The 133,281-nt window shown below is 36.5% G+C and overlaps 1 protein-coding gene across 1 annotated transcript; it reads right to left on the reverse strand.

Moving 5' to 3' along the window:
• Positions 1–3,877: 3,877 nt before the first annotated feature.
• On the reverse strand, positions 3,878–85,075 carry LOC108708844 (pseudouridine-5'-phosphatase-like). Its single transcript, XM_018248509.2, has 3 exons — positions 85,018–85,075; positions 76,521–76,617; positions 3,878–4,148 (listed from the first exon to the last, which is right to left on the reverse strand). The coding sequence occupies exons 1-3, from the start codon at positions 85,073–85,075 to the stop codon at positions 3,971–3,973; spliced, it is 333 nt and encodes a 110-aa protein (XP_018103998.1). The 3' UTR covers positions 3,878–3,970.
• Positions 85,076–133,281: the final 48,206 nt, after the last annotated feature.

Genomic DNA, 133,281 nt, shown 5'->3' on the forward strand with positions numbered 1-133,281 from the left:
TATAAAAAAATCTGTTTGCTCTTTTGAGAAATGGATTTCAGTGCAGAATTCTGCTGGAGCAGCACTATTAACTGGTGTGTTTTGAAAAAAACAATTTTTCTTATGACAGGATCCCTTTAAGTCAACCTGGTGTGGCTAGTCAGATTCTTTGAAGGAATTACTAACCATTAAAACTGATCAACTAGGTATTGTCTGCAAAACTCCAATTTTTACAGGTTTTCGAGGTATTCATATTTCTAACCACATAGTCAAGTGCTTTTTTCCATTTGTGGTTTAAAAAAACCTCTAAAACCATTAACATTTGACCTGTAATAAATAATCCTCATAGTCCTTTTAGGATACAAATCATATGTCAACAGTGAGTGAATAAAGGAAAACCAAAAGCAGAATTGTTATTTTTTGGATCTTTCATGACAATGAACAAACCAACAGGAATTAACCCGCTATCGATAGAATATATATATACCTGCAATGCTCTTTAATTCATATACAATTCATATACTTACAGTCTCTATTGCAGTAGCAATGTTTTCCAAAGGTCCTTCTGCCTTCAAAATCTCTTAAGCACATTTCTTTCTAGAAGCAATATTTAATAAGATAACTGGCTTACAATAGCTCAAGTGTGTACGACATGCTACTAAATGAAATACTCAATGGCCCATCTCTCACTTTGTTGATGCCTAATCCTGATCATCCCAATAACTTCTGTCCCATACCTCCTTCTTCTTTTAACTTGCAAGCTTTTTTTGGGCAGGCCCTCTTTACCTTTTGTATCAGTTATTGGTTGATTTTATGTAAATCTGTATATACAGTTTATATATACCCACTTGTACAGTGATATGGACTGTGTAATAAGCAGGACAGTTTGACTAACTTTCTCTTACAGATTTCCATGTCCAGTGCAGTCATTTGAACATATGGTAAACAGAGTGCGTGAATAGTGAAGGGCAAATTTGGGCCATTTCGATTCGCCAAAAAATTAGTGAATTTCCCGTGAAATTCGCCAAATGGAGAAAAATTCGCGAAATCCCGTCGGCATCTGTTTTTGGACGCTGATGTCCGTTTTTGGATGCCGGCGCACTGGCTAATTTTCACGCCTGGCAAATAAATTCGTCCATCACTGTGCATGAACTCTTTTGGGGGAATGTAATGAAAGTTTAAAAACAATTTGAACAAATAAGTGTAAAAAAATAGCATTTTGCAATGTAATATTCTTTGTTAAAATGTTATTGCATTGCAAATTTTAATTGCAGACTTTTATGAAGTACTTGAAGGTGTCATAATCTTTTGGAGCAAAGAAGTTTTATCACATTCACTGTGCACTGGCGCAAACTATAAAATTCACAAACCTTCTTCCACCGTCGGAAGAGGTCGCTAAACAGTTTCCTGGGTTCACAAAAGCTTTGATTAAATTTGCAAAAAGGAAAATTTGTTAGTGCAAAGGCGTAACTTTTTGCATTGCAAATATTATTTACATTGCGGACTTTTATTACATTCCTAACTCAGAAAACTTCTTTGAGCCCCTCAAGAGAAAATGGAAAAATATGGTAGAGGATCCCAGAAATGTAATATATGCTAGCACTACTTAACACTTAGGGGCATATTTATCAAGGGTCGAATTTCAAGTTGGAAAAACTTCGAAATTTGAATTCAAACAGACCAACAAAAAATAAAGTCAAAAGTTTTTTTTGTGTCGAATAGGTCAGTTTTCGATGGAATAGGTCCATATTCGACCAAATTTGAATCATACGAATCAAAGAAATATCACATTCGATCAAATTCGATTCAAAGTTTTTCCCCAAAAAAACAGATTTTTCAAAGTCCACCAATTGGCTCCAACTAGGTTCCACCAATTGGCTCCAACTAGGTTCTAGGAGGTCCCGCATAGGCTAAAACAGCAATTCGGCAGGTTTAAGATGGCGAATGGTCAAAGTCAAATTTTTAAAGAGACCTGATAAATTTAGATTTTTTTTCAAATTCAAATCAAATTTCGACAATTCCTTAGTTGAAGTACACAAAAAATAGCTCGAAATTCGATTTTTTTTTTCATTTGAAAATTCACCTTGACCTTTGATAAATCTGTCCCTTAGTAGAACAATTTAGCAACTGGAAAAAACCGTTTACTAACCTAGGTAGAGCAAAAGGGCTACTTCTGCTACTGTGCCCTGAGGCATTGCACATCAAATGGAGCACACTTACTGATGTTCCTGGTACAAGGTAATTGCACACTATTATGGGCACATTTACTTAGCTCGAGTGAAGGATTAGAATGAAAAATACTTCAAATTTCGAAGTATTTTTTTGGTGACTTCGACCATCAAATGGGCTACTTACGACTTCGACTTCGAATTGAATGATTCAAACTAAAAATCGTTCGACTATTCGACCATTCGATAGTCAAAGTACTGTCTCTTTAAAAAAAACTTTGACTACCTACTTCGCCAACTAAAACCTACCGAGCACCAATGTTAGCCTATGGGGAAGGTGCCCATAAGCTTTCTAGGCTTTTTTTGATCGAAGGAAAATCCTTCGAATCGTTCGATCAAAGCATCGATATTCGAAGTCGAAGGATTTTACTTTGAGGGTCGAATATCGACGGTTAATTAACCCTCGATCTTAGACCAATAGTAAAATGTGCCCCCTTATCTCTATAGGAGAAAGGAGTGAAATCCATAAAAAGACTGTTGATTTATATTATAATATTTTTGCACAACACCAGGGAATATATACAGTGCTGTACAATTGAGGGAGTATAGACTTCTTATCTGTAGAGATTGCAATCTAATTCTAAGTGCCTGAGGTGCAGAAAAATGAAGTTACTCACGAAAAGCAACAACTTAAAAGGGCTGTTACAGAAAATCAGATAAAAGAGTTTAATTAAATTCTTTCTAAAATTCATCTATATTCTCATGTAGAAATGTTAATATCATGTTCAGAATTTAAAATGTCTATATAATGCAGTACTTTTTTTTAAATTCAATTTGTGATGTAAGTTCATGCCTCTTTGAATTGTTTTGGATTTGCAGTTGTTTAAATGTTTTTTGTTATATTTTGTGTAGAACAAGTACCAAATTTTGCTCCATGGGTGTTCATTAAAAAGATCAAAGGAATAGTTATTGTTACAGTTTTCATGTAACATTTTTATCTGTTAATTCAGAACCTGTGTATTTTCTATTTTTTTGGATGGTCACACAGCAGCTTCTTTATAAAAACCAAAGTAATGTTTCTGAAGCAAACACACAATTTTTACTGGTGTGGGAGACAATACATTATGGGGGTTATTTACTAAGCTCTGAATACCCGAAATTCCCCGATTTTTTATTTTAAATCGGACTTTTAAAAATATCACCAATTTTTTGGAATTTATTAAGCCCTGTGGGCTAAAAAGCCTGAATATAAAAACACGACATCTCAAACCTGTCGATGTTGTATAAAAGTCAATGGGAACAGTCCCATTGATTTTTGGTTGTGTTGAGGTTTTCAGGCAATTTCACAATGTTTTCTGAGCTTTCGGGTGAAAACTCTGAAAAATTCTGAGATTTCAGAAAAAATTCACGAAAATATCTTTGCTTTTCCCGGAAAGCAAATTTTCTGAAAAATGTAATAATAACTAAGCGTTAAAAACCTGAGCGGGTTAGATAAGAGTTTGTAGCAGCCAATATTGAGATAAATTAGGACCTTGATAAATAACCCCTTAATTTTCATTTAATTTTTTGGTGTTACTGTCCCTTTAAATAAAAAGTACCATACTTAACACAGTGTTAATTGTATTGCTCTCATTTCTTCTTCTCCAATGCTTTTCTTTATTTTTTATATAATAATCAATTAAAATGTTCAAAAAAATAAGGAAAAAAGGAAAAATACTAGCTAAGGAAAGTATAATTTAATTCATAACATAAAAATCACTGAATGAATTTCTTTAGAACATTGTTTATTTGAAAATAATATGAAAAAATGTTTACGTTGCATCCTAGTCATTAGGTGGCAAGCCAAACAATTCCGGCTGGAATTCCTCCATGGATTTAAGCACTAATGTTGCTTTCTTTGTTAGATCTGGATTGAGATTTTCATCTGGAATCATAACCACTTGCCTGCCAGCTGCCAGAGCCGCTTCTACCCCATTAGGCGCATCTTCGAAACACAAGGCACTAGAAAAACAAAATATTGTTTTAATTAAGCCCATATAATTATCCAATGTATTGAGAAACGCAATTGTGTAGCTTGTTTTTCTTTTAATACTCTATGGAGATGCAATGGTCTTTGATAACAATGTAATGTAGGCTTTGTATATAAGCAATTTGTTTTGTTCTCCTTTTCTCTCTCCGAAAAGCCTTGTGGCCATTTTACTTCAATCAAGTCAAGAAGTACTCATTAACCTAAATGTTTGCGTACTGTGTAGTATAGGTTTCAATGGAATCATTTCTAATGTCGCGTCATTACACATCTTGATTAGTGAAGCTTAACATGAGCCTTCTGGCACACATCAATACTTATGAATAAGATGGTTGAGGTTAATGCAAAGTATGAATTTCCATTTCAAACAAAAAATGTCTGAATTAAATGTATCATTTACTGCACACAATCGATCATTTTTAAAGGTTCAGGTAGGAGAAGATGAGTGAAACTTTCTATTAAAGTGGACCTGTCACCTATACATAAAAAAACTGCATAATGAACGTCCTTTCCAAATTAAATATGGAACCCCAAAAAATGTTTTCATTAAAACATCCATACCTGTTATAAAGGTGTTTAAATATCTAAACTGTCAATCAAATATTACCTGCCCCGCCTCTATGCCCGTGGCATAGAGGAGGGGCAGTCAATTACTTTCACTTTCCATTCAGCACTTCCTACATGTCACTGCTCTCCTCACATTCCTCCTTCCCTCCTCAGGCTCTAGAATTGTGTAGGGCACTGCACATGGACATTAGGTCCCTCATTCTGGTGCATACACAAGATTTTGGGGTGATACACAATTTCCCTTAATAACCGTGTCCACAAAATGACTGCTGCCTGCTTGCTATGATTGTATAATTCCGAAACAGAAGGAAACAAAATGTAAATAAAAAATACAGTGTAAGTAAAGTTTATTTTGCTCATCTAACATGATAGAAAAGAATTTGAAATTATTTCTTAGGGTGACAGGTCCCCTTTAAGAGTCACTTATACAGAAAGAGATATATAACACCACATAAGTACTGCTCTTAATGTTAAATTTTCTCATTTGTGTGTGTTTTTTTCTGATGCTTAAAATGCAAGTTTCTGCTAAATGTTTGTGACTAGGAGATGTTATTGGGTGTGAGGACTTTTGTTATTCTGTATGTACATGTAACTTAGACCTTCATTCTCCAATATAATGACTCAGTTGACAAACACAGCACTTACAATCATAACTGCTCATAATCAATCTTTTAAAACACATCTAATAGTCCTTATACAATTTGTGCAGCAATTTCTACCCAATCTCCTAGACAAATATGAAGAGTTGACATAATCTGCTGGCCGTCTCCCTTTGCCCAATATCCTTCAGATTTCTGCAGTTGCAGCAACAGAGTCTGAAGATTTGTGGCTGTACAGAAGGGAGAGCCAGCCATTGATGTATGTATGGTATTTATAGACCTATGTGTCATCAGTCAAAATTGTGGCTACTAACAGGGTACTGACATTGTAATTATAACATTGTGTTCTGGTTAAAATCTAATACTGATAACATTCCATTTTGGGGAGAGGCTGGAAAATGCTATGGATCAAAACCAAGTAACACTGTTAAAAGGCAAGTAAAGACTGGCGATTTGGTGTGGTTGTCTAACACCACCATTGGCTTATACACAGTATTACATTTTACCTCTTTTAGACACAATATTTCTGACCCATTTGGCCCTGACCAAGCACAGAACCTTGAGGCAGCTCAGACTCTATTTTGTAGATCATGCTGAGGAAAAAACATATCATATTCCACAGTCTCCCTTATAGAAGAAATCATTTGAAAGCAAATATGCATTTCATGGTGGTACAATGCTGAATGTATAATTTTGTACCAGCATCTGTGTTCATAGTTACATAGTTACATAATTAAATTGGGTTGAAAAAAGACAAAGCCCATCAAGTTCAACCCCTCCAAATGAAAACCCAGCCCCATACACACACCCCTCCCTACTGTCACATAAATGATATATACCCATATCTATACTAACTATAGAGTTTAGTATCACAATAGCCTTTGTATTATGTCTGTCCAAGAAATCATCCAAGTCCCTCTTATAGTCATTAACTGAATCATCACCCGGCAGTGCATTCCCCAACCTCACTGTCCTCACTGTGATGAACCCCCTACTCTGTTCCTTTAAATGAAACTTCTTTTCCTCTAGTCTGAAGGGGAGGCCTCTGGTACGTGATTCTCTTTATGGGTAAAAAGGTCCCCTGCTATTTGTCTATAATGTCCTCTAATGTACTTGTAAAGTCTAATCATGTCCCCTCACAAGCGCCTTTTTTCCCCCAGAGAAAACAACCCCAACCTTGTCAGTCTCCCCTCATAATTTAACTCTTCCCTCCCTCTAACCAGTTTAGTTGCACTTAGTCTCTGCACTCTCTCCAGCTCATTTATATCCCTCTTAAGGACTGGAGTCCAAAACTGCCCCCATACTCCAGATGAGGCCTCACCAGGGACCTATAAAGAGACACAATTATGTTTCATCCCTTGAGTTAATCCCCTTTTTTATGCAAAACAAGTTTCATGTTGAAACAGTTTAGCCCACACAACCATTTTTTAATTATTTGTTCATTATGGCAGTTTTTTGCATGCTGTGCTATTGCTTAATGTTTTATTGCAATATTATTATTTGGATTGCTTAAAGACTTGCTATCCAGGATTTTCAAAATATAGACTTGCCAGAATGTTAGTCATATAACCTCTCGTTAGATATGTTTTTGGTGTTTATTACATTTTCTCTCCTTTTCTTGTTCTTTTCCTCTGGCCCTAATATCCCAGTTAATGTTATAGAATTCTACTTCCAGTCTCTTTTATTGGAGTGTGGAAAAGCTTATCTACATGTCACACACAAGCTCAAGGAAACACGTAGTGAAGACAGAACACCTAAGGCATTGACCTTATCTATGTTCTACATCCTCCTTTAACAATTATACATACAATGATTTGCCCAAGTGCAAAAAAAAGGTGAAACCAGCAAGAATTTCTGCAAAGTTAATCACACAGATACTGACCTACAAATTGAACGAGACCATTTCTCAATACTCTTTGTCTGTACAGTCTTTTAGAAAGTTATATAAAAATAATAAGCTATATAATAATAATTAATAAAAGTGTCCATGTGTCTGGGATTCATTAGGGATCATGAAACTGGATAGGGCAAGTCATCCTCACAATAATTCAATCTACTGGCCTGTGTTGGTTTAGTGCAATTTGGATTTCAAAATTTGTCAAGACTAGTTTTATAATTGAACTTTGGTCAGATGAATATTTGCAGGTACTAACCAGTAAAATAAAAATAAGAAGAACATTTTGGGGTACACGTAATACATTAAAAACACAAAACAAATATTATTTATTTTTTCTGATTCTAACAATAGAACATCACAATAATTGAAACGTGTTGCAAGAGATTAAAGGTAATGGGCCAGATTCAAATCAGTGAGAAAAAGGTTTGTAATGAGATTCTTTTCAGATGCAATTAAATTCAGAACAACTTATATCATTGTTTATCACATGAAACCTCCTTTGAATCTATGGAAAAAAACTGGAACTGATTTAGGAGAAAAGTTTTTTCCCCTGGAAATGAATCTCATCCATGACTTTTCACGTGATGAGAAAGTTGACATCAGATCTCCAATTGGCAAACATTTTAGCCTATGGAGCAAATGGGGTTGTTTGGATTTAGGGGTGAAGGTGATTGAGAAGGTACATACTCCTTCAAGAGGTGGAGATATATTACGTTCTTCGAATATTCGTGAGGCATTTTGGATACAAGTATTTTTTGTTTATATTTTTGACTCTTGTTTTGTTTTTGAGTAAAGAAATAACGAATTTTCTTCACTACATATATATTTTTTTCCAATTGTATAATGACAGATCAAGTAATTTTACTAATTGATATGCAACTTTATGGGGTCGCTGTGGTGGTTATTTATACTGACATTCCAACTGCTGTTCCTTTATGCTTATGATTTAGGGTGCCTGCGCCCAAAACACGTCAAGTAATCCATGCTGTGTGTCTTTTAACATGGACGAATAAAAATATATGATTTTAAAAAGCGGCCCTGTGTGCGGAACTTCATTTTCTTCTTTCTTTTCACTTGATAAACCAAGAGATACATTTTCACTATATTAAATCTGGCCCAGAATGTTATACTATGGGGCAAATTTACTTGTGGTCGAATATCGAGGGTTAATTAACCCTCGATATTCGACTGCAGATTTACCGCAATTCGTTCGATAGAACGATTAAATCCTTTGAATCGTTCGATTCGAAGGTTTTTAATCCATCGATCGAAAAGATTTTTCTTCAACCTAAAAAAGCTAGCAAATCCTATGGGGAACTTCCCCATAGGCTTACATTGACTTCGGTAGGTTTTAGGTGGCGAACTAGGGGGTCGAAGTTTTTTTTTAAAGAGACAGTACTTCGACTAACGAATGGTCAAATAGTCGAACGATTTTTAGTTCGAATCGTTTGATTCAAAGTCGTAGTCGAAGGTCGAAGTAGCCCATTCGATGGTCGAAGTAGCCAAAAAAAAATTCGAAATTCAACGTTTTTTTTCTTCTATTCCTTCACTCGAGCTAAGTAAATGGGCCCCTTAATGTCCTACCTTGTTCCAATAAAATGTATAAAATAGGAATCTTATAATTCCCTAAATACACAGTTAAGGTGACAAACTCAATTTTATTCAAGTGCAGTGATTTAGCCTAAATCCCGTAAAGATTTGTAGTGTGTGCATACAAGGAATAGTGAAAGCATTTTATTGGAATATTCAGCAAGAGAGATGCATGCTGCTAATTGTTATTTGATTGATTAATTAATGAAGGGACTGAGCAATTCATTAATTTTTATGACAGGTGTATAGTATTTCTCTGCGGAATAATAATGAAGGAGAAAAGGACCGGATTCGGTATTTTTTTTTAATGTATGGATAATTTACAGGTTTGGGAACGTTTATCCTAGAATTTACTGGAAGGTCATATCCAAAGGTCACATTTGAATATTTTTCCTCTGATGTTACATTGTAATTGATGTTAACAAATCTTGATTAATTCCATGCTGATGTCAACACAAAACACTGTTTTTCTTTGTTCTTAAAGAATAAGAACCCCCAGGTTATAATTTTACGCTGTTGTTAGTAGCAACACCCTCCTTTAAAACTGCTATTTTTTAGTGTGTGACGTAATGCTTACATCTATTTTAATTCATCTCCTGAAATTTGCCCATAGTCATCTTGTGGCTGCCATATTGTTTCCTTAAATGCCACGGTTCTTGTTAAAAGCTTGTTTCTGCTCATGTGCGCCATTCCCCGGCTGCTGATCTTGATCTATAACAAGCTCTTGTGCGCTGATGACTGGAGGGCTGTCCATGTGATACATGTGCAATCGTTCAAGCTGAAGGGGGTACTAGAATGCCCCTAATTCAACCATCATTTTTTGTACATGCAGGTAGTCTTGTTCTAACTCTTTGGAATGTAGATTGAGTGGATGTAACATGCACAAGCTGTAGAAGTCAGATCATTTCATAATGAGCTGGAGGGGAATGTGGGGACAAAGGAGAAGATTTGGAAGAGCCTACGCTCTTTTTTTTTTTTTCATCTATTCTTTTTCGGTGAACAGTATTGATTTTCAGGATTTTAATACTCTTTAAAGCACGGTGCTCAGAACTATTGAAACATTACTGGAAGAATAATGGGGTCTATGGAAGATGGATTTCCCATAATTCTATGGTTTCTGGATAATGGAATTCCAGACTATGCCTGTACATTAATACAGTAGCTATATGCCACTATACCTTTTTTTTTTTAACAAACATGCCACTGCATTTCACTGTTCTCTCTGATATTGTATTGCAAATGTATATATATAACTACCCTACCACCCATTCACATATGATTTTATTCTTAGTCTTTTAACATTATTGTAGCTTTCACTTTCCTTCAGGTTTTGTAAAACCCCCAGAGTAAAGCCAGAATGCCACGTGTGATGTTATACTGTGAATGGGCTTTGAAGCAGAACTCGACCATACAGTGAAACATGTTCTAATCTTTAGAAAGAAAGTAAATAAACAAGACCAAATAACCACACGGAATGTTATTTCTAAGTAAACTTTACTGCTTCTGTGAAATTGATTTATGTCTCCTCCAATATGACTCTTCACATTGGAAACAATATTCAAGCACTTAAACGTATGTCTCCCTCTGGGTTGCTGTGGACTCATGTAGCTTCAACCATTATTATAGGGAAGATGGTCAATAATACGTCAATACATGAGATACCTGTGGTGTTCTCTGTTTGAGTTCACACAAGTAACACAGCTCCAGCTGTAAAACAACAGCTTTTATGTGGGGTAACAATACTAGGAAAAAAAAAACCAACTCTTGAAAGACATGAATTAAATATGGCTTCCATAGAAGTCATGCAGACTGAATGTATAGTATCAACAAAGGACAGTCAAATTATTAACAAAATAAATCTGGGTATAATGTAACCAATGAGGGTTTCAGATGCGTAATTAACATATTTTACAGGGATTGTAACATTATGATTGTTTTAGTAGAAACTACAGCAATGATTTAAAGGGATGCTTCACCTTCAAGTAAACTTTTAGTATATTGTAGAATGGCCAATATGGCGAATTTGCAGCAAATTTACGTGATTCGCCACCGGCGAATAAATTCACAAAACGGGCACGAAAATTAGCCAGCATCAAAAAGGAGATGCCGGCGCCGTTTCTCAAATTTTTCGCCGTTTCGTGAAATTAAGGAATTTTATGGCGAAACGGCGCAAATTCGCCCATCACTAATGATTTCCCATTTTCTTCTGTTTCTTTCCAGCTTTCAAATGACCCCATCTAAAAACAAATGCTCTGTAAGGCTACAAGTTCACAGTTATTGATACTTTTTATTACTCATCTTTCTATTCAGTCCCTCTCCTATTCATATTCCAGTGTTTTATTAAAATCAATGCATGGTTGCTAGGGGAATTTGTACCCTAGAAACGGAATTGCTGGCACTGCAAACCGGAGAGCTGCTAAATAGAAAATGAAATAACTCAAAAACAACAAATAATAAAAAATAAAAACCCATTGCAAATTGTCTCAGAATATCCCTCTCTACATCAAACAAAAAGTTAACTCAAAGGTGAACAACCATTTTAAGGCAAAGTTAATTTTTTATTCAGAGGCTCCATACTTCTTCAAGTAAGCATATCTCCAAAGTTGACTTTAAAGTTGCTTTTTAATTGACCTTCACAAGTATTTTTTAACTATTGACAAATATTTATAATGCGCCAACATATTCTACAGTGTTGTGCAGTAGAAGAGTGTATGGAATCCCACCCCACTTCATTATGCTGTATGATGGAATGGAGTCAGGTTTTATAATGTTGCTGTGCATGGTCCTGTCTCTCCCCATAATCCTCTAAGCACTATTTGCACTATAAGTAAATAACCCAAATTGCAAATATGTTTATTTTTAGAAGTGATGTTGACAAAAAATTTATATATAATTTATTTGGGTTGACAAAACTCCACCAAGCTCAACCTATCCAAATGAAGCCCAGTGCACATATACATTTGTGTTCAGAATAATAGCAGTGTGTAAAAAAGTGAATTAAGCTCAAAATCATTATAAAAGCTTTTATTTGCATACATGCAAATACATTTGTAACACTGCACATTCTATTCCTAATCAAAACATGAAAAATGTATCAAACTTCTGTCACCTGTTACATTCCACCATTTTGCTGCATTTTTAGCTTTGCCTAGAAACAGAATTTTTTCTGTCACCCCACAAGTTTTCTATTGGATTCAGGTCTGGGAATTGGACTGACAACTCCATAAGGTCAACTTTGTTGGTCTTGAACCAAGACGTTGCTCATTTACTGGTGTGTTTGGGGTCGTTGTCTTGTTGAATCGTCAATGTCATTTCCTTTTCGGCATAAGGCAACATGACCTCTTCAAGTATTTTAACGTATTGAAAGGGATCCATGATCCCTGTATGCAGTAAAGAAGCCCAACATCAAAGTATTAGAAACATACCCAAATCACGATGCTTTGGACTACCATGTCTTCACAGTGTCATGTGGCTTGAATGCAGTGTTTTGGGGTCATCTGACAAACTGTCTGCAGGCCCTAGACCCAAAAAAAATGTTTTATCAGTCCACAATAGGGTGTGCCATTTCTATTTCAGCCAGTCAATATGTGTTCAAATTGTAACCTCTTCAGCACGTCTTTCTTTTAACAATGGGACTTTGTGGGGCGTCTTGCCAATAGCTTGGCTTCACATAGGTGTCTTCTAATTGTAACAATACTCAGAGGTAACTTTAGACCTTCTTTGATCTTCCTGAAGCTGATCATTCTTTGTCATTTTGGCTATTCTTCTATATATTCGAATAGTAGTTTTCCATTTTTGTTCCATGTCGTACAGGTTTTTGTTGCAATTTTAAAGCATTTGAGACCGGTTTAGCTGAGCAGCCTATCATTTCCATAGAGTTTAGGAACTGGATCTCTGCCTTTCTTATACATTTTTAATGGTTTTAATGTTTTAACGAGGTTTGTCCTACATACTGGATGTGACAAACAGTATTCCCATCCAGTAAGTAGGACAAACCTAAAGGCCATTAAAAAACCCAGTAGAGAACACATCCTGGACATAAAGTCTAGATTCAAACATAGCTAAACAGTGCAGTGAGTATAACAGGGGTGATGCTAAGAAATTATTGGTCACAGGCATTGATAAGTTTGCAATTTTCCGGCAAAGCGAAACGGCGCAAATTCGCCCATCACTATTTATAATCGTATTGCATACTTTCCTCTTATGCAACCCTGGTGATAAAAATCAAGGCCCTACAATATGTGATTAAAATACTGTAAATTGTCGATACAAAATTTATGGGAAACTGTTTTGAGAGCTAATTTAATAATGCCTCATTGCTAAATCCTATATAGGCGAGGAACTGCTTTATTTTACTTCATCTCCCTATCTTGTCTTTTTTATTTTTGACTATATATGTAACTAACCCGTGCTTGAACATTATTTGCCTTATAACATTATAAGACTTTGTCTTCACCTGATTGACCATTGTGGCACAATTTCATTTGTTCTTTTACACCAAGTAATGACGCAACTTCTTCTGACTGTCCATCATCCCTATAAAAAGCCTGTACAGTGGTCTGATCATTAGCCTATAAGTAAGTGTATATCCTAATAAATACTTTAAATTGTATAATTATTACTACTACTGTTTTCACTTTCTGTTGGTCTCCATACTTTAGCGATTTTTCCAACCCTTAGACTGGGGTTCATGTAGTTAGACCACATGTTATTACTCTCTAGATTTTTGTATCTCTGGAGCAGTCTTTTACACACACCATTTATTTCTATTGGTTAAAGCATCTATGAACCTAAGGTTCTTGCTAAAAGAAAGCTTTAGTAAAACCAATTAGGAATATGTTTCTGCTTTGTCGTATGCATGTGATTCAGTGTTACACCAGTGTTTACCAAGTCAATAAAAAATAGGTCAAAACTGCCATGAGGGGATTAAAAAATAGATCAATTAAGATACAGTATACTCCCTGGAATACTGCGCTGCTTAAAGGAATTCCAGAACTGTTTTGAATTTTATGCATCTTATGTCAAGTCCCATACTGGATTTGAAATTACAAAGGTATACACTGTATACTACACTTGATTCAGTTCTGGGTGATTAGCATGTTTTTAGAAAAAAAAGAATAAACAATAACAGAGATTTTCTGTTAAATTCTTGATATTTTTTCCCTATCTGAGAAAATTAAAAGGGTCCCAAAAATATGATAGCAGGTGTTGGAGGAAATTTGAAAATTGTGTTGGGGAATTACAACTTGTATACAGGTCTGGGATCCGTTATCAGGAAACCCATTATCCATAAAGCTCCGAATTACAGAAATACCTTCTCCTTTATAACAAAATAATCCAATTTTAAATGATTTCCTTTTTATCTGTAATAATAAAACAGTACCTTGTACTTGATGCAAATTAAAATATTATTAATCCACATTGGAAGCAAAAACAGATTATTAAGTTTATTTAATGCTTACATGATTTTTTAGTAGACCTAAGGTAAGAAGATCCAAATTATGGAAAGATCTGTTTTCCCAAAAAACCCAGGTCCTGAGCATTCTGGATAAGAGGTGTCATACCTGTACAACAGTTTAATTCACACTGGCTTCTGATTGGCCATCTAACCCCAAATTCTGCACATCCGTGTCCATGTTATTTATGCTCACTTTTAATTGTATCACTCACACTTGAAAAAGGGTTCTACACCCGAAACATGTTGTGTGAATAAAAGCACTTTGCAGTAAATTGCTGCTTGGACTTGGTCCTTCCTTAAGAATGTTGTAATTATCCATGTGACATGCTCTTGTGCAACTGCCAGTGTACTCTACTTTTAAATCATGTTCAGTAGGCTTGCTTGTTGTAGGTCCTCCCACTGTGCGTGTGGACTTGCTAAATCCCAAGCTTGCCCCTCAGCATCAGACTGGGGCATTGGGGGCCCATCAGGACTGTGACACCAGTGGCCCTCCTCCAGATATCTACCCCCCCCCCATTTGGAAAGCATCATGTTGCGTACTGCTTATCTCCTTCTTTCTCCTTAACTTTAAAGGGGTGGCTAATTGGGGGATTAGGCCTGGGCCAGTAGGGTCAAAGAGGTCCAATCAGCACTATATTTATTCTGTAGAATGCTTTACCATACTTGAGTAAACAGCTTTAGAAGCTCCCTCTGTTTGTTTAGGATAGCAGCTGCCATATTAGCTTGCTGTGACATCACTTCCTGCCTGAGCCTCTCACTGCTCACTTATAGCTCTGGGTTCAGATTACTGCAGGAAGGCAAGGAAGGAGGGGGAAAGGGAGGGGAGAGGCAGAGAGGAACAAACTGAGCATGCTCAAGCCCTGGCCCTGGAGGTTTAAGCTGAAAACAGGAAGTTGGATACAGAAGTCCATGTGTACACAATAGAAGGAAAGAAATGTGGGGGTTTTTGTTATTAACAGAGGACTCAGAGCAGCATTACTTTGAGGGTTTACTGGTGTATTTATATAGACCTTTCTGATAAAGCTTATTCAATTTTAGCCTTTCCTTCTCCTTTAACTCAAAATAACAGCATATATGTTTGATAAATCTATAGCAGGAACTGTAAAATGCTAAAATCCCATGTCATATTTGACTAAGTGAGACTTAGTCCACATGACAACTTAACCCTTTAACTGACATGTCCATGGTCCCTTGGATATGACATCTGGATGCCAGGCTAGATCAATGATTTTCTATCTAATAGACCTGGACAATCTGTTGTCTCCTTCCTTCTCCTTAACTTTAAAGGGGTGGCTAATTGGGGGATTAGGCCTGGGCCGGTGGGGTCCAAGAGGATCGGGGCCCACCATGATTTTTTTCCCAGTATCTGGGTTCTTTACCCTGCCCTGGAAATTGGCATGCTTCATCTATATGTTATATATGTATCAGCACAAAATACTATTCGTTATTGGTTGCTATGAATTATAATACCTAGAGCAAGCTTCTCAGCTGTTATTACATTGCTTCTCATAAACCCAAAAGTAGCTTTTCCTTTTCTATTTTGTTAAAGTTTGAGTTGCTTTGCCATCTCCAGAAGTAGCTGCAAAATCTGCTGTAGCTGCCCTTCATTATTGCATGTCTTTCCATTAGTATTGCATTGGGCAGAATCCATAGTGCAGTGGCAATAGCCAAAGGATCAGACTATTCATGCCAATATACAAACAAAAAGACACATTTTAAAACAAGAAATCTGTTCAAAATCTGACAATTGTTCATTGTTTTGTGTTAGTCTCCTACTGGCAGAGCTTTAGTTATGCCACAACAAACATACATATCCGTTTCCACCAAAACAGACCATAGTACAAATTCCTTTTTTGTATGTAGACAAATGGTATTTGTTTGTAAAACACTATTAACTTCTTAATGAGAAGAAAAATAGCAATTTCATAGAGTTGCAAGGCAAAACAAAAGTCTCATTTATCTACTGTATATCCTATTGACAGTATCTCATTTATCTATATCCTATTGACAGAGTCCATCGTTGTCCATCAGTAGCCTTTCAGTCATGTCAAAGGCTAGCTCCTTCATCCTTTACAAGCTAATAAAGCAAAGCTGGCAGTAATGAATGGTTTCCACTGAGGCATACAACACACTTTGCCATTTTCATCCACTGCTTCAGGCAAATTGCTCACTGTCTGATTTTTACTGAAGCAATCGACTTTATCGACTGTTATTACTATTGTTGGCCATGTTTGGCTTATATTAATATTTAATCTATCCAGGAATAGGATGGCAGAGGTTCCTAACCATAAGCATAGTTTTATTAAACAAGCAGAAGTAATACTCTTGCAGTACAATATTAGCAGAGAGGTATATGATTTGCAGTGCAATCAAAGAGCAGAACATGCTGGGGCCATTATAAATATAGACCTGACCGATTTCCAATTCACCTGTCTGAGATACTGTGCACTTTTCTAGTCCAGATCTCCTCCAGTGAAAATGTCAGGAAGACCACAAGTCCCTTTTCAAACTGGGATCCCTTCACTTACTGGCAAATTATCACCTGGGAGAACTACTTCCAGTCTATCAAATCTACAGTATGTTGGAGCTCCGAGCTGTTATTTATACCTGGTCTGTCCTAAAGTGTCACTGTCTAAATACCTTGTTCACATGGTCCCTGTTCCTAAAGGGATGGTTCCTCTCCTTTACTGGGGCCTTGTGTTCAAGGCTCCCCAGCAACATCCAACCTGGTCAACATGTGATGGCTAAAGAGAAAGAGCCATGTGCTCCTATTTACTACATTAAACATGAACAGGTAATTTTCACCATCTCCCTAGGTCAATGGGAAATGCTAAGCCACCCAGGGGCACAGGTACTGGGACTCCCTTTGCCATTAGGCACTTTCCAGGGGCCAGCAGCAAAAGTTGCTTTACAGGGTAAGGGCATACACGCCAAATCATATACATGAAAAAACTTTAGCAAATTATTTCATTTAATATTAAGGACATTTATCAAAAGCTAGAATGTTCCAAAGTATACTGTATATATTTAATCAAGTAAATTGGGCATATAGTTTTATTTGACAATTATGCAAAGAATATTTGCCTTTGATTAGTCATGAGTAAATTTTCCGGCAGGCATGTATCCGCTGCAAAATTCCGCATTTCGCCGGGTATAACCTGGTGAAGGAAACTCTGCAAAAATGGTAACGAAGCGGAAATCGGGCACTTTAGTGAATTTGCAGAGTAACGTCTGAGCGAAAATGTGCCTGCCAAATACCTCGTTATTGATGAACTTTTGCCACAAGCGAATTGTCCTCTACGCCTGTTAGAGAATTAGCAATGTCCCTGTGGATGGGATTTCTGGCTAATTTTTACAACCGACGGCCACTTCGCCCTTTGCACTGTTAAGAGAGAGTAAGAATTTTAATTCTGGAATATGTATACCCGGGTCTTAGGAGCTGGATAGTAAGGGTTGGTTGTTATAGCCTGTCCTGTTATACGGCCTATGATTCAGCACAGGATGCAGTGCAGGATACAACATAGGAAACTGACTTGCATCTAATAAATCAAATATTATCACCACTGTTGCAGGTTTGTGCCCAAAGTTACTTGCACCTAATGTACCAAAGCTGACATTCATTTCTGTCTGGACTATAAAACTTCACAGAGGTTTCTCCAAGGATTCTGGGAATTACCATGACCATTTTTGCATTATGATACATTACACTTGCTTTTGAGCATTTATGTGACAAGGCAAAATAAAGGGCAATATTATGATGTAAAGCTTGTTTTTTGGATCTTGCAAAAAAAAAAAACACAGGTCACTTAGCCTAGAAAGTCATCATTTACCAATTCCATTTGAAGTTGTATTTTAAATTCCCTGTTACAAAACAACCAAGGGAAATAGCATCTAATTATACAGGATTTGATGCAATATTTTATCTACAGAGAACTGTTACAAGTCAAAATGCTATGAATTCTATTTCAGCTTGTAAGGTGAAAATCTGCAGAAACATTAAAAAGGGTGTTAGTGTATATACATTACTAACAGTTTTGAACTGAGACACCAGACAACTGTGTGACTCATACTATAAAAGACATTTTCTATTGACCTGGGTTTTAAATATCACTAAAACTGAATAAATAGTGGATGCTCGACAGCAGCAAGCTTGGGGGGAAATCCATAAGAAAATAGCCCAGAAGTCTGGGGTTTTTATGCTTTGCTCTGAATGCACATATCAGTGTTCAATGCCCCCTGCTGTGACATCTTTCAAAGGGTAAAATTATTTTTCCGGTCGCCTTACGACAAACTTAACACTGGCGTTCATGCATCCCAAGAGCAGCTACAGCCGATTTTCTCAGAGTATTTAGCTGATATTCAAACGTATAGAAAAGAACAGCTGATTTTGCTGTGGCCTTGTTGTTTTTCTTTTCTTTTAATACCAAAATGTCTGAAATATAATTTCATATGACGCTCAATCATATTTAATTCTGATTAATTAAACAACAGAACAAGACAATCCATGCACTGAAGCACTGGCGAATCATTGTAGTGATTAATTCTGTAACTAAGGCAACACAATATGAGTAGCACTGATACATGTAATAGATATTTTTACTTATTAAAGATGACCTCAAAGCCACAAATACAATGATTCATACAAAATATTCTGTGCATGGCCCATTTTATAATGTGATAGTGTCTCTGACTCTGGTGCCTCTGTAGAAGCACAGGGTTAAAGGGATACTGTCATGGGAAAAAAATGTTTTTTCAAAATGAATCAGTTAATAGTGCTGCTCCATCAGAATTCTGCACTGAAATCCATTTCTCAAAAGAGCAAACAGATTTTTTTATTTTCAATTTTGAAATCTGACATGGGGCTAGACATATTGTCAATTTCCCAGCTGCCCCATGTCATGTGACTTGTGCTGTGATAAACTTCAATCACTCTTTACTGCTGTACTGCAAGTTGGAGTGATATCACCCCTCCCTTTTCCCCCCCAGCAGCCAAATAAAAGAACAATGGGAAGGTAACCAGATAACAGCTCCCTAACACAAGATAACAGCTGCCTGGTAGAACAACACTCAATAGTAAAATCCAGGTCCCACTGAGACACATTCAGTTACATTGAGAAGGAAAAACAGCAGCCTGCCAGAAAGCGTTTCTCTCCTGAAGTGCAGGCACAAGTCACATGACTGGGGGCAGCTGCGAAATTGACAAAATGTTTAGCCCCATGTCAGATTTCAAAATTGAATATAAAAAAATCTGTTTGCTCTTTTGAGAAATGGATTTCAGAGCAGAATTCTGCTGGAGCAGCACTATTAACTGATTCATTTTTCCCATGACAGTATCCATTTACGAGGTAACATGTTCCCATTAATAAACTATTTAAAGCAATTATTATTCTGATAATATATTATAGAACTTTCTGCTCAGTGGACACTAGTGAAAAGGCCTTGAGTTGGGCAGTGTTGGTCTGATCTGATTATTTAGCCCTCTGGTCTGAAGGGGCCAAATTTGCAGTGTAAATCTGCCCAATGTATGGCCACCTTAAGCCTATGAAGAACCAAGAAACAGAACATTTACTGTACCCAGTTATTATAAGGGCTGAAATCCATGGAACGATGTGGAACGATTCATCACATGGCAATGAAACACATGCGCTGTCGGATGTGCCGAATACAATGGGATTAATTGAGAAATCTCAGGTACAAATTACACACAATATGACTGATGGATAAAGCAAAACCAAATGTGCACAAATAATTCAAGAAATCAAGAACAAAAGGTTTATTGGTGCAGACATAACAGTTTTAAAATATCATATATTACATGTTAAGGTCACCTCTTGTCTGTAGACCCATGACTCACCACTCCTACATCATGCATTATACATCACGGTGCACTTTTTCACAGGGGCCTTCAAATTAATTATAAAATGATGTGAAATACATCAGTGAACCAGAAGGTAGTGGGTCTGTAGACAAGATATATCCTCCCTCTGTCAAGGCCACAAGTTGATCAGGCCCAGGAAGTAGGAACTGAGGACCAGACAAAAGATTAACGTCAGTGGTATGGTATTAGACGAATTGCAACTGATTAGTAGTTCAATGCTAAGCAAAGGTCAGACAGCAATCAGGATAGTTAGAAGCAGGCCAAATAAAAAAGGTAGTGCACCCATTAACTTATTGAAATAAGACCTAAATTGGAAATTAACCCAGGTCTGGAGGATCAAATTGTTTTTGGATTTTGAGAAAAAAGCACCATTTTGTGGCTCAATAAAATCCTGGCAGCACAATGCACCACTGACACATTGATGCTGATGCAAAGACCTTACAACCTCACCCTGTGGTGTGTGATATTTACAGTATGTGTAATATTTTTATTACAAGTTGAGGAAATACATTGGTCACCTGGAGATGAAAATGTTTTGTAGCCTAGTTTGCTACATAAATTAAAGGAGAGAAGGAAAGATATTGAAGCAGTTTATTGCCAATAGATTAGCCACAATAGTGCAGCTATAACACTATATTTATTCTGTAGAATGCTTTACCATACCTGAGTAAACAGCTCTAGAAACTCCCTCTGTTTGTTTAGGATAACACCTTTCATATTAGCTTGCTGTGACATCACTTCCTGCCTGAGTCTTTCACTGCTCACTCATAGCTCTGGGCTCAGATTACAGCATGGAGGGGAGAGGAGCAAACTGAGCATGCTCAAGCCCTAGCCCTGGAGGCTAATGCTGAAAACAGGAAGTCTGATACAGAAGCCCATGTGTACACAATAGAAGGAAAGAAATGTGCTGTTTCTTTTGACAGAGGACTCAGAGCAGCATTACTTTGAGGGTTTTCTGGTATATTTATATAGACCTTTCTGATAAAGCTTACTTACTTTTAGCCTTTCCTTCTCCTTTAACACAAATACTTGAGTAAAAGCTCTAGAAACTCCCTCTGTTTGTTTAGGATAACAGTATTCATATTAGCTTGCTGTGACATAACTTCCTGCCTGAGTCTCTCACTGCTCACTTATAGCTCTGGGTTCAGATTACTGCAGGAAGGCGAGGAAGGAGGGGGAAAGGGAGGGGGAGAGGCAGAGAGGAGCAAACTGAGCATGCTCAAGCCCTAGCCCTGGAGGTTTAAGCTGAAAACAGGAAGTTGGATACAGAAGTCCATGTGTACACAATAGAAGGAAAGAAATGTGGGGGTTTTTTGTTATTAACAGAGGACTCAGAGCAGCATTACTTTGAGGTTTACTGGTGTATTTATATAGACCTTTCTGATAAAGCTTATTCAATTTTAGCCTTTCCTTCTCCTTTAACTCAAAATAACAGCACAGATGTTTGATAAATCTTTAGCAGGAACTGTAAAATGCTGAAACCCTACGTCATATTTGACTAAGTGAGACTTAGTCCACATGACAACTTAACCCTTTAACTGACATGTCCATGGTCCCTTGGATATGACAACTGGATGCCATCCAGATAAACCAAAACTAACAATATTGTCGATTTTCAGCTGTATTTTGCATGTCCAGGGAGGCATGAATGAAAGATTCAGTATTATGTTTTACATTATCATATCGTCATTCGTCTTTATCAAATTAAGCTGCAAAAATTTCTAGAATTGCCTGAAACATTGGCATGTTGATAGAGAGAGAAGGATGCACCAGGCCAACACTGTTCTACTGGTTTTACAGACTGAAGAAACTTCCTTGATGCTTAAAAGATTGTTTTTGGTTTTGCATTCAAGTCCTATTGATTGTCTAATTTGTGTTTTTATGGAAGCAATTGCTTTATAAAGTTGCTTTGTAAGTGCATTAAAAGAGCTTCATGTACAAGGCTAGATCAATGATTTTCTATCTAGTAGACCTGGACAATCTGTTGTTCCAAACACTTTAATTAGGAGATAATTTAACAGAATTAATTCTGTAGCATATACCTGGACATGTGAGATCTACTCCAAAACCATTCTCCATTGTTTGGTATAAGAGTTAGTGGCTAGTATGTTCTTTCTCCAGCATAACTAGTTTTTATAAACTAAATTGTTTGTATTCTATATTTTTTACCATTGACTGTGGAGATTTTTCATACTATAACAGTCCCTAAGTGTGTATTTGTATAAATACAAATGTAGACCTTCAGCGGAGACCTTCTTGTTGATGTTAAGTTCTACAGCTCCCACAGGGAAGCGATGTTCTGTGTTTATTGGTCAACATAGAAATCTCCATGCAGACATATTAGTTACCATAACTGCCTTTTAATCAGTACAACAGGTGATGTATAAATGTATCCGTGTGCTTAGGGGGCACATTTATTAACAAAATAAAAATTTTGGGAAAAAAAGTAATCCTGATGAAATTCAATTGCGATTTGTCCCACAATATAATTTTTGTATTTATTAAAAATCTCAAATGGCTTAAGTTTAATTATTAGGGGGCCCATTCACTTAGCTCGAGTGAAGGAATAGAGGAAAATAGAGGAAAAAAACTTTGAATTTCGAATGGTTTTTTTGGCTACTTCGACCATCAGATGGGCTACTTCGACTTCGAATCGAACGATTTGAACTAAAAATCATTAGACTATTTGACCATTCATTTAAAAAAAACTTCGACCCCCTAATTCGCCACCTAAAACCTACCGAGGCCACTGTTAGCCTATGGGGAAGGTCCCCATAAGCTTTCCAAGGTTTTTCTGATCGAAGGATAATCCTTCGATCGGTGGATTAAAATCCTTCGAATGGTTCGATTCGAAGGATTTAATCGTTCGTTCGAACGATTATTCCTTTGATCGTTCGATCGAACAAATTCCGCTAAATCAATTTCAATTCGGCAGTCGAATATCAAGGGTTAATTAACCCTTGATATTCAACGCTAGGTAAATTTGCCCCTAAGTATTGTCACAGAATAAATAGCAATTGCGGGGGAGGGGGGTTTGATTCTGTTTTTCTGGATTAAAAAACCAAGTCACATAGATGATTTATTATGGCCTATATATAGACATACATCGCAAGTGCACAATTTGACATAAACTTAACTGCATTCTGATAATGCTGTAATATGCAAAAGACTTCAGGCGATCCCAGGTGAATACATTCTGTATGCAAAAGCTTCTTTTTATGAAGGTGCATTGCCAGAGTTCCAACAGAATTTATACAATTATTTTACACCAGCCTGGATATCGCAAAGTTCATTGATAGCAATGCGATCTGCATGTGGAAAAAGCCGTCGAAGCTGCATATACAGTTGTAATAACTGTCAGTTTCTATATATGTTTCTTCCAGGTATACATCATTTTTATGCAAATATTTGTATGCACACACACAAACACACACACATATATATATGCAAATATTTCAGCACGCATAGATTTGTAGCAATATTGTTTGTTTTGTCACTGGTGAGTTTTTTGCGAAACAGTCTATATTTCACCTCAAAAATGAGAAAAAATGCAGAGAAAAAAGATACCCCACGAAAATAACCCATTTAAATAAAATCACAATATTGTGTGATAATGCAAAAAAATAAATAAACGCCCTTTAACTTAAAAAAAAATTATTTATTGAAGGTTGGATTTTTGGGTTTTAGATTTTTGTAACCACAACTAAACTCTATCTCTGAAACAATGTCATTGAATTTATTAAAAGTTCAGATTAATAAAAAACAAGAACGAAAAAAACGGTCCAAAAAATGATCTGAATACCATGAAATGCTTTTTCGACCAATTTGTACTGAAAAAAAAATCCAAAATCTTTTACCTGCCGAAGTTTGGCATGAAGGCGTTTGTGTTTTTTTTTTCACTTGATAAATGTATTGAAGCTTTTTAGAAAAACAGGAAAATCACAAATTTTCCATGATTCGTGGAAAAAAATTGCAAAGTGATTGTTATTAAATGGGCCCCTTGACTTTAATGTATTTTGTGCTGGAAAAAACACAGAAAAAAATAAAAATAAATAAATAAAACACCCATTGACTTCAATGTATTTTGTTAAGAATAATTTTCATACAGATTCACTCATCACTATATGTGATTACATGGCTTTATAATGACAGGAGATACTATTGCCATTCTTACCAGCTATACTGCAGAGCTCATAATTATTAGTATATATATATATATATATATATATATATATATATATATATATATATATATATATATATATATATATATATATATATATATATATATACTCCAGTCAAGCGTGCTCTTTATAGAAAGTAGTTCCCCAAGATTGAATGTCTTGAGAAAGGCCCAGAACGGGGCCGAAACGTTGACAATAAATTTTCTTTTCTAAACTGCATTATGAAGTCCTGGAGTCCGTCAATCTTGGGGAACTACTATATACAGGTATAGGATCCCTTATCCGGAAATCCGATATCCAGAAAGCTCCGAATTACGGAATGGCCATCTCCCATAGACTCCATTTTATCCAAATAATCCAAATTTTTAAAAATGATTTCCTTTTCCTTTGTAATAATAAAACAGTCACTTGTACTTGATCCCAACTAAGATATAATTAATCCTTATTGGAAGCAAAACCAGCCTATTGGGTTTATTTAATGTTTACATGAATTTCTAGTAGACTTAAGGCATGAAAACCCAAATTATCGAAAGATCCATTATCAGGAAAACCTCGGGTCCCGAGTATTCTGGATAACAGGTCCCATACCTGTGTATATATATATATATATATATATATATATATATATAAATATATAAAGTCAATTTGGTGAGCGCACTCTTACCAGATTTCTTTCAAAGTGGTCAAGGTTTCTGGTACATAATAGTAAATGGACCTGCACTCCAATGTTTTTGTGAAAAAAAGTGAAAAAAAATTGGAGTGCGGGTCCATTTACTAGTGTGTGTGTGCGTGCGTGCGTGTGTGTGTGTGAACCAAAAGTGCAGTATTTTGATTTATTGCTGATCACATGTGTTAAAAAGTATTATTTGCTCTCGTCATATTTATAACAAACCCAGGATCATACTTATCTATATTTGGCCACAGACCTGTGAGAAGCGCCTTTAATACAAATGGAGTGAGTCATTCCATGTTTCCTCTTCTACCTTTTAAGGAGGAATGAGGCTCCCCCAATTATAAAGCATAAAAGCTCTTTTGTCAGGCACCTGCTATGATTCCCCAGAGAACAGCACAGTAATAGCGTTGCTTCTATCTGAACTCCCATTTCATGTGACACAGCTCTTTAAATATTTTCCTCTATTCACTGACTAAAACAACTGCAGGTGCTTTGTGTGTCGCACGGATCTGTATCAGATTGGATTTTATTCTGTAGGTTATTACGCCGAACATCGAGACATATTGATATTTTTATAGTTCTCCGCATTTTCTTCTGTTTCAGCTACAAAAATAAAATATTATTTTAGAAAAACAGTTGTTATGGGAGCTTCCTTTAATGCAATTCGGCTAAAGCTGTGAAAAACACAGGATTTGGGGGCAGATTTACTAAAGTTCGAATGGTCAATTTAAATTTTCAAATTTGCTTTATTCAAAATGGACAATTTTGAATATGAGATTTATCACATCTCGATGCTGGAAACAGATCTAATTCGATACTTTGCCACCTAAAAGTCAATGGCAGAGGTCCATTGAAACATTTGAAGGGGGCAGATTTCTCAAGGGTCGAATTTCGAAGTGTTAAATACTTTGAAATTCGACCATCAAATTAAAATACTTTGAATTCGAATATCGAAGTCGAAGTATTTTTCACCGAATTTGGCCATCGAACGATCGAAGTAAAATCGAACAATTTTAGCGTACGATCGAACCATTTTACTTCGAAGTGTAAAGACTTAGAAAATGGTTGTAGAAGGTCCCCATAGGCTAACATAGCACTTCGGCAGGTTTAATTTGGCAAAGTATTGAAGTCAAAGTTTTTTTAAAGAGACAGTACTTCGACTATCGAATGGTCAAATATTCGAACTATTTTTACTTCGAATCAAAGTAAATTCGAAGTTTTAGTATCCTATTCAATGGTTGAAGTATCCAAAAAATTACTTCAAATTGTTTTACTTCGAAAATTCCCTCGAATTCATTTCGACCCTTAGTAAATCTGCCCCAAGATGTCAATAGCCTTCCTGACATTCAAGTTTTTTTTCTGAAAAAAACTCAATTAGAATTTGATTCAAATTTTCTAGTCGTTCCTATTCAAACAAATGTTAGACGTTGGAGTTTTTTCATAAATAAACTCCCATTCGAGTTGTAAATACATTCAAATTTATTAGAGTTAAAAAAAATTAACATAATTTTGAAATTCGACCTTTGATACATAATCCCTTTAATGGTTTGCTAGAGATTACTGCAGCACTTCAACTTTATTTAAATATCAAACAGTGCAGTTTGCTGCTTTACTTTTCCTTCTATTTTCGATAATGATTTTATTATTGGGAAGCACAGTATCCTTTAATCTTAACACCTTCTCATATAGTTATAAGATAAGTCCAAAGTGATTTATAGTTCAAAAGATTATAGGGAGGGTTCATTCATGATCTCCAGGTTAATTGCCATCTGCTAACATGTTTGCACCTACATGCATTCCCCTTTAGACTGATTTGCTGGTTTTGCCTTCTATGATGTGCAAAGTGCAGAGAGCTCTGTACTTCATGTGGTGAAAGATCCCTGCGATGGCTGCCAGTATTCTTCAACAAGTTGATATGGATTTAGGTAGATCCAAGTTCGACAAAATTAATATCTTCACATACATATTTACACAGCAAATCTGAGTTCTAGCCAGTGAGGGTCGAATTCTACCACAAGTCTACCTACTTGCTTCGGTCCACTGGTGCAGGTCTGGACTGGTAGACAAAACAGGCCTTGGCACTCCAAGTACAGAGAAGCTCAAACAGCCACCAGCAGCCCACTAAATAGTGACTGTCTATAGGATGTTACAGCAGCCCCTCTGTCATTTGCCAAATCCACAGATGCCCTGGTGAAATGCTCACCAAGGGAATAATCCCCTGAATTCCTCACTAAACACTAAACATTTGACTGCTCACTCTCTAGTCCAGGGATCCCCAACCTTTTGAACCCGTGAGCAACATTCAGAAGTAAAAAACGTTGGGGAGCAACACTAGCATAAAAAATGTTCTTGGGGTGCCAAATAAGTGCTGTGATTGGCCATTTGGTAGCCCCTATATGGATTGCAACCTACATTGAGGCTCTGTTTGGCAGTGCACCTGGTTTTTATGAAACCAAAACTTGCCTCCAAGTCTGGAATTCAAAAATAATCACCTGCTTTGAGACCACTGGGAGCAACATCCAAGGTGTTGGAGAGCAACCTGTTACTCACAAGCTACTGGTTGGGGATCACTGCTCTAGTCCTTTCTATCATTTCACTAGAATTATGGGATTCCTTTAACTGCTCTTACACACCTTCTCTACTGATGCCTTGTCTCAGCCTTAGGACACATATCTTCATTTAGAGGAATCCAAGAGTAATAAAATGTGAAAATGAGTAAAACATCAAACATCGTCTGTACCAATGAGACTCCATCCTATCTATAGGAACACTTGCCAAGTCTCTTCTCACTAAGGATATCAATTCTTTATGGAGATACAGTAAATGCCATAGGAGTTAGTCATTATTTCTTTATAATTCCCTTGGGATACTGTGGCTGCACTGTCTTTTTTGGTTTCTCCATTGCAAGAGGTCAGATGTCATCTACACTGATAAACGATCTCCACTGTTTGCTGCCTGGCCAACTAATTGATTATTCTATGTTTAGTTGTCTTCTCCCATACATTACCCTGGCATTAGCTAAACTCAATAATGCTTACTAGCAATTAATAATTGCTAATGAGCAATAGACAAAAGGTAAAAGAAGAAAAAAAGAAACAGCACCCTTTATTCTTGGCCATTGTGAGTGTTATTATCTAAGGTTTCTGGGGAATTATCATGTTTATTATCAGTAACAAAGTAAATTAACAGTTTTAATTTAAATCAGAATGAAGCCAAAAGTTTTCTCTTGGGATTTCTAAGCAACTACTTACCATTTAACTATACTTCAGAATATGCAAGTTTAAGAACACAATCATTTAAATACAGCATTACAATGTTTACAGTAACTAAGGAGGGATTCACACATTGTGATTTCAGTCCTTATGTTGTTTTTCTTTGTACAGAGAATTGTTTATAAATTAGATAATTTATACAAGGATTTGGGCTTTCCAATGCACTACAGGGGAAGCATAAATAACACAATTTTGCTGTTATTTATAGATATTTCATATGATAATGCTCAGATAACACTTAAGGTGGCCATAGACGCAAAGATAATATCGTACGAAACGAATTTTCGTCCGATATTCGTTGCGTGTATGGTGAAAAAAGAGCCGACCGATATCGGCAGAAGACTTGGATATCGGTCGGCTCGTCGATTGGGCTGGATGGAAAATTTTGATCGGGTGCCTTTGAAGGGACCCAAACATCGGCCATTGTTAGTGCTGAATCGTCAGATACAGGTAGAATTCTATTGTCTCTATTTGTATATCTGACCATTCAGCTCTACACGTGTGTATTGAAAAGAACGATCTTTCTTGGAAAGATCTTTTCCAAGAAAGATCGTAATTGTTACGTCTATGGCCACCTTTAGGGGCCGATTCACAAAGGGTCGAATATCGAGGGTTAATTAACCCTCGATATTCGCCTGGGAATTAAAATCCTTCGACTTCGAATATCGAAGTCAAAGGATTTTAGCGCAAATAGTGCGATCGAACGATCAAAGGATTATTCCTTCGATCGAACGATAAAATCCTTCGATTCGAACGATTCGAAGGATTTTAATCCAACGATCGAAGGAATATCCTTCGATCAAAAAAAGTTAGCCAAGCCTATGGGGACCTTCCCCATAGGCTAACATTAACTTCGGTAGCTTTTAGATGCCGAACTAGGGGGTTGAAGTTTTTGCTTAAAGAGACAGTACTTCGACTATCGAATGGTCGATTAGTCGAACGATTTTTAGTTCGGATAGTTCGATTCAAAGTCGTAGTCGAAGGTCGAAGTAGCCCATTCGATGGTCGAAGTAGCCCAAAAAACACTTCGAAATTTGAAGTTTTTTTACTTCGAAATTCAATGTTTTTTTACTTCGAATCCTTCACTCGAAGTTAGTGAATCGGCCCCTTAATCACCTCTAGGTAGAATGCCTTTATATTCTCAACCAATGTCCTCCATGTTGGCAAGTGTCACCTAACCAACTTAACACTCTTGAGCGTTATCACAAAATAGTTACTCTTTTTCTAAGATGAACCAAATTAGTATTGATTTTCTAACCAACGCTAAACAATTGGCTAGATGAAGAAGAGATAAGAGTAATAAACTAGAAAAGTACAAGCAAAATATCCAGAATAAAACAATCATGACAAATTCTAAACCCAAAGCTTGAGATGAGTCACATAATGAGGATGGTGAGACAGCCTTAACAATACTATAGGTTACAAGTTCATAGTTCCACTGTTTCTGGCAGTCAAAGGTATTTGCCAGTTAAAAGTCAGTGTGTTTTTGGTGTTCTAAATGCATTACTTTATTCAGACAATCATCATCACAACATTTCTTTTTTAAGAGACTCCCGACGTGAATGAGGAGGCTCAGGTGCTCTACCCCAAGCCTTCAGCATAAGGGAGCGAACATCACCATATTGTTTGAAGAGTAGGCTGCCAAGGGCTGGGAGTATCATCAGAATTTAGTCTTTCCTGATGTCTTTATGACTAAAACATTTGAATTGCAGATGGAATACTATCTCATTGATCTGAGTATAAAGATAGCTGTGTGTTGCTCTGTTTTTTGTATATGTTCAGAGAGTGTAATGAGAAGGGTTTTTCTGGGTTGCGTAGATAGATTGAAACCAACCACACAGACATTTAGATAAAACAGATAAGTGATCAGCAGTGATTCAGAGATAACCAGACACTTTCAAGCAGAAGTCATCTGACCAACCTCCAGGAAGTAGTGATGGGCGAATTTGCGCCGGCGTCTCGTTTTTGACGCCGGCGTCCGTTTTTTGCGAAAAAAAAAATTTGACGCCGGCGAATTTTTGCCGCGAATTTTCGCGGCCGTTTCGCGAATTTATTCGCTGGCGGCGAAACGCGCAAATTCGCCGTGAATTTGCGCCTGGCGAATAAATTCGCCCATTACTACCAGGAAGAGTATTATATATGATTATCAAAACAAAATTCATACTCTGACTTGCATACTATATACTTTATATGGCAAAATCAGACATTATGTGGTTTCACAGCTTCAAACAGCAAAAACCTTTATTCTTAATAAATGAATCAATAATATTACCTAGAGCGGAAAGCTGCATAATGATACCCCTCTTTGATCAAATATATTTATATATGCATAAACAATACTATATATATATATATACACACAAATACAAGAGTCCTCTGCACTCAACCCATTATCAAAATATTTAAGACAGAGACATTTTGTGCTACTGCTACTGAAAAATATATATAAATATAAACATATATATATATTTAAATTATACTGTGTACCTAGAAACAGTAAGGCATTCCTATTCACAGGTCTTAATTAGTGAAAATAAATAGGGATGCACCGAATCCACTATTTTGGATTCACCCGAACTCCCGAATCCTTCACAAAAGATTCAGCCGAATACCGAACCGAATACAAATCCTAATTTGCATATGCAAATTAGAGGTGGGAAGGGGAAAACATTTTTTACATCCTTGTTTTGCGACAAAAAGTTTGCATATGCACAATAGGTTTGGATTCGGTTCAGCCGGGCAGAAGGATTCGGCTGGATCAGAATCCTGCTGAAAAGGGCAGAATCCTGGCCAAGTCCCAAACTGAATCCTGGATTCGGTGCATCCATAAAAAAAACCCGAAAAATTTGTAAATTAAGAGGCAAGATCCAGTCTTTACCACAGTGTACACGGCTGCTATGAAATGTAAAAAGTTTTCAAAGAAACATAATGTAAAGTCATTTTATTTGAGCCCAGCTGCCACTTAACTCTTCTGATTCATTGTCAGTAAGGAATTGATCCAATTAACCTCAGTATTCAGTAGGAGTTAATTTGATAGGTGCCAAGGGCAGAAAACAGGCGCCAAGAGACAAGTTACACTTCTACAGTAAAGATGAAGACATGTTGTCCACATATTGTCTTGTTGATCAAGGTAACAACTAAATACGAATTAGGCACATTGTATGTGAGATAAATATGGCAGTATCTGAAAGTAAACATTGTGCAGCTTGAAGAAGAATCCACACTCACAGGGCTTATCTTCAGTGATAACATTAATTAAAAGCCCAAAAGTTTACACTGATTCCTAATCCTTTTTCAAGGTGACCCAGCTCAAACAGTGCCACTTTACTAAGTTATCACAGAGAAGAAGATTTGTGATATGGATTGTTTTTTCTAGTAGCACGTTTGGATTAATCAGGACTGCATCTTGGCTAATTGGTCCTTTAATTTGTGGTCATCTGCATCTACATGATTTTGCAAACAGAAGTTGGGGAATGTAGCGCTATAAACACATGATGTACAAAGCATTAAGCAGCAGATATTACAGTTAAATCAGACCACTACCCATCACACATAACTGAAATACAGGTGCAGGTAATTTATTAGTATTAAACTCTTATTATGTGGCGCATGCTGGTAGGTAGCGGTTCTTAAACTTAATCTATGAGTCCATGCAACCACTGATACAAGCGTACTGTAATAGCAACTATTTCTTCAAAACAAGGGACTTTTGCCTTTTGTCTCTTGAAGGCTGTGTGTTTCCCATAAATTATGATTGAAGGCAATTCCATATTGTGGTGTTTCTTCTTCAGGACACGGCACAAGGAAGTTTTGTCTCCCCTGCCTTTAAGAGTTTAAAGGAGACACAATGACTGTTTCTTTCCCACCAGAATTTATGTAAATTGCAACTTTGAGGCAACTTCAAGCTACTTCAGAAAGCAGTGGCAGCACAAATATTTCCCACTGGTGATTTAATGCTGGTGGAAGGGAAACCAGAGACGTTGTGTCGCCCATGTGCCAAGGTATCTTGACAAAGCCATACACCTTAAAACAAACTTCAAATCACAAAGAATGAGCTTGTCCTGTTGTTTTCTGAAAGTTTAAACACATTTCAGTTTTTCCTACAGTCAGCCAGAATATGTGCAGAAATGTTTTGTCACAAAAGAAAACAAGAATCACATTGTTCAATTCATTTTCTATCTTTTCAATTGTTTTCATTGACATTTTTTTGAATCAATTCATTTTCAAAACTCTTGATTATTTTAATAAACTGGGAAATAAAGTACTCAGAGACCATTTCCATTGATTTCTATAGAAATTTGGCAGCTTTTAGTTCCTGCATTTTTTTTCTTGCAACTTTTTACTTTTTTTTTTTTGATGAATCATAACTATGTATGGTTTTGTAGAATATTCTTGGGTATATTCACTTTTGTTGTTTTTTTACCACCTTTTTCATGAATTAAGAAAAGTCATAACACCTCTTATCTAGGGAAGACTTGCTAAGCTTCCGTATTTCACATTAAGAATGAATAAATATAAAAAAAGCACAAGTTTAGATTATATTGTACAAAAAGCCCCTTTTGCCAGACACTTTAATGATTATATAATGATTTGATGAATGGTTTGTCATGGAGGCATTTATAGTGTACCTGCAAACAAGACCATGAGTAAAATATAGTCTGATCTAACACTTAGGAAAATCATAACTTGTTCTGTTTTACTTTCTTACATATTCACATAGAGAATATTACACATAAATATTTCAGGTTGCTTGCTCCACAATGCTACATTTGGTTTTTAGGGAATCACAAATCTAACAGCAAATTCTAAGCTGCCACTGGCTATACTTTTTGGTTCTAAATAAATGTCTTTTCCTATGAGCTTCGAAGAAAAAAAGAGCTACTTTCTGCATTTGCATACACATTTTGCTGAGGAGATACTCATCCATCACTATAACTCATGGGGTCAGGATGTCTGTATGTAAGTATTAACTCCGAAAGGCATGAAAAACATCAAATTATATCCTTATAAATGGTGTTTAGTGGCTGTCATCAAATATAATCAGAGATTAGAAATGCCACCTCTCCCATAATACACTGTAGCCTATGCATTATAAGAAATTGCATATACAATACTTTAAAATACTAGAGTACTAGCTATAATTGTCCTGTTATAAATCGGGTATAATTTCCTCCCTTCAATCAGCAGGGAAAAAGTCCTGAAGAGCACAGAAATGGGTAAGTAGGGAGGAAGCAGAAAAGGAAAAGTGTAGTGAGATGCCCAACGAGGCATACTGGGTGAAGGTGCCATGTTTTGGCACCTTTTGGTGCAGTTCTGTTGCTGTCTGACTGCACATGATGATCAATACCTTCCTGAAACCTTAAAAGCTGGTTGAAAACAAGTCTGTGTCTGGTTTTAGGGTAGTCTTAGTTCAGATTAGTAGAATCTAGTTTTTTTAGAGAACATACTGTAGCTGAAAGTCTATGGAAGTGAAAGTATCACTTACTTCTGTAAAAGATGAAGCAACCCAGTCTTGTATTAGATTGTATCTGCTGGGTGTGTCAGTGGTTTCAATATATGACTAATAAGACAATGAAACAGATATTAAGAAATTCCTAAAAAATAAAATTAAGACCTGCAAATGAAGGCAGGTTAGTTCCTTCCTTTGGCTTCCAGTTCCGGTATAGCTTCTTTTGACCTGTTGTTACTTAATTTCTCTTGATTAGATACCCAAGATTCTCTGTTCAGGAATAATCATTTGATCAAGTAGATTCTTCAGCATGCAAAAAACGACATCAATATCTTCTAGCCTAAAGTTCAAACAGTTTTTCCTCCTTCCCTAACTTTTGGCTCTACCTACATCTTGTTAAAGTCTTGTAAAGTCTGGAAATCCAGAACTCCAGAGAAGATTTTCTGCTCCTTTTGCCTTGTGTTCCTGGGATGTGTTTAGCCAAGAGCTGAAATGCTATTAACACCTACAGTACCTTGGGGAGGTTTTACTTCCAGGGCTCTCACTGATTTGGATATAATGGACCACTAATACTGTTTCTGTAATTGTTGTGTTACCTTGCCAAAAATAATACAATTCACTCATAATGATTGATGCCTGTACAGGAACTTGTACTTGGAATTCTAGGCAAAACAGTTGAATTATGGGTAAAATATGGCAATTTGTATATGTTGTTGTGCCTATTGCAAAGTCACTTGTACTCACACATTAACCCCTTAATCTCAGTGATTATAAAAGTAATGTACAGATTTTTGTATGCATTAAGGTAAAATGTTACCTAACAGTCATAATAGTAACAACTGAGCCCACAATTATCTATGACATCAAAAAGTGACAAATATACTATCAATCACTACCACAAAAATTCCAGGTGTTAGTCCATCGAAGAAAGGTTTTGTTTCTACGCCCTTATAGTTAAATACTATGATTACGTTGACATATGAAGCAGATATGCTTTGAGGTTTTACACAGTTTCAAGCAAGTAAAACTTCCAGAGGGCAGACACTTGAATAAAAGAGAAAATTGTACCTTTTGTAAGTCTAACAATGTCCTTCAGTAAAACAGTAAGTACAGTTTTTTTTTCCTTTTATTACTGAGATGTGTAACAGAATAAAGAGATCAAAAATCAAAGATATTCCACAAATTATAAAGGAAAGTCAATTTGAGGTATTGGTGGTTTAAACAGAATAAGCAAGTAGAGAACTAGACGCAGAGGGAAAGAATTATAAATTTGTTCCAACCAGGATTCAATCAAGTGAAAGAATGTGCTACTGTGAATGACAGTTAGACAGAGACACTGGGACTCTATGAAGTAATGAGAAGGTCACATTTACATGGGAGGTTATTGTGATCATTCCGGATGGCTGGAGAATTCTTTTCATAGGCAGTTGTGTGTGAAGACAACACTAAGAACTTTGTGAGGCATCTTGAGTCACAAGGCCCAAGAAGTTCCCAGGCATTTCTTAGACATTATTTGATTATATGAATTATAGAGATTTTTTTTGGTTCATCAGCAGATGAATAAAATTGTTACAATGCACCATTGTTCATCCAAGTCACAATCATTCCCTCATTCCTTCGGCACAAAAAAGAAAAGAAAAAATGATCACCAATCATAATATGTACATTTTACTACTAACTACAGATTTTATCTGCACCTAAACAAAAGGGCCTTGTAACAAAACAATTGTGGTATCATTAAAGTGCAATTTATTACATTTATCACTAATGATAATGAAACAAAAGTAATCTTTAAAACCCTTACAAAATAAAATACGACAAATAATAATAATAGTAAATTGAGATATTTAAGGGACAGTATACGCCATTCTTACATTAGTCCAATCCATAGGCTTAACATATTATTTGCCTATTTATAATGAAAAATCTATATTTTTGTTATTTTTTGAGATAAGCATGGCAAACAGCAAAACAAAATCATGTTGGGTCCTTGTGATGTAGGTAATTGGATTATACACCCACACTTTATAGTGATATAAGTGTTTGATAAAGGGTACGTGAGGCCTGAAACATGTTGTGTGTTTTGTAATCTGGAATAAATCTGGAATAAATCACTTTGTAGCAGGACATCTGCTTTTTTGGATTTGCAAATTTCCAGTGAAATTCGTGAAACAATGAAAAATTTGCGAAACGGCACCCGCGTCTAGTTTTTGATGCCATTTTTTGGATGCCGGCGTACATTCGAATTTCCACTGGCGAATTTTCACGTCGGTTTCACAAATTTATTCACAGGCGGCGAATCGCGGGAATTTGCCGGAAATTCGCACCTGGCAAATAAATTCGCCCCTGGCAAATAAATTCGCCCATCACTAATGGTCACATCCATATGGTGTGTAACATAGTAAGTAAGGTTGAAAAAAGACACATGTCCATCGAGTTCAACCTTTTTTTTTTTTTTTTTTTTTTTTATTAACTACCTATCTGCCAGTTGATCCAGAGGAAGGCAAAAAAAACCCATCTGAAGCCTCTCCAATTTGCCTTAGAGGGGGAAAAATTCCTTCCTGACTCCAAAATGGCAATCGGACTAGTCCCTGGATCAACTTGGACTATGAGCTATTTCCCATAACCCTGTATTCCCTTACTTGCTAAAAAGCCATCCAACCCCTTCTTAAAGCTATCTAATGTATCAGCCTGTACCACTGATTCAGGGAGAGAATTCCACATCTTCACAGCTCTCACTGTAAAAAACCCCTTCCGAATATTTAGGCGGAACCTCTTTTCTTCTAATCGGAATGGCTGACCTCGTGTCAGCTGGAAAGACCTACTGGTAAATAAATCATTAGAGAGATTGTTATATGATCCCCTTATATATTTATACATAGTCATCATATCACCCCTTAAGCGCCTCTTCTCCAGCGTGAACATCCCCAATTTGGCCAGTCTTTCCTCATAGCTAAGATTTTCCCTTTACCAGCTTAGTTGCCCTTCTCTGTCCCCTCTCTAATACAATAATGTCCTGTTTGAGTGATGGAGACCAAAACTGTGCGGCATATTCTAGATGGGGCCTTACAAGTGCTCAATACAGTGGAAGAATGACCCCCTCCTCCCGTGACTCTATGCCCCTTTTAATACAGCTCAAGACCTTATTTGCCCTTGATGCTGCTGACTGGCATTGCTTGCTACAGCCAAGTTTATCATCTACAAGGACTCCAAGGTCCTTTTCCATAATGGATTTGCCTAGTGCATATGGTGTGTAAGTATGTGAGTTTGTGTGTCTAATTACAGATACATTTCTTTTTTTGCATTATAATATAAAACATTCAAATGGTAGACATTGTAACTGTTACTTTTAAAATAAAAAAGTATATAGCTTGGGCAGTGTCTTTATTTATTATAATATGCAAGAAAATGCTTTGGCAAACTGCTAAAGCATTTTACAAACAAACAAATATAAACATATCTGCCCCTATTTAGACTGGAGGATTTTTAAATGCAACTCCTCCAGCTATGTGAACTGAGGATACTTTCATTATATCAAAGAAGGTATCTTCAATACCATGGATAAAGTCTTTCTACACTCTCACACAAAAAGTCTACATTACTCACTAATTGGAATACTTCATCCCTTCAAACAGCAATATGCTACATTTGCCATGATGCTTTGTGAGATTTTCAATCAAAGGATAAGAGCTACAAGAGCCATGTTGTTTTGTTATTGTTGTTACCATGTGCTCCCATTGCCTAGGGTTTAAAAATGTATGACAAAATGAGTACAAAGCCCAACATCCAATGTGGAGTATTTGTGTACAAGGCATCCAACTATTTTCATGCTATAACATTTCATAAAAAATATTGCAGTTTATAACTGAAGTCATCTCTGCCATGGCCAGAAAAATTCCACATGACTTTGAATTCTTGACTCCTATAGGGTTGCAGACTTGACAAAAAATAAAGCTGATAATAATACAAAATTGACTTTTTCATGTGTAAGTGCCTTTCAGTGAGGCAAAGAAGTATTTCTTTATAAGGTTATCATTTTCAGGAAGTTATAACAAAATGAATGGTTTTATATAATTTCTTTCCTTGCCTTCCTTTTTTCATTATGAAAAAGTCAGGATTGATGGGACAAAGCTGCGACAGTTCTGAATCCAAAAATACTCTAGATAAAACCTGTCAAAATCAATGTTGGCTTTTGTGTGACAATACGTAAAAGTCAGCCATTGTGGCTTTTCAGCGATTTTTTCCTGTTCATGCTTTTTCAGTTCAGATCTTTTGATAAATTACTGACATTACTAGAAATTAGTTTATCCGTGGTTTCCAGTCAATTGTTTCAGGGAGATTCATTGGTAAATTAAGGGGAGTTTGGTCAAATTTTTGTTAATTATAGTGACAAAAATTCGAGTTTTAGTAAATACCCCCTCTATATGTGCAACAGTTCACTACTTCATATTCAGTAGTTTAATGTTATTAACATTTAAAACATATGTGTTTTACAAGGTTTTAATTTTTTTTAATAAGTCTTCAAATTGGAGTGGTGGTCATGGAAGTTACCTATTACATGATATGGATGGGATTCTATCTTAACACAGTGATATATTAATATACTGCAATTTCAAAAGCAGATAAAACAATACAAAAAATTTATGAAATGCGTGACATCTTGGAGATTTTGATTCCAGTCATCAGATTTATATATATCCTAAAAAATAGTATATTATCACTCGACTTTCTGTCACTATAATTAAAAAATATTTGACCAAACTCCCCTTAATTTACCAATGAATCTAATTTATTGATTTAATTGGTCAGGATTGTTAATTCCTGCATGTGATTTGCATTGTGAAGTGCATTGTCGGCACACCCACTAAACATTTTATTTGTTAAACTGCTTAAAGGAGTCAAATGCATTCAATTTGGCACATTAATAATCCTTAATGTGTTAGTTTGTTAACACTTAGGGGCCGATTCACTAACTTCGAGTGAAGGGTTTCGAAGGTAAAAAACTTTTTTTTTTGGGCTACTTCGACCATCGAATGGGCTACTTCGACCTTCGACTACGACTTTGAATCAAAGGATTCGAAGTAAAAATTGTTCGACTATTCGACCATTCGATAGTCGAAGTACTGTCGCTTTAAAAAAAACTTCGACCCCCTAAAAGCTACCGAAGTCAATGATAGCCTATGGGGAAGGTCCCCATAGGCTTGGCTAACTTTTTTTGATCGAAGGATATTCCTTCAATCGTTGGATTAAAATCCTTCGAATCGTTAGTTTCGAAGGATTTAATCGTTTGATCGAAGGAATTATCCTTCGATTGTTCGATCGAACTATCTGCGCTAAATCCTTCGACTTCGATATTCGAAGTCGAAGGATTTTAATTCCTAGTCGAATATCGAGGGTTAATTAACCCTCGATATTCGACTCTTAGTGAATCTGCCCCTTACCTAAAGGCATTTTTCAATACCAGATACATTGAACATGCAGAGATGTTTTTCAGAAGGACTAATAAAAGTTCAAAAAAGGCTAAAAGCATGACCATGATCAAATCTTAATGATTAGAATTGAAAAAGAAGAAGAAGGATGAAATAACTTCATTAGGAAGTTTAACATTCAGCGCTGAGTGCATGATTTACCATGAATCCACATTTTGAATTAACACAGGCTATTCACAATAAATTAAGTGATCTATGAAAGAATCATTAACATGTATTCTTGTTGGGTACATACAAGGAATATATTGACAACTAGGGATGTAGCGAACTGTTCTGCGGCGAACTTGTTCGCGCGAACATCGGCTGTTCGCGTCCGCCGCAAGTTCGCGAACGTCGCGCGACGTTCGCCAATAGGCGTTCGCGTCAAAATCGTTCGACCATTCGACCATTCGATCGCTAAAAACGAACGATTAAAAATCCTTCGATCGTTCGAATCGAACGATTTTCGGATGTTCGAAGTTCGTGAACTGTTCGCGAACTGTTCGCATTTTTTGCCGGTGTTCGCGAACGGCGTTCGCGAACACATACTCGGCGGTTCGCTACATCCCTATTGACAACAACATTGGGTCCAGGTGAGCACAAGGTATATTTGGTCATGAAGGGATTTTACATGTTAATAATACAGCACTGGAGGTTCTTATGTAAAGACAACATCTGATGTTTTAGCTGTGCTTTCTCTGTATTGCATCTATCTTTGCTTGAGCCATGTTGCTGAAGAAAGCCCACTAAAGGCTGCAGGGCCAGAACTAGGGGTAGGCAGAAGAGGCACGTGCCTAGGATGCAAAGTTGGAGGGTTGCCAGGCACAGTACTTCTTCTACTGCCTTCCCCTAGTTCGGACCATTGTGTCCCCCACCTGGGCCAGCAATTACTCTATGCACTTGGCTGTCTTGGCTCTGCACTGGCTGCAACTTGATTTCACTGATCCAAAAAAAAAAAGAAGACTTTTTCCCCATATTTGTTTTTATTTTAATTAATCATAAAATATAGCAAATTTTCCACCCATTACATCTTCCATACATCATCCTCCAAGTATAGAAGAGAAGAGATCTATATCTGGCTCCTACCAAAGATTTGAATTGATTTGAATTGTACATAGAAGAGCATATTATCAATACTACACTACCAGGATGAATTGTTAGGCATTAATACAAAATATAGATGTAGCTTTTATGCAAATATTTCCTTGCAAATCAGAAGTTTACTTACAGTTGTGCTTCTCAAGTTGCACATCTTGCATTTATGTATTTTATAAGCAGTAACTGTAGCAGTAGTTTTAAGTAAACCCTCTCATTAACTCAATATTGAAGCTGTTACTTTGATCAATTTGGTCTACATTCTGGGCTTCTGTAGACCTGAAATTCAACAGTCCGTAGGATGCAACTTCTGCATTACTTAGAAACATACTTTTTCAATAAAAAATGTTCTCATGTGAAAACTGATGGATGAGATTCAGCTTGAGGATTTAGAATCATTTACAAATTCAGTTCCAGTTTTTCCCATTGACTTCAATGGTGTTTTCATATAATAAACTGTTTTTCTGTATTAAATTGCATTTCAAATTGAATCTCGTCCATGAGTTTTCATACGATAAACATGACATTGCCAATTAACTAACAATAATAGAGAACAATTCACTAGCGAACTAGACCGGCGTTTTTTGCGCTATCAAACAGTCATTACGTTTTTATTATAGTTCATTGGACATTTGTAATAAAAATTTCCCACTTCAAACATTTGCACCAGCATCACTAATAAAGACATCCATAAGACTTTTATGTACCATTCAAATTGACCTAAACGTAAAGATAGAAAGTTTTGCTAGGCAGAAATGAACACTAGCGAAAATTCGCTATGAAATGCTCGCACTGCTGAAGTAACGCTAGTGAAAATTCGTCAGTGTGCTCCTGCTTAGACACAACGTCGCATTTTAGTGAAATAGCGGTAACGAATTTGCGCCTGGTGAAGTGGCGCAAAGTGTGGATGAAGTGGTTGCTGGTGAATTTTCCCCATGATTTCTGTTGTCAGAATCTCTTTAAAAGGGTTGTGAATCCAAAGGATATTTTCCGAGAGGACAATATAATTCTAAGCAATATTTCAATTAGTGATGGGCGAATTTGCGCCGTTTCGCTTTGCCGAAAAATTCACGAAATTCGCGCGAAATTCGCAAAACGGCGTAAAAGTCGCGAAACGGCCGCGAATTTTTGCGGGCGTTTCGTGAATTTATTCGCTGGCGGCAAAACGCGCAAATTCGCCACAAATTCGCGCCTGCCGAATAAATTCGCCCATCACTAATTTCAATTAATCTATTATTAATCTTCTATGGTTTACAATGATAGATCATTGTCTCTGTCCACCCTTTAATATGTGAACGATTTCAAGTGGAAAGAAAAATTGATTAAAACATGTTTTAAATGAAGATTTGAAAAGACAAATACCGTATGTTCCGTATACTTTGAAACCAGTATAACTGATATGTGCAACGTTAAAGTGCTGTTAGCCAGTGGCCATGGATTCCATGTTTATTTCTTAGAAGTGCCCTTAGGAATATATTCTGATACGTGTAATACCTACAGCAGGGGAAGATTTTCTTTTCATGTTCCTCAGAACTTTTACTACTACTCCTTCTGCAAAGCTTTGCCTTCATGTTTGACAGCATACATGTGCAGAACTGTCTTGTTTTATTTTTGCCTTTTTACCTACTGTACATGCTTGAATTTTGAATGCAAGCTTGACATTTTTATGTAAAGATACCAGTGGTATCTTTTTTAATGTTTTGCATGGCAGGTCATAAATATGTATTATGAAAAGCTCTGTGAATAAAATAAAAATGAGGGCTTTATGTAGACCACAGACAAAACATAGCTGAACACAGCAAAACAAAGAGCAAACACGTGAACTAAAAACAAGCCTTCTTTTTTAATGAGGACATTCTAAAATGTACAAATGTATTTTGCAGCAAATACAGGGTATATTATAGAATGGTTATCTGGTAAAGAAAAATGTACTAAACTTGATTTGGAACTATTTTTAAACTCAAAGAAACATATTGTTTCCTCTCGTCATAAAAATTATAAAAATTGGTCTGATCAATATATAGATATAGATCTGATTTATGGGGATACTTTTATTGCATGGACAATTTTATGTAATCCGAATAATTTAAATTACAACATATCACACGTTCTCTCACCATTTTTCTCAAAAGGTTTTCCTAAAGAGCAAAGAATTCAGTATTCGTATAAGTGGGGAAAATTTGGAATATCTCAAATTAGGGACATTATAGACCAGGATTCAGGAGAACTTTTCCCTTGGAGAATAATTAAGGAAAAGAGATCAGGTCATTGTTGTTAAAGCACCTCATTATTGTTTGCTAGACCTGCCCACTCAGATATAAAAACACTCAATTTGACAAAATCTCAAAAATCCATGTTAAGGGGTACAATTACAATTGTAATAAAGTATAAATAGTGCAATTTACTTTAATGTATAATATTTATATTCGTTTTATATGCATACTGAAACTATTTATACTTTATTACAATTGTAATCATACCCCTTAACTTTGAAAAAAAACTTTGAATTCCGAATGGTTTTTTTGGCTACTTCGACCATCGAATGGGCTACTTCGACCTTTGACTATGACTTCGACTTCGAATTGAATGATTTGAACTAAAAATCATTCGACTATTTGACCATTCGATAGTCGAAGTACTGTCTCTTTAAAAAAAAACTTCGACCCCCCTAGTTCGCCACCTAAAAGCTACCGAAGTCAATGTTAGCCTATGGGGAAGGTCCCCAAAGGCTTAGCTATCTTTTTTTGGTCGAACAAAAATCGTTTGATCGATGGATTAAAATCCTTCCATCGAACGAATAGTGCTAAATCCTTTGACTTCGATATTCGAAGTCGAAGGATTTAACTTCGACATTCAAATATCGAGGGTTAATATTGCCCCTAAGTGTTGGGTAAACACGAAACGCGTTAGGCTCCATGGGGGGTAATGTATTTTAGATGTTTCAATAAACTTACATTTTTAATATAGCATGACTATAGAGGATTTTTTGGACATTATAAACTATTTTGTAGTTACTTTTTTTTCACACATACAAATGTAATTGTATAATATATTTTGAATAAATTAAATATCTTTAGAAAACATGAAAGGGCCTTACGCAATTGATAAAAAGTAAATTCCTGCATGTGAAAAAATGTGGTTTATAGTAATTTTTTATAAAAACACTTATGATAATGCAAAGAGAAGTGCAATATTACATTGTGGGAAAAAATGGAAACCAAAAAGCTGTTTCATTGTGAGGTAATCTGTTTTTATTAACTTGTTTGATTTGTTTAAGACTACATCGTAATGATGTTCAGACAGATGGTGCTGTAATATAATTCTCCTAATCTAAAGGTTAAAATGACAATTTTACCAAAATAAAGACAAAATACGCTACTTAACAGTCATTATAGCGCTGATGACAAGGATATAACGGTTTTCATTACCTGCTTGGTATAATTCCACAGGCAGTGCACAGTTAAACAATGTTGTGTCTTACAGAGCTTTAAGCATCAATTTTTTTTTTTCAACCATATTTTTATTTATGTTTATACCTTAATTTATATATACTTTTTTATTTTTAAATTAATATTTATGCAATAAATTAACACTGTTATACATGTTAAGGAACATTCTAAATTAAAATATATTACATTGAAAAAGTTGCAGAACCATGAATTTGTGGAATTTAAAACAGGATAAAGCTTAAGATACAGTACATGGTGAAAGAGGCAATTGGGAAAAAGGTTAAGTGAAAATTGTGCATTAAAATCCCTTTCATATAAAGGGCCAAATTCAAAATTTTGAAAAAAAATATAGTTTGTGGTTTATCACACAAAGGTAATAGGAAAATCTGGAATTGCCTAATTTGGCAGCGTATTGACCTGTGACTGGGGTCCACCAAAAAAATAAATTTTAGGTGTATGGCCAGTTTAACTGAAAACAAACTGAAATGCTTGAAGTCAATGCCATTTGGTTAGATGTCAAGAAAATCACAGACAATAGTGGAGATAGTATGGCACTGAATAAAAATGTGCCATTATTAATAGGGGCTGGGCAGTAAAGCTTTTCTAAAACAAACTATGTAATATTATGCTATCTGTAAGGCATTATCATAGATTTCTTAAAGGTTTGCATTATAGAACCAGAATAACAAAATAATACTGGATAATAATCCTGGAGCTAAAGTCACCTATGTATTTACACGTATATTTATATTCTGAACTCTAACTTGTGAGACTTGTGCAAACAATGACAAGCAATAGTTTCTTTAGAGCAAATGAAAATATTATTCCTTATTGTATCACTTTAATTTAAAATGAATGGGCTCATTTATCTAAAAAAAATCTAATTTGTGAGGTTTGTGAGTATTTTTCTACTTGAAATACACTCACAATATAAAACCTCAAAGTTTATAGGCTTAAAACTAAAATACCTCAAAATTTTTTTGAGTTTATTGGTGTAAAAATCTCAAATATGTGAGTTTACAAACTCAAAAATCTTAGATTTAAATAAATGGCTTAAATTTTCCCTAGGATAACTCCCATTGGCTTCTAAATGACCTCCCCAGCTTTTAGATGCGTTTTTTTTTTTTTTAAATACCAGACATTATATTTTGAAAATATAATTCGATTTTCTCAGATTTTGTGCAAAATAATTATAATCCTGGGAAAAATTCAAATTTGAACCTTGATAAATAATGTCCTTTTGAATTTGTCAAATTGAATATTAAGATGACAATTCTTTATTATTCCCCACTGCTTTGCTTTTCCATAGCAAAATATATCACTGATACAAGGGGACACAACCAAGTTATCACACACAACAGGGGGTACCTATACTAATAAATTTACTTTGAGTGCTTTCTTTAATTTCTTAATAGTGGTTATTGATTTATTTTGTAGGTTTAGAAAAGAATTTAATAACACAAGTGACTTTTTTTCCTTTAACAACTATGAAGATTTAGTATTTTCTTTTAAACAGCAGGCTAGTAAATGTTGCAGCTATATAGTTATAGATCACTAGCATTGGAAAAATCATATTTTAATACATTCTAATAGGTCACAGTCCCCTTAAAAATTATATGCTCTATAGTGCAATATGTATGAATGCATTTTACAACATCACGGGCAGTAACTTTAACATTACTCCCTTAACAAGAAAATGCCATACATGAAGCAGGTTGTACCTGTAACAAATGTATTGAAGCACTTGGCAGCAAACATTTTGTAGAATGCTCAAAAAAAGACTGAAAAGTTGTTTTAAAGAGAACATTTGTGAGAAAGGGACTTCTTGTGCTGGAGTCTTGTTTTGAAAAATCCCTAAAGGTGAGTAGTGATGGGCGAATTTATTCGCCAGGCGCGAATTTGCGGCGAATTTGCGCATTTCGCCGCCAGCGAATAAATTTGCGAAACGCCCGCGAAAATTCGCGGCAAAAATTCGCCAGGCGTCAAAATTTTTTTTCCGAAAAAACGAGACGCCTGCGCCGTTTATAAAATTTTTCGCCATTTCGAGAATTTCGCGCGAAATTCGCTAATTTTTCAGCGAAACGGCGCAAATTCGCCCATCACTAAAGCTGAGCATTGCAAGAGTTGATGATAGAATACTTCAATGGAATATCATGAGGAGAGGTAATGTTAATTGGGAGTATTTTGAAACAAGAATGAGACATAGCTTTGAATATAAGTAGTAATCCAGAATGCTGTGGCTTTCTGGATAACAGATCTTTCTGTAATATAGATCATCATACCTTAAGACTACTAGAAAATCATATAAACATTAAATAAAGCCAATAGGCTGGTTTTGCTTCCAACAATAGACTGTGATAACCAATATCAGGAAACAATATGACACCAAGGTTATAACATAATAACATAGTAAGTTAGGTTGAAAAAAGACACACGTCCATCAAGTTCAACCTTTTAACTTTTTTTTTTTATAACCTGCCTAACTGCCAGTTGATCCAGAGGAAGGCAAAAAAAATCCCCATCTGAAGCCTCTCCAATTTGCCTCAGAGGGGGGAAAAAACCTTCCTAACTTCAAAATGGCAATGGGACCAGTCCCTGGATCAACTTGTACTATGAGCTATCTCCCATATCCCTGTATTCCCTCACTTGCTAAACACCATCCAACCCCTTCTTATACCTATCTAATGTATCAGCCTGTACCCCTGATTCACTTCCCAGCTCTCCCTGTAACACCCCTTTCCCTCCTCTAATCTCATTGGCTCCCTTCTGTCTGCTGGGAGGAGCTACTGGTGAATAAAGCATCCGACCCTTCCTTGTACCTATCTAATGTATCAGCCTGTACCACTGATTCACTTCCCAGCTCTCCCTGTAACACCCCTTTCCATCCTCTAATCTCATTGCCTCCCTCCTGTCTGCTGGGAGGAGCTACTGGTGAATAAAGCATCCGACCCTTCCTTGTACCTATCTAATGTATCAGCCTGTACCACTGATTCACTTCCCAGCTCTCCCTGTAACACCCCTTTCCCTCCTCTAATCTCATTGCCTCCCTCCTGTCTGCTGGGAGGAGCTACTGGTGAATAAAGCATCCGACCCTTCCTTATACCTATCTAATGTATCAGCCTGTACCACTGATTCACTTCCCAGCTCTCCCTGTAACACCCCTTTCCCTCCTCTAATCTCATTGCCTCCCTCCTGTCTGCTGGGAGGAGCTACTGGTGAATAAAGCATCCGACCCTTCCTTGTACCTATCTAATGTATCAGCCTGTACGACTGATTCAGGAAGACAATTCTACATCTTCACAGCTCTCACTGTAACAAACCCCTTCCCAATATTTAGGCGGAACCTCTTTTCTTCTAATCGAAGTGGGTGACCTTGCGTCAGCTGGAAAGATCTACTGGTAAATAAAGCATTAGAGAGATTATTATATGATCCCCTTATATAGTTATACATAGTTATTATATCACCCCCTTAAGCGCATCTTCTCTAGCGTGAACATCCCCAATTTGGCCAGTCTTTCCTCATAGCTAAGATTTTCCCTTTACCAGCTTAGTTGCCCTTCTCTGTACCCTCTCTAATACAATAATGTCCTGTTTGAGTGATGGAGACCAAAACTGTAGGGCATATTCTAGATGGGGCCTTACCAGTGCTCTATACAGTGGGACCCCCTCCTCCCGTGACTCTCTGCCCCATTTAATACAAGTCAAGACCTTATTTGCCCTTGATGCTGCTGACTGGCATTACTTGCTACAGACAAGTTTATTATCTACAAGGACTCCAAGCTCCATCTCCATTATGGATTTGCCTAGTGCAGTCCCATTAAGGGTATAAGTGGATATTGTTACATCCCAGGTGCAGGACTTTACATTTATCAACATTGAATCTCATTTGCCACTTAGCTGCCCAGATTGCCAGTTTATCAAGATCCTGTTGCAAGTGTCACATCCTGGATGGAATCAAATGGTCTGGATAGCAGGGATGGGCGAATTTGACCCGTTTCGTTTTGCCAAACATTCACCACCGGTGAAATGTCGCAGATGCCCATTAAAGTCTATGGGCGTCAAAAAATGTTGTCGCGCGGCAACCTTTTTTTTGACACACATCTTTTTTTTTGACGCACGCCGCCATACAAGTCTATGGGCGTAATTTTTTCAGCAAAACGAGGCAAAAAAATTTGCCCATCCCTACTGGATAGTTTTTTGTCATCTGCAAACACTGATACGTTACTTACAATACCCTCCCCAAAGTCATTAATGAACAAATTAAATAAAAGTGGCCCCAATACTGAGCCCTGAGGGACCCCACTTAGAACCTTACTCCAAGTAGAGAATGTCCCATTAACAACCACCCTCTGTACCCGATCCTGTAGCCAGTTTCCTATCCATGTGCAAACGACTTCATTAAGCCCAACAGACCTTAGTTTAGAAAGCAGTCGTTTGTGGGGCACAGTATCAAACACTTTGGCAAAATCCAAATAGATCTACTGCCCCCCCCCACTGTCCAGCATCTTACTTACCTCATCATAAAAAGCAATCAAATATGTCTGACATGACCTATCCTTCATAAAGCCATGCTGATTGTTGCTCATAATGACATTCACTAGGACAATATTTTGAATGTGATCCCTTAACAAGCCTTCAAATAATTTGCCCACCACAGATGTCAGACTTACTGTAATTTATGGTATTTATGGAGAAGAGTTAGAAGCTGAGGACTGAACCTCTATTTAGCAACCTTTATTAGTGAATTTTCAATATAGTAATATAATATAAAAATCATACCTTATACATTTATCGGGAAGATGTCTCATAACATTGGATCGGATTATCCTTTGGGAACCTGGGATATTTCACAACCATTGTAGGATTTAATCTAAATGCCATATTGTCCCCAGTATGTATAATAAGCTGTTAAGTAACACATTTCCATTGTTTACAATCATCAACAAATATGTCAGCCTAGCATAAACAAAATATTTCAATATTATGGTGCCTTACACTAGAAAGTTGATATTGCTCTTTAAATAGATTAATAATGAAGATAAACACTGTACCATTTTTAACTTAAGAAATAGTCCATTAATGGATATTATTACTGCACCAAGGAATTTATTGCAGCCCTTGCAACTTTAGACCTTTAAGATCTCATGCTACACCTAATTATACTGACCATTAAGTGACAAAGAAAGTAGCAATTAAACAAATATTAATGGAGTTAAAGTCTGATGTTATGAAGGTACAGATATACTGTTAAAGTCTGACCTTGCTAATTTTATGCAGCGAAGCATGTCTGTTAATTGATGCTCTTAATTACCAGTAAAAAAAAATTAAAAAAAAAAAAAAGTTTTGCAAAGCTGAAAGAAGCAATAATCGTGAAAAAAAAAATCTGAACTGCTTTCAGACAAGCTATTGTTTCTCCTACTCAATGTAACTGAAGGAGTAGCAGTGGGACATGATTTTTTACTATTGAGTGCTGTGCTCATATGCACCAAAGAGCTGTTATCTGGTTACCTTCCCAATGTTTTATTGTGAGGCTGCTGGGGGGGGGTAGGGGGTGATATCACTCAAACTTGCAGTACAGCAGTAAAGAGTGACCGAAGTTTATCAGAGCACAAGTCACATGAGTGGGGGCACCTGGGAAATGAACATGTCTAGTCCCATGACAGATTTCAAAATTAAATATAAAACAAATCTTTTGAAAAACTGATTTCAGGACAAAATTCTGTGGAGCAGCACTATTAACTGATGTGTTTTGAAAAAAAAAATGTTTTCCTGTAGCAGAATGATGCTTACATATACAAGCAGTTTTAAATGTGCTACATTACAGGTGCAATTTATGAAATTACATTAAATAATTAAAAGCCTTATATAATAAGGATAAATGCTTCCTTTCTAGGAGGTGCCAGGAAATCTGAGGGACAAGGAGAAAAGGTTAAAAAAAACATCTTGTTTGTCATCTGTCAACAAACCTGAAGATCTTGCACTAGGCATTAAAGGAACAGTTGGGTGTGAAAATAAAAACTGGGTAAATAGAATGGCTGTGCAAAATAAAAAAATGTATCTAATATAGTTAGTTAGGCAAAAATGTAATGTATAAAGGCTGGAGTGAGTGGATGTGTAACATAATAGCCAGAACAGTACTTCCTGCTTTTCAGCTCTCTTGCTTTCCACTGATTGGTTACCAGGCAGTAACCAATCAGTGACTTGAGGGGGGAGGCACATGGGTCATAACTGTTGCTTTTGACTCTGAGCTGAATGCTGAGGATCAATTACAAACTCACTGAACAGAAATGTCCCATGTGGCCCCCCTTATAGTCACTGACTAACTCAGAGTTAGAGAGCTGAAAAGCAGGAAGTAGTGTTCTGGCTATTATGTTACACATCCACTCACTCCAGCCTTTATACATTACATTTTTGGCTAACTAACTATATTAGATACATTACTTATTTTGCACAGTCTATCTATTTATCCAGTTTTTGTTTTTACTGAGCTGTTCCTTTAAACAAAGCCAATTTTTATTCACTCAATTATTCAGCTTTATTAGGGTAACAGAGGTATTGTACGAATGTCAATGACAGCATAGAGAAACACAAAAAAGAGAAAAATTACAGTATCGGTTCATCAGTAATGAAATACATATGCAGTTTACATTTCAATGGCATATATTCTTTGACAGCATGTCATGTACGTCTAGCATACATTACCCAATAGGTTTGAGGTGATGGAGAATTGTACAATGGCTATGCTTTTGAAAGGAATAAAGGTCTGAATGGGATAGTAAATGCGATCAGAGCAGAACTTATTTTATCAAATTACATCTCTAGTAAAACTATGAGTGGATAAAGAGTACATGCTTATGCTGGGCTACTATAGTCTGTGCATGTGATAAATTTTGGTCCATGGGTCCCAGTTTTGGTCCTCATTAAATAAATGGTTCATGAAGTGAACCATTTCTATTTATATTAGAGTCAATTTCTTCTAGAAGTTGAATTTAGGTTGGAGCCTCTAGTTTCTTACAGGCCATTGCTATTAGTCTTCCTAGCTTCCTAGCTGCTATAAAGCTATAGTAAGATTTTTTTAAGTAAACCTGTCTCCCAAGTCTGGGAATATGCCAACCAGGTCTGTACTTGGGGATTTTGATTAGATAAAATGTAGGGACTTTGCAGCAAATTTCCAAACTGCACAACTTATTTCAACTTCACCAAATGTGTAACATAGATCCCTTGTTATTGCAATTTCTCCAGCACAGCATTGATGACCCTGGATATACAGTATCTGGAAAATTGTATTTGGAGGTAGAAACCATCCATGTAGTACTTTATAGTTTTCTCTAGGTGGTCCATACTGCAAGTATGTGATTTCAACCATCTTCCAGCTCTTCACCATTCCTTTATTGAGAAGACGTTTGCTACTCACTAGTAGCTGTTAACTTGGAGGCATTTATAAAATTCCAATAGATTTCAGAAAATTCCAGTAAATTTCAATTGTGTATCATCATATAAGGATTTTAGCATGAATATTCCTTGGTTAACCCATGATTGATTGCTGTTTGGAGTTCCAGCATCCTTATTGGGGCAATGCATGATGGAAATGGCATTTTGTTCAGGGCCTGTGCATGTTGCCCATATGTGCAGTCAAGCTTTCACTGAGTCCAAGTTTGTATTTTTTACCATTTGTGTGAGAGAATGGCAAGCCACTCAGTGCTGTTCCAGTCAAGCTACATTTTTCTTTGTAGGGGCAAGTGCCATGCGCAGGTTTGAGCTCGAATATTGGACTTATAATATCGCTCAGTATTGGGTACCACAAGAGTTGTTAAGTGGTGTGCAATTATAGGTTTCTTATGTTCTCAAATAAACTCAGTGAATATTTTTTGGATCTCATGAAAGAAGGACCATAGCACTAGTATCAGGACCGTTCTAAATGTATATAGAATAATTGGCAAGATTTTCTATGTCTGCACGGTCATTTTTATTTATGCTAGTAAATCTTGAAAGTTTGTTTTAAATAAGTGTTCAGTAGTGATGGGCGAATTTGCTTCGCCAGAAAATTTGCGAATTTCCTGCGAAATTCGCGAAATGGCAGAAAATTTGCGAAACGGCGCCGGCAATCTTTTTCGGGCGAATTTTTGCGGGTGTTTTGCGAATTTATTCGCTGGCGGCGAATCGCGCAAATTCGCCGCAAATTCGCGCCTGGCGAAATAAATTCGCCCATCACTAGTGTTCAGGGGTTTTTCACTTGGGACTGTTTCCAATCAAAATTATAGGTAGTATGCAATTGTTGGTATGTTGGTATGTTAGGGATATTAATATCCATAGCTGAGGTTACTTACATTGACCTTATAGTATGGAAGTTTCCCAAAAATGTCCAGTAGGGACTTTAATGCTTTAGTTCCTTCCACTGGGTTAGTAATTATCACAATTACGTCATCGGCATATAGCATGATTTGGCGCACCCTCTGACCAACTTCTATTCCCTGGATTATTTGTGTGTCTCTTACCCTTTATGCCATAGCTTCCATCACCATATTAAAAACTATGGGGCATAACGGGCAGCCCTGGCACGTAACGTACTGTTGGAGAGAGTGAAGGAATCAGAAAAGAACTCACCCATATTTATTCGAGTCACAGGGTTGGAATATAATGCTAATAATGTAACTTAAACCTAAACCCATTATGCCATATGCTTTCAATACATACTCCAGAAAAGTGTGATGGACCCTGTCAAAGGCTTTTTCTACATCCAAGGACAGCACCAGATCTGGAATTTGCTTTCTTTTTATTATCTGTATAAGGTCTATAAAGTGTCTGGTGCCATTCATGGACTGCTGACCACTCACAAAACCCATCTGATTTAGTGAGATTATATCAGTCAAAATCTCCTGTAGCCATGAGGTTAAAATCCTAGCATATAATTTGACATTTATGTTTAATAAGGAGAAATGCCTCTAGATGGCACATTGTTTGGAATCTTTCCCATCTTTATAAATGGAGATGTGTGGCTCAAGCATCTCCGGAGCTCTTTTGGAACACGTCTTTAGGGATGTAGCGAACTGCCGGCAAAAAATGCGAACGTTCGCGAACAGTTCGCGAACTTCGAACACCCGCTAAAATCGTTCGATTCGAATGATCGAAGGATTTTAATCGTTCGATCGAAGGATTTTCATTCGAATCGAACGATCGAAGCCATTCGATCGAATGCTTTGCATTCGATCGCATGCTTACAATCGTTCGAACGAATGGAAATCGTTCGATTTTTAGCGGTCGAAGGAATTCGAATGGTCGAATGGTCGAACGATCGAACGCGAACTCAAAATGCGAACGTTCCCAAACGTTCGCGAACATTCGGCGGACGCGAACGGTCGAAGTTCGCGGGCGAACAGTTCGCTACATCCCTACACGTCTTACTCGAAGAGCTGTTAGGCCATAGTCATTTTTAATAGCAAAGGCATTTTATTATTTTTATATGTTTCAATTCTCTTCACTAGATTGTAGGCATTGTGTTCCATATTACAGAAATAATTGATTGAGAAAATTCCAGGTCTCAAACATTAGATTATGTTTAATTTTTTAAATATTTATAAGCTCTAAACCACTTAAGATAATGAAGTCCTCCATCTCCAACCCTTGTTGTAATGTATATCCCGTTCACTGCCCCAGTGACATAGTTGCATCTACACTTTATAAGTGAATTCTGCATTTCAAAAGAAGGAAGGCAACACCAATTAAATGTGGAAACTAAATGAGGATGTCACACTGCACACACAAGAGCATATTCATGTAAGGGTCAAAGTGAAAATTTGAGTAATTTCACCAACAATGAAAATCCCCCCACTGTCAATTTACTAAAATTTTTTCCATGAGCCAAGCAAAAGGTTCAGGCTGGCAAACAGCCAGAGCAGTAATTTTTTTGTTGCATTACCTACATTCACCTCCTCCATGCTAATATCCCACCTACAGTACATCACTTCTCTATAGAATTTTTCCCAGAGCAACTGTATGGGCAAAATATACTGACAAACAGAGAATTGCAGCCAGGAGAAAATTCACTTAAACAAGGAGAAAATTCACAGAGGATGGAAAGCAACACAGTGACCCTGTGGACTAAGACTATTAAAAAAAAAAACCTATGGCAAATAAAGATTTTTTATATGATTACCAAAAAGCTATTATTATTCTTTGTTTCTTTTTATGGTACCCCCTGTTCAGTGAGTTCCACGTGCACCTGGGGAATGAGCTGAGATTTTGTTTCAACAGGAAAATGTAATACTGTTTGAGATAATTATATTTTATGCTCTGGTTGTTTGTAAGAAGTGTTTTTACAAAGGTTACACAAAGGATTTACAATTAAGTTCATTGTAGTTAACTGTATGGATGTGGAAAATAAAGTGGGAAAGTGAAGGGGTGGCTTAATGGATATCCATTAAAAAAGTAAACCTCTCATGTCTGTTATTAGATTAAAACAGTTCTGTTGGGACTGACTGTAATTATCTTAAACCAACTAGCTATTGGGATTACAAGATAGAATCAGTTTATTATCCTAACAACATAGTTTAAAAAGTAACAAAGGGACTGTTGAAACAAAACCATTAGTAGTATATATCTACTAGGATATTTCCTTACCTGGTGCAAATTTTTGCAAAAAACAAAAACAAAACAAAACATATATGTATATGTAGTATTTATACAATTATATTTAGTAATTTTGTATGTCAGATTTATGTAAACATTTTGCCGACATGAGTTAGAACCAGTATACACAAAACATTGCTTCATCATTTCCATAAAAGGGGCGCTCCACCCAAAAATAAATGTATAGCTCAAGAAAACTGTACTTCAACAAAACTTTCCAATAATCTTTTTTTGTTCAAATTTGTAAAAAAAAACTATTGTAAAATTTGTAAAAAATTTGTAAAAAAAAAATTACATCAGAAATAATGACTTTTTCATTTCCTTTATTAATGGCTTTCTAATATTTCATTTTTACCCTCTTGTGTTTTACTGGAGGGAGTCGGGTTTCACTGTCTTAACTATTAAAATTACAAAAAAATGCTCCCTGAACATTAGTAAAGTCAACTGTTATATCTAGTGATGGGCAAATTTGTGTAGTTTCACTTCGCAAAATTTGCGAAACGCATTGAAGTCAATGGGCATCAAAATGATTTTGACGCGAGCACCAATTTTTATATGTGCGACTATTTGGTCAAAATACATTAAAGTCAATTGGCACCTGAATAATTTTGGTGCACGACAATTGTTATGTGCATACCAATTATTTTTTGATGTGTCTGATTTTTTTCCGTTGTTTTTTTCCGCAGTTTTGTAAATTCATTTGCTTGCGTCGAAACACGGAAATTTGCCCAAAATTCGTGTCTGGCTGATTTATTCGCCCATCACTAGTTAGAACAACATCAGTTGCTGACATTCTTATAACGTTACTAAGAAGTGTAAAAACTGGCAAGCTATTGTACCTTACTGAGTTGTTATGAAGGGCTGATTTATTAACAAAACAAAAAAAAAATCCATAATTTCAATACAAAACTTCAACAGCTAAAACTTTGCAAGGTTCTATAGATATAAATGGGAGATATTTTAAACATTGAGCTGTTTTAAAATGTAAGTTTTTATAAAAAGTTGTTTAAAAAAAAACCCTGGAAAATATAAATGTTTTCTATCACGGAAAACAATAAACTTTACATATTTAACTTTGTCCTTGAATATGTGGCAGTAGAGTTTAAAATAACTTAAAATAAATGTATTTAAAGATAAAAAAGCAAATAAAAAACAAATGGATGAAAGAATATTGCATACCATCATTCTGGGCTTACACCACAGGGCCCTCCTGCCTCTGCCGCAAGCCCCCTACAGGCCCATCTCCGGAGCCACAACTCTCCTCCGGGCCCCCACACAAACCTGTGCTGTAGTCGTGGCCTTGATCAGGGGTCGGAGGGAGGACAAAGGCTGTAGATAGGTGCAGGTCTGGGTCAGTGGGGCCCAGAGTCTGTTTAAGGCCATCTTAATGAAGGTTGTAAATTGGTAATGCAAGATCCCTTACTAGGAATTCTCCAAAACTTTTGTTTTCATCCCAGCAGCCCAAACTCAAGTAAGAACTCAAGAATTGAGCACATATCCTTGATAGTTTAGAAGGAAAATACAGAAAATGTTTTTAAAAAACTAGAAACTTTAACCACGTTAAAGGTGCTTGATGCTTTTATGATATGTAGCTTCTCAGCTTGAATAGTTTTGAGTGCAAAATGCCCCTTCTGCCTTCATAAAGCCCTCAGTGATTTTTACGACTATGGGAAAAAAAATATTTTGCAGGTTACCGTTTGTTTGTTTGCTGCAGTGTTTGAAAACAGAAATGATTGCTAGAACTACAGATATTGTAATTCACTTTCCTAAATTTCTTTATCAGAGGTAGTGATGGGTGAATTTGACCCCAATTTGTACGCTGGCATTAAAGTCAATGGGTGTCTGAATATTGTTGATGCACAACGGTTTTAGACATGAGCGACTTTTACGATGCTTGTCCACAAATTTTTGATTCCGGTGAATTTCCACGGCAGTTTCACGTATATATTTGCCGGTGATGAAATGCGGAAATTGGACCGCAAATTCGCGCCTGGTGAATTTATTCGCCCACACCTAATCAGAGGTCGTTATGCAATCTTCTATAAATGCTCGTGTTTGCTATTACAGCATTGTGTGATGATAGACTGATTATAAACATATTGGAAGTGAGTAAATACCTTAGAGGAGACTGTTTTATATTGCTGTTCAGTTTTTAATCACTTCTCTACCCAGCATTAATGATTTGTGAACCATCTGAGTGTAATGTAGATAAACACATTACCTGTTTGTTTTTTATATTAGACGCTGATTTCCGCACTCAGAAAGAAGGGAAAAGTCCGGGAGAATATTCCATTTCCTCTGCCACTTGTAAGGACGCATGTGAGCTTTTATTTTTATTATACAATCTTATGACAATGGAAATTCTTTGTTCCACCGCGACGCTTCATCGCTAAGCACATAAAGTAATGCTTATCTCTATCTCAGCCCTGATTTTCATAATATGTTGAATTGCAAGCTACCTCGGGTAAAAAGTACTCTATATAAAAGTGTTCTGTTAAGATTATATCTCAAAACACATTTGTCAGTTATTCAGTGACAGCAGGGGTTATTTAATGATTCCAGGGCAGTCACAGCATAGGCCGTGGCTCAGAAGTACTAAAGAAATGTGCTGTAGGTAACACAATATATTGCAATTTGTTCTTGACAATAAGAGGGAAGTACTGTCCTACAGAGACTGACTATACTCAATACGTTTAGAGAAAAGGGCCTACATTTAATACATGCACAAATGTAGTTTCCTAGAGACTTGTGAAATGAATTCGGTTTTTAAAACTGTACTAGTGTATAGTCTGCCGTTAGTACTAGTGTATAGTCTGCCGTTAGTACTAGTGTATAGTCTGCCGTTACTACTAGTGTATAGTCTGCCGTTAGTACTAGTGTATAGTCTGCCGTTACTACTAGTGTATAGTCTGCCGTTAGTACTAGTGTATAGTCTGCCGTTACTACTAGTGTATAGTCTGCCGTTAGTACTAGTGTATAGTCTGCCGTTAATCTACAACACCAACAGAACATGATAATAATGTTGCTGAATGTTGCCCAGGGTCTTGCTGCATTAGAACTCATCAGAGATTTGTAATATGAGATGTATCCGCTGCTATAAATGATAGGCTATTAGTAGACATATCAGACTGCTGCAGCCGTATGGTTCCAACACAACACTTCTACATTGGTCACAGAAATATCACTTTAAATACACATATAGTTGACTGCAGCGATGCATCATGCCTTTTTATACTCAAGTATACAAAACAATATTATATATGAGGATGGAAATGTCGATGCACACATCTGGATTTTATTTGAGTCCATTCTCACACAAACTAAGATTGGGGTAGTGGGCCTGGGGCAGGAGTACCTGGGACACCAATCTACTTTGGTGAGTTATTCCATTGGTGAAGTTTGGTGCTTAAATATTTCTGGTTTGCAGTAGAAGTGGTGGTGGGGGGGTTGGAGCTATATTATTATTATTATTATTATTATTAAGAATAAATTAAGAATAATGTCCCAAGTGTAACCTTGCATGCCACATATTGGCACTATAAGTTACTCTGAAACGTCCTTTGTCCTTTATTGTGATTACTATTTTAGATGTTTTTGTCCTTGGTGTATTTTTCTGCATTGATTTCTCACCAGTTATCTTCAATTGTCTCTAAATTCTACCACTCTATTGTGGTTTGGGTTTTAATCACTACAGTGTGTGCTTTGTCTGTATTGTAAGTTTTTTAAGGTTCAAACTAATTATAATGAATCCAGCGCACTGCCAATAGTTGTGTCTCATGAAGAATGCTTCTATCCCCTTGAATATAGAATAAAGTACCGCACATCCAAAATCAATATTAGACCAGAAAAGAGGAGAGCACTCGGATGCAGATTTACTGCTTTGAATTAGTGTTTATTGCCGACTGACAAACGCAACATGTTTCGGGCCCTCAGTGCCCTTTCTCAAGTGTTTTCTTCAAGTTTTTTAAGGTGTTACTATGTTGTTTTTTAGGGGGCAGATTCACTAACTTCGAGTGAAGGATTCGAATGAAAAAAATTCGAATTTCGAAGTGTTTTTTGGGTACTTCGACCATCGAATTGGTTAAATTCGTTCGAATTCGAACGAAATCGAACGATTCAAAGTAAAAATCGTTCGACTATTCGACCATTCGATAGTCGAAGTATTTTCCCTTTAAAAAAAACTTCGACCCCCTACTTCGGCAGATAAAACCTACCGAAGTCAATGTTAGCCTATGGGGAAGGTCCCCATAGGCTTGCTAAACTTTTTTTGATCGAAGGATATTCATTCGATCGTTTGATTAAAATCCTTCGAATCGTTCGATTCGAAGGATTTAATCGTTCGATCGAGCGAAAAATCGAACGTTTAGCGCTAAATCCTTCGACTTCGATATTCGAAGTCGAAGGATTTCAATTCGAGGGTCGAATTTCGAAGTATTTTTAACTTCGAAATTCGACCCTTAGTGAATCTACCCCTAGGTGTTACTATGGTCATTTCACTGGGGGAGGGTTTTTAAGGGGGTTATTTACTAAACTCCGAATGCAAAAATCACGAAAAATTCGTGATTTTTTTTAATGGAATCGGACTTTTAAAAAAAATCACAAATTTTTCGGAATTTATTAAACCACAAGAACGGAAAAAAAATTATCTGAAAATCCAGCATCTCAGACCTGTCGGGGTTGCATATAAGTCAATGGGGTAAATTTATCAAAGAGTGAAGTTCCGCCACTAGAGTGAAATTCCACAGCTCTCAATTCATTTCTATGGGTTTTTGAAAGGCGTATTTATCAATGGGTAAAAGTGAAAGGTCACCCTTTGATAAATACGCCTATAAAAATCCCATAGAAATGAATGGAGTGTGGCGGAATTTCACTCTAGTGGCGGAACTTCACTATTAACCTCACTCTTAAAATATACCCCAATGGGAGAAGTCCCAATGATTTTTTTGATGTGCGCTGGGTTTTTGGCAATACCCCAAAGTTTTCAGAGTTTTTGGGCAAAATTCAGAGTTTTCGGGTGAAAAATTTGTGAAAAGCGAATGAAAAATCTGAAAAAATTGTGAAAATCTGATTTTCTGATTTTTTTCCCGCAAACAAAATTTTCGGGAAAGTGTATTGATAAATAAGCCCAAAAAAACCCGTGCGGATTTGGTCTGAGTTTTTTTCAGAAAATATTGAGATAAATTCAGACTTTGATAAATAACCCCCTAAGTGTTCGTTTGATCCACATTTCTGTTTGTTTTTACCTGAGGAAGCTCATAATTTGTGATTGGAATGTTGGAAATGGATAAAAAGCGCAAAGAAAGCTGTTTTTTGCACTTTGCTCACTCTCTTTTCACATTGTAAATGGCCCCTATGTCTACAGCGCTACTGGATTTATTTTCTAAAATATTTTTCATGTGTACTTCATTCTGAGTTATAGGGGCCGATTCATCAAGAGTCGAATATCGAGGGTTAATTAACCCTCGATATTCGACTAGGAACTAAAATCCTTCGACTTCGAATATCGAAGTCGAAGGATTTAGCGCAGATAGTACGATCGTACGATCAAAGGATTATTCCTTCGATCGAACGATTAAATCCTTCTAATCGAACGAATCGAAGGATTTAAATCCAACGATCGAAGGAATATCCTTCGATCAAAAAAACTTAGGAAAGCCTATGGGTACCTTCCCCATAGGCTAACATTGACTTCGGTAGCTTTTAGCTGCCGAACTAGGGGGTCGAATTTTTTTTTAAAGAGACTTCAACTATCGAATGGTCGAATAGTCGAACGATTTTTACTTCAAATCCTTCGATAGTCGTAGTCGAAGGTCGAAGTAGCCCATTCGATGGTCGAAGTAGCCCAAAAAAACTTCGAAATTCGAAGCTTTTTACCTTCGAATCCTTCACTCGAAGTTAATGAATCGGCCCCTTAGTGTTATTAATAATTAATGCCTAAAACATGAACCAGCACTGGGATAAATTCCCAAGTAATTTGCTAATTAGCATAGTATAGCTCTTTTCTAATCTCTCACAATAGTGTAGATATAATGGCAATATCATTTGACTGCACGGCATATCCTTCACCAGTAATTATCAACCTGCGTCATTTACAGTCTTCTAGAAAAGGATCATTTAACGCTGAATACAATAAAATTGAGGATGGAATCCATTAATTACCAATCATTCAAATACAATGCAGAAATGGAAAAGACACTTTCAGACGACTAACAGGGCCATGAACACTTCAAAAGTCTGTACTTCAGATTCTTCTTATTTCAATTCAAGCGGCATCTATTCCCCCTCCCCCGGCATATGAAATGCTTGAAGTACAGATGAGAAATGGAGAAACTAAATAAATGTTACAATATGCAATTTCTTTTATAGGTCACTTGTACTGAGAATGAAATGGCCTTTAAATTAGAAAAAAGGGCTGGTTTGGTGCAGACGGATCTGCAATGTTCTTTTTGTATATTTACCTTATGTGCAGAAATGAGAAACAAAGATTTACTTAAATAACACAGTCAAATCTCCACAAAACTAATAAACAAACCCCCTTTTTTATGCAAGTCTAATTTATTTCCTGGGCGATTACAATAGACTTTTGGGAAAATGTACTCAGATTGGTTGTCTATGTATCATGCTTGATAAAAATCCAACTTTACAACTGTGTATAATGTGATGTAAACACAACAACAAGGGGTTGATCTTTTTATTACACCCTACTACTTTTTCTAACTCATTATAACCACTGGGTGACTGTTGGCATATATGACGATTAGAATTTATCTCATGTCACTGAAACATTCAATGGATAAGACTTATATTGAATATATATGATATGACCAAAAGTATGTAGACATCTCTTCTAATTATGCCTATTTAAACCACAACCACCATCACTAATGCAAGGGTCACTATATCATAAGATGGCATTTTTGAAAATGATTGTGTGCCCTATTCTGTGGAAAAAGTTTGTGGTTCTATTAAAGAAGTATTGGTTTAAAGAAATGGGAGAAGAACTTGACTGGTCTGCAAAAACCCTGACCTCAACCCAACTGAACACCTGTGGGATGAATCAAAACGCCAACTGCAAATTAGACGAGATGCCCAACATCAATGACCAACTGCCCTAAGATAAATGGGGAGACATTTGGAGAAGCATAGTCACCAGCACTAGAGGAGACTAATCGAGGGGCAACTAATCTCCTTATTCGTCTTTATCCTTATGCTTTTGTGGAAACATGGAAGCTAATTCCATCAATAATGCAAATTCTAGTAAAAAGCATTTCCAGAAAAAGTAGTCAATGTTATTGTAGAAAAGGGAACTCCCACTTTATAGTAATACCTTTAGTTTGGTTTCGGAATGAGTTTTTGGAAATGGAGGTATTCAACTACTTTCGGCCATGTACAGTAGTGTGCTTTTTTCTTACAGAAATTAGTAGGGTTTTAGTATTTCTTCTAAACAGAGAAAAAACTAACATGCATGTATAAGTAAAAGTCCTTCCAAGTAACTGGTTCTTCTTAACAAATTGAAACAAATTATCAATCCACTGAAAAGCCCTCTGTAGAACAACACTCTCCCTACCCCCAAGAAGCCCTCCATACAGAGGGCTACTTATTTATCAGCAGCATAATAATAAATAACAAAAACTACTGTATATACAGTATGCTCAGCACTAGCTCTATCCATTGAACTAATGTTGAAAAACGGAGTATGCAAGTGATGCCAGGGATTCTTCCTTGAATGGAGAACTCTTATATACAGCAGTTTACCTGTGTGTCCATGAAAGATTTTTCCTTATGGCAAAACTGGTGATATGTAGTAATGAAAGTCATAAAAATACTATAGTATGTTGAAATTGGAATTCTATTTGAATGAATATTCAGCAGTTTCTTGTTTTAATTGATCTTAAGAGCTCCACAGGATTCTATAGCCTGTAAGTTAATAACAAAAAGCATGTGACTATAAGGGGGTTATTTATCAAAGTCCGATTTTATCTCAACATTTTCTGCTACAAATTCCAATCAAATCCACTTAGGCTTTTTATGCTTATTTATTATTACATTTTCCAGAGAATTTGCTTTGAGGGAAAAAAAACAGATTTTCATGATTTTTAAAATTTTTCACCGAAACCCAGCGCACATTATAAAATCATTGGGACTTCTCCCATTGACATATATGCAACCTCGACCTGTCTGAGATGCCGGATTTTCAGATTCTGACTTTTCCATTCTCTGGGTTTAATAAATTCTGAAAAATTCGTGATTTTTTAAGGGGCCGATTCACTAAGGGTTGAATATCGAGGGTTAATTAACCCTCGATATTCAACTAGGAATTAAAATCCTTTGACTTCGAATATGGAAGTCGAAGGATTTAGCGCAGATAGTTCGATCGAACGATCGAAGGATAATTCCTTCGATCGAACGATTAAATCCTTCGAATCGAAGGATTTAAATGCAACGATCGAAGGAATATCCTTCGATCAAAAAAAGTTAGCCAAGCCTATGGGGACCTTCCCCATAGGCTAACATTGACTTCGGTAGCTTTTAGATGGCCAACTAGGGGGTCGAAGTTTTTTTTAAAGAGACAGTACTTCGACTATCGAATGGTCGAATAGTCGAACGATTTTTAGTTTGAATCCTTCGATTCGAAGTCGTAGTCGAAGGTCGAAGTAGCCCATTCGATGGTCGAAGTAGCACAAAAAAATTCGAAATTCGAAGTTTTTTACCTTCGAATCCTTCACTCGAAGTTAGTGAATTGGCCCCTTAAAAGTCCGATTTTATTAAAAAAAAAAATTTCAGGAGTTTAGTAAATAACCTACATAGGGGGTTATTTACTAAACTAAATGCAAAAATCCAGAACAAATTGTGAAAATCAATTTTTTTCACGCAAAGCAAATTTTCGGGAAAATGTAATATTAAATAAGCATCAAAAACCTGAGCGGTTTTGATCGGAGTTTGTAGCAGAAAATGTTGAGATTTAATCGGACTTTGATAAATAACCCCCATAATGTATGGCACACAATCTTTATGACGTATCATTACTGTCCACAAGTTTCACATATCATTTACAGTCCACATATCTGGTATAAATCGCCCTTCACAAAATAACAATGAATGTTGGGCAAATACAGCAAGGAATATAAGTTCAATTAACTTGCTAATTTGTTTGTTTTCTTTGGTGCTTTGTGTATCTAATTCTGCAGGCTACAAGAAACCAAATGTAACCTCATTTTCTACAGCTTCATTAGAACGGTAATGACAATTCCTTGTCCAGGAAGCTGTAGCTAAAAAATAGAATTATTTTCGCTATGTATATACAGTATCTTGCTCCTATGTTAGTTTATGCTGCAGGAAACTGAACTTCAAGGCCAATATCCCTTAAACTAAAGCTAGATAAATTAGGCAATGAAGTATTTACAATATAAGTAAGATAAATGCCATTTAAAGAGAAAATGTTGGTCAAAATGATGAATGAGGATCCCATATCTTGCATTTTTACTCCCTGGTGACTCTTTGTTTGGTGTTTTGATTCGGAGCAACTATGCAGCTTACGTCAAGGGAATCAGTTTTAATGAATCTTCTCATGTTCAAAGAGAATAAGAAATAAACGTCTGTTGTATTAGTTCCTTCGCTATCTTTAGAATTAATCAAGTTGTGCTCAGTATTGTCCAAGGGAGATAAATTCTGCACTGGTGACACATTACTGAGAAGTTGAAAGATCCTGAGATCGAAACAAATATATAGGAGAGAACAATCAGGTATTCCAGGAAAGAAGTATAAATCAATGGGATTCTTAAACTAAAGTAATAGAAAACATCTCATTTAGAGCTTGTTTATGACTGTACACACAAACACTTCACTGGCAAAAAAAAAAAACTTTTTGAGATTTATACCTCAAAAATATAACATCTAGTTATGGTAAATTCTTACACCACATCTGGTGCTCTGCTGGGGAGCAGTCATGGTTTAATATTTAATGCATGAGGCTATGGGAGGGGGCAGAGCCGGGCCAAGCCAGGCAGGCGCCCTAGGCAGCCTGCCCGGCTGCTGCGCCGGCTAGTTGCGCGCTTCTGCGCATGCGCGGAAAGACACTTCAGCGCATAGACGCTTCTGCGCATGCGCGAATCGACGCATGCGTTCGCGTACTCGCACAGATGGGTGGTCAGCAGAGAAGGGACCAGACTAGGGGTAGGAGTAAGTACGTGCCTGGCGCCCCTCCACCTTTGCGCCCTAGGCACGTGCCTACTCTGCCTACCTCTAGTTCCGGCCCTGGGAGGGGGAGAAGTGCAGTGCAATAGCAGCCTAAGGAGCAAATTCCCTAAGTGGCAAAAATTCGGCAGCGACGGCTTCGCAGCCATCACAACACTCCGCCAGATGTAAATTTGACAGGACAACACAGGACAACACTAATTCCCTAAAATGCCAGGGCGATGAACGCTGGCAAAGTTGCGCTACCATTACTTTGGCAAGCAAAATGAAGTTGCGCTAGCGTTGGCTAATTTGCATACGGCGGGAAATGAAATTTGAATGGACGTATATGTTGCAGCAAATACATTACATTACACAAGCCCACTGAACCTTAATAAAATAATATAGAGTTGTTATATTGCCCTACACATGAGCCCACTGTATAGTTTATGTGCCATATGTTAGGAAATGTAGGGGGGAAACCCGGTTACTCAAAAAAAATTACGGTCTTTTGCAGGCTATCACTCAAAAAAAAGTAAAAGACACCAGCATTTTTTGGGACTTAGAAAATGTTTCAACAAAAAGTTGAGGAAGTCCTATACATTCCATTGCACTTCGTCTGGTCTGAGGTGGTGAAGGCAAGTCTGGTGCAAGAGGTAACGTTCAATAAAATCTGCATCTTAGTGAAATTGCCAGAGCAAAATTTGCCCAGAGATAGAATGCGAATGATCACTAGCGTGCATCTCTTTCACAAGCAAATTTTCGCTAGCATTACTCACTTCACCCCTTAGGGAATCTGCCCCCAAGTTGCATAAAGTAAACATCTGAAATAATATATTGCATTGCAAACTCACAATTACAAAACAAATTAACACAGGCAACAAAGTAGTTGAATATTATACTGTTGGTTTTAACCTGCTTTGGTGCAAAGCACATTATAAAATAACTTCCCTTTGGTCTAAGCTGTAAGAAGGCAGGGGTGATCTAGTAATGGTTATGAACCCTAACTCCCAGCAGAGAAGTTGTGGTTTTAGGGGATAACAACAATTATGGTTATTGCTTTACTCTCATTAATGGGGAACATGTGGTTGTACATTCTCTTGATGCCTGTTACAAAGTGTTTGTATGTTATTTTATTAAATATTTCTTATATATTACACTGTCTGCTTCAAATTGTGTTGGTGAGAAGCAAATTATATGATATCTTCCATTTTGTGACTCTGAGCAGGCAGGGGTGAACTAGCAATTTTCTGAACTCCCAGCAGAGATGGGGGGCTTTGAAGCTCAACTGCATGTTGAATCAACATGATCGGCACCCCTGCTCTATAACTTTATTTAGGGGAAACAACAATTATGGTAATTGCTTTACTCTCATTAATTGGGAACAAATGATTAAACATTCCCTTAGTGCCTGTTACACAGAGTTTGTATGTTGTTTTTGTTTCCTAGAGGAAATGTTTAGTGTTGGGCGAATTTATTCGCCAGGCGCGAATTTGCGCGATTTGCCGCCAGCGAATAAATTCGCAAAACGCCCGTGAAAATTTGCGTCAAAAATTGGCCGGCGTCAAAAAAAATTTTCCAAAAAAAATGGGCGCCAGCGTTTTGCAAATTTCGCGCGAAATTCGTGAATTTTTCGGTGAAGCGAAACGCCGCAAATTCACCCATCACTAGAAATGGTTCTTTGCACCAAGTAGCTGTTCTTCTGAAAAATCCACCATTGTGGAGGATGGAAATTTAAAAATACGGGGTCTATTGGACTAACAACTTTTCCCAATTCATGTTCCCAGTGAGGAGTATATAAACAAATACGGAGGGGTTATGCAATGTAGTAATTAGTAATAGTGGGATTATACCCCTAAATCGCTGCTCTGAGACAGTGAAATTATCTGAATTACTAAGTGAGCCTCTACCACTTTTGTGGAGGATGGGAATTTAAAACTATGGGGTCTCATTGGACTATCACCATTTCCAATTCATGTTTCCAGTGAGGAGTATTTAAACAAATCTACCATTAAGCAAATATTAGTAGTCTAAGAATGTTATGCATAAACAGATATTTTTTGGTGATTGTTTTGTTGTTTGTTTTATTTGTATTTATTGAATGCTTAAGTAATGAGATTTAACACAGTCTTCTTGGCTGTTCTGATGAACTTCGGTTAAATGAATGATATTGGCATAAGGATATTAAATATAGATATCATAGTATTCAGAATTCATGAACAATCTTAATAATGTTGTTATGAGTAAAAACTGGGGGGGAGGGATGAAGAATTATTTGTATATTTGTCAAGTAAAATGACTAGTCAGATATGAATATGCTTGTCTCTATGCTATTAGCCAACTGTTTCACCTTATTTGGCTGGCTATTGGAAAATCCAAGTCTACATGTAAACTAACTAATTTAATCACTACATAAATGATGCTTTACAGTTTGCAAGCTAATTTGTCCATTCCGCCGAGAACATTATAAACATTTCAGAGAAGCAGCCTGAGACCAACACAGAATTCTAAATTGAAACTTTGCAAAATTATGAAAAGTGAATGTTGTCAATAACTGTGTGATCTATTTCTCATCTCTTGTATCACATAGTCTCATGTCTAAAAAGTTAGGATTCATCCACTGTTAAAAAGCAGCAGTGCCATCACACATTATGGCCGAGTGATTTTTTTCCACATCATTTTAGAATTTAGAGCCATTAATAGGATTATTGACCATAATAATCAAGCTTTTGATACAACATGAGGTTTCCCTGCACTCTAGTCCAATGAAACCTGATTTGTGCAATAAAGCACTATTCAAATTGACTTGGTTTGTTTGTAGCGTTATTATAACAGATAAGAGTTTATTAATTACATACTGAATAGGCTATCTTAAATCATTCCTAGCAGTTTGATATTTTTCCCAATTAGCATAAGTTTTCTGACAGATGTCAACAATGGTTAGGTTAGTTATGGTATAATAAATTGACACATCTACCAAATTCCAAATATATGTCAATTAATGTTTCATCATTCTGCTCTATGGGAAGAGAGTGCTCAATGGAACTCAAAATCAGCATTGGGCATTATCTTTTGTCTGAATTCTGATTCACCAGTGCATTTCACATACAGAGAGGAAGGATTATGACCATTTTTAAATGTGCAAAGTACCATCTGCCAAACATAAATCAGTCCCATATATTTAGTAATAATAAGCATGATACCCTAATAGGGCATGCAATAAAAATAATGGCGATATACAATTAAATTAGAATTATACAATTTTCATACTAGAAATGATCCTTATTTATATAATTTATATAAATGTAAAACCTTACATAATCCATCAACAGGAAGGTTTTGAACTGGGGTGAAAAATGCAGAGGATTAATATGTGCACTGCGAGTAGCAAGTTGTGCTAAAAATAAGCCACTCCCATAATTATAAGGCACACCTACTGTTATAATGAGCCTCACCCACCAACACTTTCTTTTTTTATTTGGTATTTCTTTCTAAGGAACATTTTGATGGCCAGTATGATTAGATTTACCTAAGTATGTGGCCTGTAAAGTCCCCCAAAATAAAAACTGTGCTTATGACTTTTATTGGTTGCCAATTTAGCTTCTTCAAAAACAGCACCCTGCCTGTGTATTGTGTGTTGTAACACAGTATATCCCCAGCAGATTATTACCCACATAATTTAATATATTTCATTCTCTCACCACTTCTCAATCTGCTACCTTCATTGTCTCTTTTTGTTTTCTTCTTCTCTCCTGTTCACTATAATCTTGTAACAGTTTGCCTGGAGTTGAACCAGGAACCTGGTGTTCCTGTGCTGTCTTTATTGCCACAGCTAAAGCCCTGGGTCACTCCTATGGCTATGCTTTGTAACTACAAGTAAGCATGGCTTGTTTCAAATGTTCATAAATGCAAAAAATTACAAAGCACACAATGGCAAGTGCAGCGGGGTGAACCCATGTTTAATTCATGTCAATGATGTAATGTTTTGGGGGCGGACCCATTCGTCAGACATAGGGGTCCGCCCCTGAATGCTACATTATTGATGTCAATTTAACACGTAGGGGTTCGTCCCGCTGCACTTGCCATTGTGTGTTTTGTAATTTTTTGCATTTATGTATTGTTGAGAGGTGCCGACCTCTTTTCCAAACACCGGGCTGAAGAGTTGGAGAGGCTGTGGAAAAAGGCATTGTTTTTGCTTGGTTTCAACTGTTGCCAATCTAGTCATTAGTCTGGCTATAAAACCCCCTTCACTGCACTAACTCATTGCCCAACGTAGGTCTATTTCCTAATAGTTCCTGGGTGTGATTCTTGTTTGACTTTCTGTTCCTGATCTTTGCCTGTTTTTGACCTTGCTGTACCATTGCCTGAACCGACCCTTGTCCGTTTGACCACTCTTCTGGATCTGTCCTTTTGACAGGCTGGATTTTTGGACAGCTAATTTTCGCCACAATAAGGCAAATTAATTTGCTTGCGGAAATTCACTGCAAATTTGTGTCTGGCAAATTTATTTACCCATCACTAAGTTCTTTAGTATCAATTTTTTATTGTAAGAGACACATAGGTGCCCATTCACTAAGTTCGAGTGAAGGAATAGAGGAAAAATAGTTCGATTTTGGAATTTTTTTTGGCTACTTCGACCATCGAATTGGTTACTTCAACCTTCGACTACGACCTTCGACTTCGAATCGAACGATTTGAACTAAAAATCGTTCGACTATTCGATAGTCGAAGTACTGTCTCTTTAAAAATTTCTTCGACCCCCTAGTTCGCCACTTAAAACCTACCGAGGCCAATGTTAGCCTATGGGGAAGGTCCCCATAGGCTTGCTAACAATTTTATGATCGAAGGATAATCCTTTGATCAATGGATTAAAATCCTTCAAATCGTTTGATTAGAAAGGATTTAATCTTCGATCAAACTATTATTCCTTTGATCATTCGATCGAATGAATTGCGCAAAATCCTTCGACTTCGATATTCGAAGTCGTAGGATTTTAATTCGGCAGTTGAATATCGAGGGTTAATTAACCCTCGATATTCGACCCTTGATACATCTGCCCCATAGCCTTCAAAGAAGTCCCAACCATTACAATCATTCTTAGGAGGTTCAGTAAGGTCTTGTCAGAGAACAACAACCAAAACCTCATATTTCTGTTGATATCATATGGACCTGAAAATGATCTAGGATATCAGTTAGATGTGGAGAGAATTTCATCACACGTGTTGTCTTCTCCTGTCTGTGCTGTCAGGCAGGTGGATAATGCAATATTTAGTACAAGACTATAGAGATTCAATTTAGTTTAGATAAAAACAAGAAAGCAATAGTTATTCAAAAGCAATGACAATTGAGCAAAGTATTTGTATCTTGATAACCTTTGCAAAAAGCTGTATTCAGCTAAACATGGTCTAGGGGTAAATTATTTTGACACTTCATTGCTTCAGGCTGACTTTGTTATGATATATCAATTGCAGTAAATTGTGCTGTTCCCCATCAGAATAAGTAATAACAGTTTGAATACCAAAAACAGTAAATGCATGAGTATTTTTCTTATCAGTGACAAGCTTGGCAGTTGTGAATAAGTGACATTTACCAACGGTTAGAAAGAAAGTGAAATCAAAATACTGTAGCCAGTCAGCCAACTCCCACAATAATGAAGGTGAATTCAGCTTCCTACTTAATTCATATTGCACTACATTTCAAGCAAACATATATTTTTGTAAATAGAGGTAAAAACATTCTTATATTTCAATTTTTTTTCTCTGTCTACATTGCTTTCAATTATCTTGCTCATATTGTTGGTTCACCTCAGACGTCACTGAATTGATGAATGTTGAGTCATACGAGGGTAGGTTCTTTTGTAAATGTTAGTTGTTTGAGATCTTTTTATCGTATTTTCTATGCTTCTAAATGCATTACTTTCCCACCATTCAACCAGTATTCTTGTTGTGAGAGCTTCTTTAAGTGTAAATCTGCTAAATTATTGGAACCTGATACCTCAGTATGGCTGCAAAAATTATAGGCATCATCAGATAGAAAATTAGAATCCTAGGGTACACAGTAACGTATGCTTCATAAGAAGAATACATATGCCTCTAGGCAATATTAGGATCCCTGGTGGCAAATTGAGACAAATTCACACTATTTAAGCTGAAGTTTTTGTCATATCAAAAACAGAACCAAAATATTTCAGGGGAAACTCGGTTACCGGAGACTTATTCAGGTGAATGACATACAAAGTTTATTTAACACAAGCTCGGTGGACTCTCAAATCAGAAAAGTGCACAACAACAAAATACAACTAAATCACAGGGTTTTTATAGACTTTTACATACAATGTTATTCAAAGGAGTACAGTTAAATGGAGATATTGATAAGGAGTAGTTACCAGTGGGAGAGCATAGAGATATCACATCACAGCCCAGAAAAACAACTGCCAGGTGGCTCTGCCCTCAAGGCCAGGGAAGCAATGACCAAGTCCAGCTTTGAACAGATTTCATCTAAGTGCTGGGGAATTTGCATTCACAGAATTTTCTTCTATATCAATACTGATGTTTACTGAATATATATAAAGATACTTCCTGATAATTAGGAATAAAATGCATTCATTTGTATATAAGTAATGGATAAGATCTAAGGATACAGATTTTTTATTAGTCACTCAGCATCAAAGAAAATAATCTGCCTGTTAAATAAAAAATTAGGTCAGTAGTAATTTAGGTTTTTGTGTTTCCTTTCATACCCAGATTCTGTGTATTGTTCTCATATAAATAATCATTGTTTAAAAAAATCTAACAGATGGGTCTTAATTATATGAATTGTTGATAACCAAAGGGACAAATCACAAATTGAGGAAACTCTTTTATAACTTGGGTGAAGGCTTATTAAAACCCTGTTGAATTTACCATATTTTAGCAATATTTGAAGGGAACAAATTCTTAAATAAAAATAAAATTAACATTTTAAGTAAAATTTTAAGTTACTCATATGACCTTGAACAGCTGCAAAATATATTATAAGAAGACACATGCTACACTTAATTTTACCCCCAAAAATCAGCCATGAGTGTAAGAACATGTCTACCTTCTCTTCTCTATTATCATCCTTATATTTCCGTCTTTTATGTTTGCTTTTTTAACTACAAAGTTTGGGTTTCTTAACACTGAGATGAGTTATCATCAACTACCAGTAGGTACCATACATGTCCTGCTTTTACTTGCCTGGGAGAGAAATATTCAAAAATCAAATAATAAGTATGCAACTATGCTTTAGAGACAATGCAACACATCTACTCCAGAAGTTCCCACACTATTTGTGTGATACCATTAAGACTATTTAGACTATTATCAAAACTAACAATTTTCCCATTATATTAATAAAAAACTACCCCACCGGGAATAACTCCCAACCACGCTCTTGCTTAATTTACTAACAATTCAGATTGAAAATGGCATGTGTGGAAAAAGTCTAGACAGAATCATGTGATAATTCAAACTGTGCAACTTTTTTTGAACTGTCGTCAGAAAAACTCAAATTATTTGTGTTATCAAATGGAAAACCCAGATTATGGAATGAAAACTAGCGTCAAACAGCCTAAAACTCTTGGCAATTATGAAGGCAAAAACCTATTCCAATTGCAAAAGGGATCATCTGCCATTGACTTGTACGTGATGTTGACAGGTTTTAGCTGGAGTATTTTCAGATTTGGATTATTAGCAGCTTCGGAGTATAATAAATCTTGAAAATTGTGATTTTTCTCCCTCTCAAAATTTGAGTTTTTCCTTTTTTAAAACTCAACCATAAACATTAGAGGTTCAACAAATAGACCCCTTAATTTTAGAAAAAGGGCATATGTAAAGTGGTACTATTCTTAATAATAAGATGGGTATCTTTCTAGGCACTGCATAAAAAATGTAACAGTATATTATAGGAGTTCTGAATTGTCAATATATAACATAATAGTATAGTATCTAAAGGGATGGTTCACCTTTAAATGTACTTTTATGTATGATGTAAAGTGTGATCTTCTGAGATAATTTGCAATTGGTTTTAATTTTTTATTATTTGTTGTTTTTGAGTTATTAGCAGCTCTACAGTTTGCAATTTCTTCAATCTGGTTGCTAGGGTCCAAATTACCCTAGCAACCATGCATTGATTTGAATAAGAGACTGGAATATGAATAGGAGAGGCCTGAATAGACAGATGAGTAATAAAAAGTAGCAATAAGAATACATTTGTAGTCTTACAGAGCATTTACTTTTAGATGGGGTCAGTGACCCCCATTTGAAAGTTGGAAAGAGTCAGAAGAAGAAGGCAAATAATTCAAAAACTATAACAAATAAATAATGAAGGCCAATTGAAAAGTTGCTTAGAATTAACCATTCTATAACATACTAACAGTTAGGGGCAAATTCATCAAGGGTCGAATATCGAGGGTTAATTAACCCTCGATATTCGACTGGGAATGAAAATCCTTCGACTTCGAATATCGAAGTCAAAGGATTTTTGCATAGGCTAACATTGGGTTCGGTAGCTTTTAGTTGGCGAACTAGGGGGTCTAAGTTTTTTCTTAAAGAGGCAGTACTTTGACTCGACTCGAATGGTCGAATAGTCGAACGATTTTTAGTTCGAATCATTCGATTTGAAGTCGAAGGTCGAAGTAGCCCATTCGATGGTCGAAGTAGCCAAAAAAAACCATTTCGAAATTCGAAGTATTTTTTCTTCTATTCCTTCATTTGAAGTTAATGAATTGGCCCCTTAATGTAAAGGTGAACCATCCCATTAACAGAGACAGATAGAAAGACAGAGACTGATGGACTGATGGACATGCAGTCATGTTCCCATGTTATAGCAGGATAGACAGTAGTAACCATAGTCCATATTTAGACAGAGATGCATCTTATTTAATATTGTTCTGTGTACATGGTAAGAATTACTAACACCTTGTGGTCAAATTTAGATTAAAAAAAAACATCATTTAATATGTAATGTAACATTATTGTATTATTATTTCCCATTCCCACTGTCAAGTTTTTTTCAGTGTAAATAAGTGAAACACACCCTGCTTGTGGATATCCCCCTAGCAATATTAAGTTGCTTAAGATAATATATGTACCTGATCTTCAGAGTTGCTAAAATGATCTCTTTCTTAATATCCCAAATCTCCACTACAGTTAACACCACTGCTATCATATAACATATATTTGTCCTGCTACAGTATCTTCACTTCTGCTCTCTCTTTCAACTTCTTAAATATAATCACTAATAGGGATGTAGCGAACTGTTCTGCTGCAAACTAGTTTGCGCGAACTTCGACCGTTCGCGTCCGCCGAATGTTCGCGAACGTTTGGGAACGTTCGCATTTTGAGTTCGCGTTCGATTCGAATACAAGTCGTTCGACCATTCGACCATTCGAATTCCTTCGACCGCTAAAAATCGAACGATTTCCATTCGTTCGAACGATTGTAAGCATTCGATCGAATGAAAAGCATTCGATCGAATGGCTTCGATCGTTCGATTCGAATGAAAATCCTTCGATCGAATGATTAAAATCGTTCGAATCGAACGATTTTAGCGGGTGTTCGAAGTTCGCGAACTGTCCGCGAACGTTCGCATTTTTTGCCGGTGTTCGCGAACGGCGTTCGCGAACACCAAATCGGCAGTTCGCTACATCCCTAATCACTAACATAAACATTATACTTTCACCAATGTAATGTGTTTTTTCATCATGTGACATGGTGACTATTTCAGCTCTTTATTAATTAACCATTCATTTTAGTTCAGATGTACAACATATCCACCTCAACAGCTGCATCTCCATTGCCACAGTCCTCTACCAATGCCAACAATGGTTTCTGCTGTGATTCAAAATCAAGTCTAAACTTTGATCCCTTCACTCTCAAAAGTCAGTGATCAAGATATCACCTAATATTTGTGACCAATATTACTAATATTTACTAAGCCACTTATTACGCTATGGGAGATAATGATAACTTGCTTTTGTCTAATTTTTATTTAAAAAAAAATCGACCAAACTCCCAACAACGAATGGCCTTGATTTTCTAAAAAGTGTAAAAAAATAAAAAAGCACATGCGGGAAAAGTTGTGACAAAATGTTGCAACGTTTCAAATTGTGGAACTTTTTCTAATTGTCGCTCAAAAAAACACAAGTTTTTTGGATTGTTGCACAAAAACTAGCGTCAAAATGCCTAAAACCCTCGAAGATCATGAAGACAAGAAATATCATCCATTTTTAAAAGGGATATCTGCCAATTGACTTCTACATGATTTTGATTAATTTGATTTTGATGATTTAACTGGAGTATTTTTGCAGTTTTGTTGCATAATAGATCCCAAAAAAACTTGAGAAAAGATTTTTTGAGACAAAAAGCTTGACTAGAATATTTGACCTTAAATAAATGTGTAGTTAACAATTCCATTATCTCCCCAGGCCCGATGGCTTGGGGTTATCTTGGGGTTATCTTAGATTCTATCCTGTTCTACACTCCTCATACCCAGTCACTTATTAAATCATGTCAGTTTCACCTCAGGAACATATCCAATAAGCAATCATTTATCACCCAAGATGCTTCCTAAATTAATTGCTCTCTCATCATATCACTTCTAGAGACTGTCAATAATTAACCAGTCCATAATTAAAGGCTTATACACCTCAGCAACCACTCCTCTTCCGCCACGCCACTCTGCCAATCCCTGCACTGGTTCTACTACCTTTCAGAATACAATTCAAACTAATGGCACTGGCATTCAAAGCACTTCTTAACTCTGCCCCACCCTACATCTCCTAACTCATCTCTATATACTCACCCAACTGCAAACTACTCGCCTCTATTCAATAAAAGCACCTTGCAGCAGTACACCTGCGCTGATTGGTTTCTTTACCCATCTACCTGGATTTACTCTCCTCTACTGACCTGCTCCTCAACTCTTCTCTCATTACCTCCTCACATGCTCACATTCAAGACTTTGCAAGGGCTGCACCCCTCCTCTGGAATTCTCTCCCATAGTCTGTCCAACTTTCTCCCAACCTTTCTGCTTTCAAAAGATCTCTTAAAAGTTGTTTTGCACAGGGCCTTTCTCACCTTTTGTACCAATACAGGTTGTTCTGCATGTTACTCTGTATGTTATGTGATTTCTTTTTTATACACACATTTATTTTACAGCACTATGCAATATTTTGGTGCTCTAAAAATACTTGTTAATAATAATGTGTCACTTAATGAACAAGTCAACATTATATGCACTCAGGATTCTGCAGAGCTTCACCACTCCACTAGAATTCTCTTCCACTTTCCTCTCTGTCCACTCTTTACAAAAATCCATTTCCCTTTTGCACAATTTACAACAACACAAAGTCTGCATTAGTCTATATTTGTATGAAATGCACATGTTTTTCTGTAAAAACACTTCTCCAGTTTTTAGTCCTGTGAAGAATATTGGTGCTTTATTTACACTAGTACATAATGGTAATAATGAGAACCCCTATTTGAGCAATATGTTGTTTTTGTGCTGACATTAGTTTCTTGAATCCATTCTTTTTCTACATTATGCTTGTAATGCCAAGAAGTTCTCGAAGGCACTCTTAAAGGCATTAATACAATCTGCTAATGCAAAACCACCTAGCAGGCATTCCACAACCTCTCTACCGTCATTGTGAAGAACCCTTTATGTCGCTTTAAGTGAAAATTCTTTTCCTGTAGTATACTGGGAAAAAACACTTACTCCTACATTTTATAAATACAAAATATAAATAGAAACACGATGGTCCCTTAATTAGAAATATAACACAATTCAAAGAACTTCTAAAATTCAATGGTTTTGTTACCTGGCATAAAGAATACAGTAGGAAATATTTCTGTTTCTGTTTTATTCGACTTTCATTCAACAATTCCTCTGTCCGCAGTCATAGGAAGGCCTAGAACATCACAAATTATTTCAGCAGCTGGCAATGCCTATTCCCCATGACTAAAGATTTAACATCCCATGTACATTCTTTGCCAAATCGATTACAGATTTCCTGAAATACCATTGTGTACAATCGTTCTGTATCTAAAAGGGAAACCATGAAATGCATTAAAAGAGATCATAGTTATATTGTATGCTGGTTTTATAGAGGTAGTAATTTAACAAACCAACTAAAAGTCAAAGGAAAATAGCAATGATGCATCTATAATGAGGATATTTTTCTCCTGAGCACCTACATTCAATAACAGTATAGATTTTTTTTATTTAAAAAGTATCAGTCTTCTAATAAAATAATTTGATATCCACTATACAATATATGTTATATAGATACATCTGGGAAAATAAGTAGTGAACACATCAAATTTTTTCAGTAAATATATTTTGAATGGGGCTATTGACATTAAATTTACACCACATGTTGATAACAACCCAAGTATCGCAAACATAAAAAGAACTCAACACAAATAAGTCCACAAATTAATTTATGTGTAATAAAGTGGAATCACACAGGGAATAAGCACTGAACAAATGAAGGGAAGGAGGTTCAAAAAGGCTAAAAGAAACCAAGAAACCTGCTGAATTATTGTGCAAATTAATATCAGCTGTCCTAATTGATGGCCAATAAAAAGGTTTCTCATTACCAAGGTATCAAACAAGAAGCATCTCATGATGGGAAAAAGCAATGAGCTCTCTCAATCAAGACCTTCTTAACTTTATAAACTTTATTGTTGCAGAAATATATTTGCATAGAAAAATGTTTGTGCTCAATACCTCTTTTCCCCGCTGTATGTATATATATTTATATAGCACTGACATATTCCAAAGTGTTAGTAACATCTGGCCTGAATTTGATCCAGTGACTTGCAGGTTACTATGTAGATTGTTCTACTTATTTTTGATGTGAGCAGACAACTAAGGTCCTAGTTCACTATTGGTATACTGTTGTTTTCTGGTACTAAACGTTTCCTACCGGACCATCTTTAGTTCTGTTAGCAGCTCCTTCCTTGGAGTAAACATTTGGCTCCCTTGCTTGTTCCTGTGGGAGTCTGTGGATTCTCATTAGTTAAAACCTGGTAGCACTCAAATAGCTGAGGGCTAGGCCAACCTGGGGTTTGGGTTTGCCATACCTGATTTAAAGATATCATTCATCATTCAGAAAAAGCCTTGCTAGAATAGAGCTTACATTTTTAGGTACCTATCACATAAACAGGATCTCCATTTTTATTAAGAGACAGCTGGAAGAAACTAGATTACCCATGCAAGCGCGGGAAGAACATACCAACTCTTGGGAGATATTTGATCTGAATAGATCACATCTTAAAAAAAAAAGAAGAAAATAATAATAATGACAATAATAATATGCCTATTGAAAATGTTATGGACGCTTAAATCACACTGTATAGGTAAGACTTCAAATCTCTATTTTCTGTTTTTTTAATGGTTTTAGGCCCTTCAAGTATAATGAATTGAAGGACTACTTTCAATCCTGCTTCTCCCTCCTCCTTCAAGGATTATTGGGGGTAGGAGTTAACAAGAGATTTTCTCCTGATCCCAGATTAATAAAACTAGAAATTATGTTTCTCACATGTCACATGTATTATTTGTTTTAGTAGCAAAATTTCAAAGCATTTAGCGTAAAAATTTAACAATGGCAGTATATTCATGCAATGACCATTTGTCTATGGGTTTTATACTGATGTATTTATTTGTGCCTATAGATTATACACATAAAAAGGCCTATTTACTAACAAACACATTTCTATTTTTTCTCAAAATCTCAACAATTTCTATTTTTTCTGTATTTTTTACAACTCTAAAAATTTGAGATTTATTAAGTGCAATAGCCAAGAAAACCTCTAATACAAAACTGTGCCAAGTAAAAGCTGTTAAGGTCTCATTGAAGTCAATGGGAGCTGATCATGCTGTACTTTTTTTTAATCGATTCAGCATTTTGGAGGTTTTTGGATTTCATTTTGCTAAGAATTGTCTAAAAAATTAAAAGTGTTGAGGTTTTAGAGCTATTTGTATATTTTAGAGAATTGTTCAGCATTTATTCTGTTTGTACTCTTTACATTTGGATATTTTAATAATTTTTATGGAATAGAGTTTAACTGTAGTTTCAAAAACCCTCCAAAACCACTAAAATTTGACATTTAATAAATAGGCCTCAGAAGGTTTAACCCCACGTTTTAGCTAAAGCAAATGGGTACCCATGCTCTGTCTATTATGCTCCCTTACTTAAGGTTTTTTACAGATTAGAAATAGGATACTAGTACATTTTCTCATTTAGGTTGCACAGCAGAGCTTCAATAACTGTTGCTGAAGTCATTTGCAATCCAGATTTATGAGCAGTGGGCTGTATGTGCAGCTGCATGTATATATTTATTTTCCAGGGTTCAAATTTATCAAGCCTTCAGGCCACTATGTATCATTTCTTATGGAGCATTAAAGAAATAATCAATACTAAAATCAAGCAACAAAACCAGTCTTGTGCATAAAAATCCTTCAGCAGACGTTAATGGAAAAAAAATACCAGCAGCACAGCCCCCAAAGCCCACAGGACATATATCACAATACTGCTTCAAATCAGCACAAATTTAACAGACCTAGCTCTGATAGCTTTAAGATTGATAGTCTTACTGAAAGGAAAAAAAAGTGTAGACTTGGCAGTACCAGGTGGTGTTCTCAGCAACTGAGAGTTAAAGATAAATTGAAGGCATATGACTTAAGCTGTTGCGGTCCTACAGCCTAATTTATTACTGATGCAGTGGAACTAAGAGACAAATAAAAGGAATAGACAACGATCTGAGGGCAATGAGGTACTTGTACATTTTTAAGCTCACGCCAGAATAATAAAGTACCCAGAGTGCAATAACATAAAAAGGAAACAAACCCACAGTACATAAAATCCTAAGTCAATCTATTAAAAAAGTGGTGTTAGACAAAACCTTTAACACTGACAATGAATGTTAATACAATTGGGAATCATCTTCAGGCCTTCATTCATTACAGTTCAAACTATTACATTCCTCAAGAATCTAAGAATGAAAGTAATTGAAACCAAGTGATGGCCAATTACGCAATGAAAACTAGTCTTGTTTTTCCCAGTAATTTAATAAAAAAAAAAACTATGACAAAATGTTTGATATAATATATATACATCTGTGTTTAGAATAATAGCAGTGTGACACCACTAACCTGATCACTCACTGTTTTGGGTAGAAATTATATTTCTACATGGCAAGTAATTTACTAGCAGGTGTAGTAGAGTAATAGAAAACCAGCAGACCCAACAGTCATGACATGCTGCTAATTCTGTGTCATTGAGTCATTAATTGAGGCTTGTTCCAAATAATAGCAGTGTTCAAAATAATAATAGCCAGTCCAAATAACAGCTGTGTGGAGTTCAATTAGTGAGGTCATTCATTCTGTGAAAAAACAGGTGTCAATTAAGGCCCTTATTTAAAGAAGGATGGCAGCAAATGTTGTGCTGCTGGTTATTAGTGATGGGCCGAAAAATTTGCCGCAAATTCGCGCCTGGCGAATAAATTCGCCCATCACTACTGGTTATAGTCCATTTCTCTCTGTAAAATGCAATGATCAGCTCTAGAAAGATCTAAAGTTACCTGTGAGTATTTTTATTATTACTATTATTAGTAACATGTATTTATAGAGCACCAACATATTTCGCAGCACTGTAAAGTAAATGTGTTTATACAACTAAATCACATGAATTACATACATAGAACATATGGCGTAATAGAACCAATACCTGTACAAAAGGCGAGGAGAGCCCTGTGCAGAGAGTTGAGTTGTACTACTGTATGTGGTATTGCATTTAGTAGTTAAGCAGAGTGAGGGTAGGCTTCTCTACATTTCAAAAGATCTTTTGAAAGCAGAAAGGTTGGGAGAAAGTTGGACAGACCGTGGGAGAGTACTTTTACAAATAGAACATGCCCATGTGAAGCCAAGCTATTGGCAAGTAGTCCTCACAAAGTTCCATTGTTAAAAAAAAAAAAGACATGCTGAATAGGTTATAGTTTGGCCTAATAGAAATGGTACAACATTTTGTGAACTGATGAAAGCAAGATTGTTTTTTTTGGGTCTAGGGACCACAGACAGTTTGTCAGGTGACCCCCAAACACTGATTTCAAACCACAGTACACTGTGAAGACAATGAAGAATGGTGGCACAAACATTATGATATGGAGATGTTTCTCATACTATAGTGTTGGGCCTATTTATCACATACCAGGGATCATGGATCAGTTTCAATGAATCAGAGGTGATGTTGCCTTATGCTCAGGAGGAAATGTCCTTGAAATGGGTGTTTCAATAAGACAACAACCCAAACACAGTAAACAAGCAACTTTTTGGTTCCAGACCAACAAGATTGACCTTATGAAGTGGCCAGCCAAATTCCCGGGCCTTTATCCAATAGAAAATTTGTGGGATGACATTAAAAAAATGCTGTTTGTGAGGCAAAACCAAGAAATGCAGAAGAATTGTGGAATGTAACAGGAGCCAGAAGTAGGTGGACTCCATGTAACACAGATGTGCAGCAGTTCTCAGAAACACTCCTTATACAACTAAATATTAGTTCAGTCATTCAAAGGAAAGCAAAATCTTGAAACTTTTTTGAAAAATTTTCAGCTTATACAGTGAATATTTTTAAGTTTGTAAAGAAGAGTGCAGACACAACCTAATATTCCCTTTTTTCACTTTCTGTAAAGGAATTACACAAATTTAATACATTTTTCCTCATGTTTTGATTTGGAATGGAATATGAGTTTTATTCACTATTCACTTTTTTAAACACACTGCTATTATTCTGAACACAATTTTTGCCACAGTTCCGCAAAAATATTTGCCGGCAGCAAAACGCAGAAATTCACAGCAAATCCATGCCTGGTGAATTGATTCGTCCATTATTATTTATCAGAATTCCAATTTGTGTAGTTTGTGATTTTTAATAAATAAGTGCACATTTAAGTTTGGTGAAAAAACTTAAAAATGAAAAAAATTACATTCACACATTTGAATCTTAATAAATAGGCCTCTAAGGGGCGTGTCACGGGCTGCAAGGTGCGGACCTTTCTGGATGTCTACCATATACTGCATAGAGAAAGAGAGATACTGTATATATCTATCCTTATAAAAACTTTTCTCACTTAGGTCATCTGCAATGATTTGTATTTGTGTTACATCATTCACTGAAATGTATTAAAGTAAAAAGTTATTAAAGAAAGATTATACCCTCCCAAACAATGGAGGTCTCTATAAAAAGACATTGCATAAATCAACTCATATGTAAAACCCTGCTTCGTGCAAATAAACCATTTTCATAATAATATACTTTTTTTTAGTAGTATGGGCCACTTCCTCGGATCCTATGATTCACGGTGCACACAAACAACCTATATATGTTAGGTCACATGAGCCAATTAATAGACAGATTCGTGTCTTTTGCTCCCCCACTTCTTCCTGTTACAGTTAGAGCTGCAGTATTTCTGGTCAGGTGATCTCTTCCTGTTACAGTTAGAGCTGCAGTATTTCTGGTCAGGTGATCTCTTCCTGTTACAGTTAGAGCTGCAGTATTTCTGGTCAGTTGATCTCTTCTTGTTACAGTTAGAGCTGCAGTATTTCTGGTCAGGTGATATCTTCTTGTTACAGTTAGAGCTGCAGTATTTCTGGTCAGGTGATCTCTTCCTGTTACAGTTAAAGCTGCAGTATTTCTGGTCAGTTTATCTCTTCCTGTTACAGTTAGAGTTGCAGTATTTCTGGTCAGATGATCTCTTCCTGTTACAGTTAGAGCTGCAGTATTTCTGGTCAGGTGATCTCTTCCTGTTACAGTTAGAGCTGTAGTATTTCTGGTCAGGTGATCTCTTCCTGTTACAGTTAGAGCTGCAGTATTTCTGGTCAGGTGATCTCTTCTTGTTACAGTTAGAGCTGCATTATTTCTGGTCAGGTGATCTCTTCCTGTTACAGTTAGAGCTGCAGTATTTCTGGTCTGGTGATCTCTGAGACAACACACAGACCATCACTAAATCAGTGTTCAATGCAAGAGATGTAAAAGGGCAATACTTACTTAAATATATATTCCAGTTTGGTCAGATTCTTTAATATGCCACTCCATTTGATATAATCTGCTGCTTAAGTATTAAGATTTCCTTTAACTACCTACTTTAAATTCAAGGATATTAATAGTGACTTCAGAGTCTCTGGCTTGTTTATATGGCAGTAAAATTCCCCAGTGACTACTAGGGGCAGATTTATCAAAGGTCGAATTTGAAAACCTTCGAAATTCGAATTCAAAAAGACCAACCAAAATCAAATCAAACTTTTTTTGGCAGAATAGGTCCGTTTTTTTTTTTTTATCAAATAGGTCAGTTTTCGATCGAATTTGAATCATACGAACTAAAGTATTCGATTAGATTTGAAGTTTTTGCAAAAAAACCTTTGATTTTTCATAGTCCACCAATTGACTCCAAATAGGTTCTAGGAGACCCCCCATAGGCTAAAACAGAAATTTGGCAGGTTTTAGATGGCGAATGGTTGAAGTCGAATTTCTAAAGAGATAGTACATGATAAATTTAGAAATTTGATTCGAAATTTTATTTGAATCGAATTTGGACTATTCCCTAGTCGAAGTACACAAAAATTAGCTTGAAATTCGAATTTTTTTATTCGAACTTTCACTTCAATCTGCCCCCCAATGTCCTTATACTTTACAATATGAAGCACATTTACAATAACGTGTGCATTATTCCCTAAGCAACATTCCCTATTTGTGGTTTCTTACAATAGGGATGAAGAGGAAGTTTTTAAATATTCTTCACCTTTTCTTTACTGCTCTGTATATGTATATTGATATTTGTAAAGATTGTGTGCTGTGAACTTCTTCTATTGAATTCCAATTAATAACTCTACTGGCTTGGCTGATGAAAAGTACCTATCATTTAAGGGTGAGCCATGACCAGGTCCTTGGAGTCTGTTCTGAGTTTGGGATAGCCTGCGTTACAGATCAACTTTCACCCATTGATAAAAATCCCATAGAAATGAATGGAGAGTGGTGGAATTCACTCTAATGGACTGTGGTGATCTCTAACTTCACTCTTTGATAATTATAACCCCATCTGTGGGGTCAGAGGATCTGGATGCATTCAGGCTGGTTTTGAGTTGTGCCTGTGGCAGAGGTCAAGCTGAAGTAGGCCTCTGTAGATTAGTCTGGGAATCAGTATTTTTTAATAGTCTCTTATTTACTTCTTGCACAATAAATACACCTGGTGGATAGAACTAGCCCACAGTTTCATCAAAGTGATTGAAATGGAGTCTATAGCAGATGTATGCCCCTGTGTGCCTTATATGACATATGGGTGAATAGATTTTAAAAACATTCTTCACACGCAAGATTTTTAGTTGTAAAAAAGTAAAATTGCAATTTAAAACTAAAAAACCAAACAGCAATAAATAGGTCCCTTAGTGTTCAGCTGAATTTAGAGGATTTTAAGATCACAGTGGGAAAGATTTAGCAAAATGTGAGATTAGCGCTATCTACAGAAAAATTCATCCATTTTCTTTTCATCCCTAAAGGAATTTAAGAAGTGTATATCCAGTGGGTGAAAGGTGGAGGCTTATTTATTAGATGTCAGATTTTATTCAGTGTTTTTTGAAACCATTACTAAACTCACAAACCCTAAAACTATTAATGTTTATAAAATCTGATTATAAAAAGTATGAACAAAAAAAGCACTGTGTGATGCATTCAAAAATACGAATACCTCAGAAAAGTCTAAAAATTTGAGTTTTTAGGATAATTTCTAGCGAGAAAAAAATCCAAAAAAGACCTCAAATTCTGATTGGTTAAAAAATGGTCCAATTTGTTCAGCGCAGCTTCCATTGACTCTAGAGCACCTCAATAACTTTTGCTTGGCAAAGTTTTCCCTTAAGAGGTTTTTGTGGTTATAAATCTCAATTTTTAGCTATACCTACAGGAAAACCACAACTTTTTGCATGATTCATGGAAAAAAACAAATTCAATTGTTAGTAAATGGGGCCCATGGAAGCTTTTTCAGTAAAGGTCAGATTTTAAGTTTTTGAAACCACGACTAAACTCACAAACTCTAAAACCATGACTGTCATTTAATTCATTAAAAGTTGCACTTAAAAAATATGTCAATAAAAAAACAATCAAAAAAAAAAGTTTTTCGGACAATTTGTACCAAAACAAATCCAGAAAACCTATAAAATTCTGATTTAAAAATGGTCCAATAGGATCAGCACACCACCAATTGATTTATATACTATAGCACTTGACCACCTTACCAAAGTTTTGTATTAAAGGCTTTTCACTTAATAAATCTCAAATTTTTAGAGCTTTTTAGAAACATAGGAAAACCAGAAATGTTTTGATATTTGTGGAAAAAAACAAAATGTAAATGTTAGTAAATGAACCCCTTAAAGTTCTTCCAAGTGATTGATTACCTTCACTCTCACCCGAAAATTCATCTTGCTCAGTGCTCACTGGATGAGTTGCTACCATACTCACAGCTTGATAAATCTGCCACTAAGTGGGGGATGTACCATGGAGCATGCAAAAAGGTCTTTGTGCATAATGAAGTGAGCTACTCACTTTGGGAAGCCGACCTAGTAGACGGCAACAGGAGCCTTACTTTGCACTGGACAAACTTAGTAGCCTTCCTGCAGTTTTTGGCACAGCTTTCACAACCGTCATTTATACCTTAAGTCTATGATTTCTAGAAATGCATTACAAAACACTACTGCATTCATATCAATTTTTTTTTCATAATTATGTATGAAAGAAATTACATTTAACTGCATTAAATCAAGAATATGAAATTTAAAATAAAACAAAATTTTATAGCAAATATGTCTTGTACTGTGCTATAAAATGTATATAATACTGTATGTTATGAATATGATCAATACATCCCCATTATTATTAGTGGTGCTTGCGAAGCAAAGCATCACTACTGTTATCTTGCAAACTTATTTTTATTCTTCTTCCGTATGAAAGTTTGGCGCGTAACTAGTCCCGCACCGTTTGTCCTAGACCCATGAATGAGGTGTCAAATCGTGCGGCTTAATCGGGAATGGGGTGGTATGACTTTTCTAAGGGGTGGGTGGTTAATTGCCCCTTGAGGGGGCAATTAACCACCCCGAAAAGTCCCATAGATTAACATTGAGGCCAACTTTTGACGGATTCTAGCGCAGAGAGGGAATCTTGTAGAAACGTTAAATTTACCACATTTGAAGAGGTTTGCGACCTGTGTCAGATGATACCCCACACGAGGGTATAAGTTTTACCCCCGGGGCAGGAGAGGTCCCCAAATTTGCCCCATTGACTTATAATGGGGAATTTATCGAATAATTAGTTTGTCGCAGACCCATGAATGAGGTGTCAAACCGTTCAGCTTATTCGGGAATGGGGTGTTGTGACTTTTCTGTCCTATTTTGGGGACCCAAAAAAGTGAGCGGAGCCGCAAACAACCAATCAGATTTTCCCTATTGACTTCAATGAGAAAATGTAAACAGCTGTAATTCTCACAGTAATAAAGCCAGAGCTCCCAAACTTGGCACCGTGGGTCACTGGGTGACTGCAGCCAAAATTTACAAAAAGTGGGCGGAGTCTACAACAGCCAATCAAATTTCAGCCATTCAATTAAATAGGAAAATTTTAAACTGCTGCCGCTCTTAGACGGTTAATGGCAGCCTCCTCAAAGTTGGCACAGTTGGTCACTGGGGGACTGGGATTAAAATTAAGAAAAGTGGGTGGAGCCAAAACCAACCAATCAGATTTCTTTGATTCTTTGGTTTTAATGGGAAAAATTAAGAAGGCTGCCATTCTCTCAGTATTGATGTCAGGGACCTTGAATATCACAAATGTGGTCGCTGGGGGTTTCCACTTCAAGTTTAGAAAAAGTGGGCGGAGCCACCAACAACCAATCAAATTTCATTCATTGATTTTCAATAGAAAAAAATAGAAATGCTGCCATTTTTACACATTAAATGACAGCATTCCCAAACTTTGGTATGTTAGTCACTGAGTGACTGTGGTTCACAATTAGGAAAAAAGGGGCGGGGCAACAACAGCCAATCAGATTTGGGCCTGAGTTTTGCCACGGCAAGCACCACTCACATTTTCTTCAGGAAATGTACCTCTCTAGTTATCCATTATTAGTGACTTTCAAATGTTGCCACACTCGTATAAACCAGGTCACATTTAATTTGTTCTCCTGTCAGATTTGTAGACACAATGGGTTTTGTTCACGCTCCATCATTTTAAAACATCATAAACATGATATTAGTCATCTTGACCCCAGGTAAAAAGATAATAAAAGTGATATTACATTGACATATAGTGTAAAGATCAAGGATGAATTAATAATGAAAAATGTTTGCTTTTGTATTGTACGAGTTTCCTTCTCTAGACGTTTAAATGAAACAATGTGACCACTCTGTTCTATTGATATACATATCTTGTGCCATCCAGACAGATGAAAACTCACACAAAAAGAAGAATTCTAAACAAATCTCAGTGGAACATGTTGCATTTATATCCCTTTCTGAATGAAAACAATGCAGAGAAACCAGTGTAATCCTCTAGGGCCTTAAGAACAATGTAACAACCAGAGAAACTTTCACATGCATGAAATTATTCCTTGGGCTAAGAAAATGACTACTGCCTTCCACTTCCAAGACACAAACAGAGCACTCCCTGAAGACCGGACTCGAAATAAATAAATTATGATGGAAGAAGACTGATGGCAGTTGCATTTATGAAGCAGTAATGTTTTGGTATTTCTACTTGCATTTTCAGATCATTATTCTTTTAAAATTGTAACCTCAACTTTCACAAGCGGTTATTTACTGTCAAAAAAAAACCATCCAACCTGGATATGAGATGTTGTTATAATTAAACTATGTGATTGTATTGAATAAGTGTCAAGAATACAGATTTTTACTTCTGTCTCAATCCTCATCATATACATATAGATGATGCACAAAACTGCTGTATATACTGTAGATAGGCTTCCTGTTCTTAAAGGGATACTGTCATCGGAAAACATGTTTTTTTTTCAAAACACATCAGTTAATAGTGCTAATCCAGCAGGATTCTGCACTGAAATCCATTTCTCAAAAGAGCAAACGGATTTTTTTATATTCAATTTTGAAATCTGACATGGTTCTAGACATATTGTCAGTTTCCTAGCTGCCCCATGTCATGTGACTTGTGCCTGCACTTTAGGAGAGAAATGCTTTCTGGCAGGCTGCTGTTTTTCCTTCTCAATGTAACTGAATGTGTCTCAGTGAGACATGGGTTTTTACTATTGAGTGCTGTTCTTAGATCTACGAGGCAGTTGTTATCTTGTGTTAGGGAGCTGCTATCTGGTTACCTTCCCATTGTTCTTTTGTTTGGCTGCTGGGGGGGAGAAGGGAGGGGGTGATATCACTCCAACTTGCAGTACAGCAGTAAAGAGTGATTGAAGTTTATCAGAGCACAAGTCACATGACTGGGGGCAGCTGGGAAATTGACAATATGTCTAGGCCCATGTCAGATTTCAAAAGTGAATATAAAAAAATCTGTTTGCTCTTTTGAGAAATGGATTTCAGTGCAGAATTCTGCTGGAGCAGCACTATTAACTGATTCACTTTGAATTTTTTTTTTCCCATGACAGTATCCCTTTAAATGTAGTACTATTTCAAATGGGACAAGAGCCCCAAGTAGAATTGCTCGTTGTTTCAGTGCACCATGCAATAAACATCTATGTTCATCATGAGCCTAGTAAAGACATCCTACTTTTAAAAACACATTTTATATTTTATTTACAAGTATCTGCAGTTGTGTATTCAGGACCATATTTATATATAGGCCCCCGAGGACCTGTGCCTAGGGCGGCACGGTTTTAGGGGAGGCTCTTTGTTTTTGTTTTTCTTAAACCCTCCCCACCCTCCGACATGGATTTCCATAGAAACAACGCACAAATAAACCATTAACAACCATTTAAAAAATATGCATTTAATTTTTTAAACCATTTATTAAACATCCAGTACAGTTTATTAATTCTTATAATAACGACAGTCCCTTTCTAATTAAGGTTTTTAATTTAAAAAGTTGCAGAAATGAGCAAAAAGGCTTTATACGGGATGTACTGTGCTTTACAGAATATGAAAAAGATGTTAATAAAAAAAGACATAAACATCATTTAATTAAAGGTCAAAGATTTCAAAATGTTGTACTAATTTAAGCAATTTCCAGTACTAGCTTGGTTATATGTAATTCTCCTCATCATACGAGTTAGAAGGTAGATCATCATACAGTTTACACTTGACCAAACACCTTTACCAAATGAGGCACAGGTTTTCTGACTTAATCTGTAGTAACTTTTTCTACTTCCTCAGCCTTTATTCTTTTTTCTTTGTACGGTAGAATTTCTTTCAAAAAGATCTTCCTTTTGAACATCAGAATAGTGGCTATATAAAATATGTATAATGCTTCATGGAGAATTTATTATTGTACATTAGAATTCTGACCTTTTGCCTAGAATAAATGTCAGAAGGATCAGCATGAAATTTCCACTGTCTTATTATTTCCACCTGTTAACAGATGTGCACTACACAATTTATACAACACAGGGCCCTGATATTTTATTTTGCACTTAGGAAGAAAACGCTGCTGCAGCGCGACACTTCTGCTGTGATATTAGATTCATTAAACCTTCCTTATACCAAATATTTCAGCAATATTGTAGAATAACAGTCCTACAGCGCTCCATTTCACTCCGGATCAGAACATGGCAACATCTTGCACTGCCCACTGTGACAATCAAGGCCCAGAAATTTTTTAAACAAGGCGATTGTCTAGGTTTTCAGTGAATTTATAGAATATCAGTTAAACATAGAGGCTTTGATAAATTACTTTTTACTTTTGCTATTTTTCTATCCACTTTTATTCCGTGGTTTATTTTGCACTCAGATATATTCTCTATTTTGCTGCTTGTTCTATGAGTAACTAATATAGAATTCTCCTTAGATATTGCTAATGTTTATTTCGCATTGTGCCTAGCCGCCACAATCTAATTCTACCATTAGGAAGTCATTTGCTACATTTGTATTTAGCTTTGATCTTGGATTTAACATAAAAGCGTGCCCTTCTTGTAGCCTTTAATGATTTGAATGCCTCGTTATCTGTGTGAGTCCCAATAGATCACTATAACAAAAACAAAAAAGGTTTGTAGAAATATTCCTAAAGGTTATGTTCAAGGGATCTACAACATACTGGGGCTCATTTATAAACTTTTGCTCCGGGGAGATTGGTTCGCACAGTGAATATAATTTCTCTGCACATGGTTATATTTTTAAAGCTGGATAAGATTGTACAAACAGAATTGCCAATTTCTTTTTCACACTGTGAATGTCCATAAGAACTTTTATAAATGTGGCAAAAATTCACAAATTGTGAATATTTATGTGCAAACTCTGCATTTAAATTACGGCAGGAGAAAATATTTGCAAAACAGTTTTGCAAACTGCGAATTTAAAGGGATTCTGTGATGATTTTTATGATCTTGTTTTTATTTCTAAATGACACTGTTTACAAATAATTCACTGTACAATATAAAATGTCATTCCTGAAGCAGCAAGTGTATTTAGTTGTAATATTGGTGTGTAGGTGCATCTCAGGTCATTTTGCCTGGTCATGTGCTTTCAGAAAGAGCCAGCACTTTTGGATGGAACTGCTTTCTGGCAGGCTGTTGTTTCTCCTACTCAATGTAACTGAATGTTTCTCAGTGGGACCTGTATTTTACTATTGAGTGCTGTTCTTAGATCTACCAGGCAGCTGTTATCTTGTGTTAGGGAGCTGCTATCTGGTTACCTTCCCATTGTTCTGTTGTTAGGCTGCTGGGGGGAAAGGGTGGGGGTTATATGACTTCAACGTGCAGTATAGCAGTAAAGAGAGACTGGAGTTTATCAGAGGAAGAAGATTTTAAGAAAGCACCACCATCATTTTCTTGTTTCTTAAAAGCCTTTAAAGGAGAAGGAAAGTCTCTAAACAACATTCCCTAAAAATCTCAGCCTTAATATAGTCTCTAACATATTCCCCCAGCTCAATGTAATGTTGCTTAGTTTGACTTTGTAATGGCAAAGTCAGGTCCTGCTATTAGGTACCTGTTTCAATCCAGAGCTGCTTCCTTTCTCCTCCAACAGAGATTTCCCCGGGCAAACACATGCGCACCTCACTGCTGAGCTGCTGCCGTTTTTTTTTTTTTCTTCATTAGCATATTCAGCCTGTACGTGCTGAAAGTCTTGCCCTCGTTAGCCCCGCCCACTTAATCCCATTGTCCAATCGGAACTCTCCTCTGTTTTTTCAAGACAGTCCTGCACAGCCCCTCTCCCTAAAGCTGCAGTTTACAGTGTAGGAGACACGGGCGGAAGTGATGTCAGCAGCTTGAAAATGGCAACTGCAATCTATTTAAGAGAGGGCTTACTTTCAAGACAGCAAGCTGGATAAATAATGCTCATCCAGAAGAACTGCTATAGCTGTTTGGGAGGCAGAAGTATGGTAATTATATTAAAGGGATTTTCATGTAAATCCTTTCCTTCTCCTTTAATTGTGCATAGGGGCATCACAGCAACGTTTCAGGCCATGCAGCCTTTTATCAAATTTACTGACAAACAATAAAAACAGCTATTTCTAGTCTATAACACCATCTAATGGTAATTAATGTGTATAATTTTACAAAGTGTCTTTTACAATGTTGCAAACAGATTTTAAGGTCCAATGTGGCTCCACCCATAACGCAAACACGTCATCGATATACCGTATCCACTTTTTGCAGTGTATTTTAAATAATTCATGCACATCTACAAATTTTGTTTCATGAAAATGTTTGCATATGCAGGGGCCACATTGGACCCCATTGCCGTCCCACGTATTTGCATATAAAAATCTTCCTCAAACTGGAAATAGTTGTTGTGCAAGAGGAGTTCCAAACATTGAACCACAATTTTTTTCTGTGCCCCATCAAGACTCTCATCTTTTAGCAAATCCAGTGTGACAGCCTCCACACCCCATCATGTGGGATGGAGGTATAGAGGCTCTCTACATCCAGAGTTACCAACCATACATCCTGCATATCATTTAAGTAGTCTGACAATTTATTTAGAAAATCACTTGTATCTCTGATATATGATTGATGAGATTCTACATATGGTCTGACTATTTTATCGACAAAAATTGCAATCGGAGAGAGCACTGAGTCTATACCAGCAACAATAGGTCTACAAGGGGGACACTTAAGGTTCTTATGTATTTTAGGTAGTATGTAAAATACTGTTATAAGAGGATGTTGTTGCTGAAGAAAAAACGCCAATTTACCATCGATAATTTTCAATTGGATCCCTTCCTCAATTCAATTCGTTAATTTTCTTCTGTATCCCAACTAAAGGGTTTTTACTCAGTTTAAGGCATGTGGTGTTATCATTTAATTGGCGTTGTATTTCAGCATACAACATAATCCTCCCTATTCATTACGACCAGTGCTCCCCCTTTGTCAGCCAATAATTATTTCCGAATTGACCATTAGTTCCTATAGTGACTGGTACTCAGCTTTATTTAAAGTGGACCTGTCACCCAGACACAAAAATCTGTATAATAAAAGTCCTTTTCAAATTAAACATGAAATCCAATTTCTATTTTTTATTAAAGCATTCATAGCTGTTGTAAGCTCATTTAAAAATCTCAGCTGTCAAATATTTTCTGCCCGTGGCATAGAGGCGGGGCAGACAATTACTTTCACTTTCCATTCAGCACTTCCTACATGTCACTGCTCTCCCCATTCTGGTGCACAAACAAGATTCTGAGATGATACAAGACTTGTCTTAATAACAGTGTCCACAAAATTGCTGCTGCCTGCTTGCTATAATTTTGAAATACCAGACTTAATGAAACAAGATTCAAAAAATGTATATAGTGCAGTTAACTAATCTGATAAAATAGGATTTTGAATAATTTTTTGGGGTGACGGGTCCCCTTTAAATTGATAGGAAGCAAATGTATATCACCTCTGCGGTATTTATCCTCCAGCACCTTTACTTCTCTAGTCACATGTTTAATATAAGTCTCAATGAACACATTATCACATTTAGGCATGTTTTAAATCTAAGGAATCCCCGCAAAAGGTGTTATTAGGATAAATTGTTTCTCCACCCTCTTTTATGCCATTAAATTGAACCTTGAGCCTTAAAGGAGAAGGAAAGGCTAAAATTAAGTAAGCTTTATCAGAAAGGTCTATATAAATACACCAGTAAACCCTCAACGTAATGCTGCTCTGAGTCCTCTTTCAAAAGAAACACAGCATTTCTTTCCTTTTATTGTGTACTCATGGGCTTCTGTATCAGACTTCCTGTTTTCAGCTTAAACCTCCAGGGCTAGGGCTTGAGCATGCTCAGTTTGCTCCTCTCCCCCTCCCTCCTCACATCCCTGCTGTAATCTGAGCTCAGAGCTATAAGTGAGCAGGGAGAGACTCAGGCAGGAAGTGATGTCACACCAAGCTAATATGGCAGCTGCTATCCTAAACAAACAGAGACAGTGTCTAGAGCTGTTTACTCAGATATGGGAAAGCATTCTGCAGAATAAATATAGGGTTCTAGCTTGCACTATTGTGGCTAATCTGTTGGCAATAAACTGTCTTGGAGCTTGCCTTCTCCTTTAAAGTCCTCTATAATCTGAACAGTTCTAGATCCAATTTAAAAGTCAGCGTAATTAAACTTTGTGATCCACCTAAAAAAGAATCTTGCAAGTTGGAGGCTTCGGTGGAGATGCGTGGTCTATTTCGGAACCTACTGAACCCTAATTTGCATATGTAAATTAGCGGTGGGTAGGGAAATCACGTGACTTTTCATCACAAAAGATTTTTTTCCACTTTTTCCTTTCCTGCCCCCTAATTTGTATCTGCAAAATACAATCCAGATTCGGTATTCGGCCAAATCTTTCACCAAGGATTCAGGGATTTGCCTGAATCCCAAATAGTGGATTCGGTGCATCCCTACCACAAATACATTTGCATTATATTGCCCATAAAAGATTATTTTTGCAAAGGTTTTTTTTATGCGCATGTTGCAAATATCAGGCGATAATGTCACAAGTAATCTCATCTTTCTTGGGGGCGTGGCTGGGGGCATGACTACAATGCGCAAGTATTGTGGGAGTAAAACAGCTGTCAGCATCCAAAGCCGCACATTAATTCCACTTTAAAACTCTGCATTAATAAAAGAGCCCCACTATGTATGATCAGGAGCAGTAACCCATAGCAACCAAACAGCAGGTAACGTTCTTTAAAAGAATACATCTTATTGGTTGTTGTGGGTTACTGCGCCTGGGCCAACTTACTGCATTTTATTACCTATGGGGGATAAAGTGCAAATGTTTGTCATATTTTGGTTATATCGTATCTGTGAGGCACATTCGATTAATATGTTAGTAAAATGAATGTACATGAAGATTTTCATTTTATGTTTCTGAACCTCTAAGGTTTTTATGATTGAGGAAGAATATGCTCATCTGGAGCAGAAAAGGAGGAGGGCCATGAAACATGCCTCAGATAACTAGTGACATGTCAAAAAGCTCCTACTGATTCGTTTTTCATGTGTTCATATGAATGCCTAGCCTGTAGGGCTTCCAGAATGAAGAAAGTGGATTGATTTCAGAAGTGACATCTGAAGGTAGAAGAGAAGATTCTTCCAGCAGTATAAATCGGACCCTACAGGCAATCACTCAAGAGCTTGTCTCCAGAGGACATAGATGATCACATGTTTGATGGTTGAGTTGTACAATGTGACATTAGTCTTTTTATTCATATTTACCTGCAAAAAATTGTGTTTCATTGTTTTACAGAATAAGACATTTTTCAGAACAAAAAGTTTTCTGGCTGTTTCTTTCTATCTACTTTTTATTGATTCTCCTCTGATCTTAAATGAAGTCAGCGCTACTTAAATCAGTTAAAGAAAACTAAAGGCAATCTACATTGCTTTCATACATATAGATGTAAAGTTTCCTGAATGATGCAGAACAAAAGATTTATAGAAGTGTCTGAAGACTTGCAGAAATCAAGTATCTCAGCAGTTTTCTTTTGCCAAGGTCAATACTTCTGTAGAGTTCAAACAAAGTCTTTGTTAGATAAAAAACAGCTTTTTTTAAAAAAAAAATAATTTCATCCATCTTTTGACTTTCTTAAATATGTTACTAGAGGGTTATTTACTAAACTCTGAATGCAAAAAATGTGTGATTTTTTTTTTAATAAGATCTGACTTTTAAAAAAAATCATGAATTTTTCGGAATTTATTAAACCCTCAAGGATGGAAAAGTCCAAATCTGAAAATCAGGCATCTCAGACCTGTCAAGGTCTCCAGTTTGCAATATCGGTAATCTGTTTGCTAGGGTCCAAATTACCCTGGCAAATTACCCTTTAAATTGTGTAATGAAAATACATGACTAATTATGGGCCATTTCCATTTTACTTGAAGGAATAAATACTTCTAGTTATTCAAGTCTAGCCCTGATCTTTTATACAAAAGTCAGCATGCTTAAACAATACTCAATTTTCATCTTAAAGGGAATGGAAAGTGGAATGGGACTTACACAGACATGGTTCTCACCAATGCTTTAGTATTTCATGTAGAAAACTTTCAAATTCACATATTGGTAATATATTGGTAATACATTGCACAAGGTTTTACTTTACAGGTATAGGATCCATTATACGGAAACCCGTTGTCCAGAAATATCTGAATAGCGGAAAGGTGGTCTCCCAAAGACTCCATTATAAACAAATAATTAAAATTTTTAAAAATGATTTCCTTTTTCCTTGTTGTAATGAACCCAAACTTTGTACTTGATCCCAACTATGATATAATTAATTCTTAGAGGATGCAAAACAGTCCTATCCTATCCAAGATCCCTTATCCAGAAAGCCCCAGGTCCTGAGCATTGTGGATAATAGATTCCATACCTATATAATGATTTAGTTAATTTGTTTTGCTGTATGAATATTTGTAGCTTATTTCCACTACTTTGTCTAGCTCTTGTATATAGTTACACAGAGAACATTCTGACACATACAGACCTTATGAAATGTGATTGCAGTGGCAAAAAAAAAAAACAACAAATATGTTATAACATCAGAAAAATTATATTTCTTCCTCCGATTGCATCTGACAAGTTCAAGCATAAACAAAAATAATTTAGATTTATCACATTTGCATTAGTTATACAAAACCAAAATAACATAAACCATTTGCTTTTCGCTTCTGGATAGTGATGGGCCAATTTCTCCCATTTCGCCGAAAAATCTGCGTATTTCAGCGAAATTCACAAAACAGCAAACAATTTGAGAAAAATTAGTGAAACTTAATAATTGATCAATTTTGCTGCCGGCATTAAAGTCAATGGGCGTCCAAATAGTGTTGGGGTGCAGCAATTTTGATGGGAGAGACTTTTTGGACGCGCAGGCAAAAACTTTTTTCCACAGGAGTTTCGTGAATTTATTTGCTGGCGGCAAAATGTTGAAAATCACCCCAAATTCAAGCCAGCCAATTTTATTCGCCCATCGCTACTTCTGGACAAATGATTTGCTTCTGTATATTTGTGGGTTTTTTTAAGGAAGCGGTAAGCATTATTTTGTTCCAAACTGACCCTCCGGTCTTTTTCGCTGGGCTTGAAGCCGAGGTCTGTTATCCCCAGGGCCATATGTTTTTGCTAATTAGATCTCCAGTCTGCAGCTTTCAAATGAATTGGAAATTCAAACACCAAATTGGAGATTTATCATAACATTATATTAACAAGCTGTCGTGCAGCTGAAAGTATTTCCACCTGAATAACGATCATCGTGTTGAATTCATTTTACTCGATTAAACCTTATGGAACAATGTCTTTGCATAAAAGAAATGTTCCTATTTAATTCACTATGTTACAGTGCACTAAACAAAGTATTTCATGTCAGTGGTGAAATATTTAACCCTAACACACTGTATAATTAACTGATTCAATTGCATTAAATTAAAATTAGGAATCCACTATTTTGGGATTGGTCAGAATTCCGAATCATTTGTGAAAGATTCAGGTGAATACCAAACCCAATCAGAACCTAATTTGCATATGCAAAGTTGCGCTCAGGGAGGTGAACGGTAGCGAAGTTGCGATAGTGATGCCTAATTTACATACTGCGCCAAGTTAAAGTTGAATGGACGTATATGTAGCAGCAAATAGATTACACTACACAAGCTTCATAAGATAAAATGGAGTTGATATTTTGCCCTATACATGTGCCCACTGTATAGTTTAGGTGCCATGTTTTAGGAAATGTAGGGGGGAAGGAGGGTGGCCCCAAAAAAATTACGATATTTTTCAGCCTATCACCTTAAAAAAAGGAAAAGACGCCAGTGTTTTTTGGGACTTTTTTTGAAGCAATCCCTATCTACTCTATTGCACTTCCCATGGTCTGAGGTGGCGAAGGCAAGTCTGGCGCAAGAGGTAACGTTCAGTAAAATGCGCAAATTAGTGAATTAGCGTAGTTACATCGTCCGTTCACCATAGAGCAACTTCGCCTGCCGTAAGGGTGTGAAGTAGCGCTAGAGTAGGTCCACTTCACTAGCGAATTAACGCCAGCGCCCGTTAGTAAATCAGAGAAGTTACTAAATTTGTGCTAGCGTTAGGCACTGCACGCTTTAGTGAATTTGCCCCTTGGATCCATCCGAAACTGAATCTTGCTGAAAAAGGCAGAATCCTTGCCGAATCCTAAAATAAATCCTGAATTTGGTGCATCCCTATAAATTATACACTAAATAAAAAAAATATTTTCAGTGCTTGAACAATGCGGTTGAAAACCAATTTGGAACCCCAAAGACAATAAGATTAACAAATATTATCACCAATATTACCATTGCCTACTATAATTACTCCAAAGTCTTATTCTTTACATTGAGTATAGAATATCTGTCAATATTGAGAGGGATCTTCACCTGCCACTTTGGGCAACTTATAGGGGCAGATTTACTAAGTGAATTTGTGAAGAAAAAAGCTTTGAATTTCGAAGTTTTTTGGATACTTCAACCATCGAATAGGCTACTACGACTTTGACTTCGACTTTGATTCAAAGTAAAAATACTTCGATTTTTCGACCATTCGATAATCAAAGTACTCTCTCTTTAAACAATTTCGACTTCAAAACTTCGCTCAAATTAAACCTGCCGAAATGCTATCTTAGCCTATGGGGACCTTTTAGAGCATTTTTCTACGTTTTTTGTAGTCGAAGTAAAATCGCTCGATCGATCACTGAAATCCTTTGAATCGTTCGTTCGAAGGATTTTACTTCGACCGCAGGATACCCAATTATGATGAAAAAAACTTTGACTTCGATATTCAAAGTCTAAGTATTTCAATTCAATGGTCGGATTTCGAAGTATTTTTAACTTTGAAATTCGACCCTTGATAAATCTGCCCCATACTGTAAGTAGTGCTGCTTTATTAAACTGATACCAGGCTACCAGTCTTCCATACACATTATAATATGAATGAAACCATTCCCAGAAATGACAGACCATCCTTATTGTAATCAGAACATAATTTTCTTCCTTTTATTTTCGATTTCTATTTTAAAAAAAAATATTGCAATTTTTGTGAATTATTTGTGAGGTTCTTATGTGTAGGAGCCCCAAAGTTAAAAGGGGACCTGTCTTTAGGTGGCAGAATGGGGGAGATGATGCCCATGAAACACAATTACAGACGGTGAGGAAGAAGGGGCGACGTGAGCGGCAGTGACATGTAGGAAGTGCAGAATGGAAAATGAGGCATACAATAGAAACAGTGCAGGCAATAAATGATTGGCAGCTGACATTTTTAAATACCTTTATTGCAGGTATGAATATTTTAATAAAAAAAAAAGAGAGGATTTTCTTTTCATGTTTAATCTGAATTTGAAAAACATTTCTGTCCAATGCGTACTATTTTGTCTTCTCACTTTTTAGGCACAGACGGGGCTGAAAATTCCTTGTCCTAAACATTTTCCTGAAATGCAGTTGTAGGAACTTGTAAATAATGCTAAACATTTAGTTTAAAAACACTTCATCTGAAATTAATCTTATAAAATTCCCATGTTACTTTAATTAAAAAGTGAAGACTTCTTGTGCTAAAAAGTATTATCCTAAGGCTATAATTTAAACTAGCCTAGTTATTATTTTTTTATGATACATCTATTTCCCTTAAAAGTATAATTAATAGAGCTGGATATTTAAAAATGTATAAAATTTGAAATCACCAGATTTCAAACAAAACAACAAAAAAAGGGTGACAAATCAAATTCATTCACTGAAAAAAGGTCAACTTCTTTAATTAAGTCTGTATCCAAACAGGGGCTTAGAATGATTTTTTCATGCAATTCTGGCTGGGTCTCAATAGGTCAAGCAATAGTTGGTGTTTCCACTTTTGCACAGCTACCAGCATGCCGATAGAGGACCATTAAAAATGAAGTTCTGTAACAAGGCTGAGCTCCCTGTCCCAGCCAGGGGCTCATGACTGTAGAAACATCTATGGATTTAAGTTTTTTGAGTAGTGATTATCATTTGAAAGTTTCCTCAATTTGGCATTCCTATCAAAGGGAGATTAGGGTTCCTACTGTGCCTTAACAATTTGCAAGTGAGACTGGTTTTCAGATTGAAAATTATTACAATTTAATAAATGTAATTTTCATAAAAGATAATAGTAGCGGTATACCATAGACATGGCATGTATTAGGGGTCTTATAGTTTCATAAGGGTCTTATATTTCAATTTCAGTATAAGATTTTAATTGCAGGACTATGGAGGTTATTTATTAAACTCTGAATCCAAAAATCCCGAAAATTGTGATTTTTTTTTTTATAAAATCGGACTTTTAAAAAATCCCGAATTTTTCAGAATTTATTAAACCCAGAGGATGGAAAAGTCAGAATCAGAAAATCAGGCATCTCAGACCTGTCGAGGTTGCATATAAGTCAATGGAGGAGTCCCACTGATGTGAGTTGGGTTTCGTGCAATACCCCAAAGTTTTCTGAGTTTTCGGGCAAAAAATATAAGAAATCTGAGTAAAAAAATCGAACAAATCAGAGCTTTGGGGTGAAAATTGGGGATGCCCACCTGTGTCTGGCGCCATCTTTGCTTCCTAAGGGCACGCGCGCCTCCATGTCATTTAAAGGCGCTGGCGTGATGACGCCAGCGCGCAATGGCGCCAAATTTGAAAAGTATAAAAAGCCTAATTAAAGCCACAGGACCTTGCCCGTGATAGGATTTATTCCTGGTGCTTCTGAGCTTTAAGCTAAATCTGTCTGAACCTGTTTTGATTCCTGTTGTGACCCCTGCCTGGCTTTTTGACTATTCTTACCTCTGGATCTTGACCCTTGCCTGAATACCGACCTCTTCTGCTAAATCCTTTCTGATTGACTTCCTGGTTTGACCCTTGCCTGCCTGACTATGCTTATTCTCTGCCTGCCTCAACCCAGCCTGATCTGACTACTCTATTGCCTAAACGCCTTGTGCTACGACCTTCTGCCCAAAGACTTTGCTAACAGTCGTGCCCCTCTGCCTGTCCAGAACCTCTAGCCTTGCACCTCTCGTTTAAGATCTGGTGGCATCCAAGTAGCTGAGGGCTCCTCCCGAGGCCAACGGTGGTCACACTACAGGTGAAGCACGAGCCGAGACCAGGGTGCTTGGCATTTGTTCTGGTGTTGGGTGCCGACCGTTACACCTAGACTAATTAAATACACTGGCCGCAAATTGAACTATTCAAAAATTTGTTTGATTGTCTTATTGTCAAATCTTGTTTTATAACAAAGTAAACTTCAATATGTCGGAGAGCAAACTGAATTCTGCATTCAGTGTATGTTTACTATAAACTACCATTTCTGCCACATGAGATTTCTTATAACAGTGTGGAAATAAAATCATCATGTGATGAATATGAAAATGTGAAGTGCTGCTGAGACATTTTATCAGATAGGATAATGAAAGGCAGGATGCTGTATTAAAAATTCATAACATATAGAACATTTCACATATTCAAATAAGATCAGCTTTTCCGGTTTTTTTTCTCCTATTATTTTTTTTCCCTTAACTATTACTCATAGGATCCGTCATTATGGACTAACTCATTAAACATGTAAATCAAGTAAAACAGTTTTTTGACACTTTCAACAAACTGGTGCTTTGTGGTTAAAAGTCCTTTATTTTATGAGATTTCCTTTAATGCTTTTCCTAAAGGACTGGTAAAGCTTAACCTTTCTATATCTCAGAAGTATAGAGAATAAAATTATTTTTTTCCCCAGAAAAATGTCTGAGAAGAAAAAGGTACTGACAAATATGTATATTAAGGTCGTAAAACAGTATGAACAGATGTCGGCCACTGTTTGTGATGGCTTTTTTTTTTCCTACTGAACTATTCAGAGGCTGATGGATAGATTTCCATTAGCAAGGGGGGAGAAAATAGATTCCATTTACAATATTTTCCTAATGAGAATGTGATAATATCAAGCCAGATGGTTAAATGGGAGCAGAAATGAACTATACTGCGTATTCTTCCATTACCAGTGTCATTCTCCGTCTCAGTTATTCACAAGGACTATTTTTCCTAAGATCAGGAGGAACATAAGACATCGCTTTCGTTACATCACAAAATTTAGATTATTTTTATTTTGTCTTTGATCATTTGCTTTTCTTCTTTTGAAAATGAGCTTGTTAATTACCTATATGATCTACACAGTTTGTTCCCATACTTTTAAGCTATTATAAAGAAAACAACCTAGTAGGTCTTTAGACCTTTCCACCCCATTGCAGTATTGTTGCTAAAACTGGATTTTATTATGGATACTAAAACATGGTATCACTGATTTTTTAATATCAATGCCATTGCATTATATATAACGTGCAGATGTTTACAGTATTACTATTACTATTATAGTAGTGATATGTAAGAGTTTTTTTGTTCTTACAGTTATCAGATGTGCCGGCAACTTAGTTTCTAAGTGGCAATGAGCATGCCCAGCACATAGGTGGGGTCACTGCATTTTATAAACCTGCTCTGTGCTCTCATAACCTAATATCTCTCATTATTCACCTAACCTCACCTTTAAGTCTACAAATGATGTACAAATCAATACTCCCCTGTAACCTCTTCATATGCATAAAAATCTTTTTTCAAGAAACACAGATTTCCGCCCAGTATCTGTAATCACTATCCTAAGACCAAAATCAACCTGGGGTATCTCCATGCACAAACCTCAATTTTTATTGATTTTCTCAGGCATCTCTTGAGCCCCCCATCCGCTGGTACATGTACAGCATAGTCATTTTTTTAGCTTTACTATATAGGGAGCCATAGTGTAATAAAAACTATACCTGGTGGTCCAGTGGTGCAGCGGGGATAGGATTTGTTTTCTGGTGCTGTTAGCTGTTGCTATTCTGTTTGAACCTGATTCTGATTCTGATTACCTGTTTTGACCCCTGCCTGGCTTTTAACTATCCTACATTCTGTTTCCTGACCCCTTGCCTGATTACTGACTTTGATTCTGCTTAACCCTTTGATTGACTATCTGGTATTGACCCTTGCCTGCCTGACTACAAATATTCTCTGCCTGCCCCGACCCGGCCTGATCTGACAGCTCTATTGCCTAATGCCTTGTACCTTGACCTTCTGCCCAAAAGACTTTATTACAGTTGTGCCCCTCTGCCTATCCAGACCCTCTAGCCTTGCACCTCTTGTTTAAGTCCTGGTGGCATCCAAGTAGCTGAGGGCTCCTCCCAAGGCCAAAGGCGGTCACACTACAGGTGAAGCACGAGCTGAGACCAGGGTGCTTGGCATTTGTTCTGGTGTTGGGTGCTGACCGTGACACATAGCAAAATCACAGAAGATTTTGTGGTCACAGCCTCATTGCACTCCCACTTAACGTTTTTAAAAATTAGTGATGAGCACAATTTTCCCTTGTTTGCTATTAATCATAAAAAATGACATTGTGTCACTCTATAGGAGAATGCCCCAAGTTCAGCACCTTTCTGAGAGAGGAGGGCCATCAGTTTGGCATCACCACTAAGTTGGTGGATGCCTAAAAATTGGTAAACCCCCAGTTCATTTGGGCTTCATTGTCCTTTAAGCAATCTCTTATAACACCAAGTGAATGGCTCAGCATAGGAGGGCAAACTCTACAGGGCAAAACTCAGCTGTCTTTCTACACCTAAAATACAAGGGACAATGTCCAAATCTTGGACAAAGAAGATCACTGGTTTGAACGAGGCGTGAAAAAGGCGATTAATGTCAAGGTGGGGAAACCATCCCTTAACAGAGGCGGGGGCCTTCAACACCACCTGTCTGCTACATACAATGCTGTTCTAACATCTGTACCCCGGCGGATTCAGAACACTTCACACATCCATTCATGTAACTCTCACAAGTAACACCTGTATCTAGGAGTTGCATGACACATTGGATAATCCTATCACAGTAACTACACACAATCTACACCTCTGTGAATTTCTTCAGATATCACCTCTATGAAGAGTTACAATGTGCCATTGTGATTGGATTAGTGGAAGAGTTTATATGCCGAGCACTTCCCACACCAGTCAGTTGAACTGAAGAAGCTGCTCGGATGAGTAGTGAAATGTCTTCATTGATTACTCAGCAAGTCCAGTTGTTTTTTGTTTTTTTAATTACTTATATTAGATATACCATGACCTGGGTTAATGAAAATCTTCATACTCTTATAACATACATGTTCAGGAATGGTAATGCTTAAGCATGATAACACACAGGACATACTACACACTGGCTAAACTAACAACTGGCTAAACTACACTAGCTAAACACCAGTAACAGAATTATTATGTCAATTTGCCAGATTGCCCATTGTACAGGTATGGGACCTGTTATCCAGAATGCTCGGGACCTGGGCTTTTCTGGATAACGGATCTTTCTGTAATTTGGGTCTTCATGCCTTATGTCTACTAGAAATTAATTTAAACATTAAATAAACCCAATAGGCTGGTTTTGCTTCCAATAAGGATCAATTATATCTTAGTTGGAATCATGTACAAGTTACTGTTTTATTATTACAGAGAAAAAGGAAATCATTTTTAAAAATGTGGATTATTTGGGTAAAATGGAGTCTATGGGAGACAGCCATTCCGTAATTCTGAGCTTTCTGGATATCGGGTTTCCGGGTAAGGGATCTTATACCTGTACCATCAACCCTTTTGTTCCTTTCCTTCTTGATAATGGTAAGTTCCAAGAAGCAAGCCCGTCTAAAATTTTTGTTAATTTTGTAGATCATGTAAATTGTGTGTTCTGCATATACTGTAAGTCACACTCACTGCATAATGATTGCTTCTTTATAATCAACAACCCAGAGTGTAAGCTCACTATAGAAACACCAGGTGATGAGATCTAGCGCAAATCATTACAGTTTATAAACAAAAAGAAATGCTCCATCTGTATATATATATATAAGTCAATGCCTAATCTGGAAGCAGTTTAGTCTTGGTTCTCTAAAAAAGAGATCACTGCAATATGGCCAACCAATTGTGTGCCAAAATAGCACACTATATAATAGTTTGATTGTAAAGATCCCCATATGAGTTGACATTTGGTCCCTGCGCAGCCAACTGAGGATTGTCAAATTAAGTTTGGAAGAAATATAATGGAAGATTGCGGTTCCTGTCATCTATATGCAAGGGCAAGCTGCAAGAAATTAAAAAAGAAGAATTATTATTATAGGGACTATTAACTACATGCATGGCAGGGTGCAAAGCACAGAAAACCTACTAAAAAGTCTGGTACGATACTGTTCTATACACTTTAATTTAGGAAGAGTGAATAACAAGTGAGAATACATGTTCAACTGCACGGCTTTTCTTATTTTAAGCAGAGCACTTCAATATAAAGGTAATGTAACGTGAACGCTTTACTGATCTTATAATTTGAGGATAGTAATCATGATGTTACAAAATGTTTGAAAATTAGCGAGAAAATGCAACAACTAGGGAAAAATACAGTGTATGGCTGACCGCTTCCACTTTCCTAAAACTGCATTATTTGGTGCTAAATAGGAATTCACGATCACATGTGCATTTTGTATTCTTCGCCAAATACCTATTAGCTTATAATACACATTTTAGTGGCAATTGTCAGATATCAACATAATTACCAACAAAATGCAAATACTAATTACATTTTTAAATGCTGACAAAGCACATAGAATCGTACCAACAGGATCACAATGTCCCATCTCCAATGCAATTGGGCAATTGTCTGTGTCAATAGAAAACATACAGTGGAAAAGATGAAGGTCACAAAGAAAAACAAAGCAATTTGTGGCATCAGTGTTACGCTGATTTGTTTTTAATTAATAACAAAAAAACAAAACAAAGATGCCCTTGTTCTCCTTATTAAGATATTTCAAAAAACAAATGTAACCTCTTTGAAATTTCCTTTAATGCTCAGACTGAAATAGTTTCTGCATTAAAACTATATAGGAAGAAAATGTTGATATCTTCTACTTATGGATGGGATCAAACTGCCACTATCATTTAATTCACTTAAACTGAAAGTGTGGAGGACTCCTTGCTCAAGAGATTAGTGTTAAAAAGTGTAAATTATAATTGTCGGTATCGAGTAGCTTGTAAAACTAATCCCAGAAGAGCTTACACTTAAATGCAGGATTCTGACACCAGTAACTGGAAACACGTTTTATTTTGCAGGATACACTGTAGCCACATCCAAGTGGTCACACACAGATTCATGCAGATTTATTGACAGGCAAGCAGAACATTCCGGTAGTGCATACACAATTCCAGTTTCCATGGATCAGGCATCCCTCAAGGACCTTGCACCACCTTCCAGTCCTAGCAGTCTGGCGCACACTCAACTCTCTTCTGCCCCACTCCAAGTAGGAATTTCCAAATGTGTCACCTCCCAGTCTTTGCAGTTCTGTGTTCCTCTCACACTCGTCTGCCCTACTCCGGGTAGGAATTTCCTTGTTTTTGCTTCAGGATGTGCCCACTGGCCCTACAACTATCACTTCTATCTCTGGCTTAGCCACAGCCTCTAGGCCACAAACTCATTGGGGCAAATTCACCAAAAGGCGAATTTTCGCCAGCGAACAATCCACCGCACTTTACGCCACTTCACCAGGCGAAAATTCAATTGTACATATTGGTCGTATAGGATCTTTATTGATGATGTTAGCCCAAATGCTGCAAGTGGCCACTTATTATAACACATGTCCAAGGAAGCAAAATAAAGACAAAAGATCCTCTAATGTCCGAGGCATGAGCCCACAAATGTGGCATGCCCCTCAAATAGTTGGGAAAAAAATGTTAACGCACAGATCTTTAATAGTTAGGACTTTTGAAGGCAAACCCACTTTAAAAAAATGAAAAAAAAAAAAAAAACGCCAGTGTCTTTTACAACGTTAATGCATTTCCGGCATACAGGATATGATGTCACTGACATAAGATTGAGGAGGATGTAACTTCATCTTATCAGTTTGGCAGGTCTAAGGTGGTGAAGGAAAGTCTGGTGAAAGAGGTAACATTCTGTAAAATTTGCAAATTTGAAATTGCGGAGTAATAACCATTGATTTTTCAAATACCATATATGTAGTTTGATTAAATGTGTTTAGGTTGTACTGGTCAGATTTTTAGTATGTGTTTGATTTTGGAGCCCTTTAAAGGGATCCTGTCATCGGAAAACATGTTTTTTTCAAAACACATCAGTTAATAGTGCTGCTCCAGCAGAATTCTGCACTGAAATCCATTTCTCAAAAGAGCAAACAGGTTTTTTTATATTCAATTTTGAAATCTGACATGGGGCTAGACATTTTGTCAATTTCCCAGCTGCCCCTGGTCATGTGACTTGAGCCTGCGCTTTCTGGCAGGCTGCTGTTTTTCCTTCTCAATGTAACTGAATGTGTCTCAGTGAGACATGGGTTTTTTTTATTGAGTGTTGTTCTTAGATCTACCAGGCAGCTGTTATCTTGTGTTAGGGAGCTGCTATCTGGTTACCTTCCCATTGTTCTTTTGTTTGGCTGCTGGGGGGAAAAGGGAGAGGGGTGATATCACTCCAACTTGCAGTACAGCAGTAAAGAGTGATTGAAGTTTATCAGAGCACAAGTCACATGACTTGGGGCAGCTGGGAAATTGACAATATGTCTAGCCCCATGTCAGATTTCAAAATTGAATATAAAAAAATCTGTTTGCTCTTTTGAGAAATGGATTTCAGTGCAGAATTCTGCTGGAGCAGCACTATTAACTGATTCATTTTGAAAAAAAAATGACAGTATCCCTTTAAGGATGGCTTGTTTCACCTGCATGGAGAGCTCCTTTATCCTCATGTTGTCTGTTCCACATACACCCCCCCCCCTCAAATCAACTCCAGGGCTTTTATCTGCTTCATTGATAATGACATAACGAAGGAATTGCCCCACCTGCCCATGAAATAGACTTTGACTCAATTGTCTAAATACTTTTGAGCCCCTGAAATGAAGTGATTGTGTTAAAAAAAGGCTTTAGTTCCTCACATTTTTATACAATCTTTTTGTTCAACCCACTGAATTAAAGCTGAAAGTCTCCAGTTCAACTGCATCTGAGTTGTTTCATTTAAACTTCATTGTGGTCATGTACAGAACCAAAATTAAAAATGAAAAAAAAGTTGTCTCTGTCCAAATATTTATGGACCTAACTGTATATCACATTCTACAAGGAATAGATCATGGGTAGTATTGAAGATTTGTGGGTAGGGATGGGCACATTTTCCCCGTTTCGATACGTCAAAAATTCGCCGCCAGCAAAATGTTGCTGACGCCCATTAAAGTCTATGGGCGATAAAATTTTTTTGATGCGAGGCGAAATTTTCTTGATGCACGTCTTTTTTTGTTGTTGCATGCTGCCAAAACAAGGCAAAACAATTCGCCCATCCCTATTTGTGGGAGCATATTAACTGGACGACGGTTTCGGAGCTATGAAGGTCCAACTGGTTGGACCTGTGTCTGCTTTACCCATGCCCTCAGCACTATTTAACCAGACCAATAAAAGGCATTCATGTGTGTGGCTTTACCAATATAATGTTTGTATTGTTGAAAACTAATAAAAATTGTTAGTACAAAAAAAAAGGCATTCATGTGGAGATTAAAAGTTTCTGAAAGAGAGTGTTAAATTCCTACATACATCCCCCATGGCTATATATATATATACTGTATGTGCTATAGTCAGATGTACAAGTTTTACCAGGAAAAACTTCAGTGCCAGGCAATATCCAGTTATAACAACAGGATTAGGAATTAATTAAAGGTTCAGAATTTACCATCTATGCAGATAACATCACAGCAATATATGTAAAAATGCAGAATCATTACATATGGATACGATTAGAAAACAGAAAGAACCAAAGATATTTGTGTTGTTGTTTTTCAAAAAAGATTATACAGAGAACAGTCACTTAGCAGAACAGCAAGAAAAGGGCCGATGAGTATTAAACAGAAAAAAGCAAATAGAAAGGGGCTAAACAAGGTCAGGGAAAAAGTCAAGAAAACACAAGTGGGAATATGTAGAAATATCCGGCTATAAGAAAACAAAGCAATAATGCTTCAAATACATCTACAAGAAACAAAATATAAATCTTGCAGCAACTGAATTCAATCTCATAGCTTGTAAAAATGGCCTTATAATTACATGTGGGATCCATTATCCAGAAGCCTGTTATTTAATAAGCACCACATTATGAAAATGCCATTTCTAATAGAAGAACGCATATTACAAAGTATTTGGCTCAAGTGCAATTAGGATTCCCAAAATAGTGGGCTGTGCACCATCCTCTGAAATAATTGTCACTAAACGCTACCATAATAGATGTGGATACAAAGGAGGATAATGGGCCCTCACTTATTATATTGAATTATTATAGCAATAAGTCAAATGGAATACCTTTATTATGTGCTTGTTCCATGAATTCAGCACCCCTCTCTTTATTTATAGATGTGTAATAAATATCACTGTAAAAGATGCTCCAGAATATCAATATAAATAGCAATGTGAATAGCTCACCAATCATGTGGTCCAGGTGTACCAGCCCGTGGGCAACTCACTCAATTGGGCAGCTCACTTTTTTGTATTATATGATCAGTGCCCCATAACTTCTATGGTGCCTTCCAGTCTTATGCACTGATTGAATAAGAGACTGGAATATGAATAGGAGAGGCCTGACTAGAAAGATGAGGAATAAAAAGTAGCAATAATAATGCATTTGTAGCCTTACAGAGCATTTGTCGTTAGATGGGGTCAACGACCCCCTTTAGAAATAATGAAGATCAATTGAAAAGTTGCTTAGAATTAGCCTTTGTATAACATGCTAAAAGTTAACATAAAGATGAACCACCCCTTTAACTAAGATAGCATAAATCCTTTTTTTATGGGTTTTTTAATGAAGACACTTTTGCGCTGGCGTCTATGGGGAATCGCGAAAAATCGCCAGCGTAAAAACACACGCGGCGATCTTTTTTCTATTGTCGCTCGAAATCGCCTAGTACACGTACACATTTAGGGGACGTGTACGTGTCCCACCCGCCTCACTCGGATTCTGAGAAGACTCAGTGGTGCTGCTGCCATGACACAACTTGAAAAACTCGCCTCAAGAAACAGCAGTCCGCAGGTCACCAGCAAAAAACAGCCACCAGTAACTTAAAGAGCTAAAATTCTGAATTGGATCATAATTTTGTCTCTTCTAGTGCAGAGAGCACAATTGCGGCCCCCTAAACCCACTCTGGTGCATGGAAAGGTAATTGCTGGGTGCAGGGGTGGCCTCAGGTGGCAAAGACCCAAGTAGCACCCCAATGAGATAATACAGTTAGCACTGGATCCAGGACTATTTGCACAGTCAAACAATGGGCAGAGAGCAATTAAATGGTCGATTACAGTCGAGTTTTACTTTTTGACCTGTGTTTGGCAAGGTGAAAATTTGTGTTTTTTTTTGCATTCAACAATTTGTGTCACTGCCAGGACAAGGGTGTTTACATATGACGTAACAATAAGGACTTTTTGTGCTACAATGTTTTTGCCACCAAAACTTTAACATTGCCCCCCATTTCTGGCCACAATTTCAGTTGAAAATCTATTGCCCACGCCTATTACTCCCTCAAAAAGTAGAATATTGAGTACAAACTTCACCCTAGATCCTCTGACAGCCACAACAAATGAGTAGTGATGGACGAATTTGTCCCTGCAAATTCGCGAAATGGCAAAAAATTTGTGAAAAATCGTGAAATTAGAAATTTCACAAAATAATAATGAAATTCTAACGTTTTCACGAAAAAAATCGTGAAATTAGAACTTTTTCACGTAAAAATCGAGCAATTCCAACGGTTTCACTAAAATCGAGCAATTGGAACGTTCTCACAAAAAAATCGAGCAATTCCAACATTTTTATGAAAAAATAGAGAAGTTCGAACGTTTTCAGGAAAAAATTGTGAAAATCTGAAATTGACTCCAGCGAATTATCCCCAGCGAATTTTTGCGAGAGATTAGCGAATTTATTCACCGGCGGCGAAACGCAAAAATTCACTGCAAATTCATGCCAGGCGAATTTATTCTGCCGTCACTACAAATGAGGATAATGAAACAGTTTCGTATAAGAATACTTTTATACATTTTGTTTGTACTGGAGCTGGCAGCCAGTTGTGCGTTTCAGAAGGTTCTATTGATCTAATAATGTCAGAAGTTTGACAGGGTACAGGCTTCTCTCCAGCACTGTCATTTGTATACGGAATAAAAGCAATTACATCAGGTGCTCATTCTCCAACGGATCTGCCTAAAACTCACGGCTAGACGGAGGCAGCAAGGGACCGCAAAATATAAAAAACATCATTTCCTATTGTCAACAAAATGTTGTCATTTCTGATTTATGTGTAACAAAGTTGCAGAATGAAGCACTAAAGTTGGAGCTCAGGGTATAATGGTAGGAAGCCAAAGGCTTCGTTTTGTGGATCAGTCAGCTCCTGCCACTTGATTTCCAAGGAACAGTTATTCTGTTATTCCAAATGTCTTACATCGAATTTCCACGGAGACCTCCAAATCCAGGAAAAAAACCCACTATGTATCTACTCACATGCAGAATAATTATTGTAACAGAACACAGAATAGCTAGGCAAAAACCTTGTTTAATAGAGACTCGCGTTGTGAATAATATATTACACTCGGGAGGTAATAACATTCTTACCCAAAAACTTTGCATATACACTGTGTATTTAACAAGAAGAAAATAAAAGAACCAAAGGAATATATAAGCCAATCAGGTCCCCCGAGTTGCTCTTTTAGATTCATAAACAGCCATTTTTAGCGACCGCCAATGTTATTTTCAGAGAACTGAAGCTTAGAATAATCACTTAAGACTTTTAGAATGGGAATGGTAACACTAAAAAATAAAACAAGATTTTATATATTTAAGGGGGTTTGTCACTGTAAGGGGGTCATTTATTTAAGTCCTAATGCCAAAAACTGGAAAATTTTCAGTTTTTTTTAAGCTTAATATCTGAATTTTTAGTGGGAAAAAAAACTCAAATTCTTCGAGATTTATTATACCCTGAGGATGGAAAAAAAATCAAAATTCAAAAAGACCAACCAAAATTAAATCAAAGGTTTTTTTGGCTGAATAGGTCCATTTTCAATCACATTCAATAGAATTTGATTAAAAAAAATTTCAGAAAAAAAACTAAATTTTTCAAAGTCCACCAATTGACTCCAAATAGTTTCTAGGAGGACCCCATAGGCTAAAACTGCAATTCGGCAGGCTTTAGATGGCAATGGTCAAAGTTGAATTTTTACAGAGACAGAACATGATAAGTTTCAAAATTTGAATTGTTTATTTTTTTTCAAACTTGAATTGAATTTGGACTATTCCCTAGTCAAAGTATACAAAAATTAGCTCGAAATTCGAATTTTTTTAATTAAAATTTTCACTTTGACCTTTGTTAAATCTGCTCCTGCAGTTACCTCGAAATTCGAATTTAAAAATTTTAATTTTCACTTTGACCCTTGATAAATCTGCCCCTTAATGGGAAATGAGCCCTTATGCAATCTGTCCCTGATAAAAAGTATGTGTACGTTTTATTTCCAGTGTAATAATTATTGGGTTGTACTAGGCTAAACTCTTTGGATTCTGGGCTTTGCTGTTTCATTCCAGTTGGCCTACCTGAACATTAGTTTTGTTGTCAAGTTCAATAAAATATAAAAATATGGTATATAAAGTAGATAAGGCAGTTATTGTGTAAAAGATGTATATGTAAGCTTGTGTACATGTTTGTTTTTATTAGCGTTTACTCTCGAAAGGGAAATACTGAACAAACAGTTATGTTAAAATTATTTGTTGTGGGACTAGAGACTAGAGTCAATGCTGGATGTTGATAAATCTTTAACCACCTCATTTATTTATTCAGAGTTGAATTATTTATGGCAGTTAAGGGGGAAAGAGATAAATAAGTACAAGGGTGTTTATAAATGCAGAATCCCTTTGCTGTAATACCATCTCTCCTCATGTCTCATTATTCACATGCTCTCTATAGAAATCTTTTAACAGAGATAAATGGGGCCAACAAGGCCATCTAAATGAACAATTTCTAGAATACCTATTAAAACAAAATCATTTACCGACAACACTCTTACTTTATTTTCTTCTTTTCAACAAAATATTTGATTTCCCAAATTAGGGGACCCGTCACCCTAAGTTAGTCAACTTTAATTACACTATATAAATTATTTGAATCTTGTTTCCATCAATCTGGAAATTCATAATTATTAGTGATGGGCGAATTTCTCCTGTTTCGCTTCGCCGAAAAATGTGCGAATTTCCTGCGAAATTAGAGAAATTCGTGAAACGGCCAAAAATTTGTGGAAAAAAACGTGAAATCGGAAAGAGTTATGAAAAAATAGTGAAATTTGGAAATTTTCACGGAAAAATACAGAAAATCGCACATTAGGTGGCGGCGAAACACGGAAATTCGACATGCATTTGTGCCTGGCGATTTTATTCGCCCATCACTAATAATTATAGCAAGCAGCCAGGAGCCATATTGTGGACACTGTTATTAAGACAAACCTCTGAATCTTGTTTGTGCACCAGAATGGGGAACCTGATGTCCATCCCCATGTCCTGGTTACACAATTAAATGGTGAAGAGATTGGGGGGAATGTGGGGAGAGCAGTGACATGTAGGAAGTGCTGAATGGAAAGTAAAAGTAATTGTCTAAGGCATAGAGGAGGGGCAGACAATATTTGATTGACAGCTGAGATTTTAAATGCAGCTATGAATGCTTTAATAAAAAAAGAATTTGGATTTCATGTTTAATTTGAAAATCACTTTTATTATGCAGCTTTTTATGTCTGTTTGACAGGTCCCCTTTACTTTTCACTTAATGATAATGTGCCTTGTCATATTCAAGTGATCAGAAACCAAAGGCTGTAGAAGTTTAAAAAAAAACGACGGTTCTGTTTAGAGAAAATGCATAATCAAAAACATTAAAGAGCATAGGAATTAAAGGGGCATATTTATCAAGGTTCGAATTTCGAATTGAAAAAACGTTGAAATTCGAATTCAAAAAGACCAACCGAAATTAAGTTGTTTTTTTTTTTGGTCAAATAAATCCATTTTCGATCGAATAGGTCCATATTTGGCCGAATTCGAATCATACGAATCAAAGAAATAGCGCATTCAATCGAATTCGAAGTTTTTCCCCATAAAAAAACGTTGATTTTTCAAAGTCCACCAATTGACTCCAAATGGGTTCTAGGAGGTCCCCCATAAGCTAAAACAGCAATTTGGCTGTTCCCTAGTCGAAGTATACAAAAAATAGCTCAAAATTCAAATTTTTTTCATTTGAAAATTCACCTCGACCTTTGATAAATCTGCCCCAATGTGTAACAATTGTAATCCTATGGAAATTCTAGAAGAAAGGGCAGAACATGTTTGTACAATTCAATTGGCCATGTATTCAGAATGTAGAGGCAATAAGGGCACACAACTTGGCTTTACTGTTACAATGTTTGTGGTTTATGCATTTTTGTGAATTCTCAATGAACTCTGAAGAAGTCAAGCAGAATATTACAGTGGGTTCTCCTATGGTACATGAAGCAAAGGTGATTGTTAAGTAATAATCAGCTCTAGCAGCTTCATATATCACCTCAAAGATCTTCTTCCTCTATGTGTGAGGGAACACAATGCAGTAGTTGCCTATGGAGTCAGTCTTAATGACATTCATGTAGTGGCATCTACTGCCCCCTCACTAACTGAGGTCACCAAGTGCTGTATAATTAGTCCCACTGGGGCTGTTATACTTCTATAATGTTTTACTGCTGCGGGAAAGTCCTCTGTGGGACATTCAATTGGTCAGAAATAAATGATAAAATCTGCAGCCTTGTGTGAGGTATGGGATCTGTTATCCAGAATGCTCGGGACCTGGGGTTTTCTGGATAACGGATCTTTCCCTAATTTGGATCTCCATGCCTTAAATCTACTAGAAAATCATATAAACATGAAATAAACCCAATAGGCTGGTTTTGCTTCCAATAAGGATTAATTATATCTTAGTTGGGATCAAGTACAAGCGACTGTTTTATCATTATACAGAAAAAGGAAATCATTTTTAAAAAGTTGGATTATTTTGATAAAATTGAGTCAAAGGGATAGATTTACTAAAGAGCGAAGTGGCTAATGCTAGCGACATTTCGCCAGAGTTACCGGTAGCAGGAATATCGCCAATTATCTAATGGCCACTGGCACCAATTTGCTAGCGAAAGAGACAGACGCTAGTGGTCATTCGTACTCTATCGCCAGGCAGCAATTCGATCTGGCGAATGGACATTACTCCGCAAATTCACTAAAGTGCGGATTTTACTGAACGTTACCTCTTTCGCCAGACTTGCCTTCGCCAGCTCAGACCAGGAGAAGTGCAATGGAGTCCATAGATCTTCCTCATTCTTCTATTACTTACATCATATTCTTTAGTGGAAAAAGCATCAATGTTCAAAAAACTCTGGCGACTTTTCCTTTTTTCAGAGTGATTAGTGATATATATATATATATATATATATATATATATATATATATATATATACATATATATATATATATGTATTTTTTTTTGTTTTTGTAACCGTTTTTCCATATATATTTCCTAACATATGGCACATAAACTATACAGTGGGCTCATGTGTAGGGCATTATAACAACTCTATTGTCTTTATTACGGTTCCCTGGGCTTGTGTAATAAACAGTGTAAATGTACAGTATTTGCTGCAACATATAACATGAAGAAGTCCATGCAACTTTAAATTTCCCGCCGTATGCAAATTAACCTGAGAGCAGGATCGTTATCGTATCTTTGCTTTGAAATGCTCGCTTTACCGAAGTACTGCTAGCGAAAAGTCACCAGCGTTCGACGCCTGGGACGAAACTCTGCATGAATTAGCGTTGTCTGAGCGAACCTTGGCCTGGCGAAGTGTTGCGCTGGTTGCGAAGTGGACACTGGCGACTTTTCACCAGTTAGTAATTCCGAGCTTTCTGGGTAATGGGTTTCCAGATAACAGATCCCCTACCTGTACAGTGTGTCGAAATGGAGCATTGCATTGCAGCCATTATCAGAGCAATGTAACACTGCTATTTTGTCTTCCTCTTATTGGTATTTTTTAGAATTATATTTTTATACTGTGAAATGAAACATGGACATAATATTCTCAAAACATATTTTTAATAAGGTGGAGAATAATTGTGAATTAAATGTTTCCCTTTTGTATTTACATTTGATATAAAGATTTTATTTTACAATGTCCACCATTTAATAAATAACAACTAAATCTAATATAAAAAAAAACTCATGGGCTTATTTGTCAAAAATTTAATTTGTGAGGTTTTTTCTACTTCAAACAAACAATTAAAAAAAAACCATTTGTTTATTTAATAAAACATCTGAATATAAAAAATTAGATTGAATACAGTCATGAACTCAAAAAATTTAAATTCGTGAGTTTGCAAAAAAAAAACAAAAAACTTGAAATCTTGAATTTAAAAAAAAAAATAGCTGGAATTCTGCCTGGGACAACTTCCATTGACTTCTATATGAACTTTCAAGCTTTTAGATGCTGACGTTACATTCAATTTTTTCGAGTTTTTTTGTGCTTAATAAATACCAAACATTCAAGTTTTTAAAAATATAACACAAATGTGGGTTTTTTTTGTGCAAAAAATTGTTTACTGTGGTAAAAATTGTAATTTGAATATTCATAGATCACCCTCTGTGAGGCTTATTTATTAAAGGTTAGATTTTAGTGATTTTAGTAGTTTTTGAGACCATGATTAAACTCACAAACTCTTAAACTCTTTTTAAAAGATCTGAATATAAAAAGTGCAAACAAAAAAAGGACTGAATGATGCAGTAAAAAATCTGAAATAATTTAGTTTTTCAGACAATTTCTATTGATGAAAAAATCCAAAAACCTCTAAAAGTTCAAATTGATTTAAAGTGGCGCAGCTTCCTCTGTTCGGGATTCGGCCAAGATTAGGCCAAGATTCGTCGGCCGAATCCTTCTGCCTGGCCGAACCGAATCCAAACCATAATTTGCATATGCAAATTAGGGACTGGGAGGAAAACTGCGTTACTTTCTGTCACAAAACAAGGAAGTAAAAAATGTTTTCCCACTCCTAATTTGAATATGCAAATTAGGATTCGGCTCAGTATTTGGCCGAATCTTTCGCTAAGGATTCGGGGTTCGGCTGAATCCATAATAGTGGATTCGGTGCATCCCTAATTTTTAAATTGGGAACTAGGAGTCCCAAGGGAGTAAATAAACAATGGGATATAAATTGTTTTATCTAAATCCAAATTCAGTAGAGTTTTTTTTTTTCCCTTGGATTTATAGTTCGTCTTGCCCTTTCCTTTGATCCCTTTGGGGAAATGCTTGAGTACAAGTGTTTTTCTGCTATGTTGTTATTTTGCCCTCTGATTGGGCAGGAAATGTCATGGGATTTTATCATAAATGATCTTGTAAAAGACATTATTTACCCAATGATTAAGGACTAGTGTAGTCCGAAATGCATCAGGCAATGATGCGGTCTTTGATCATATGTTTCCAATACTCAAACAACAAAGGATACATTTTTAATGGAGGTGCAGTCTACATTTTTCTAAATTTGATTCATGCAACTTTATCTGTGACCAGCACTTCGATACGGAAGCACCAAATAACAAAGAGGGGACTGATGTAATACGGGATGGTTGAAGTGGTCTTATTTTCGGTTTGTGAAACATATACATTTACTTATTAAATGCAACAAGACAGATGTGTGTCTTGACATAGTATTTATTTTTACCTTTCTGTGCTCTGTAGTAGACAACACACACAAGAGGGGATTGGGGCAGGTGGTTTATTAAAGCTAAAAGCTAATAAAGGCCAAGCAAACCACAGTATATTACTGTAATATCCCCTGTATGTAACTCAAGGACTCCCTGTATTCAGATTGTGCTCCAATGAATGATGACATCAGATGCAGCGATGCGTCATACCCAGAAGCGGTGCGAGCACACGTCATACGTCACACGTCATTTAGATATCGGCTCGCAAGGAGGACGGATGTGCCGGGCATCACTAGACCACCAGGTATTCTCACATAACCCCGGTGTAAAATGAATGTAATCCACTTGTAACCACATCCAAGAGTCATGTGTGGCTGAGAGTCCTGTTTTCCTGACAGCAGGGATTCACATTAATTACTTTGTTGATGGGCTACAACCAAATGCGGACAATGCTCACTTGTTGTAGCGTCGGGTGCAAGCTGCTGGTCCCCCTGCCAGGGACCCACTTATAACTCCAAGAAACACACACTGCAGCACTCTGAATCCTGTGAAAGTGGTTTATTGTGCCAACAAACTAAGCAACATTTAGGGCTTGAGAAAGGGCATTGGCCCGAAATGTTGCCTAGTTTGTTGGCACAATAAACCACTTTCACAGGATTCAGAGTGCTGCAGTGTGTGTTTCTTGGAGTTTGTTGATGGGCTAGGGACCTTGTATTTACACTTTTGGGCTCTGTTAGTTCTCCCTGAATGGGAGCAATTATGGTATCAAAACAACTGCTTCTTGTCTTATATGTAAGAATCACAATTACTTCTCTGTTTGGGGTATATACGAGTCCACATTGTTTGTGCCTGATCCATGAATTAGCCTGCTTGTTTATCTCTGCTTGCCTAGCGAATTGTCCATACCCCTTACCATACAATTACTTTCCTTCTTGTTGTGGCGCGGGGCAGAAATGTAGAAAATGAGGATTTAGGGTGACCTTCCCCATAGGCTAACATTGCACCTCGGTAGGTTTCAGGTTGCGAAGTAGGGGGTCGAAGTTTTTTTTAAAGAGACAGTACTTCGACTATCGAATGGTCGAATATTCGAACGATTTTTAGTTTGAATCGTTCGATTCGAAGTCGGAGGTCGAAGTAGTGAATTCGATGATCGAAGTAGCCAAAAAAAAACATTTGAAATTCAAAGTTTTTTTTATTCTATTCCTTCACTCGAGCAAAGTAAATGTGCCCCATAGCGTTTTGGGGAGATTAGTCGCCCACCGACAAATCTCTTCTTCAGACGACTAATCTCCTGAAATGCCTTCTGCCTGCTAGAATGTGAATCGCCGGCAGGATGGCACTTTTGGTTTTCCTTATGGTGACTTTAGGGACTTGGTCACTGCCTTAAATTTAGAAGATATACTTATACAGCTTTTGTTATAGGGCAATGTTTTCAGCTGATATTCTCAGTCCCTACTTTTATGATTGTAGGGTTATGATTGAACCTACCTATCTTTCCTTCTAGGTTCCTTTTATGCAATGAATAGACACTCAATGCCTCAACCAGTCTAGGCAACATGTAGTAAGGGGCTTATCCATAGATAAATGAATTTGCTAATCGCCAGAAAACATTTATTAGAAGTATTCATTGATTTTAGACTGGCGTCTGTGTAATATAAAAGCATTATTACAACTTCTGGAACTGTGAACCGTGCTAAATAATTTTTGACAGATTTCTCAAATTTTTCTCATGAACTAACATGTTTTTTAATGCTTTATACCAAAGACAAACTACTTTTGTTTTACTCAGTGAGGAATAATTTGCAGTTTCAAAATTGATTTTGTTTTTTTTCTCCGAAAACATTAAGTGCCATAAAAGAATATTTGAGATCATATTTATTCCTTAGAGATTTCAGAAGCAATATAAAGAATAAAATAAGAAAATCTTTGCACTCTCATAGCCTAACAGCAGAGGCAAAGTAAATAAAGTTGTTTTTTTCCACCTTAATTCATTTTGTAGTGCAAAAGAGATATAAAAATAAATCTTTAAGTTTTAATACATTTATGGCTGCTAACCCTGTATAAATCTTCACATTTCTATCTAAGGAACAAACAATTCAAACTGCATTACAGTTGGTTTCACTGATTTGTATAGTACAGTCCTCATAATGAGTGGGAAAGATAAAGATTTAAGAGTAGAAAGAAAGAAAATATGTTTGCATAGGTTTTTCCATGCACATGAAAGCTCAGAAGGTAAGCAAGAAGACTTTTTGACTAGATATTTTTTATATATAGTGCAAATTTCTTATTTCATGTCAGAATGTGAGGAATGGCAGGCACTTTGTGATGAGAAATGGAATCCTCTGAATCACTATATTCGCTTAAGTCTTCTGATGATGGAACAGGTTACAATGGCCATTGTGCATTGTCATAGAATAGGCTAAAGCTGGGTCAAGTCATACAAATCAAAGGTTCATATGATTTTTGGACCATGTGTGGATCCTCCCAACATTTTTCAAACCATGGCAATCGGTTGTTTAGTTGATCGGACAGGTTAAAGGAGAAGGAAAGGCATCCTACACTTGGGGGCACTAAATGTTAGGCACCAGTCCCCAAGTGAATGTATTGACTAACTTGAATCCCTGGGCCAGTGCTCCTATCAGCAGAAAACTGCACCGGCCTGGGATTATACCAGTGAGCACCACGGAGCGATCCTTTTCAGTAGAATTTGTTGGACTTAACTATCATATGATTGATGTCATGACCAGAACATCATCTGTTTTGTTCTTTTATTACTTTATGTAATCTGAATGGTTAGTGGCAGGTCAGAAGATTGTGTCGTATGATCGTTTGTTAGATACAAGGCTTAAATCTGCAGGTCTGTGGCCATCTTAAGTTTTGGTCAGGCAGTGGACAGCGGTAATGATAGAACAAGCCAAAGTCTGAGCAGAAGACTTCACTCTATGCCCTGTCCTTCTGCATGTGCACATAAACTTTGAGGTTAGCAAATGCAACAAACTATTGTGCATGTAAAGAATTTTTTGTGAAAATGCATTGTTTTGTTCTTATTTTGAGTGCCCATCTTCCTTCCACACCCAAATGTTTAAAAATGGGCACTAATGATAATCTTTATATAAATAGGTTTAAATGTGGGCACAAAAGTCATTTACAACCCCAAGGGGTGTAAATACAAGAGCTGCTGAAAATGATAGTGCTAACACAGTCACATACCTATTCTGGCCACCGTCCTCTAGATTTGGCTCGTCTGTAAGTCTGGGATCAGGTGCACAGTTGGGGGAAGGGGAGTGGAGGATGCCTGTTTGATTTACTGGGGAAGCTTTTTGCCTTGGAAGTCCTCAACCTCAGGCCATGGATTGTTGAGTCTCCTGCAAATAATCATCATTGACACATAAATTGGTGCTGCAATCTGCAGTTTAAGCATTTCTCAGTTCAAAGGAATTGTAATATATTTGTTGCTGAAATTTAAACCATGATATAGGACCTTCAGAAAATAATAATGAGAATAATAGTCGTTATCGACATAACTGGACCAAAATAAATGATGGGACTTCCATATTTAACTAGAGCAACTAGAAGCACAAACTCCTTTACATCATTTGGAGATGGTAATAACATATAAAACATATATAAACACAAAGGACATGCCAAGTTTTAGAAGGTGTAATGCGTCAGATATGAAGTTGAAGATACACTGTACATATTTAAGTTAGGCACACACTATGGAAATCATTGGTAAAACTATTATGTAAATGTTTCATAGACATTACAAATCATGTCTGGGCAAGCTGTCAATAACTTGTATTATGAAAACTGCTAAGAAAAATAAAACACTTTTTATTAGATATAAAAATTCTATTTGCACTTATCTTCGGAATATTATTTAAACAACCTTTAAAAAGTATGTACAATGTATTCTTATTCCCAGACACTGGCACAGTTGATTCCATTAACACCCACTTGCATATAGTAAATACATTTCTAGATGTAGATATTTAACCAGCATCTCTTGCATCACTTTGTAAGGAAGGCAGTTGTATATAAGTGTAAGGGGCACATTTACTTAGAATAGGAATAGAAGAAAAAATACTGGACGCGGGCGTCAATTTCTGATTTTCATGACTTTTTGTGAAAATGTCCAATTTCACAATTTTTTGGTGAAAATGTCTGATTTTCAAAAAATTTTTCTGAAGCTTTCTGATTTCACTATTTTTCAGCAAATTTTTCACCATTTCGCAAATTTCGCATATTTTGCCGGATACGGAGACATTGGCTCATCACTACTGCATGCTAAATAAGCATTCCAGTAACTCATTACAACGATGCTTTCAATAGTTTTAATGTACTACAGACATAAAAGCTTATTGTTGGATTCACTGGAGTTCTGGAATAGTGCAAAGTTTGCATCTCTACTCCAAGATGCCTTAAACGTCCCATGAAAAACAAAATCATTAGACTTGAAAGTCCAGACTTTGGTTTAAAAGAGCTGCCATCATTTATTACTAAATACGCCCGCTGTAATTATATATTGATGCAATGTAATTGAGAGTTTACATGTAGCCATTAAAAGAGCCACTTCATAATCATGATCAGCATTTGAGTGGTGTTTTTATAAAGAGCAAATTTGCATAACTGCCTGAACAAAGTACAATTGTAGTGACTAATGACATCACAAAGCATCTGTCTGCAGATTAACTACAAATAAAAAACATGTGAAATGAAAGAAAACCTTGGTTGTCAACATTTTGATACCTTTTTACTGCATTTTAAGAAGGGATAACAAAAGAGAACAGATGAAGAGTGCTCAATTTAGTAGTAACATTATGGCCACAAAGTTTACTTTTAACTGTGGTTTCATGTGAAGGCGCAATATTTAGGCATGTTTCCAAAAATAAAAATGTATCTGATAAAAAAAGAATACCATCACTGAAAAAAGGGTTTTACTTATGCTTGTTCATTTTTTTTTTTTTTTCTCACGCCAAATTTCGTCCATTGGGAAGAAAACAATGCAATTAATTTCATTTGTAATTAGGTGTTTTTAGATCTACAATAGTAATACACAGGGTTGCCATCTGGTCAGTAAAATAACACCCAAGGCCAAGGCCAGTGTCAATCTTCAAGAATCTGCTACATGGTCCATCCATTGACATGACTTTATCACGCCTTTGTCCCACCATTCTACGTTATTGTTCCACTCCCAAACATACCCAAAATGTATTCTCCTACACTAGATGGCAACCTTACATAGAAATTGTCCTATCTTGTTAGAGAAGCTCCTTTCCACTGTACTTCAACTGGTCTCCATGTTGCCAATTTCTTTCAAACATGTGCCCAAACAGCTCTTCTATAGAGAGGTGACGGTTCCCATCCCATTAGTTGATGTGGAAGGCATAGTAATTCTGTCTGCATTTTTTCTCAGCTGCAATTTCTGCATGCGGCAGTTGTACTATGGAAAACCAAGAATTGTAAACAGAGAAACTGTACCAGGTGAAAAAGTTTTTTATCTCTAATTATTAATTATTATTATTTCTGCTGTCTGTTAAGTTATATGACTTTAAGGCTTTGGACATCAAAATAGGGTTATTTGTTGTTGCCCATATAACTTGCCATGTGCATTCACTATCCAGGCTATTATCACTGGTAAAAACTTAGAGGCACATTTATCAAAGGTTGAATTTCGAATGCATGTGAGTTTTTAAAAACTCCCATAAACTCCCATAAATTAAATTTGATCAATCAAAGTTTATTAAAAGAAAATACATTTTTCAGTCTCAGGTGAATTAAATCGACTAAAATCGAATTTGATACAAATTTAAAAAACTTGATTCAAGTTTTTTCTCCGAAAAAAACTTGAATGTCAAGCAGGATGAAAACAACTCCAAATTAATCCCTGGACATCTCCCATTGACTTAAACAGCAATTTGGCAGGTTTTGGGTGGCGAATAGTTGAATTCGAGTTCTTAAAGGGCCAGAATATGATAATTCTCAAAAATCAAATTCTAATTTTTTAAAAAACTAGAATCGCATTTGAACAACTCCCTAGTCAAATTTGACAGTTTTGACCATAAAAAAAAACTTGAAAATTTGAATTTGAATTTTCAATTTAACCCTTGATAAATCTACCCCTTACTGCTGCATTTCCTAATAATAAATGTCTGACCTACTATTCACCCCTACTCACTAGTTACCCTTTAGCACAGGTTCCAAAACTATTTTGCATTGATGAGATTTGACATGGTTGACGTACAGTATCTGCAAATTTGGAATTGTTGCTTGAATTATAAATAATCTCAGACTTAATGAAACATGGTGGAATAACATAGTATTTAATTAATTTCTTTGCTGGAATACTGTAAATCAGGTTGAATCAAAAGCAAGGCAGTTTTACACCTCCATAAAAGGCTTTATATGACAGTGAACTCAATGTCTCAAGTTAAACTGATGGAATTTGGCACATACAGTGGAACTCTGAAGATATAAAGCTAAATACCCTGGATCCACCTTGTTCGTCTTCATCACATTTGTTAGATTATAGGGTGCTACTAGCAATGGGCGAATAAATTCGCCTGGTGAAAATTTGCGGTGATTTTCTGCATTTCGCCGGTGGCAAATAAATTAGCGAAATTTCCATGGAAATTCACCAGCAAAAGTTCGCTGGCATCAAAATATAAATCAATAAAAATATAAGTCAATAAAAATATTTGCCCATTGACTTTAATACCTGCGTTGAAATTGACGCGAATGACTTTTCAGACGCGCGTCCAAAATTGACGCGGGCATCAGTTTCACAAAGTATCACAATTTTTTGCAAATTTCTCGGCGAATCGAAACGGGAGAAATTCACCCATCACTAGGTGCTAATGTTTAAATCCTAGTTATCCTAGAGTAGGGACTTCAGGTAAATCATTGTTATGACTGCTAGGGATGGGTGAATTTTTTCGGCTTGTTTTGCCGTGGAATTGATGCCCATAGAATTGTATGGTGCTGTGCGACAAAAAAAAAAAACCGCCACACGACAAATTTTTTTTGATACCCATAGACTTTAAAGGGATCCTGTCATCGGAAAACATGTTTTTTTTCAAAACACATCAGTTAATAGTGCTGCTCCAGCAGAATTCTGCACTGAAATCCATTTCTCAAAAGAGCAAACAGATTTTTTTATATTCAATTTTGAAATCTGACATGGGGCTAGACATATTGTCAATTTCCCAGCTGCCCCTGGTCATGTATCTTGTGTTAGGGAGCTGCTATCTGGTTACCTTCCCATTGTTCTTTTGTTTGGCTGCTGGGGGGGGGGAAGGGAGGGTCAATATCACTCCAACTTGCAGTACAGCAGTAAAGAGTAATTGAAGTTTATCAGAGCACAAGTCACATGACTTGGGGCAGCTGGGAAATTGACAATATGTCTAGCCCCAGGCCAATATCAAAATTGAATATAAAAAAAATCTGTTTGCTCTTTTGAGAAATGTATTTCAGTGCAGAATTCTGCTGGAGCAGCACTTTTAACTGATTCATAGATGTCACTGCTCTCCACACATTCCCCTCTTCTCTTCAACATTTAAGTGTGTAACCAGGGCATGGGGATGGACATCAGGTCCCCCATTCTGCTAGACAAACAAGATTTTGAGATGATGCAAGGATTGCCTTTAGTAACAATGTCCACAAAATGGCTCCTGTCTGCTTGCTATAATTATGAGTTCCCAGACTGAAGGAAATAAGATTTATATTGTGTAGTTGAAGTTCATTTTGCTTGACTAATGTGATCAAATAGGATTTTGAATATTTTTTTGGGGGGGGGGCGGGTCCCCTTTAAGTAACTTTGCATGTAAGTGCAACCCTTTTTCAAAGCAATTTAATGTAATGCCTTAAACTCAGTAATTTAAAAATACATTTGTATTCATTCTCCACAACACAAAAAATGTATATACATATTTAAATATATGAATTACCCTTTATATGTATTAACAAGGAGATTGGTTTATGTAAAAAAGCGAATAAAGTATGCCTATATTATTTTCTCACAAAACTGAATTCAATCATTATTAGAGTTCTTATAAGCAATGATTCGCTAGAGTATATATTTCTTGCAATTTGGAAACAGCAGGATTTTTATAACTCAAATAATAAAGCATTTCAATTTTCTACTTTTTAATGATCAAAAACAGAAAAATGAACTTATGCCCGGGGCAACGTGGAATTATTTTGGCAACATCCAAATATGTAACAGCCCCATTATCAATTACTATAATCATCAGCTGGGAAACGGCTGTGTGTCAACAGTTTACAGCTTTTAAGGGAGGCCGCCGCACATTACTTTTTAATGATAGGCATAAAAATCCTTCCCCCTTTCTTGCCCCAAAATTTCACAGAAAACACGTGCCCTGCTTCTGACCAAGCACACAGGCTTCCAAGGTCTTAATGAGATCTGAATTCAGCCATATCCTTATGGCGAGTTCTACCCAAATTCATCATTTATTAAAATGCTCATCATCCATTAAAAGGATTTTAGAATAAATATCATACATATAAGCAGAGAGCACTTACTATAAATGAAAATGAATTTGTGTTGGCGTGGAAAATGAAATTTTCCTGGCAATAACTGCAGGCAGAGTGGCTGTGTAATTAAAAATGATTTGTTGTGCAGCTCTTTCAAAAATGGTAGTATCATTTAGTCTATTCGTTATTAGGAGGAAAAATAGTCTTATGTTAACAACCAATTTACAAAAGCTCATTTCTCAGTAAATACATTTGTACTAAGTCATTTTTATCCCTTATTCAGCCTGTGCCCTTGTTAGATATTTTAATCTATTGACACTAGAATTAACAATTGGGTAATAACTAGTTTTCACCACACGCTACAGAAAAATCAGCAAGAGCACTCAAGTCAAGTATTTTATCTAAAATGAACCAAGAGTAGAAAGATATAATCATGTGCTTCATGAGCTGCTGCAGTGCTCTCTCTAGATAAAACTCTTAATTAAAAACAGCTCAGCTACTTTTTTAGCTGTTCCAAGAAAAACTACGACATTTTTTTAACTTAACAGTTATTTAGGACCTAATTTGTACTAATCTCACCGTTAAAAAAAAAATCAAGAAATTGTTCTGAATATTTAAAAAAATGTTTAGAAATTGATTATATTCAACAAAAGCTTCAAAGTAGTCATATAGTTTTATAACATGTTTTGTAATTGGTAACACATAATTTTTATTGCTACCACTTAATTGCCACTTCATTTTAGAGGCCTATATATCGAAATTTGAATGTGTGAATTTTAGAGACTTTTTTAATTCAGATAAAAACTTGAAATTTTGCCAAACTGGAATGCTTATTTATTAAAAATGTTTAATAATTGTAATAATAAGTTTAGGATTGATTAAAAATTGTAAAAAAAAAATATCTAAATGCATTGAATTTGTATTATATTCATTTTGAATGGGTCAGGAAACTCTCCAAAAAAATGTCAAAAACATTTGAAAAACTTCAATTGGATAAATTCCCTTGGCTTCTATATGAACTCCTAAGTTTTAAGATGCCAAAATTGTACATCCAACCTTTTGATAAATATTAAACATTCAAGTTTTGGGGCAAAACATTTTTGTTCTCTCTGTAGTAAAATAAAGGAGATCAATATACTTTGTGCACATGCACTGATTTATGGTCTGATGATGTGCCCCTGTGCTGACTCCCACATCACTCACATTAAAGGGGCCGACATCATCCAAGTCAAAAAACTGTTGGATAGCTGTGGCATTGCCTGGGAATTTGTGCATATTTGGAACTCCATGGGGGAAATGTAATAAAATTTGCAAAGAGAACAAATTTGCAAATAAAAATTGCATGTTGCAATGTAATATTCTTCATTAGGTTTTTATTGTATTGTGAATCTTAATTGTGCATTGCAAATCTTTAACACCTGTTTGAAGGTGGTGTGAACTTTTGGAGCAAACATAACTTTTTTATTAAAGGGATACTGTCATGGGAAAAAAAATGAATCAGTTAATAGTGCTGCTCCAGCAGAATTCTGCACTGAAACCCATTTCTCAAAAGAGCAAACAGATTTTTTTATATTCAATTTTGAAATCTCACATGGGGCTAGACATTTTGTCAATTTCCCAGCTGCCCCCAGTCATGTGACTTGTGCCTGCACTTTAGGAGAGAAATGCTTTCTGGCAGGCTGCTGTTTTTCCTTCTCAATGTAACTGAATGAGTCTCAGTGGACCTGGATTTTACTATTGAGTGTTGTTCTTAGATCTACCGGGCAGCTGTTATCTTGTGTTAGGGAGCTGCTATCTGGTTACCTTCCCATTGTTCTTTTGTTTGGCTGCTGGGGGGAAAGGAGGGGGGTGATATCACTCCAACTTGCAGTACAGCAGTAAAGAGTGATTGAAGTTTATCAGAGCACAAGTCACATGACTTGGGGCAGCTGGGAAATTGACAAAATGTCTAGCCCCATGTCAGATTTCAAAATTGAATATAAAAAAATCTGTTTGCTCTTTTGAGAAATGGATTTCAGTGCAGAATTCTGCTGGAGCAGCACTATTAACTGATTCATTTTGAAATTTTTTTTTCTAATGCTCACTGACAGATGCCCAGGATTCTAGTTCAGGGTTTCCTGGTCCTTTAGGTCTTCCCTTACACACGTATTCAGTGCAGAGTTATGGTTTGGATCCCTCCAATTGAGAGTACCAATATTTATTCACTTAAACACCAATGTTAGCTTAATAATGTCACTTTTTCTTCTTAGTTGTGCATAGCACAGGGAAAATATATGCTTGCTTGTATCTCTTTGTAGTGGCTATAAGAAAACTATTTTGGAAAAGTATGGTTGGTGATAAGAAAAGTGGTGACCAGCCAGTTAAAGAAAGCATTAGCAGCTTTCTTATAAATTGCCTCCTTTTATTTACCTTTAGAAATCCCACAAGACCCATTTCTGTAGTGACCCCACTTCTAAACTATTTAGATTTCCCTTACCCAACACCATCATTTTATAAGTAACCTGAGAGAGTCAAGTCCAGTCAACCACTGAATCTAAAATACAGCAACTGCAGTCTAATACCTTATGTTTCAACCATCTCATTCATCCACCATTGCCATCATTGATTGTGAGCCTCAATTCTAATTCAATTGTAAATGTACTTTTCATTTTACTTGAAAAATTAAGCTGTATAATAAAAGGATCAACATATAGGGTTGTGGGTATCAGAATGTATGGATCTGTAGACTGCTTATATGCTGTAACTTAATTGCAGAAGTAGCCACATACCAATACTGTGGGTTAATTAGGAATTGAAATCACAGAATGATAGAAGCTATTCTATCTCAATATGGACAGAGCAAGAATCAAGAATATTCTTCCTATGGACAGATAGGTTCTGGGCCTGGATAATAGACTTTTCTTTGACATTCATGCTCTCTCTTCTTTAGATTCAAAGTGCCCTTCAACAACCGGATTGCACTTTTGGAAAGAAAATGAGAAAGTCTCAGAATAGGAAGACCAATAATAAATAAAACAAAAAAAAATGATGTCAAATAAAAGCAGCTCAAAATAGGTCCATCTGTAACAGTAACATGTATTTAAAGGGGCAGATGTAGTAAGGGTCGAATATTGAGGGTTAATTAAGCCTCGATATTCGACTGGCGAATTAAAATCCTTCGACTTCGAATATCGAAGTCGAGGATTTTGCACAATTCGTTTGATCGAACAATCGAAGGAATAATTGTTCGATCGAACGATTAAATCCTTCGAATCGACCTTCCCCATAGGCTAACGTTGACTAACGTTGACTTCGGTAGCTTTTAGGTGGTGAACTAGGGGGTCGAAGTTTTTTCTTAAAGAGACAGTACTTCGACTATCGAATGGTCGAATAGTCGAACGATTTTTAGTTCGAATCGTTCAATTCGAAGTCGAAGTCGAAGGCCGAAGTAGCCCATTCGATGGTCGAAGTAGCCAAAAAAACACTTCGAAATTCGAATTTTTTCTTCTATTCCTTCACTCGAGCTTAGTGAATGGGCCCCAAAGTTGATCTTCCATTGAATATCCATCTAAACACACAGATGTTTGTTTTTTTTTCAAATTGTGCTAGAGGTTTAGCTTTCATTTTAAAAAGTAATAAAATATTTTGGTTCTCATACAAACTTGCTATTGCATTTAGCAGGTCGATACAGTATGTAAACATGCTCCTTTTAAAAGCATTTTATTTTACAATGTTAATTATCCACTTACATTTTTTAGCATTGCAACTGAAGTGCATAATTACCATTTAGTCATTTACAGAAAGTTATTTTGCTTAGCATGAGTTGGAATTAAAAATTAATTTTTTGTAAAGAAGGCTAACAGCAAAAATTATTTTGTAAATGACTGTTTGAATTGCACTGCTTTTCCCCTCATATATGTTATAATTATAATGACTTCCAGCTAACGCGTCACTCTCTGAACGCTGCAATAGCCCCCCTATGTTTCTAGTGCGCAAAGAGCAAGGCCAACATAAACCCTAGAAATGAATGGAGGTTAAGGGAGCGCTGACAATCACCCTCGAGAAACAATAAGATGGTGTGCAGGGTTAAATTATATATAGTATTTGAAAGAAAAAAGGGAAAAGAAAACCCTAAAAATTGCACCTCCCCATTGGTAAATCCGATGACTCAAAGAACCAATTAAAACTTAACGTTTATTATTATTAAAATTAAAACAATTCTAAAAAGCGCCTGACGCGCGTTTCACCTGCTCATAGCAGGCTTTGTCAAGGCCTTTGACAAAGCCTGCTATGAGCAGGTGAAACGCGCGTCAGGCGCTTTTTAGAATTGTTAGGCAGGGGGTGTAAACTAATACGGCTTGTTACAGGCCTTGATCCACGGCGATACTGGGAGGGACGCTCTGTGGGTGAAGGGGAGGGCGAACAACGGAGCCTTGCTGGGTTAGAATTTGGGAGTACTCGCTAGCACTTACACATCTCCCTGATAGAATTTTGTGGGGGGGATTGTGCGGTCGATAATCCTAACGGCTGCGAAGTGTGCAGCAGAAAGACTTCTTGTGTATGGGTCTGTGACCCTCATTGTTGTTTTGATCTAGCTATCAATTGGTTTCCCTTCCAAGGAACCGGGAGGGTTAAACTGAGGGTGAAGGGGTGGATGGGGAATCAAGCAAGGGAACTTGCGGATCGGGTATTTACCCATTGTTTCCCAGGAAACTAAGTATTAAGCCCCATCCATATACCGGATTATCTCAAGACCTTTGGATTGGTCGTATATTCACCCCACGGCTTGCATATATCGCACAATATAATGATAGTCCTTTATCCCCCTGATCTTAACATCATTTTAATTAATCTTTTCTGGACGCTTTGTTTTAATTTTAATAATAATAAACGTTAAGTTTTAATTGGTCATCGGATTTACCAATGGGGAGGTGCAATTTTTAGGGTTTTCTTTTCCCTTTTTTCTTTCAAATACAACATAAACCCTATCAGTTAGTAATTACAGTAATGAGATACATTCCTTTTATACTGTGTTATAGCCTAAAATACAAGCGTTTTTTTTAAATGGTTACTACATACAAAAGACTGAATTTACCACCTGTATCTGATTTTCTTTTTTTTATAAAGTATAACTCTTAAATGATATGAAGACTGTTTATGTAGATTTATTTTAAGCATAGAGGATTACATTTATGTCCCATTTGGTATACACTATAATTATGGCAGACTTCCTATTCCACTAGAGATTTATACAAGAGAGAGACAGGTGAGCTATAGCAAGAGATAAGGATTTTGGCCAGGCAGCCTAAAAAACAGGGGCAACTTCAGCAATGCTAAAAGACCAACTGGAGTTAAAACGTGGAGGCCTATTTATCAACATTATCATGGTTTTAGAAGTTTTTGAAACCACAATTAAACTCACTGAATGGAGTTGAACCAGTGAGGTGGTGCTTTTATTCTGCCTGCATTGCCTTTACACTACGCTACTGAGCTGACAGTTTACTGCTATTACTATCATTGTATTCACAAGTAGGCATGGCTCATTTCACCTGTTGCTAATCTGGTAACAGATGATCAGTGGAAGCTATTGGTCTGGCTATATATCCTTCTGCACTGACTCATTGCCCAACTGAGATAGTTTCATAGTTACTCATGATCAGGCCAGTTTAACCATTGTCTCACATTCACTGCAAAAAAAAATGAACAGCAAACACTACACTGTAGCTTCTATGGCAAAAAAATGTAGTGTGTCTGTGTTGGTTGGCACCAACTAGGTGAAATACCCTAATCATTTCCCAGTATAGCCAAAAGTGATCTGGTACTTTTCCATAAGGTTATCCCCATCTAAAGTCAGGCAGATGTTGAAGGATAGGGAAAGTAATACATAACCAAGAAGTGCCCAAAAGGTCTATAAAATATTCATCTCTAACACTTACTGGTGCTCTGTGAAGATCTCCATTCTTCCCTTTGATACTTTACATGTGAGTTACATCACAGGACATATTTTTTTACAATCCACCTCCTGCCCTGGGCATGCCTGTATTTTGCTTATTTGTACTGCAGTTTATGGGGCAGATTTACTAAGCTCGAGTGAATGGTTCAAATTTCAAAAAGTTTGAATTTCCAAGTAAATTTTTGGGTACTTCGACCATCGGATAGGCTATTTTCAACCAATCGACTTCGATTCAAAGGATTTGAAGTAAAAATCGTTCGACTAATCGTCCATTCGATAATCGAAGTACTGTCTCTTTAAAAAAAACTTTGACTTCATACTTCGCCAAATTAAAGCTACCGAAGTGCAGTGATAGCCTATGGGGACCTTCCAGAGCACTTTTCTAAGAAATCCTTCGATTGATCGCTAAAAATCGTTCGATCTAACGATTTCTATTCGACCGCAGGATTGCCAAATTTGTTGAAAAAACTTCGAATTCGATATTCGAATTCGAAGTTTTTTAATTCGATGGTCGAATTTCAAAGTTTTTTGTACTTCAAAATTCGACCCTTGATAAATCTGCCCCTAAGGGGCCGATTCACTAACTTCGAGTGAAGGATTCGAAGTAAAAAAACTTCGAATTTCAAAGTGTTTTTTGGGCTACTTCGACCATCGAATGGGCTACTTCCACCTTCGACTACGACTTCGAATAGAAGGATTCGAACTAAAAATCGTTCGTCCATTCGACCATTCTATAGTCGAAGTACTGTCTCTTTAAAAAAAACTTCGACCCCCGAGTTCGCCATCTAAAACCTACCGAACTCAATGTTAGCCTATGGAGAAGGTATTCCTTCGATCGTTGGATTAAAATCCTTCGAATCAAACGATTCGAAAGATTTAATCGTTCGATCGAAGGAATAATCCTGCGATCGTTCGATCGTACTATCTGCGCTAAATCCTTCGACTTCGATATTCGAAGTCGAAGGATTTTAATTCCCCAGTCGAATATCGAGGGTTAATTAACCCTCGATATTCGACCCTTGGTGAATTGGCCCCTAAGTGTCCAAATGTGCTTATGCACTCCCCATGATTACCAATGTGTTCATCACTCTTCTGATATATGATGTGCAATTAGAGCTACTGCCACGTTGGCCACCTGGTGGCAGTTTCAGGATTGTCTTTGCATGTGATACCAGTGGAGTAGGCTCAGATGCAGAAAGTGACCCATATGCAGCTCACACTAGCGCCAGACTCACTGGAGGATGAGACAAGGAACTGGCAAGTGGAGAGAGGCTGCTAAATAGACACTGAGTAGAAAGAATGAGGATGAGGCAAATATCAGGATGAGACTGATCCAAGGGCAGGGCAGACAGAACTTCTTTCAGAAACAGGTCAAAGGTCAGGACAGACAGATCTGAAGAATACATACAAGGTCAGGCCCAGAAAACAAGACATAACAATTAATAACCAAGAACTGATTGTACTGTGAGGTCTTTAAATAGGCCTGAGGCATGGAGTGTGCAGGTAGAGTGTTAGGACACATTCTGAGTTGATCTACAAGCACCTGCATCTGCACATCAGGGAGACAAGGAGGTTGCATTCGCCAACCCCACGGGATATTCTTACATTGCATAAAAGAGTGAAAAGATATCCAGTCACAGGGGGTAATGATACAAAGTTCCTGCCCCCTAACTCCTGCTCAATAATTAATCTGGGTGCAAGGTGCAAAGCACAGCGCTAACTAATAATGTGTGATCCTTTGTTCTCTACTACTTGCATTCTAAGCTCTTAGGGGGAAATTTACTAAAGGGCGAAGTGGGTAAAGCTGGTGAAAATTCACCAGCGTGACGTCATTTCGACACTTGCTCTGGCGAAAAAGCGTTACTACGCAACTTCACAAAGTTTTTGATTTTA

This window comes from Xenopus laevis, chromosome 2S (genome assembly GCF_017654675.1).
Source record: "Xenopus laevis strain J_2021 chromosome 2S, Xenopus_laevis_v10.1, whole genome shotgun sequence".
NCBI classification, from domain to species: domain Eukaryota; kingdom Metazoa; phylum Chordata; class Amphibia; order Anura; family Pipidae; genus Xenopus; species Xenopus laevis.

Excerpts from the sequence above, each read along its gene's own strand:
- LOC108708844 (XM_018248509.2), bottom strand. The coding sequence starts at position 85,075 with ATGGTAGCAACTCATCCAGTGAGCACTGAGCAAGATGAATTTTCGGGT. Across the intron at positions 76,618-85,017 it reads ATTTTCGGGTGAGAGTGAAG|ATACAGAACGATTGTACACA; the intron begins GTAATCAATCAC and ends TTTCCCTTTTAG. Across the intron at positions 4,149-76,520 it reads TCTTTAGTCATGGGGAATAG|TGCCTTGTGTTTCGAAGATG; the intron begins GCATTGCCAGCT and ends TTGTTTTTCTAG.